The sequence below is a fragment of the Macaca fascicularis genome, chromosome 13 (assembly GCF_037993035.2).
Source record: "Macaca fascicularis isolate 582-1 chromosome 13, T2T-MFA8v1.1".
NCBI classification, from domain to species: domain Eukaryota; kingdom Metazoa; phylum Chordata; class Mammalia; order Primates; family Cercopithecidae; genus Macaca; species Macaca fascicularis.
In genome coordinates this window covers 103,192,789-103,336,967 of record NC_088387.1, presented here as the reverse complement: position 1 = coordinate 103,336,967, position 144,179 = coordinate 103,192,789, and the positions used below count along the sequence as shown (strand labels likewise).

The 144,179-nt window shown below is 38.3% G+C and overlaps 2 long non-coding RNA genes across 2 annotated transcripts; one reads left to right on the top strand and one right to left on the bottom strand.

Moving 5' to 3' along the window:
• Positions 1 to 30,077: 30,077 nt before the first annotated feature.
• On the top strand, positions 30,078 to 106,881 carry LOC135966874 (uncharacterized). The gene is made up of 2 exons (XR_010580560.2): positions 30,078 to 30,242; positions 106,435 to 106,881. It is a non-coding gene; the product is annotated as an uncharacterized lncRNA (long non-coding RNA).
• LOC135966873 (uncharacterized) lies at positions 84,240 to 141,254 on the bottom strand. Its single transcript, XR_010580559.2, has 4 exons — positions 141,153 to 141,254; positions 102,294 to 102,370; positions 90,264 to 90,363; positions 84,240 to 84,304 (listed from the first exon to the last, which is right to left on the bottom strand). It is a non-coding gene; the product is annotated as an uncharacterized lncRNA (long non-coding RNA).
• Positions 141,255 to 144,179: the final 2,925 nt, after the last annotated feature.

The following is a 144,179-nucleotide window of genomic DNA, read 5'->3' as shown; positions in this document are numbered from 1 at the left end:
AACAGCATTGGTCTCCTCGTGCATCTCCATCAGTGCTCTTGAGTGACCAGGTGTATTGTCAGTGAGCAGTGATATTTTGAAAGAATTTTTTTTTTCTGAGTAGTAATCTCAACCATGGGCTTAACATATTCAGCAAATCATGCTATAGACAGATGTGCTGTCATCCAGGCTTTGTTGTTCCATTTATAGAGCACAGGCAGAGTAGATTTAGCATAATTATTAAGGTCCCTAGAACTTTTGGGATGGTAAATGAACATTGGCTTCAATTTAAAGTCACCAGCTACATTAGCCCCTAACAAGAGAGTCAGCCTATTCTTTGAAGCTTCTAAACCAAGCATTGACTTCACCTCTCTAGCTGTGAAAATTCCAATATAAGGATGTTTCATCCACATTGAAAAATCTGTTATTTAGCCACCTTCATCAATAATCTTAGCTAGATTTTCTGGATAACTTGCTATGGCCTCTATATCAGCACCTGTTGCTTCACCTTGCACTTTATTTTCTGAGGATGGCTTCTTTCCTTAAACCTCATGAACCAATCTCTGCTGGCTTCCAAGTTTTATTCTGCAGCTCCTTCACCTCTCTCAGTCTTCATGGGATTGAAGAGAGTTAGGACCTTGCTCTGGATTAGGCTTTGGGCTTTTGTTTAAGAGAATGTTGTGGCTGGTTTGATCTTCTATCTAGACCACTTAAACATTTTTTTAACCATATTAGCAGTAAGGCTGTTTTGCTTTTGCTTTCTTATAGTCATTTCTTCACTGAAGTAGCACATTTAATTTCCTTCAGAAACATTTCCTTTGAATTTACAATTTGGCTGTTTGTCACAGGAGGTCTAACATTTGAGCTATTTTGGCTTTTGGTGTGCCTTCCTCACTAGGCTTATTTATTTATAGTTTTTTATTTAAAGTGAGAGATGTGCAACTCTTCCTTTCACTTGAACACTCAGAAGCCATTTTAAGGTCACTAAATTGTTTAATTTCAATATGTTTGTGTCTCATGAAATAGGAAGGCCCACAGAGAGGGAAGGAGATGGGGGAACAGACTGTTGATGGAGCACCCATAACACATACATTTATCATTCAGTTTGCAGACTTCTGTGAGCATAGATCATTTTTGCCCAAAACAATTACAACAGTAACATAGAACATCACTGATCACAGAGCACCATAACAGATATAATAATAATGAAAAGCTTGAAATATTATGAAAATTACCAAAATGTGGCACAGGACATGAAGTGAGGACATGCTGTTTGAAAAATGATGTAGACAGACCTGATTGAGGCGGGGTTGCCACAAGCCTTCAATTAGTAAAAATGTCATTTCTGTAACGTGTAACAAAGTGGAACACAATAAAAGTAGGTATTGAAAGGTTTAAGTGTAACTTTAAAAAATCCCAGAATCTATAACTTAAATACATCTAGAAAGGTTGTCAGTAATGACTCAATCATATGTACTTTATGAAGCCATACAAATGTATCACTAGTGATTCATATTTGCTCATTTTTACCCAGGTACTTTATATTTGTTTTCTATATGTTTCCATCTCTTCACTTATTTATTTGGCAATATCTCAATCAGAATTTAGGTACTAGACAACACTCTAGTTTAAGAACAAGGAGACTCATTGGTGAATATTACCCAGCTTAGAAGAATCCTTTGAATGTTTGAAGAAACAAACTCTGACTTAAGCAGACCCAGGGCAATTCAGAGACTTTTATTATCAGGAAAACACTGAAGTGAGAAATTGCTACTACTGCTGCCAGCTCCAGAAGTGGCAAACTGGGTGACCTAAATTATATTAATTCTTAGGAAGGCAGCTACTCATCACTAGGACATCTGCTGATGCTGCTGCAGACAATTGTCACCACCACCGTTACCATCACCACCACAATAATCACCATCATAATCATCACCATCTTCATCATCATCCTTGCAGTTTGAATGCTTAGAAGTCTGTAGATTTCACATGAGTAAATCTAAATGATCAAAGCTAAATGACATCTGAAAGCTTACCTGCCAAGGAATTTGGGAGTGTCATTTTAGGTTTCAACCTCTCCAGTAACAGGCCAAGTAGAAGGAAGTTAGCTATTGGTGTCGATTCCAATTCATCATCTTCCATGGTTTATAACACAAAGGATGTTGTAGCAATTGGAGATGTCAATAAATGAAAAAACAAAGCAATTATCCCAAGTATACCTCCAAAACAAATGAAGTATATTCATTTTCCATGTTTCCACATATTTTTAATAATGTTTTCTTTTAAAATATTTGACATTTTTAAGTAAAAATATTTCCCATAGTAAAAAGTCATAAAATATAGCAATATATTATCTAAAGGTGATAGTCCACTAAATTCACATATCCCTAATAATCGCAGATAAATTTTGGTGTTTTTTCAGATATTTCCAATGCAGACTATGGAGAGAGAGAGACAGAGACAAGAAAGAGAAAGAGGTGAGTCGTGAGTGCAGTTGTAAAATATACATGCTTTTGCAAAGCAGAAATGAAATCATGCAGGACAGGCGTTGTGGCTCACGCCTGTAATCCCAGCACTTTGGGAGGCCAAAGCAGGTGGATCATCTGAGGTCAGGAGTTTGAGACCACCCTGGCCAACATGATGAAATCCCGTCTCTACTAAAAATACAAAAATTAGCTGGGCGTGGTGGTGGGAACCTGTAATCTCAGCTACTAGGGAGGAGGAGGCAGGGAAATCACTTGAACCCGGGAGGTGGAGGTGGCAGTGAGCTGAGATCGTGCCATGGCACTCTAACCTGGGTGACAAGAGTGAAACTCCATCTCAAGAAAAATAAAAAAGAGAAATAAAATTATACAAAATGGATTATTATGAACCTTTTATTTCTAAATTAACAAAATATTTTGGGCATTTTTTTATGTGAGTATATGCATAAAATCTACCTTATTTTCCTCATTTTTAATGGGACATAATAATCTATTGCATGATTGTATTATAAAAGATTTATTTGTTATTATTAGACTATTTGAGTATTCCTTATGTTTTATTAGTATGAAAATATAAATAATTTACAATGAACATCATGTTTCATAGAATAAAAAATCATGGATATTTGTTTGATTTATATCTCTAATTTCTACTCAAAAATTAATTTTTATTATGTTCCTACCAGTAGTAAATAGCAAGGTATTTTCCTGATATCCTTATCAACATCAAATTTTGGCAAAATTGATTATCTTTGTCAGTCTCTATGTCAAACATGCTATTATTTCATTGTTACTTTAATTTATATGTATTTTATTAGTAAGGAGGTTGACGTTTTTCTATGTATCTATTGGTTGTTTGTATTTCTTACACAGTGCTTTCCTGTTTATATTCTTTGCCCATATTTTTCCTGGGTCAATTATTTGCCATTTGATTTTTAAGAGTTGTTTATATTTTATATTTATCAGCTCAATGTTTGATCATCTATGATGCACGTATGTTTTTTTCTGTTTGCCATTTGTCTTTTCACTTCATTATGTTTCTAATGATTTAAATTATCAATTTAATCAATTTTGCATTTTATGTCATTCTTAGAGTCATCTTCACCACTCTGAGCTTTTATCCATATATATTTTATTTTCATTTTCTTTGATCAATTTGAGTTTATTGTGATGTGATGAATGAAGTGGGGTTTTACTTTATTTTTTTCCCTAATTAGCTGCTAGTTTTCTGAATATCATTTCTACTCTTTATCCTCCCCCAATAATTTGTCGTGCCATCTTTATCATTTATAAAATGCTTTCTGGATTCTTGAGTCTAATTTGGACTTTCTTATGTTACATTGTTTTGATTACCTTAATGTGTAGACATTAAGGCACAGTCTCATTCCTTTATTAGTCAACTTTATCTATTGCAAATTGAAGTGTGATCTACCCCTACATTTTTTTTCTTTCTTTAATTCAATATCTCCTAAAATATTCTATTCTAGATTGAGATTTAAAGTAAGATTATGTAGATTTATCTCCTTAAGGCTAGTTTGAACTTCAACATTCCAGTTTAGGTTTTTTTTTTTTTTTCCTGTCAATGCTTAGTGTCATTTCTCTTAAGGATGTGAAATTTCTTGCTCTCATATATATGTGTATACACACACACACACACACACACATATGTGTGTATATATATTTTTGTTTGTTTGTTTGTTTGTTTGAGACGGTGTCTGGCTCTATTGCCCAGGCTGGAGTGCAATGGAGCGATCTCGACTCACTGCAACCTCGGCCTCTCGGGTTCAAGCAATTCTCCTGCCTCAGCCTCCTGAGTAGCTGGGATTAACACCCAGCTAATTTTTGTATTTTTAGTAGAGACATGGTTTCACTGTGTTGGTCAGACTGGTCTCAAACTCCTGACCTCGTGATCTGCCCACCTGGGCCTCCAAAGTGCTGGGATTACAGGCATGAGCCCCCGTGCCTGGCCAGCATATATCTTTTCATAATCCCTATCATCTTCCCTAGTACCTTCCTCCATTATAGAAATAAATGCAGAGATACAGTGTGGGGTGAAGAAAGAAATAGACCATGTTTGCTTTTCGGTTCTTAATTTTCTTGCATTTATATAAACATGGCAAGAGAAAAAATAACTAATAAGGATTTTTCTCTGTATCAAGAACATAATTTTTTAATGTTTTAACTTTTTAAAATTTTCTTTTTCATTTATTTTTCTTTTAAAAAATTTTTATTTTATTTTATTTTATTTTAAGTTCCAGGGTACATATGCAGGACGTGCAGTTTTGTTACATAGGTAAATGTGTACCATGGTGTTTGCTGAATCTATCAAGCCATCGCCTAGGTATTAAGCCCCACATGCATTAGCTATTTATCCTGCTTCTCCCCCTTCCCCGACCCCATGACAGGACCCAGTGTGTGCTGTTCCCTTCCCTGTGCCCATGTGTTCTCACTAAAAACATAAAATTTTAAAAGAATCTTTTTTCATTTAGAAGATGAAAATTCTATAGTTTCTTAATAATAAAAAATATTTGTTAACTTCTAAAACTAATTAAAATTGCTTATAATTTGACTCTGTATTATATACTATTTAAAAACATAGCACCTTATTTCCCAGCTGAGATTATCTCTAGAAATACAAATATCTTATTGCCTGTCTTTTGAAAACGGAATAATACAGTAATGTTTACAAATAATAAGCTTTTTAGAGAGTGCAATAAAAGAGTTCCACCCTGGCTAAGAAGAAGTTACTGACTGCTGACTGTGAGCAAATTTTGTTTTAGGGATGTCACTATTATTAAAGAATTAGGTTAACAAGTTCCCAGAGACTTAAACAGTTTGGGTTTAGCTAACTCCAGAGAACTGGGGATTTAGGAGATATTCTAAGATTTAACGAGTACTACCACTGCCCTGACCTTTAAAATTGATGTACAGCAGAAGCCATGTAAGAAGTCTACTGGATTCATTTACTAGATAAAAAATAATTTGTCTTATCCTTCCTGTGCAACTGAACACTTTTCTTATCCAACTAGCCTTGAAATTTTTATCCCAGTTTTCTGCTTCTATTGTATTGAATTTGTACTCCAACAGGCACAGATAAGGAATAACAAAAGGAAAGAGTTTGTTCATATCATAGATGACCACAAAGACAGAAGTTCTTTCTCTTTATGATACATTAGGGTTTAGAAAATATGCCTCTCACATATCCTTCTTTTAAAAATGCCTGATCGATGATTACAATTTAATAATTCAAGATTGGAGTTAACATAGTATTAATGTAATGATGTCCAGTGCTAGAAGCAGAAGGCATAGCGTATAGGCCAAATAATAATTGTAAATTTGGTAACAATACATAGAGCAAATACCAGAATTTGCTTTTGAGAGAATACATGTCCATACAAACACACACACACACACAGACACACACACACACACACACACACACAGGTATTTACCAACAATAACTTGGGTTCCTAGATTAAAAACAATATTAACAAAAATTCAGGACATATTCAACTAAAATTTTTTAGAATTAATGATAGCTTACAGTTACTAGAATAATACAAAAAATCAAAACCAATAGTTTTCTCATGTAAATGCATAAATCAGTTTGAAGACATTTGGAAAATAGTCTATTTTTACTAACAATAAAAACGCCTACAAAATATTCAGCCTGCCAAAAATATGCAAAGAATACAATAAAACTTTAATAACAATTTTAAAATAATTAAAAAAAAAAAACACCTTCTGCCCCTGGATGAAAACACTGAGTGTTATAGATACCCATTCTTCTTAATTTTTATTCACCACGAAAAATAAACAGGACAACTAGTTGGGGAAAATACATAGTTAAACTTCTAACTCATTTCATATGTCACTATTAATTTTAAATTAATATAAAATTAAATACAAAAAAAGAAACCTGTGAATAAACTATAAAAAAAAATAAGTAACTAGGTACCCAATTTTGAAGTATGGAAGGCTTTTTACACACACACAGGCACACACACAAAGAAAATGACAACCAATTAAATAACAGCAAAATAAATAAATTATAATAAAATTGATGTATCTTATCACACAAAAAAAATTCCATCAACATATATTGCATACAAAAACTCCAAGGCAAAAACTTGGGAAAATATTTTTGTCAAAGATTAACCTTAACACATTAATATTCTAAGTATCTTTAGAATTAAATTTTTAAAGTTTCTTTTATTAAATGGGCAAAACAATGAAACAGAAAATGAAGAACAATTTTTAAAACACTCAAAATACATATGGAAACAAATTTAATTCCACAAACGTTCTTAAAAAATTAGAGATAACCATTCTTTGCCTGTCATATTAGCAGAGATTGACACCATCTGTTGAGGTGGATGTGTAGGCAAATGCAGACTCCTGTAGGCCACCTAAGGAAATTTAAAATACCTTAATTGTGTGACAAATTGGCATTGTTCATATAAGGTCTTAAACCTGTTTAGATTCTCTGCCCTGCTTATTTCACTGGGGAGAAAAATGGTTAGCACTCTGGACTCTGACAAATACGTAGAAGTATTTCTTACGTACCCGTTTGGTCACTATGTGAAAATCCAGCAAAAATCCAAATGCTCAAGAAGAGAACAATAGATAAATAAATTATGTACTATTCAGAAAATGTGTATCAGCTGGATTTAAGAATCGTGTTTTCAAAAATGTTAAAGATGTGACTAAGGAAAAAGACAGCGGTAAAAGAGTTATGAACCATGTCAATACTGCACTCTATGATGAGGGACGTCTGCATTAAACCAAAACAACATATAGGTTAAAAAAAAAGGGGGGGGCACTTTTATTACTGGGTGGTGAGATTACTAGGGATTTTTATTTTCCATACTATTTCTGTGTTCTCAAGTTTTTGCCTAGAGCACTTTTTTAAAAGACTTGAAAGCAGCAACACTCAAAAATGTAACAGTTATCTCTATATTTTAGAATTAGGTTAGATTTTTGTATCTCTACATGGGGAAATAATAGGGTCCCTATGTATGAGAATGCATCTCATGAATATTTTTAAATAATATCTAACAACTTAGAGGTTCACATTTTGCTGTAAGAGTAAAACAAATCTCAAATATTAGGCAATTGCATGAGGATACTTTATTCCTCATAATTTTCCCTTTTTTCCAACTGTTTCAGATCTCTCAGTGTCATGTCATGTTACAGTGGAGCAGAGCCAGGGTGCGGGGAATCCAATCTGTGGAATGGAACAATCTGGATTCAGACCTTGTTTTGTCAGTTACCATTTAATTTCCCACAGGACCATTACTTATCCACATCAAGCTTTTGTTTTCTCATAAGTGAAGTTGGGATAATACTTACTACATTGAATTATTTTAAGAATAAAATGAGATACATGTAAAAAACATATTGTAACTGCTCGATAAATATTAATATTAGCCATTGATAGGTTTGACTCTGCATCCCCTCTGAAATCTCATGTAGAATTGTAATGCCCAATATTGGAGGTAGGGCCTGGTGGGAGGTGATTGGATTTTCGGAGCAGATTTCCCACTGGGCGCTGTTCTCGTAATAGTGAGTGAATTCTCCTGAGATCTGGTTGTTTGAAAGTGTGTAGCACCTCCCGCCACCTTCCTCCCACTCCAGCCATGTAAGATGAGCCTGCTTTCCCTTCATTTTCTGCCACATTTGTAAATTTCCTGAGACCTCCTCAGAATCCAAGCAGATGTCAGCATCGTGCTTCCCATAGAGCCTGCAGGACTGTGAGACCATCAAATCTTTTTTATAAATTACCCAGTCTCAGATATGTCTTTATAACAGTGCAAGAACGGACCAATACAGCCATTATTTTCACTTTTAAGGGTACTATTAAACCCGAGCCTCTCAAAATTGTAGTATTCTGCTTCAGTTACAATTACTATATAGAAAAACATCTGTGCGTGAAGGCTTCAGCCGCACCCCATGAGTCTCCCCAAGCTTTGTAGTTTATGGTGCCATCTCAATGAGAAACTTACTTTTTCCCCTGGAGAATGTCTGAAGTGAGCCTAGCCTGAGCTGGTGGGAGTGAGGGATGGAAAATACTACCCTGGTAGACCATACGTTGGAACCTGAGGAACTTTGTATTGCAGAGAGGGCACTGTTAAGTTGAGTCATGACTCAAGGGAAGAAAATAATCACAGTGAGCAATATTGTGCAAAGATCAAGTGCTTTCTAACAGTGAGCCTCCATTACCTAAAGGTTTCATGGTATCATTTAAGTGTCGGTGTTCAGATGAGAAAGCTAAGAACGAAAAGCAGTAGCCAACAAATATTTCTTCCCTCCAATGAGGCATTGTGCTTGGGGAAACTGAAAAGAGAAGGGAAGAGGGAATCTTAGAGAAAGAGTAGGCGCTGTCTTTCTTTAAGATGGAGTGTAACTGGAAACAGCCTCCAGCCAAGGTCAGGGTCAAGAGTAATAGAATCCTGGCAAGATGTGCTAGTTTATCTTCCCCCATGAACACTTGCCAAACAATATACACAGTGTCGCGCAGCACCGGAGAGTGTCTGATGCATCTCCAGAGTATTTATGAGGACTTCTGTTTTGAAGATAGTTTCTTAGGTAACAGAGTGAAAACATGTATGGATGAGCTCTCATTTATCAGTGCCTTGGCTTCCTGTGAAAGTTAAACAGCAAGAATCTTGATATTTCGTCCTGAGTAAAGCAAGTTCTTCAAAGGGATGTATGGGGTGGGGGCTCTTTGAAGATGGTGTATGTCCAGCAGACTTTGCAAAAGGCCCAGCATCTGTGTAAGTTACGCAGAGGTCCCGGCCCAGTGCATCTTGTCCCAGCTCTCATAGAAAACAGCCAGCAGCTGCAGGCTTGAGTGAAGCTGTTTGTGGTGGGGCCTTGAGCCCCCTGGCTGGGGAGTGTGCACTGTTTTGCTTTACTTATTGCAAGCACCTTTGGATGTCCCTGAGTTTTTCAAGCTTCATTCAGCTGCTCTGGTGGCCAGAAGCTGTGCAGTTAGATGAGAAATTATCTGCTTTTTAAAACAATCCTTTTAGTTCTGCAACATGAGCTGGCCCCTTGTTTCCACAGAACACTTTTCGTCAGCAGGGAAAAACAAGGAAATTCCCTAGGAATGAAGGAGAAAGTTGAAAGGCGGCAACCCCAAACACCAGAGTCCCCAAGACACTAAGCCAGGATGTGCCAAGGAAAGTGCTTTTGGGGAGGATTAAAACAATTATTTAATAAGATACAATAAAACACTTTCCTTTTCACTAAGATGCCAATAAAAATCCTTCAGTTTAGTATTTTAATTATAAAATGATACATCTTTAATTGATAACTTGTAACTACAGGAGAGTAGAATGATCCCACTATAGAAAGATATAAAAATCTGATCTATTTCCAAAATGTAGAGATAATAGTTATGTTTTGAAGTGTTACTTTTCAAGATTTAAATATATATATATATATGTTGTAGGCAATAAAATTGAGAACACATAAATACAGTCATGCATCCCTTAATGACGAGGATGTGTTCTGAGGAATGCATTATTAAGTGGTTTCGTCATTCTGTGAATATTATAGAATGTACTGGTACAAACCTAGATGGTATAGCCTACTACACACCTACCTATTTAGTATAGCCTATTGTTCGTAGGCTATAACCCTGGGCAGCATGTTTCTGTATTGAATACCATAGGCCATTCTAACACAATGATAAGTATTTGTGTGCCTAAACATAGAAAAGGTGCAATAAAACTAGAGTATTGCAATCTTATGGAATCGGGGCCATATATGTGGCCTGTTGTTGACCAAAATGTCATCATCCGGTTCATGATTATAACCTAAAAAATAAAAATCACTAATAATCCCACTACCTAGCAATAAAAGTTGCTATTGTGCTCCTATATGGTTTCCATTTAATGCAGACATCCCCATTAGAGAGTGCTTTAATAAAATGGTACATAATTCTTTTGTCACTACCCTTTTCCTTAATTACATACTCAAAATTTTTGAAACCATTGTTTTTAAGTCTAGTGGCATATATTGCATTTTATGAATATTACATAATACGGTGGGTTCCCATAAGACAAGTAAATAAATAGCTTTGGGGCTCTTGATTTAGTCATAGTGTTAATTTCCAGAGATTAAGTGGCCATTCTGAAAACATAGATACTAAGTCTTAGTAAAATTAAAATACTTTCTTCTAGATAGGAGACCCAAAGGTCAAGGGAGCTGATCATCTACTCCCCTTCACCTAGCAATCCCCCTGCCAGTAGGCCAGGTTGTACTTAGATACTAGTGGCTTGGTAAATGGTTCCCAGGATAAACACAGTACACAAAACTCATAAAGGGCCAGTCTTGTAGATCAAATCAACAGGCCAAGTAAACTCACCTTGGAGTGGAAAGAGAGAAGAGATTGCAGATGGGGTTGAGGTTACCAGTCACAGGTTTCAGCTGCTTGATCCTGTCATCAGGCTTTGGACTTGGTGCTTTTACCTGCTCCGGCTTTCTGAATCAGGCTCACAAGGGACATGCTCACGGAGAAAGTGCACATTTGGAAGCCATTTGCTTTTACAAAATGTTTACTATTCCAGCCCCTGACAGTTATTGTTACTGGAGTCATTACTGATGGAGTTCAGAAAGAGAAGGGTTGCCTTTGGTTTCCCAGAGCCCGCATTTGGAAATGTATGTGCATGAGGGGGCAGAGATAGAAAACAAATGCGAATCCACCACTAGCATTGTTACACCTTTTCTGAAATATTGGATTTCTCATCACATTCCGGAATTTGAGAGTTTTAAAAAGGCAAAGCCATAGGCAGTATTCTCTTTCCCAATAAAGATAACGATTCATTTTTAAAAAAATGTTGTGGGTAATTCTCCAACCGTGATACAGTTGCCAGAAATAATCTCAAGTTGATTATTGCTTTGCAGATTATTCCTGATGTGTGTATCTTGAAGAATCATCTGGTGGGAGGATAGGTGTGAGTAATAAGAACTAAATTTGTCTTCAGGGAGTTCCAAGTTCAATAAATCACCTCATCATGTCATATCCATGGATAAGAGCCTTTGCTTTTGCAAAATCAGGACAATCAGTACCCACTTGCCTAAACCTCTCTTTTTGTTCATTTTTTAAAAGTATTTATTCCAGAACAAAAAGAGTAGAAAAGGTTAATTGGTTCACATTTTATATTTGCCCATGGTTCATTCTGAGTTAATTTTTATATAAAAATTATGTTAAGGTATATCGTTTGGATATGTATGTTAATTGTTCCAACACTGTTGAAAAGACTAGTCTTTCTTTGTTAAATTGTTTCTTAAAACTTGGTCAATAATTGATTGACCATATTAGAGCAGGTCTATTTCTGGAGGCTCTATTCTGTTTCATTTATTTCTTTGTCTGTATTTTCACTAGGTTAGATATTGTAGCATTAGAGTAAATCTTGTAATTGGGTAGAATGACTACCCCAATTTTATTTTTCTTTTCCAAAATTGTTTTGGCTATTCTAATCCTTGTGCCTTTCCACATAAAGTTTAAAATCAGCTTGTCTATATCTACAAAATGTCTTTCTGGCACTATGCTTGAAATAGTTTTAAAACAATTGACAAGTTTAAGAGGAACTGACATCTTCACTATACTGGATCTTTCAATACATGAACATATATGTCTTCTAATTATTTGGGTCTTCTTTAATTTTTTCATCAGTATTTTGCATTTCTCAGCATGTAGATTTTATACATATTTTGTGAGATTTATAGCTAAGTTTTTGGGGGGAGCTATTGCACATAGCATTGTATTTTTAATGTTGAATTCCAATTATCATTAATGCTAGTAGAAATATGATTGATGTTTATGGATTTCCCTTGTACTTTATGATCCTGTTTTACCACTATATTCATTCAAGGAACTAGATTTTTTTGGTAGATTTTTAAATATTTTTTATATAGATAATCATGCCTTCTGCAAATAGAGATAGTTTTATTTATTTATTTTCAATATGTAGGGCTTTTTTGTTTTAATTCTGGCTTTGTTACATGGCTAAGACTTCCATTCCTATTTTAAATAATAGCGGTGGGAATATGCATCCTTGTCTTGCTTCCAGTTTTAGTGAGGAAAGCTTTCAGTGCTTCATTTTGTGTGAGCTTTGTTGCTAGCACACTTTTCACTATTAGAAGCAAGAGTTTATGTAAGATTTTTAAGTAATAACCGGGATTCATATTTCTTCCACAAGTTGTCCTTGAATGGTTTGTTGACTGAAACAATGAGAAATGGCAGTTATCCAATCATTATACCAGAAATAGCAGCCAAGCTCAAACATGTGCCAGCAAAAACAATGATGCCACCACTGCTACCTGGCCTACAACAATTGTACACCATGGATTTCAAGATGCGTTCAGATTCTAGAAATGTTAAGAGGTGAAAATATGCATCTTGCAGCTGATAACATGTAGTATGTTTCTTATAATAAGCTTTTAAAAATTAACCCCATTTCAAAAATCAGATGGTTGTAGATGTGTGGTGCTATTTCTGAGACCTCTGTTCTGTTCCATTGGTCTATACATCTGTTTTGGTGCCAGTACCATGCTGTTTTGGTATATTGCAGCCTTGTAGTATAGTTTGAAGTCAGGTAGCATGATGCCTCCAGATTTGTTCTTTTTGCTTAAGATTGTCTTGGCTATGTGGGCTCTTTTTTGGTTCCATATGAAATTTAGTGTAGTTTTTTCTAATTCTGTGAAGAAAGTCAATGGTAGCTTGATGGAAATGGCATGAAATTTATAAATTACTTTGGGCAGCATGGCCATTTTCATGATATTGATTCTTTCTATCCATGAGCATGGAATGTTTTCCCATTTGTTTGTGTCCTCTCTTATCTCCTTGAGCAATGGTTTGTGGTTCTCCTTGAAGAGGTCCTTCACATCTCTTCTAAGTTGTATTCCTAGGTATTATATTCTCTTTGTAATAATTGTGTATGATAATTTGCTCATGATTTGGCTCTCTGTTTGTCTATTATTGGTGTATAGGAATGCTTGTGATTTTTGCACATTGATTTTGTATCCTGAGACTTTGCTGAAGTTGCTTATCAGCTTAAGGAGTTCTGGGGCTGAGACAATGGGGTTTTCTAAATATACAATCATATCATCTGCAGAGATAATTTGACTTACTCTCTTCCTATTTGAATAACCCTTATTTCTTTCCCTTGCCTGATTGCCCTGGCCAGAACTTCCAATACCATGTTGAATAGGAACGGTGAGAGAGGTCATCCTTGTCTTGTGCCAGTTTTCAAAGGCAATGCTTCCAGCTTTTGCCCATTCAGTATTATATTGGCTGAGGATTTGTCGTAAATAGCTCTTATTATTTTGAGTTATGTTCCATCAACCTGACAAAAAAAAAAGCAATGTTAAAAGGTTTCCTTATTGAATAAATGCTGTTGGGAAAACTGGCTAGCCATACGGAGAAAACTGAAACTGGACCCTTTCCTTACACCATATACAAAAATTAACTCAAGATGGATTAAAGTTGTGAATGTTAAGACCTAAGACCATAAAAACCCTAGAAGAAAACCTAGGCAGTACCATTCAGGACATAGGCATGGGCAAAGACTTAAAACACCAAAAGCAATTGCAATAAAAGCCAAAAATTGACAAATGGGATCTAATTTGACTAAAGAGCTTCAGCAGAACAAAAGAAGCTACCATCAGAGTGAACAGGCAACCTACAGAATGTGAGAAAAGTTTTGCCGTGTATCCTGACAAAGGGCTAATATCCAGAATCAATAAAGAACTTGAACAAATTTACAAGACAAAAACAAACAACTCCATCAAAAAGTGGACAAAGGATATGAACAGACTCTTCTTAAAAGAAGACATTTATGCAGCCAACAAACATGAAAAAAAAGCTCTTCATCACTGGTCATTAGAGAAATGCAAATCAAACCACAATGAGATACCATCTCACACCAGTTAGAATGGCAATCATTAAAAAGTCAGGAAACAACAGATGCTGGAGAGGATGTGGAGAAATAGGAACGCTTTTACACAGTCGGTGGGAGTGTAAATTAGTTCAACCATTGTAGAAGACAATGTGGTGATTCCTGAAGGTTCTAGAACTGGAAATACCATTTGACCCAGCCATCCCATTACCGGGTATATAACCAAAGGATGATAAATCATTCTAGTATAAAGACATATGCACACATATGTTTATTGCAGCACTATTCACAATAGCAAAGACTTGGAACCAACCCAAATATCCATCAGTGATAGACTGGATTAAGAAAATGTGGCCCATATACACCATGGAATACTATGCAGCCATAAAAAAGGATGAGTTCATGTCCTTTGCAAGGACATGGATGAAGCTGGAAACCATCATTCTCAGCAAACTAACACAGAAACAGAAAACCAAATACCACATGTTCGCACTCATAAGTGGGAATTGAATAATGAGAACACATGGACACAGGGAGGGGAATATCACACACTAGGGCCTGTCATGGGGTGGAGTGCCAGGGGAGGGATAGCTTTAGGAGAAATGTAGATGACGGGTTGATGGGTGCAGCAAACCACCATGGCACATGTATACCTATGTAACAAACCTGCATGTTCTGCACATGCATCCCAGAACTGGAAGTATAATTAAAACAAAAAAGAAAAAAAAAAAAAAAACTCCATTTCATGAGCAATATCTCAGGTCATAAAAAGATCTTTTATAGGTTTTTTTAAAGTAGTGAATAATATTACATTGTAGCGTTCTGTCATAATGTATTTAATCAGTATTTTCCATAGAAATTTTATTTTGTTTTCAGATTTTTCTATTTTATATGATCCTCTAATAAGCATGTTTAGCATTAAAGTGTGTACTTACAACTATATGACTATGAGAACCAACTAGGAATAGATTTAGTCCAAAGGCAGTTTTTCTAATTTTTAGGAAAATTTTCCTTCCAAGGGTTTAATTTTATGCCAGGAGAAAGTTAAATGACCCCTGAGAAAATGAGTAAGGGTGGAAAACATATCATCTTGTATTCGAAGGAGAACTTCAGTTACCATATCATGAGATATTAAAAAAAAAACTTTAAATGATTAGATTTTTTCTTGTCTATTTGCGCAAGGGTAGAGTATATGTAGATTATTCTTTATTTTACCATAAATTTGATAATAGGATTTTTAAATATCAATTTTATAAAAATCTTCTTGTTAATATATTTCCACTGAGGGCTATTGCTACACATTGTAAGCTAAAATGGAATGCTTACTGGATGAAACATAATGATTTTTTTTATCTGAGACAGAGGAAAGTAATTTAATAGGGAAAAAAGACTGTTGAGTTGTAAAAAAATTGTAAGTTTTTTTCACTTTTACTCAAATTTGTAAGCCAGTGTAGTCCATGAACTTAATTCCTTCATTATACGGGTAACTATGGGAAAGTTTAACATGTCTTGGATAAGAATCTCAGTTGTAGTTGGAATTAAAACAAATCGGTGTTGCAATACAATTTGCTCTGATGTTTAGCTTAGTTTAGAAACAGAAAATGTTAACACAGTAATTTCAAACTGTTGATATTGGTTTGTGTGTTGGGGGCCAGCACTGAAATTGATATAAACAAAAAGTACTTACATTGGATTTTTAATTCATTCTGTCTTGTGGTTCAAGCTGCTGGCTGGTTAAATGAGGAAGTAAGAGGGTAGAGATTAGGAGTAAGTGACAGCCACACTTATGCATTTCATAGTAAGTGTAATTTTGAAATTACCTAAAAATTAAATAAAGAAATTACATATTTTTAGAAAGAAAAATATACACAATGCAATGTTATATTGTAGAGAAAGCCTTAGACTGATTTAGGATTTCTCCCACTTATCAGCTGTGTGACTTAGCACGTTTTCATCTATGAAGCAGGAATCTTTGAGTAACAAAGCTGTAAAATTCAATAGATGATTGATGGGGAGGTTTCTATTTTGAATTCTTTTGTTACATTCTGCATAATTGAGATATTATTAAAGAAGGGCAAATACGATTATCTCTGCCTCTTTGATATGATCTTGAGGAAATAATTTAACCTTTATAAGCCTTGTTATTTTATCTAAAATATTAATACTTCATAAAGGCATTTTAAGAGTCAGATAAAATAATTCTGTGAAGTGTCAAAGGTTCAGCATAAGAAAACAAGATTAGAACACATTCAGGTGAATTTTCATAAGCAGCATCCCTCATTTGGTCAGTGTAGGGTAATGATTTGCAAATATTGGCCAGACCCCTCTCCAGAGCAATGCTGGAAGGCATTATTTTAGCTCAAGACTTTGCAAAGACCATCAAAGGATGATTTGAAGTGATCTAGAACCCTGTTGTGGCATATGATTCTAGACGCAACTCTGTATGGTAAAATGTATGCATGTACCACCCTTAGTGACATTCAGCTATCTCTAGGTCATGGAGGTATTAACAACAAAAACCTCCTACCAGGCAGAGAAAAAGTTTGAAGAGAAAAGGTTAGGTTGTAGTTATGTCCTCATTCTCGTGCAGGTCTTCATTTTCTATCAATGAGTACTTCTTGAATACCTAGGAATATTCATAATTTCTCATGTAAGTCACTTAATTGTCATGACTATTTTTATCTTTCTGGATTATTTTATTTGAACTGATTGGTTGCCAAGTTGTCCATAATTTTGTTTGTAATTTTCCTTCATCAATTGTTTAAAATATAACTTCATCACCTATACTGCCATGCAACACATAAGGACATGTTGGTCAATGACAAACTGCATAGACAATGTCAATATCTTATTCCATAAGATAATGGAGCTGAAAATTTCCTATCACCTAATGACATCATAGCTGCCATACATCATAGCATAATGAATTACTCATGTGTTTGTGGTGATGCTGGTGCAGACAGATCTCCTGCACTACCAATTATATAAAAATATAGCATATACAATTATATACAGTAGATAATACTTGATGATAGTGGTGATAAATGCCTATGTTACCTGCTTATGTATTTACTACACTACGTTTTTCATCATTATTTCAGAGTGTACTCCTACTTGCAACAGCAACAAAAAGTTAACTGTAAAAAAGCTGCAGGCAGGTCCTTCAGGAAGGATTCTAGAAAAAGGCATTGTTGTCACAAGAGATGCTAGCACCATGCATATCATTGCCTCTGAAGACCTTCCAGTGGAATCAGATGTGGAGGTGGAGACAATGATATTAATGATCCTGAACCTAGGTAGGCCTAAGCTCCTGTGTGTGTGTCTTAGTTTTTAACAAATAAGCTTAAAAAATAGAAAAAAATTACACATAGAAAAAAGCTTAAAAATAAGGACTTAAGTAAGAAAATATTTTTGTACAATTATACAATGTATTTGTGTTTTAAGCTAAGTATGATTACAAAAGAGTCAAAAAGTTAAAAAATTAAGAGGTATATGAAGTTAAAAAGTTACAACAAACTAATGTTATTACTGAAGAATTTTTTTCATAAATTTAGTGTTGCCTAAGTGTACAGTGTTAATAAAGTCTACAGTAGTGTACATTAGTGTCCTGTGTATTCACATTCACTCACCACCCACTCACTGACTTACTCAGAGCAACTTCCAATTCTGTAAGCTTCATTCATAGTAAGTGCTCTATGCAAGCATACAGTTTTTTATCTTTTATACTGTATTTTTACTGTACCTTTTCTATATTTAGATATGTTTAGATACACAAATGCTTACCATTGTGTTATAATTGCCTACAGTATTCAGCACAGTAACCTGCTGTCCAGGTTTGCAGCCTAGAAGCAATGAGCTTTTCCATATAGCCTAGGCATGTAGTGGGCTATGCCATCTAAATTTGTGTAAGTACACTCTGTAATGCTTGCATAAGAATGAAATTGCCTAACAATGCATTTCTCACAGTGTATCTCCATTGTTAAGCAAGGCATGGCTGTATTCCTAAAACTTTCTCTGTTCCATTTCTGGTACAATACCTCCATAGAATCTAAAAATGAAAGTGATGCAATGCCCTTTATTTGTGCCACAGTGTTGCAAGAGTGTCTAAATGGGCTACATGGCTTAGGAGATAGGAATTTTCTTGGCCTTCATGCATTTTGGTTAGAAGAAAACAAGAGGTGTCAGAGCCCCGAGCACCCTCTCAACACAAAAGCTCCCTACTCTAGGCTTACATATGGATTCACTGAATCAAACACTCCTTCAATTATGTCTTCTTGCTGCCTTATTTGACCTTTTCATCTTCACACATAGATGACTTTCAAAGCACTTGTAAATAAAAAATTGGTAGGCAAGTATGAACTGGATTGTTATTGTAGTATTAAAATGAGATCCTGTCTCTGTTTCATCCAAGATTTTCAGACAAAAGATCTTAAGAACAACATTCTAGAGAAAGTTGTGAAGCAACCCCAAAGAGACCATGTGTGAGCTACAGGAAAGAGTGTTCACCGGGGATTGTCTTCAGTCCTGCCCAAGAGGCCACCTGGAGGGAAAGGAGGCGCTGAGGACAGAGCTTCTTGCAGTTGCCCTCAGGCTGAAATGTGAGGTTTTAGGGACCAGCTGGAAGATAACTGCAAGGAGAGATCATTAGTGATGGGAGAAGACCTTTCAAAGATCCCACAGAAGCATCCAGAAGAGAAAGAACCCAGAGAGTATTGACAGCAAATCCAAGAATACCAGTTGAATAAGGCCTTTCCTGCCATTTACCTCACATCTCTTTGCTCTCTCCATTCCTGGGGGAAGAAATCGGCAGCCTTGGCTCTCAGCTGGAGGAAGAAGGGTACAAACAGAAAGCAGGAAACTGGAGAAGACACCCACCGCAGTTCCCTTTCCCACTACAAGGCTTTGCCTGCAAAAGGCCCAAACTGGGAAAGGATAACTATAACTTTAAGTGAAATTTGGAGTTTTGACTACTACAAATGACTTAACATTTTCCTTACCGAAACAATACTGTTTTGTGGCTAGCAGCGAATTAAGGAATTTTCATTAATGGCAAGTGCATAAGGAAAGTCATGGACTGTGCCACATTTCATGAAAGAACAGGGAAGAATGAGTCCTGGGGAGCAGGTGTGTCTGGGGTGTGGTGGGTGGACTCAGGCCCCCTGGTTTAGAGCATTGTATAAGCACCAAGGGTTGTGAATAATGAGCGGAGCAAAGACATGGACTCAAATGCTGTCTGTCTTCTCTCTCCAATGGCACAGAACTCTTACTGCCCTGAGCACAGTGATTAACAGCAAACCAAATAGATGTCATCTGTGATGACATCTGCTGATGGTCCTTCAAGCAAATGAATGAAAGGTAAGAAAGCTATCTTGCTCAACTTCAGGAATGCCTCCTTTACACAGCGGCTCTCATTTGGTATTTTAAAGATTGTCGGCCCCAGAGAAATAATTCAAACACTGTCCGTTGGCCTTAGAGAAATAATTCCTTTTGAAAAGATTTCACAAATACCAAGGGCAAGACCTCATTTAGATGGAGTAAAAGCTTCCCAAACCCTAAGGGAACATTCCTCCCAGGGCTGTGATTTCTGCTGAAGAAAGGGAGGTGTCTGAGATAAGCAGCGCAGACTGTGCTGGAAGAAACAAACATGTTTGTTGTTCCCCTGGCGCATATATTTCCTAATATAGTCCTGGGCCTTGAGAACTCTGGCTGCCCCTGCGGCTACAGAGAAGCCCAGAGCTATGTCCTGAGGAACCCTGGGGCCTGTGGCCACTGAGAATCCCTGAGCTGCCAGGAAGACCTCCTGAGAACAAAAGCGATGATCCAGAATGGCCAGGGCAGGGGCAGTGCATCGCAGATTCTACGTGGGTGAGGACCACCGTGGCTCTCAGCACGGCTGAGGTTGAATTGATAAGATGACCATCTTGCTTTCTACCCCTTTCCTTGGGCCTTTAAAGAGGAAAAGCTTACTGCATTGAAATGCATTCCTTAACAACTGTTCTGCACTTTTATCAACTTTTGGCAGTGGGATGTGTTCAACACTCATGGAGCACCTGGGCACGAGATACAGCCAGAGAGGAAAAGGAGTGGGCATTGTCGGTAGATAATTTTAATACAACATTTTTAAAGATAATGCTTTTTGTTCTTGCCTTGTACCAGCAATTCTAGGCTACAATGATGACAGCATACTCCTTCCTGAAGCAAAACTCTCTGGGTCTAAATTCTAAATGATTGCTGTGGTTACTGTCGGATTTTAATTACATATACATATATAATTATATGTAAATTACATATACATATATAACTATACATTAATTAATACTATGTTTATAATTATCTATAATTTATATTTATTAAATATGCAACATGTTACATAATGTTTAACACATATTAGTCACATATGGTATACATAATATATAGTAAAAGTTTTTAATTTTAAAAATATTTAAATATAAAACACTTAAAATAATTATTTAATATTTGTTTACTTAAAATATTTAAAGCTATTTAAAAATAAATATATGACACATATAGTTATAAAGTTCATTTATATATAAAAACTTAAAAAGTGCATATTTATATTAATTATCCTTGAATAAACATTCCATTCTATGTACCTTAATTCAGAGAATACTCAGTTATAAGTTGGTGTTGATACACATACATTCAGCTACATGTGTTTGTTTTGAAAATCTATGAATTGAGACTCAGAATTGTTGGAATTCATTTTAGGTATAATTTGTGTCCATCTCCTGTAGTATTAGCCATTGTTGCATTTACATAGCAGATTTGAAATAAATAATGATAACCCATGATTTTTCTTACTTTTTTTTTGCTTCTTATTAATTACCTTTTTTTATTACACTTTAAGCTCTGGGATACCTGTGCAGAACATGCAGGTTTCTTACATAGGTATACACGTGTCATGGTGGTTTGCTGCACCCATCAACCTGTCATCTACATTAGGTATTTCTCGTAATGCTATCCCTCCCCTAGCCCCTTATCCCCTGACAGGCCCCAGTGTGTGATGTTCCCCTCACTGTGTCCATGTGTTCTCGTTACTCAACTCCCACTTATGAGTGAGAATATAAAGTGTTTGGTTTTCGGTCCCTGTGTTAGTTTGCTGAGAATGATGGTTTCCAGCTTCATCCATGTCCTTGCAAAGGACATGAACTCATTTTTTATGGCTGCATAGTATTCCATGGTGTATATGGGCCACATTTTCTTAATCCAGTCTATCATTGATGGACATTTGGGTTGGTTCCAAGTCTTTGCTATTGTGAATAGTACCACAATGAACATACGTGTGCATGTGTCTTTATAGTAAAATGATTCATAATCCTCTGGATATATACCCGGTAATGGGATGGCTGGGTCAAATGGTATTTCTAGTTCTAGATCCTTCAGGAATCACCACACTGTCTTCCGCAGTGGTTGAACTAATTTACACTCCCACCAACTGTGTAAAAGCGTTCCTATTTTTCCACATCCTCTCCAGCATCTGTTCTTTCCTGACTTTTTAATGATTGCCATTCTAACTGGCATGAGATGGTATCTCACTATGGTTTTGATTTGCATTTCTCTAATGACCAGTGATGATGAGCTTCTTTTCATATGTTTGTTGGCTGCATGAATGTCTTCTTCTAAAAAGTGTCTTTTCATATCCTTTGTCCACTTTTTGATGAGGTTGTTTTTTCTTCTAAATTTCTTTAAGTTCCTTGTAGATTCTGGATATTAGCCCTTTGTCAGATGGATAGATGGCAAAAATGTACTCACATTCTATAGGTTGCCTGTTCATTCTCACGATATTTTTTTTTCTTTAGTTTAATTAGCTCCCATTTGTCAATTTTAGCTTTTGCTGGAATTGCTTTTGGTGTTTTAGTCATGTATTCTTTGCCCATGCCTGTGTCCTGAACTGTATTGCCTAGGTTTTCTTCTAGGAAATTCAGGAGCTGTTTTTTTTAAAAGATTAACGAAATACATAGACTGCTAGCCAGACCGATAAAGAAGAAAAGAGAGAAGAATCAAAGAGACACAATAAAAAATGATAAAGGGGATATTACCACTGATCCCACAGAAATACAAACTACCATCAGAGAATGCTATAAACACCTCTACACAAATAAACCAGAAAATCTAGAAGAAATAGATAAATTCCTGGACACATACACCCTCTCAAATCTAAACCAGGAAGAACTCAAATCCCTGAATAGACCAATAACAAATTCTGAAATTGAGGCAGTAATTAGTAGCCTACCAACCAAAAAAAGTCCAGGACCAGACGGATTCACAGCTGAATTCTTCCAGAGGTACAAAGAGGAGCTGGTACCATTCCTTCTGAAACTATTCCAAACAAGAGAAAAAGATGGCCTCCTCCCTAACTCATTTTATGAGGCCAGCATATCCTGATACCAAAACCTGGCAGAGACCCAATAAAAAAAGAAAATTTCAGGCCAATATCCCTCATGAACATCAATGTGAAAATCCTTAGTAAAATACTGGCAAACTGAATCCAGCAGCACATAAAAAGCTTATCCACCGTGATCAAGTCAGCTTCATCCCTGGGATGCAAGGCTGGTTGAACATATGCAAATCAATAAACGTAATCCATGACATAAACAGAACCAATGACAAAAACCAAGTGATTATCTCAACAGATGCAGAAAAGGCCTTCGATAAAATTCAACACCCCTTCATGCTAAAAACTCTCAATAAACTAGGCACTGATGAAATATATCTTAAAATAATAAGAACTATCTATGACAAACCCACAGCCAATATCATACTGAATGGGCAGAAGCATTCCCTTTGAAAACCAGCACAAGACAAGGATGCCCTCTCTCACCACTCCTATTCAACATAGTATTGGAAGTTCTGGCCAGGGCAATCAGGCAAGAGAAAGAAATAAAGAGAATTCAAATGGGAAGAGAGGAAGTCAAATTGTCTCTGTTTGCAAATGACATGATTGTATGTTTAGGAAACCCCATTGTCTCAGCCCAAAATCTCCTTAAGCTGATAAGCAACTTCAGCAACGTCTCAGGATACAAAATCAATGTTCTTACATTTTTTTAACTTTTATTTTAAATTAAGTCAGTACACATGCAAATTTTTAATCTGGGTATATTACATGATGCTAAGGTTGCATTAATAATGATCTCATTACCCAGGTACTGAGCAGAGTAACCAATAGATAGTTTTTCAACCCTTTTTCCCCTTCTTTCCTTCCCCCTCCAGTAGTCCCCAGTTTCTACTGTTGCCATCTTTATGTTCATGAGTACCCTATGTTTAACACTCATTTATAAGTGAAAACATGGCTTTTGGTTTTCTCTTCCTGCATTAATTTACTTAAGATAATGACCTCCAGCTGCATCCACATTGCTGCAAGAGACACGATTTCATTCTTTTTATGACTTTATAGTATTCCATGTTATATAGGTACCACATTTTCTTTATCCAGTACAGGGCACCTAGGTTAATTCCATATCTTTGCTATTGCAAATAATGCTGTGATGAATTTTTGAGTGCATGTGTCTTTTTGGTAGAATGGTATGTTTTCTTTTGAATATATACCCAGTAATGGGATGGCTGGGTTGAAGGGTGGTTCTGTTTTAAGTTCTTTGAGAAAGTTCCAAACTACTTTCCACACTGGCTAAATTAATTTACAATCCCACCAACAGTCCATTTTTTTTTCCCACAGCTTTGCCAGCATCTGTTGTTTTTTGACATTTTAGTACTAGTCAGTCCTACTGGTGTGAGATGATATCTCATTGTGGTTTTGATTCCCATTTCTCTGATGATTAGTGATGTGAAACATCATTTTTTCAAACGTTTGTTTGCCAGATGTGTGTCTTCTTTTGAGGACTGTCTGTTCATGTCCTTTGCCCATTTTTTAATGAGGTTGTTTTGTGCTTGTTGAGTTTATAAATTCCTTATTAGATTCTGGGTATTAGACCTTTGTAGGACTAAGGTCTAGTTTGTGAATATTTTATCCCATTTTGTATGCTGTCTGTTTACCTTGTTAATAGTTTATTTTGCTGTGCAGAAGCTTAGTTTAATTAGGTCACACTTGTCAATTTTTGTTTCTGTTGCAATTGCTTTTGAGGACTTAGTCATAAATTATTTCCCAAGGTTGATATGTCCAGAATTGTATTTGCTACATTTTTTCTAGGATTCTTGTAGTTTGAGGTCTTACATTTAAATCTTTAATCCATCTTGAGCTAATTTTTGTATATGGTAAAAGGTAGGAGTCCAGTTTCATTATTCTGCATATGGCTAGCCAGTTATCCTAGCACCATTTATTGAATAGGGAGTCTTTTCCGCGTTGCTAATTAGTGTCATCTTTGTCAAAGATCAGATAACTGTACGTGTGCTGCTTTGTTTCTGGGTTCTCTATTCTGTTCCATCGGTCTATGTGTCTGTTTTTATACCAGTACCATGCTGTTTTGGTTACTGTAGATATGTAGGATAGTTGGAAGTAGGGTAATGTGATAACCCCAGTTTTCTTTTTTGTTTACTTAGGGTTACTTTGATTATTTGGACTCTTTTTTCAATACCATATGAATTTTAGGACAGTTTTTTTCTAGTTCTGTGAAAAATGACATTGGTAGTTTGATAGGAACAGCATTTTTATCTGCAGATTGCTTTGGGCAGTCTGGCCGTTTTAACAATATTGATTCTTCCAATGCATGAGCATAGAATGTTTTGCCATTTATTTGTGTAATCTGTGATTTCTTTGAGCAGTGTTCTGTAGTTACCCTTGTAGAGATCTTTCACCTCCTTCATTAGCTGTATTCCTAAGTTTTTTGTGTGTGTGACTATTGTAAACAGGATCACGTTCTTGATTTGGCTCTCAGCTTGAATATTATTGGTGTATAGAAATGCTACTGACTTTTGTACATGGATTTTATATCCTGAAACTTAATTAAGTCATTTATCAGTTCCAGAGCCTTTTGGCAGATTCTTTAGTGTTTTCTAGGTACAGAATCATATTATCCACAAAGACTGACAGTTTTATTTCTTTTCCTATTTGGATGCTTTTTATTTCTTTCTCTTGCCTGATCACTCTGGCTAGCAGTCCCTGTACTATGTTGAATAGAAGTGGTGAGAGTGTTATCTTGTTCAGTTTTCAAGGAGAATGCTTCCACTTTTTCCATTCAGTATAATATTGGCTATGGGTTTATAATAGATGGCTTTTATTATTTTGAGGTCCCTTTGACACCTAGTTTCTTGAGAGTTATTATCATGAAGGAATTTTGGATTTTACTGAAGCTTTTTATATGTCTATTGGGATAATCACATGATTTTTGCTTTTAATTCTATTTATGTGAAAATCATGACTTTTAAAGGCAAAGAGACAAAATCTGAGTCATTCCTGTGACTGCTTGGAGTGTTTATTTATTCATTTATTTATTTGTAAAATTTAAGTCAATGGTCAGAATAGAAACTGTGAAGTGAGACATGATATTTCTGTTTGATAAGTACACATTAGTTCACCTACAAATATATAAATATTTTACTGAATTTAAATCGTATCTTCATAAGCTGTGAAGATACTTTATTCTTTAACATTGTTCATTGTTGTAAAACAAAAGAATATGTACATAAAATCAAACGTTAATGACATGACTTAATTGTACCTTTTAAGATATTTTGTTTTTCTTAAAATTCGGTTATTGGTTATTAGATAATTATTTACACAACATTTTTATATCAGGCTGCAACCAAAGAACCAAAGTTCAAACTCTTAGGTACATATAATAACTGTTAAATAAATAGTTATGCAGAATTGGGTTTTTTGAACTTTAATATTAATTTATATTTTTAATAATATGATTAAAGATATGAATGAAATAAATTAGTCAGTGTCTGCTATTTTTGGCTCTTATTATCTTTTGCCTTATTTCCTGACCATAACTTAAAATAATTTTGTCATACAGAGGAAATGCATCTAAAAAATGATCTTCTCTGTGTCTCAAATGCATTAGCTATGCGACTGACCACAATATTATCAACAATGACCAATATTTACTAAGCAGATTCTGTTGGATCTAGGGTTTATTCTAAGGTTTCTGATACAACAGTAAACATAACAGACAAAATTCTTGTCTTTGTTGAGTTCACATCCAAGTGAATGGGGGAAAATAAATAATAAATACAATAACAAGATACATCACATAATATGTTAAGAAGTGATACATGCTCTAGAAAAAAAGTAAGGCCGGGAAAGAGGATCAGCATGTGTTTTGGTGGGGCTATGATTTCAAAAAGGGCCAAAGTAAATCTCAATGAAAAGCTGACATTTGGCCAAAGAATGAAGGAAGAGACAGAGCGAGACTCCACTGTCCTCCTCACAGATCTCATGGTCAGTGTCCCATATGTCATCTCATTTACCAATCTCATCCCGTTTGCTGTAGTTGGTGTCCATGGATAGGACTTAGTTGAATAGCGAAGTATAGCTATATACTGTACCAAAGCAACACAGTGCTGTGAAGAGCAGAAGGAAGACTAAGTTAAACCTGGCATCTAGACATAGGAGGAAGCTTTGTGAAGGCAACTGTGTTTTGGTCTTAAAACATATCTAGGATGTGTGTAAACAGAGGTTAGTCCTGTGTAGAAGCTATTTGTGCTAAAGTACAGAGGTGGGAACCTTGAATATTTAGGAAGTCAGAATAATGCTCTGTGGATCTTCAGCTGAGACAGAGACAGGAAAGCGATTAAGAAGATTTGGGAGAAATCAAGGACTCTTGCTAGGTTGTTGGCATTAGGTCTGAAAAAGATAGATTGAATCAGAAGAGTGGGGTGTTCATTGTATAGTTTATCACAAGTAGACATGTGTTTATTCACTGATGAAAGTCAAAGGGTGGCTGTGCTTGAAGTTGGCTGAAATACGCTAGATTTAAGGAGGCTGAGGATAAATGGGTTGGGGGCAGGGGTGGTCATCAATGTGGAGTTTAAGTTCAATGAAGAGGACACCAGAGGAAAGGCAGGAAGAGAAGATTGCAAATCTAGCACTGGTATAAGTGAGAAAAGTGGGAAAATATCCTAATCTGTTTACGAGGAGTGAAAGTGAGAAAGAGAGGTAATTATAGTTCAACTTTTAATTTGTGGTTCCTTATAGGGTAAGACTAGTGACCAACCTCCTTTCTTTAGTTTGGTAATTCCACTGTGTTGATTTGAATTGGGAGGGAGAAGAAGGGGAGGGGGAGGAATCAGGAAACATATATTCTTCACAATATCAGATTCAGTAAATGTAAAACTCAGAGGTGAGGTGATGCCTGTAGTTAAACACCAATTGACTGATAAGCTCAGAAATCCCCGAATATGTACATATCATCCGAAGCTCAGATGATGATATGCACATATCATCCGAAGCTCAGAGATCCCCGAATATGTACATATCATCCGAAGCCAAATGACAAAGGATGTGTTACATAAACCAAAAATAGACATTCTCCACAAATACGACCCTCTAGGGAAATCCCAGGGGGCCCTTGCACAGGGCAAGGTTTACATAAGAGGCTGTAGAGTCTCTGCCCTCTTTCTTCTGGAAAGATGTGTAAGGAAGGATTGTCTCTGAACACTTGAGTACATTCCCTTGGCAGTACACACTACATGCTCTCCCCAAACATGTTGTTCTTCTTCCAGGACAGTTTAAATATTGTAATTTTCTTATCCAGCTGAATGATATCATTTAGGAGGACAGAGTAGGGGCTCTTGAACTGAGAACAGATGTATTAGGAGCTGAATTCTAGGCCAGCCCTCTGCAAGTTGGTAGGGGAAGAAGCATCTTATTTGCAGAAAGACCATTTATTTAGAAGTCCACCATTTGGTGAAGCATTCAATACACTCAATGTATAGATGTTTTATTAATATTTCTGAGTTGTATCAAAATAGCTATTTCAAAGCAATTCATGACCAGTTTAGAGGAAAGGTGTCATGTTATGAGAAAAAAATAGAAGCACGTAACAATGACTTTGAAAACTGAACTGTCACTTGGCATGAGCAGAGGCCTCAGAACATGTGGTTAAAGGAGAATGCTCTTCAAAGTACCAGCTCTCCCCACCCCAACACACACACACACACACACAGACACAAACACACACACTCATCTCTTTTCTCTTCTTCCTTTATTAAGGCATGTCATTTAAGTGTCCTTCACAGAAGCAGAAATGGCTTTTGGTAGGGTGTCTCAAAACCTTTTCAACATCTCTTCTCTTTGATGTTGGGATTAGCACCTCAAATATTAGATGTGTAACATTTTCATTAAGACCAGATTCAGAATTCAGAAGAAACAATAGCAAGTTCTCTAGGGAACTCCTAAAGATCCATTTTTGGAAGAGAATGTCTGTGTTTATACTTCCAGTTTATAAAACATTTACCAATCACTTGGCCTCAGAACATGTTTACAGAGGGAAAATGCACCCACAAAACAAACAAACTGCTTCTTTCACAGTGTGGACCAATAGTCCTTGGCTCTTCCCTTTTGAGCATTATTTTTTCCTGTCTGATAGAGGGATTCACTCTCCCAGTCACGTGATTTCTGCACAGCATCCATTCTTATAGCCACAATTAGGTTCTGATTCCCTCCTGTCTTATGTACTGACAACTGGTTAAATAGAAAGAAAGCTTCTTACTGATGAGTGCCTCTCACTAACTAGCAAACCTTGGATGTTTCACCCTGAGGTGGCATCCTGGGCAGTGTGGACAGTTCCCTGAGGCTGTTCTGCAGAAGAACATGGAAGCCCTATTATCATGGTTCCAGTTCTCGGCCTGGTCCTCTGTTCGGATTAGCAGATAATTGAATTAGTAGTGCTCACTTTGATGCAGTCCCTCAAAAGGAGCATGGAATCCAATTTACCAGTAATTTCAACAATAACCTTAAGTCCTACTCTGTGGGTCCTAGCAAACAGATTATTGGGGGATGCATTAAGCTGGTCTCATCCAACAGTTAGTTTGTTTATAAAAACAAAGATATAGAAGAAGTTAACCTGTTTCTTTTCTGTGAGCAGAAAGTAAAGTCAAATCAAGATGAAAACTTGTGAGAAAGAGCTCAGGAATTAGTGACAATGAAGTTATGTAGTAAGAGAGTAAGGCCGAAAGAGAGAGTTGTGAGGACTAACTACAGAGGAATCAGAGTTGTGCACAGGAGAAAGTGAGGATGCCCATAACCTGGGTAGTTCTCAGGTCTTTCATGTCAGACTCAGCAGCTCTAACCTTTTCATTAACCAGAGTTAGAATTTTGAGCTTTAAGCATGCAGCAATCAGCAACTCCCCCAAATAAATTGCAAGGAGTCATGCTTTATGCAAACCTGTTACCTTCATGAGTCATTAGGAAAATATCTTGTGTCAACCTTGCTGGCTGTGTAGCTTCATATGAACTCACAAATCTGTACTATTTGAGACCAAATCTCTTCTGCAGTCATTGCTGCTGGGGCATGTTGTTAAAGTTTCAGAAACAACTGTTTAAAGCCATTCAAATTCAAGCACAGGGACTCATGTATAGTTGGGATTCAGTATATGTTTATTAATAAATTCATCAATTAAAATAATCAATTTCTTGGTGCTGGAAGAGGAGCTGTGTGTAAGTGGTGTGAAGTAGTTACCAATGTCTTTATATTTTCTACAAATATATCTTCTGAGTGTTGGTTTGGTATGCTACGCTCAGGTATCTATGAATTTGTTATTTATTATCAACTTGGATTTGTTTTACAGAAGTCCTGCTGAACTTACAAGTTACATACAGGAAGAAATTTGGGAAGACTGTTTCTTTCCATTTCCAAAGATGAATGTTATTGTCCTCATTAAGATAGAAACACTTTTTGGATCCTAGTCTTCTCCAGAACCTTTCTCCCATTGGAACACAAGCCTTTTGAAGGTAAAAGTCATGTTTGTCTGTTCCATTACTACCCTTATACTTATACCAGAGCTTTACACCTAATTGGTGCTTAATAATTTTTAGCATTTAACAGCATTTAATATATAAATATTTAATACTATTTGTTGAATGAATAAAGGAATAAATGAACTTCCACCCTTGTGAAACACAGCTCAATTGGATCTTGAAATTGCTTTCCTACATACTAAGAAATTATCATTCTAACTCCTGTGTTCATCATTTTCTTGCTATATTTTTATTACATCTCTATATATTATTTAAATTCTATATATTTTTACTGCATCTCTATATGTTCTTTATTTAGTTCAATGGCTTTTAATTTCACAGAAATGTAGCATGCCATGCCATAAGAAAAATTTAGTGACTTATTTAGCTGCTGCTTAATATCTTAATATTATATTACTAAGGTGATTCCCTATTGTTAATTGCTATACTTCATCTGTTTAGATTGTTGTGTGAAAGTCCTTTGCTGAGGCCTTGTACATTTTTCTGTTGATGAGTACCTAGGCTTTAACCGTTAAAAATAGGGCTGTTGTGAACATTCACGCACACATTCCCTCTCGTGTATGTGCAACTGTTGTTGGGTACATATCTAAGAGTATATTTGTTGTGCTATAAGATATATAAATGTTGAAATTTGAAAGGTCGTGTAAAGCTGTTTTCCAAAGTGGTTGCACCAATTTTACAATCCCATCAGCAAAGTTTAAAATCTTCCTCCAATTTATCCTTTCAAACACTTGGTAATATCAGACTTTTAAAACATGTGCCAATTGCAAAATGTATCTGTTTGTTAAATAATACCTCAGTGTGGTCTTGATTAGTATTCCCCTAATCACTAATGACATTGATCAGCTCTTTATATGTTTATTACTCAGGAGATTGATTTCAGTGTTAATGCTTCCTTTCTGGATTCCCACGACTTGCAAGGTTTTGGTTGCTTTTGGTCATTCTTTCTCCCAAATCGTCCTAGCCCAGTTGATGATTGTTTGCCTGAGACAGGGAACAGACTTGTTTCAGTTTCTTTCTCATGTGGACAGTCCTTTCAAGTTCTGATTTCTAGTCTCAGCCCCGTGACTTCTAGCTTGAGTATCTGTGACAAATGGACAAGGATTTGGTGTCTTAGGTTTCTTATGTGTAAAATGGGGGTGATAATAAAACCATCAAGGTATATGATGGTCATATACTGATATCAAATGACATTTCTATCAACACTTGGTCTGTTTTGTACTTTGCTTCTAGCTCAATGCCAAGCTCTTAGATTTGACTTCTTCCATCCCTGCTTCTAGAATGGCCTATATCGAGTTTCTACTGGCCTGTTCCTCCCTATGTTTGCAACTGTTGGAAAATAATTAAGATACTATAATGATGATAATACCTAACAGTTTGACAATTAATATATGCCAAAGATGGTACTAAGCGTTTTGTAGATGTTACTTAATTTAATGCTTATAACCACTATATAAAGTAAATACAATTAGTATTCTTATTTTTGTGTTTTCCCTAGAACAGTGGACAGCAAACTTCATATATAAAAGACCAAATAGAAAATATTTTGGGCTTTGAAAGTCCTTAGTCTCTGCCATTATTCAAACCTGCTATTGTAGTATGAAAGCAGACATTGACAGTATAAAAATGAATATTCCAATAAAATTATTTACAAAAAGAGATGGTGGCAGACAGACTTGGCCTATGACCTATAACTTGCCTGCCCTAGAATGTTGCCTTCTATGCAGGAGTGAGAGCTACATCTCAAAATTGTCACCATGCCTGTAGGCTTACCTAAGGAATGGCATGATTTTTTAGAACCTGCAGCAAATGTTCTTTAACTTCATCAGATATGTATTGAGTATTCAGGGTGTGCTAAGCACTACACCAGGTGCTAAGGATACAGAAATGAATGAAGGCACAGTCTCTGCCCTCTAGGCTCAAAGAATCATGGTAGGAAAGTCAGATAGACAAACTGGAATTCATAAGTGCTATAATATAAACACACAGTCAGTGCCACAAGAAAACAGAAAGGTGGCTCCATGAGTTCACAGGTATCACAGGGCACCTACTGTGTTCCAGTCACTGAGATGGACCCTGAGGAAACAGAATACATGAAGCAGACACAACCCTTACCCTCACTTAACTGGGAGTTTAGTGGGAAAACTCTGTTTAAACAAATAATTTAGCAAATATTTTCAAGTGTGCAAAATGCTGAGAAGAAGTAGTAAATACTATGAGAGCATATTGAACATGTGGAATCTGGGAATAGGGAATTTGTCTGGTATGACCGGATTATGAGGTGGTGGAACATGAACTAAAAGGTGAATTAGGGCCAGACCAGAGGGTTTTGAACACCAGGTTAAAGAACTTGGGCTTTATTCTGGAGGCACCTGGTAGGCATCAAAGATTATTGAACAGGTGAATGACAAGACTAGTCCTTTTGAAAGAAAACTCTGGCAACCATATGTAGAGTAATTTGAAAGTAGAGAGAAATGAAATCAACAGACTCAGTCTCACCATGGCCTTAATGGAAAAACCATTTAATGAATGCATGAAGATAGCAGAAGAGAAGATGCTGACAGTTGTTTGGCTGTTGAATAATTCCAAAAAGAGAAGTGGGTGCTCCCTATAAAGGCTTTAGTAAACATTTTAATGAGTAGCATATTAATTGTCTGTATTATTTTTGGTATGGTAGTGGATCATTACTTATCTATAAATAATATTATTTGCCAAAATACACTGAGCTAAACCTTTAGTCTTTTAAATATTTCAACATAATACTTGCCGAGTATCGGCCTGTTAATTTTCTTCAAATCTACTTTCTGCAAGTACTGTTCAAGACCAAAATGATCGTAAGTCAGTGCAATTACAGACTACAAGGTAGTGACATCCAAATTGTATGAGGTTTGCCCTATGACATGACTATTTGTTATTCTGGGTCAAATACTTTGTAAAAAGGATACCAATAGTGTGTTTTCCTGCTCTTTCGGACTTAATAATGGAAAAGATTTCTAACGGTGCTTGTCTAATTCAGTGACTTCGCCATTGATATGATCACTAAAACTCAACCCTTAGAGTAACATTTGATTATTTTCTACATTTATTAATAGTTACCAAGTGTAGTTGATGGCCCATGTAAAATGTTTCTCCCCTTAATCTTTTCTGTTCCACTGTTACTTCCACTATCTCAAAGGATTCATAAATTTTGTTTCGGGAGCATGTCAGAAAAAAGAGATAGTGAGAGATAATAAGAGTCTTGACAAGGACAGTGGCTTCTGGATAAAAGGCCTTGGCCCAAGCAACGCCAAGGCTGTCATCTGCCTGCTGACACCAAAGTTTCACTGTAAATATATAGCAAAGCAGGAATCCTCTTTGGAAGCCAAAATATCTCACAGGCAGCAAAACAGTTGGAAAAGCTGTGAATAATAGAAGGTCTTACAGGACTGAATCCAGGAAAGAAGACTGAAATGCTTGTAGGTGAGGAAAGGGTTACAGGCCCCCCACGGCTCTGTTCAGCCACACATACAGGAACAGGGTATACACAAAAACACCATCCTAACTGACAGACAGCTGATCATTTCTGCAGCAGACATTGGCCTTAATATCTGCATCCTAATTTATTTGACATCTGCAGAACATCCAAAGACAATATTCAAGTATGGGATGGGCAATCCGGCTGCTTTCTGAGTTCATCAAATATCTCACACTCCTTTTTCAAATGTTTTCAGTTTTGCAAAACTCAGAATGCATTTTGCCAAACATGTTCTCTGTTAATGTTTATTTAGAAGGGAATTTAATCCGTATGCTGCTGGTACATTTACACTTAACTCATCGAAATGTTTTACTAGAGTCATTTGATGTCCAAGAAACCTTTTGAGTCTTTTTTATAAGCCTCTTCAAGCCCATTTTGCTTTGAAACAGGAAGTCGCCTGTTGCTAACCATAAACGAATGCACTCCCCAGAGGATTTGGTTTCATTTAAGACGCTGAGAGACCACAAGGTCTCAGCCTACCCTGAACTCTACAGAAAAGATTCTTTCCTGAACCTATCGAGAATGAGCCATGCACAGATGAGGTACTGTTATTATTTTCCAAAACAAAATCCTTTACGAAGAGGCATCTTTCATACAACTCCTGGGAAAGACGGTTACCAACTCAGAGCGCTAAATCACTGGCTTTGCGAGCTGCACCTGGTCAATGTCACTGTCTCCTGTGAATCCACTTACCATTCAGAGCTCGTTTGCCAGTATTAATAGAACAAATAAAATGGAATGGGAGATAAAGATACTGGCGTAGTGATTTCTTACTTCAGGAAAACCTTCCTGAGTTACAGACCAATACAATGTTCCCAACCACAAGCCAGGGAGCCAAAGCTGATATAAACACAGCATCCAAGCCACAGAACATGACTTGTTTAAGGCTTAATTCTGTGAAGTAAGGCAGGAAACAAGATTTATCCTTCTGGGAAACTTTTGGCATTTGCCTCGGGCTGGGCCTGATTACTCTCTGCCGTCCTCACCATCCATTACAGCTATCTGAAGGACATCAATTTTTTGCCCAAACTAAGGCAAGAGAGAAATGTCTCCATCTGAGTCCTGTAGAAATCCTTCTGTTTGACGTGGCATTAAACAACCAAGAGCGAACTGCCCTGTTGTGTGTTGCTGTGAGGATCATCGTTGCTATCTTAGGCCTTTTGGCTGTGAAGGGGAGTGAAATTAGTTGGGCGAAAGCCATTTTACAAACATAGTAAAAATAAATTACTACACTTAATAATTGAATCTTAAACTTGTCATTATGGCAAACTCTAAATTATTCCAAGAGCCTTTACTGAGACTTGGCAAAAATATTGGGTGCTGGAGGTCAGTTTTCATGTATGAAATCCAACTTAGGTTATAACTGCACAGGCTACAGAGTAAACGTTCAAAGGATGAATGGGCCATTGAGAAGTAAATCAGACTCCCTGAGACTCTTAAATGAGAGCTGGAAGATTTCAAGCCATCAGTGTGGTGGGCTACCAATAGAATTGAGTTGTTAATAGAAGATAATTTGGGGCTGTTTAATATCAAGTTTTTTTCTTTGTCGTGTATGTGTAAGAGTTTGTTTTTCAACGTGTCTTGTGTCTTTATGTCATGTTATTTTAGTTGTTTTAACTGCATGCTCATTGGGCAGTGAAAGCTGTGTGAGTTGGTCCTTGGCCCACACTGTAATTCCTGGGCACAAGGCTGGAGTGTTTACACTGGAGGCGGATGTTCAGACTCTGACCCAACTGGGAGACATTTCAGTTAACATTTGGCTTAACTTACTTGTCCTAAATACTACATTATTAATGGGATATTAATATTAGATCATTTCATTGGTTCCTTTCTTTTCTCTCTAAGATCATATTTAAAGGCCACTGTCCTTAGAATAAGGTTTAAACCTCTCTTTAATGTCACTGCCTCAGAATTTGGCATACATAAAACTTCTCAGGACACTCAAGCAAAAGAATTAAACAACTCAAGCAAAAAAATAAGAAATAAAAGACTAACAAATATATATCTTTTCAGTGAGGTTGGAAACACGAATTAATTCATTCTTCAAATTGCTTATGTAAAAACTTTTATACCCAAATTCTAGTGTCACTGCTAATAGTTCATTAGGCCCTGGGAAGTGACCTGATTGCATATAACCCTAATATAGTGGCTAGAAGTAAATATTTTACCATTTTTTTCCATTTTGGTCTTATGAATTGTTTTTCAAAACAGGTCTACACAGTCTCAATTGCCTTATTAATTTATGTAAGATCATTTGTGGCTCAAAGCTACATGTACACATATTTATTGATTCAATGCCAGTCTACTCTTGACAGAATAAGTCATGGAAACATCATGCCTAATGGTAGAAATGGTCTCAACTGGGAAACTATTTTATGAATTTACCAAGATCATCACAACACACATAACCATGATATCTAAATGCAACAGCTTCAGAAAGCACGTGACTGTCTTACATCATGGCATAGATGGTATATATTTTACTACGTGGGTATGAATAATTAGAAAATGACCCACTTCATTTTAGTGCCATTTTGTTCCCAGAGAAATCATCGTTTGCTTTGGGTGCTACTAGCAATTCAAGCTTGTGTCATTTTGTCCCCATATCTTCTGCTCCTATTGTGTCTTCAGTTTTTGTTAATGGTATCAATGCTGCCATTAACTTTGATGTCTCCCAATTTGAAGGTCAATAAAAGAAATGGTTCCTGTTGCACAGAACATTGAATCCAAAGACACTTTCTAAGTGGCCCCATTCAATATTTCATTTTTCTTAGTGGCTAGAATTTCTATTTTATCTCTCACTAGCATTATTAGGTAAGCAATTTTTGTATGGGTACATTAATATATATTATGATTTTTCTGTGCATTTAGAGATATATGTGCATAGAATGCCATACTTAAGCAACTGTTTTTATGAGTGCACTCAAAACAGCAAGCCAAAATTATCAACAACAAAAATAATAATAATAATGAAGTACTATTTAGGGCTGTTTTCTTATATGTAATTCTAATCAGTCCTCATAAAAAATCTATGATTATTATCTGCTTTTCTTTCCCCCCTCCTCCTTTTATTTATTTATTTTGTGTGTGTGTGTCTTTTCATTCTTATTATTCTACAGCTTTGCCAAATAATATGTAGAGGTTCAGTTAAGATTAGCTGGCAAAGAGTGAAGTTAGGCTTTGATGCCAATTAGATCTGACTCAGAGACAAGTTCTTTTCACCAAAGCCACACCTTCTTTGAGGTTGAGGAAGGAGGTGGCATCTTAACTCTACTATTTTTATGTTTTTGTCACCATTGTAGAGGGCCATCCTGGAGGAATTAGCCCCTTTGTATGCATACACACATGTTGATCTTGTTTATGAATAACTATGGGAGAAACAAAGCCAATGATTATTCCTATGGTGGAAATACAGATCCTGCAAACATGCTTCATAATACCATCCAATTATGGCAGCTTCTAGGGTGAGAGGAGCAAAGCATCTGGGACACAGTCTAAGGAGGCACTCACTCTTAGGGTCCCACAAGTGCAGGGTCCACAGCTGAGAGTGAGTGCCACCTTAAATTTTATACCCTAAGCACCTCACTTGCCTCATCCCTAGTCCTGGGTCTGCATTCACAATTACCGTATGCTCTAGTTCCATTGAAATTAACACTAACAACTTGGAGATTTATTAAACATTGAACATTTATAAACCATGTGCCCTCTCTTGTAGGAAAAGTAAAAATAGTTCCAATCACATTGCATAGGACTGTACTGGAGAAAAATGTCAGCCAACTGGACAAAACAAGGCCTGCACTTAGGAAACAGTCAAATCAGATATGTCGTCAACTCTATAAGCTAGCATGACCGCATGAGATCACAGAATGAGGGAGTCAGTATGGGGGATATGGAGGACTTTCTTGAAGAGGTCCTGAAGGAAAAACCATTGTGCTGCAAATCGGGGTGAGGCAGGGCCCTGCTGGGGAGACTATGGATCTCCAAGCAGAGGCTGATTGATGTTGGCTGTAGGAAGCCATTTATGTTTTTGAACAGGGGAACAATGTGCAGAAAGCTCTGAGATGGATTACGCATCATTTTGCTGGAGTGGGTCAGAGTGATGGATGGATGGTGGGTCCATCCAAAATAAGAACATTGTTTTAGAGTGGGTGCCTATTAGTTTAAAATTCATTTTAAAGTGATTACTGCTACAAAGTGCTTTTGAACTGTTACAGGGAAATTGAAGTTGGAAGAAAGGAAACAGTGGAGGTTGAAATATCCAAATCAGGCATCTTATTTATACCATTTTGTCATATTCCCATTTCTCTCGGAGTTGGCTGTACAATGCACTTAGCAGTTGTTGTTGGCTCTGAACTCTATTGTCTGAACCACATGGCTGGCAACTCTGTCATAGGCTGCCTTGTTCACTGAGCAGTTTGTGTGGGTGACTCTGGTCTCCCAGACTAGCTCACAACCCTGTAAAAGCTCATTCTGGATGGTCTGTCTGTAAACTCTGGCAGCAACTGGGTACACAGAAGGCAATTAATACAGGTTTCACAGCTGTCTGCTTTAGAGGAACAATGTGGAGAGAAATTGAACTTGATTACCAAATGTGGAAAGGTCTGCATTTGTTGTACTTTGCAGCATTTGGACTGACCTGAATGAAATTTCCAATGGCTAATTTCATTTCTAAGCCATACATGAGCCAGAAAACTCCACCTGCAGGGGAATGGTTTTTCATTGCCTTTCTTTTGAAAAGGGTCAGCACCCCATTTCCTGTCAACGCGAGTTGCAGTAATAAGCAGGGATTGGCTACTTCTGTGACAGTGGTGGTTGCTTAGGAAGAAGCCCCAGGACTCAGGCTTCTGTAAAAGGTTTTGGCTTAAGGTCAAACCAGAATGAACAATGCAAGATCCACATACCTCTCGATATATGGATATCTGAGCTGGGGACACCAAGGCCCAAGACAGTTCACCAAAAAGGTAGAATTATGTAATCCTGTCCCTCAACAGGGCTTCTTTCCAGTTCAAGGTATCCTGGGACTAAACAGTACACATAGCAACAAAACAAACTTAACGTGGACACTCTTTGCATTGTTAAATAAAATACGCTCCCCGTAGTGTGTGCAAATCAACAAAAGTATAATGGAGTGATGTGTCATTTATTTACCATCACTAAGTAGTGGACTATTTATTACAGATCAATATTACAGGTAACTAAAACCTGTGAATTTAAGTGCCCAAAATTCCAAAAATGTTAACCACATATGATGAAAATCATTGTAATCATTCCCTAGTGTCTTAAACATAGTCCTCAAAATATAGTTTGGCCTTCAATATGTTTAGAGGAGAAAAAATGGAAAAAGGAATGGCCAGGCACATGGCCAGATCTAATGTTTTAATGCTGAGAACTAACTAGGAGAAACAAACTTCTTCTAGTCTGATTCCATTTCTTATTTTCTATTTCAAGAGGAAGGTATCCTTCTGTTTTTATATTTATTTTTATATTTATTCTTTATTTCCCTCTGCTCTTAGCTCCTCAGTTATTCTTTCTCATTGGTGGTTTTCCTTTTACATTAGATGATTCTTGGCTGTCACTTCCTTCTTCCCCCTTCTCATAGCTGAGATTCCCTGCTTGTCTGATTATGTATACTGTTTCTGTATTGTGCAACTCGTTCTGATATTTTGCAAAAGAGGCAGAGCATTGCATTCTAAAGAGAGGGCAAATCAGTAGGGCCACCAGTATAAAGCTCCTGCTTGTAATAAATCTCTTGAATAATATCTCATGGAATGTGTTCCTCTGGTCTCTGAGCTGGCACCAGAATGCTCATATCCATGAGCCCAATTTCTCTGCTTAGACACTCCTTCCTTGCAACCTTCCTCCTCTCTGATTCCTCATGGTGACTCAGAGTTCCTGATTTCAAAATATCAGAGGAGAGTTCTGCAGTTCTGATCAGCAGGCGAAACAATTGATCTTTTCCTTTATATGCTTCACTTACTGCCCATTATGAAGAGACAGAAATGGGAATGGGTATACAGGAAACTTACCCTTGACATATAAAAGTATACCCTGAGATGATTTCCAAAAAGTGAGGACTCTTATTAAATAGACTAATTTTTTTTTCCTTTTAGAGTTAAGCTGCATCCAGTTCTTGTAGGTATGTATACATTGGCCTTCTCTGACTCCCTGATACAGGTTTTAATTCTGGACGACTTCTCAAAACCTCTTTCCACTGGTATCCTCATGTGTCTGAGTGATTAGGAACATTGGCTCTAGAGGCAGATCATTTTGGACTTAAATCTCAGGTCTTCCTTTAACTCATTATATAGCCTTGTGGAGGTCACTAACCATTCTTTGCTTCAGTCCTCTCATCTGTTAATTGGAAAAGAAAATATGTCAGTGACTACCACACAGGGTTTTTGTGAAGATGAAGTACGAAAATGCATGCAAACCACTTAAAACTGATTAGAGTATGACAATTGCCATGGAAATGTAGATGCCATTTTTATTTTTTATGTAAGACAAAGAAGGAGGTTAAAAATCATATATTGTCATCTAAATAAAATGCCAAATGGTTTTAAATACAATAAAACTTTTATTTTTATTGAGAAAATCTAAAATTAAAAATATACATAAAACATGATAAGTAATACTTTACTAACCTGACAACCTTCACTATGCCTAGTTGTGAAAATCTAAATGATATCCATGATATTTAGAAACAAAACACACATACATGCTCTGCCCTTTAGTACTCAATGGTTACAGAACTTGTGGCTATTACTATAAGATATTGAACGCAAGTAGGAATACAGTTTCCATAAGAAATAACAACTAGAAAACTCAAGAAAATTAACTGTAACCACTTAACATTAGTAAGAATTCAGTAGAGTGTGCGGATACTAAAAGTAATCAACAAGAAAATATAATGAGAAAAAATTAAAAGTCATCCAAAAACAGTAAAAGCATTGCAAAATCCAAAATATTAAGGAAAAAATTACATCTAGAAACATAAAGGCAATTTTAATAAGTCTTTAAATGAATCTTGCAAAGATTTTGAGGCAGCTTGGTAACTTTTAGAGGCAACATATCTCAGTGGTGAGAGAGCCCCAGATTTCTGAAGACAGATGGACTGAGGTCAAAACTCAGTTCCAACTAACCACTGAGTGATTGTAGCAAATTACATAACATATTATGCCACTTGGATGCTCTGCAAAAAAATGGTGATAATAATAGCACGTGCTTCATAAGGCTGTCATACGATTTAAGCTAATGAGTTACATCAGTCAACTCAGTGCCTGGCAGAAAGCAGACACTCAAAGAGATGTAGCTACAAGTTGTTTGTTTGTTTGTTTGTTTTCTTGTTTTTTTCGTTATGATTGCCATTGATGTTGTTGCACCAGTTATTCCAGACTTCATGTGTAGGTCCTAAACTGTCCTATGCAAAACTCCTACAAGACTTTTCAAGATATAGTACTGAAAATTTTACTAAATATTTCATGAGATGTTCACTGAAATCTCAAAATTACTGACTACATCGTAGTTAGTTGAAAATCAAATAAAAATTTAAATAAAAATAAATTAAATATGTCTCTGTACAGAGATTTATAATTGTATATTTACAAAACAGAATTTAAAAATAGATGTGAAGCTAGGAAAAATATTTGCAGCCCAATATGATAGATAAAAAATTAAGTTTCTTCATGACGGTCTCAAATATTGATCAATTTGTGCTATATCTGAATGTAAAAAAATAATTTACACAAGTAACTGGAAAGTACATTCAGTTGTATCAGTTTTACTAACAAGCAAAGAAATGAAAATCAGTAAGCAATGCTGTTTCCTTCCTTACAAATTTATTGATGATGATGATGACGATGATAAGAAGGTGAAGAAGAATCAATGCAGAAGATGGTGTGATAGCACAGAGCCATTCATCTCCTACTTCTATGAATGAATAGTAAAGCAATATTAAATTTCACAATATATGGCAGGTAGTTTTAAATGTTCATTCTGTTAATTTCACTTCTGAGACTCAATCAGAAACATAGACAACAAATGTACAAAAATAGGAAATAAAACATTACTTACAAAAGTACAATAATTTAGTCCAAGCATGGTGGCTCACACCTGTAATCCCTGCACTTTGGGAGACTGGGGTGAGCAGATCACCTAAGGTCAGGAGTTTGAGGCCAGCCTGGCCAACATGATGAAACCCCATCTCTACTAAAAATACGAAAATTAGATGGGCATGGTGGCATACACCTGTAGTCTCAGCTACTCAGGAGGCTGAGGCGGGAGAATCACTTGAACTCGGGAGATGGAGGTTGCAGTTAGCCAAGATTGCACCATTGCACTCCAACCTGGGCGACAAAGTGAGACTCCATCTCAAAAATAAATAAATAAATAAATAAATAAAATTTTTTTTTAAAGTACAATAATTTAAATATTGGGATGTGGTTAAGCAAATTATGGTTTATTCATATTATGAGCTCTCATTGAACTTTTAAGTTGGTATTTCTATAGTTAAAAATGCTTTGGTCCTATTTTTGTTATAAAAATAAGGTATATTATTACATAATACGATCTCAAATATATAAATATTGCATAAAACAACTAAATATATTAATTAGACCTTTTCTGATGTTATTTTATATATTTTTAAATTTTTTTCCTTTATGTGTATTTTCATACATTTTTAAGTGTAGAAAAAAATAAAATACTATCTTAACCATTTTTAAGTGTATATTCAGTAGTGTTGAGTATATTCACATTATGATGCAACATACTTCCAGAAATTTTTATTTTGCAAAACTGAGACTCTACATGCATTGAACAACTCCCCAGTACTGCCTCCCTGTAGCCCCTGAAAAATCACATTTTATTTTCGGTCTGTATGAATTTGACTAATTTGGAGAGCTCATATTAGTGAAATAATACAGTATTTGATTTTTTGTGACTGGAATGTTTTACTAAAAATAATGTCCTCAAGGTTCATCCATGTTGTAGAATGTGACAGATTACCTTCCTGTTTTAAGATTGGGTAAGATTCCATTTCTTATTTTGTTTTTCCATTAATACCCTGATGGACATTTGGGTTTTGCCTCTATAAACAAGGGCATGCAGATATCTCTTCAAGACCCTGCTTTCAATTCTCTTGGATATATACCCAGAAGTAAAATGACTAGATCATGCTGTGATTCTATTTTTAATTTTTGGAAGAACTGTCATACTATTCCATAGCAGTTGCACCATTTTACAAGCCAACTAACAGCACACAAGGGTTCCAGTTTCTCCACATACTCACCAATATTTGGTAGTTTCTGGTTTCTGCTTTGCTTTCCTCATAAGTTTGAGGTAATACCTCATTGTGGTTTTGATTTACATTTAATGATTTTTCAAGTTATCTTTTCATGTGGTTGCTGGCTCCTTTATGTATGTTTGAACTTGTCAAAATGTTTGGAATTAACATGGACTACTTTTATATCATATAAACATAATTGGTATCAGTTTTATGATATAGCAAGAGTAAAGAAGCTTCCTTCTTCTGGTCCCTCAAATCCCCATCTGTGAAATGAGGAGGACAGACTAGCTAATAATCCCATCTGTGAGTTTTTAATAAAGGAAATAGTTCCTGATTCCTATCAGTGTTGTAAAGATAGTACGTACAATTTCTTAAATTTTGGAGTTATTCTGAAAGGAACGGTGGGTGGGTAAATTAACAATTTGGTGGTGAATTTTCAGCATATACTCTTTTATTTAATATTTCTAGAGCTCCAACTTTGTGGTAGACATTGAACCAGGGGCTCAGAATACAAACATAATGCAGTCTGGATTTTGCCTTAAGTTGCAAGTCTATTTGGGGAGGCAGACTTGTACGTAAATAATTACAATAAGACTTGAAGTTGATATAGTACATGTATAAATAAGGTTTATTGGTGCTGAAAAGGAGAGGACATCTGCTTCTAAGTTGCTAAAAATATGAAGATTCATCTAATAGTCAGAAAAGGGTCATAATGGTTTTCCCCCAGACCTTGTTGTTTACAAAATCTGTGACATTTAAACTTAGTGAGAAGAAATTTAATATTCACTAGCAAAGGCAAAGCAGAATGTCCATGAGCATTTACCCATTATGTTTTCTTTTAAACTAAGAAATGGCTAACCTGTTTTCTATTCAATCAAATGGTATTTTAGAAATTGTGGTCTACACAAAGGATGTCTCTTGCTGGGCAGGGTAATATAATACATTCTGTGTGGAGTAGGAAGCTTTAATGATATATGCAGTTTTGTTATTAAAACTGAGTTATATATTTTGCTCTGCTCTGGAAAATTGTGACCTAGTATAACATATCTTCACATTGTTTATAACTTGAGGAAAATCAACATTTTGGGTTCCCAGTTCACACAGTAGGAATTACATTTGTTTTGGCCAAATATAATTTATATAACTGCAAGGAACAATAAAACATGAACTCTACAGTGTTTTCTTACCTAAAAATAATATAGACCTTGTAAAATGGAAAAGATTATTATTATAAAGAAGACAGTAACTTAAAAGGCTGAAGCTCATTTTACAATACTTTTTAATGCTTGTGCAAATAGGCAGACACCTGTGTCCCCATTTTTCTTGACCCCAGCCCCAGGAGTGAGATTCCACACAGTAATAAATAACCTTGCAAGTAAAACTTTGAAATAGAATTTGCTTGATCAAGCCGAGTCCTTCCATGTTCAAAAGTCATTTTCTATGTGACTTCTTAAAATGATTCAGTACTCTTTATTGCTCCGCCTACAAAGATTTTTTTTGTAGGTGATAAAAGTATCTGGTCCATCTTATTAATATAAGAACCCCATAGTGAAGGGGCCATTATGGATTTAATTTAAAAGTTGAAAATGAAATGAATGAATGAATGAATAAATGGGTATTTCTCATTAAAGTCAACTAGCCTATTCAGGAATTGACTGTATTACTTCATTATCAAAATAAAACTATGATGCCATTCTCAAAGATATGTGAATGACAAAATGAGAAAAATATTCAAATTTGTTTTTATGAAATATATGCGAGTCACATTGAATGCATATTATAAATGTATTGAATGCATAATATTAAATTGCTGATTGCAAAATCAATCACACAACTAGAAAAAATAGTAACATTTTGGGGACAAGTACTTTGTTCAAGGAACTAGTCCGTTGTATCCTATGTAATACTCTAAAGTCTAAACAATTCTATGAAGTTGGCAAAATCATCACAATTTTACATGTGAAGAAGCAAAGGCTCATAAATCTTTTGTGATGTGTTCCAAACCACATGGCCAAGTGACTAGTAGAGTTGACCCCAAACTATGAGTCTTATGATTCTACATACCATGCTCTTTCTACTGTACCACTTGATAATTTACTGGGTGAAAACTACAGGCTAGTATCAGTCACAGCATAATCAGATGGCTGATGGGTCTATGATTCCTACTAGACAACCCCTATCTACTCTTGCTAGTCTTAATTTTCCTCAGTTCAAAACCTTTTCACACACAAATCAGGATTCTTCTTCCTAAGATTTTAAATTTTGCTAATTCCAGTACAATTTTCGACATGTTATTTTAAACCCTATTATCTATTTTAAAATGGAATTTAAATTGCACTCAATATTATTAGTGTTTGTACCTGTATTAATTTTTCTACAGCAATCCATTTTTAATCCTTATTTAGAGAGACATTCCTAAGGCATCCTAAATGATGCCGACTTGCTTCTCAAGAGCAGACGTGAGTCTATTTTACTTTGAAAAAGTCTGTAGCTTCTCCAGGCGTTGAATCATCTGGCTTGGGGCCAGACACTAGAGGGTGCTTTAGAAATATTATTTGATGATGAACTCGGATGTTAGCCACTTGCTTTTCAGAATTCATTCCTGTAAATCATGGCTTTGAAAACTTGTCAGTATTTTGCTTTTTCTTTTGTGGATTTCTTCAAAGGGAGAAGGAATGTCTGAAAAGTAAATATTCAACAGTCATAACTACATCCCAAGGAGGGTAGAATAAAAAATATTATAGAAATGTATAGATATATAAATATTTCTGTGAGATAAAAAGAGAACCCTGTGGATAACTCACAAAGAGCCTACTGGAACTTTATCAGTCGGCAGGGCTTTGTCAGAAGAAAGTGGGTTTGTGAAGGGACAGGAGAACACGTGTTTCTCCCCATTCCAAACCCTCCTTTCCTGGAAGCTTGCTGTAAACGCTCACATTTGTATGAGACTTTTTTTTTTTTAAGAGGTGCTTTTACATATATTACCTTAAGGGATATTTACAACAACCTATGTGGTGAGCATTACTATTTTTATTCTACAGATAAAATAAAACAAAAACAAATGACAGGTTTAGTGACAATAATTAACTCACGTAGATCCAGAAAGCAAATTAACAGAAAAAGAATTTAATTATAGGACTTTATTCTACAATGTGCAGCAACCCCATCCTTCCCTCATATATGGTTGATATAACTCTATTAATTCATTTTCACTTTCAGATTTTGTCACCAATTGTGTCCTTCCCTTTTTATTCTTTTATTTTATCTTTAATGTCCCTAAAACTTAAAAAAATAAATAAGTAAAATAAAACACACAAAGAAGAAAAACCAGAGGTCATGAAATATGAAAATTTCATGCTTCCCCTGACCTCAAAAAACTAAGTTAAAATCTTCCATTTTAACTTAGCATAACCAACTACTGGAGCAAAAAAAAAAAAAAAAAAATCCTCTGAAGACTTAAATTTTGAACTCAGCAGTTCACAATTTTTTAAGGCTTATCTGCTCACATATGCTGTGTTTGAATAACTGAACATTCATTGCATCCAACTCTTGTCGCTGAAACAGAACTCTAAGTGAAGCACAGCTGAGGCACAAAGTGTGCTCTCAGATTCCAGAGGAGTCAAAGCTCTCACTGAGAAGATTAGAAAAGGCTTAATGGGTGCAGCACACCAACATGGCACATGTATACTTATGTAACAAACCTGCATGTTGTGCACATGTACCCTAGAACTTAAAGTATAATAATAAAAAAAAAAGTGAGGGATAAATAAAGGCTGTGTGACAAACAGAAAAAAGGAAAGAAAGAAAAGAAAAGGCTTCGTAAAAGAAGGGGAAACAATTCTTTATTCTAGGCCTTAAATGACAATAGGATTTCAAAAGAACACTTGAAGCTTTGGAAATAGGAAAGCCCCCAAGTCAGTGAAGCTCAGAATATATGCAGAAAACAATGAATATTTAACTTATTGGAGACTCGCTTGCCTGAGGAAACTATGGGGAGAACAGCCTGGCAAGCGAGCTTTGAACTGTGCATTAGAGCAGATCTGTCTCAGAGCTTTCTGAGCCAGTGGAAATACCAGCGTCCTTCACCAATAGTAGCAATGGGCCATATGTGGCTGTAGGGCACTTGAAAGGTGATTGGTTTGAATAAAAAACTGAAAGTTTAATTTTAATATTAATGTAAAAGCCAGATGTGGCTAGGGGCTACCATTTTGGACAGTGCCAATCAAGAGAGATTTGAATTACAGAGTGACAGGTTAGTACAGGATTGTAGATCTACCCACAGGAAGCAGACACTGACTGACTGAAGAAGAGAGATGAACTGAGATAATTTGGAGAGGCCAAGGTAAGAAAAGTATAAGATAGATGAATTGGAAGTTGGTATCAAAGAAGATATTAAGGTTGTAACTGATAAATTTGTGAACTGCTGAGTTTAAAATGCAACTTAAGCTCATTTAGCTTGTATGACAAATGTTTGTTCTCCATCAAATTTATGAATTTTTCCAATGTCAAAATGATGTCCATTCTTTCATCTCTCAGTCAACATCCAGAACCCAGCATCATGCCTTACACAAATATATGTTGTGCATGTGATATTGTCTTACAAACTCAACCATAGCTCTGTGTTAATGTTATTAGATATTGTGTTAATGTTAAATATTGATGTTAAATGTTAATATTAGATATTTAATGTTAAATATCTAAGATGGATGAAAGTGACAAGAGTTGGATGTAGTGAATATTCATTTAAACACAACATATGTCAGCAGGTAAGGCTTAAAAAAGTATTTTTTTTCTGTATGTGTGTAAATGTGTGTGTGAGTGTGTGTGTGAGTGTGCAGGTGTGTACTGGTTTATTCTCCCTCAAATTTTTATCTCCAAAGCACTTGTAATGAAAATACATCATCTATATTATTTTAAACCCATAAGAAACAATGTTCTTTTTTCAGCTTCATTAGATTCTTAATTATGGATAAAATATTCTGTAAAGTTAGCCAGTGTCCACTCCTTCATTCTATAAGCTAAAACGATTGTTAAAACAAAAACAGAAAATTTGACTTCTCCAACTGTAAGGCTTGGGATCAAAATATCAAAATCACAAGTAAAATCTCACATTAAACTTGGTAAAACAAAATTATTTTCCTACAGTATTTTGCATAAGAGCAAAGAAAAAGAATAAAACAACAGCAGCAACAGCAACGCAACTTCTCATCTCCAACACAACCATTCTAATCACTAATATCTTTGTATCCACAAATGGACTCATCACTTGGGTGACTTCTCAAATAAATCTTAAATTGTTTTTGGCTCAGTAAATCCTCATATGAAGACGTTCTGGGGATGACTAGGCACCAAATAGCCTTCCATAAAATGTGTTATGGGCCAATATTCACTCTGACCTGGCTTCTCTTCTATATGCTCATATGACATGAGCAAATGCACAGGCAGAGTATCAGGAAAAAACATCAAGAAGTTAGTTTTTCCTTCACATTCATTCAAATGATGCCTGGGCTAACCATGTTTGATGAAGACAGAGTGAATTTATCCAGTTCTCCAGGCAAGGGCTATGTGTATTCTCTCTCTCTAAACGTCTCATTTTGGAGAATCCTCAATTCATCAGTAACTCCTGCAGCTATTGCTGAAACCTTCCCCCTCCTTTATTTAAACCTGAAAAGAAAGTAAAGCCCAGCTGGTGAGGGTTATTGGGTTATCTGGAAGACAAGACTATGGAGATTTGTATTCTTATGCATTCTTTGTCTCACAACAATGGAAATCCTTGAACTTCCAGAGATACTATGTTCTAGCATCTTAATCCTCTTAAAAACTCATTTGCGTTATCTAACACTTACTTGAAATGTTGGGAGCAGAACTTTGGAAAGGGTTTTAGGTCTGGATCTTCCATTTTAACTTTATTGTGTTTTTAAGACTCATTTTTGAGTTTTCTTACACACACATACTGATCCCACATTTTTCTACATATATATTTAAATATGGGCAAATAGCTGTATAAACTCAGGAAAATAAAGCAGTTATTGATATTAGTATATTAATTAATGAATTATCCCTTCATTCACAGAATCCTAAAATCTTAAAATTAAAATTGACCTTAAAGGAAGCTACCTTAAACCATTCTTACAAACTACTGTACTACTACAAGTATTGAATGCCTGGGATCAGAAATGGGAAGAATGCTTCCTTTTTCATGTTTTGTTCCTTCTATTTTGTTTCCAAATGTCCAAGTAGCCAAGTCTCTGGTATGTATCAGAGGAACAGTCAATTTTCAGAGTGAAGTCAAGTGAAAAGTATGCAGATGGCAGTGTAAATGTTAGGAAAGTTTGGGGAAAAATATGCCAACTATGTGCTGTTTTGTTACAGTAACTATAGAACCGTCTCTCCAATGCCACGGACAAGACCCTTGCCAAATGGAATACCCTATTTATAACCCTATTGGGAAGAGGAAATGGTGCCAGGAACAAGATAAAACTATTATCTGTATTAAGAAAAATACTTAAAAGCATGTTTGTATTTGAAAATAAATGTTAGTGGTTAAGAAAAATAATAATGGTAGTTGTAGATCTGGGTGTTGAAACCTGTTGCAAGGCTATTAATTAGTCATCATCTTATCTTCACTGCCATGTCTCTGCCAACTTACCTGTTTGAAGTCATAAATGGAGCTCATAAATGGGCTGTTTGGGAGATATGTGGAAAATAAACAATTTCCCCCACTGGGTAAATAGTTAAGAAATCTCCCTGGGCTCATATGTTTTCCTCCTGTTGGCACTGTTGACTCAGTGCCCATGTGGGATGTACTCCCAAACTGTGCTGCTGCTGGCAATGTTTCCAGTGCCAAGTATTTAGCCTGCAGTCCCAGAGGCAATGAAAAAATAGCTAAGTCCAAGGGAGTGCCATGAGCATATGGACCCTGGTCACAAAAGTGTCACACTGGGAGGGGCTTGGACGTATGCCACAGGCTGCATCAGGACTTATGCCATGGGCTGCCACCCCAAATAATTCCCTCTTCCCCAGGACCCAGAGGAACAGCTTGTTGAATAAACAAGAGACTGAGAGAGTGGTTGAACTGGCACCAGGCCAGCGTCCCTTGCCTTCCCCACTGAATCAATGAAAACTTGGCATATACTACATTTTCAAGGAGCAGGGAAGCATGAAGGCATAATCTCTTTGTCCCTCCTGTGCTTTGTCACTTCATCTTTTCTCCACCTACTTATCTGACTTGGTAGAATACAAACACTTGATATCATTTGGAATAAGACGAAATAAGGGTTGATTCCTGGCTCTTTTGCTAGCTCTGTGCCCCTAAAAGAAAAACAAAAAAGAATATTTAACTAATAAAAGCTTCAATTTCTTTTCAGTGAATGGTACCTACCTTGCTGGTTTGTGGAAAGGTTTAAAAAGGTGATATATAAAGTGCTTTGCACTGTTTCTAGCACATGATAGACAATAAATGTGAACTTGCATATGACCAGATGCACACATTAAACTCTGGACAGTCCAGTTAATTACTCCATAATATTATTATTTAATGATCAAATTTATTTATTGAGTTATATTGTAATATAGACTATTGTCCTATAAGTATATATTTATTAAAATAATCTAATTTTTAACCCTGTATCAAAATTTCTGATAATTCTGTTATGCACAATTATTAAAGACATAATTTCCATGTATTATATATCATGTGTTGTATATTGTATACAAACACATTTTATATATCACAATATTATGTATTACATGTTTTATATATCATATTATGGCTTGTATTACATATTATGGATTTGTAGGTCTCATGTATATGTTACATACATATCACATTTAATATACTATATATTTATTTGTATTATCAATTTATGTTTATATCAATTACAAATTGTGATATATTAGCTTATTTCATGTAAATAACAAACTATAATCATATGATTAATATACTATTAGGGGCTTATTAGATTGTCATACAGATAATTAGATATAATTATTTAAAATAACATGATTTTTTACTATTGTATATGCTATTTATATAAATGTAGGTGTAAACATGCACACACAAGTTTAGTTATTTAATGATCTTTGGTGTGCTTAAGCCACAATTCTCCTGGTTTAGAATTATCACAAGGGAAGAAAATGAAATGTCATGGGACAACCATGTGTCTGAATGAGAAAAGTTTCAGTCGAGGTCCTGACAGGTGTGTGACCCTGGGCATGCCGTTCACCCTCTCTGAATCCTTATTTTCTTACTCTAGTAAAAAGGGAAGGGAACATTTACAGATTTAAATTGGAATAACATATGAAAAGTCTGCAACACACTTCTTAGCTCATAATTAATCAATAAGTGGTAGATGTCTTTATTATCAAAAACTAATTATCATTGTCTATCATTGTAATTATCATGAAGTCTCAGAAATAACATCTGAAAAGCAGCCGTTCACTTATTGAGGATTTCTACATGCAGAGCCGGCTACTGCGATTTCTGTTTTGCTTGGGCCTCATTTGGAGAACAGGGCCAGTTGTTCTCACTTTCTAGTGGTTGGAGAATATTCAAACTGATATCCCTTGTGGAGTAAGATCTTGGGGACAAATATTTCTTCTATTTCAAGGTTTCTTAAATTTCACATGTGATTTTAAAAAGCAAATAAGCCCCTTAATTGCTTCGTTAAGCTAGTCAACACTAATTAAGAAAAGTCAAGTGGAAAAATATTAGAAACTGCTGTGCTTGACTTGAAGCCTCCTCTCTTTCTCCCAGAATATGTTTTGCTTTGCTAAGGAAAGGGAGTTTGTGATTTTCTGTGATAGAATCCACTCTGACCTCCTGGGTTCTGAGCTTGAAATTGAGCTTCAGTCTTTGGGGGTTGATCCTGTTTATTACTGATGAAACATGATTTCTCAACCCCATGAAAAAATGCCTAAGTGCCTTGTAAAGTAGCACAGGGGGTAAACCAAACTATTTTGATGAGTTAGAGTTCAACAAGCTTGAAACATCAGTTTCTTCTCCTTTGATACAGCATAGGAGCTTAAGAACAGTGGGCAAGGGAGGTAGCTCAGTCTTGGAGTGGGAGCTCCGTATGTGAATATGTGCACGTATGCATGTATGTCTGCACCTTTGTGTTTGTGCACTTCTGTGCACACATGCAGTGTTGAGTATGCCGTAGGGAGCTTCTACTTGTCTGCAAGACAAATAGGTCCTGAATTCAGCCTTTTGCTCTTCTCCAAACTTTAGGGCAGTTATTTCTCTTAGTTCTGCTGAAGCTTATAAGAAAAGTGAGTTTTGTTATAGATTTTCCTAGAACTAACTAGGCCATATGTCTGGTTATATCAGCTCCTTTGGAATCTCTCAGATCTAGAGAAAATGATGAAGTAATTCCAGTAACCTGCCTTAACTCTCCTTTATTGTAGTAAACAGCTTCTATATATTGAGCCCTTACTGTGTACCAAATGTTGTTTAGATATTTTATAACCATGGCCACATGTAATTCTCAGGGTACCTCCTCAAGATGCATATTATTATCTCTATTTAATTGATAAAGATATCAAGGCTAAGAGAAATAAATGGCTCATAGCCCCTGAGTTGGTAAGTTGTTGAGCAGGGATTAAAACCCCAAGATGCCTCCTGCAAACTCAGTCTGATTTCCTCTTTACCCCATTATTGAAAAGGCTCTCTTACTGTAATCCTCTGAGTCATACCAGTAATCTTTCCTGGTCCTAGATGAGAAAAACTCAAATTCCTCTTCACTCTAAAAACACTCCTTGGCACAGTGTCTCTGCTAAGCCTGCTCAGCATGCAAACATCCCCTGAAGCTCCACGGTTGGCTTTACCCACAGCCTTCAGGAGCTCAGCACATGTCAAGCCCTTCAGAGGATTTTGGGCTGCTTAAGGGAATCTACTGGAAAAGCAAGAAATATGGAGGACTTTGGGATTGGAATCAGAAGTAATTTTACCTATATTGGCACTTGTGCTGGGGAGACCAGACCTGAGTTATCGAGGGTAATAGGTGATCTCCCCTTGGGGCGTCAGCTCCCGCGGATGGCCTTTCTCCTTGACTATGGATAAGTGAAAAGGATAAGAACCTTGCCTTCATCAGAATAAACTCAACAGAGCCAAAACCATAAGACTCAGTCTATTTTGCAGGCATTGAAGCATGCTGTGACACTAGCATGCCAGACCCCTATTAACTTCAGTAGGGATGGCACTGGGTTCAAGAGGCTAGAGAAGAGACCTAGAGCCAGCAAAAGAGGCCTATGGTTTTATTTGCGGGAACTTACATACAGGGACGGTCCAGTGGTGGCAGGCTGGACAGGAAAACCAGAACTGCTGGAAAAAAAAACATGCAGTTTACATAACATCCTCACCGAGCACCCTCTCCTCAGCAACCTCCACATGAGCACCCTCATTTCTTAAATTATTGCTGTCAGGTCCATCTGCTGTACAGGGTCATTCTCAGGGTAGGCTTCAGTTAAGCTATTGCTGTCAGGTGTGTCTACCATACAGGCACCAATTGCATTGGCCCATTTGAGGGAAAAAAGCTCAGTATGTCTTGAGTGAGGAAAAAGTGTAGAAGCCCTTGTTGGATGTACTGAGGAATCCAGTTCGTAGGCTCCAAAGGGGTTCTGTTAACTCAGCACTGAGCAGTCCCATGAGATTGTGAGTGTTCAATCAGCTTGGGGAGGGATGGCAGTGGGCATCTTCTGCCTGTGGTGGGCATGCTTGTGGGGGTTGAGAGACCTGCCATCCATTAGACTCTTGTGTACTGAAGAGCTTCCTAAGTTTCCTTTCGGCCCAGGACTAGTAGATAAGACAATTCTAGACTTCTCTCATAATGGGTCTGAGCCAGTGGATAGTTCCCTTGCCTTGGACTGAGCAGGATGAAGTCTGCAGGGACGGGGTGGGAGCAGCGCCTGTAGCTCTGATGCTTCAGACACATGTACATTCTTATGAAAACAAATGATCTCTGGCCAGGAACTGAACACAGATAAACTAAGGCACAAAGTGTGCACAATTAAAAAGACCACAACTTTTGTGAAAATGCTGACTTTAAGTAAAATAAGCAAATAAAGGAACAAACAACCCTTACATATTTCCTTCAATTTCTCAGTGTTCTGGAGATTCAGAGCAAGTGATTATGAGACTAAAAAGTTTTATCAGGTAGTTATCAAATTATTCCCACCAAAAATATGAGATAGAATCATGACATTCTTTCCCAACATCTTTAATGAGAGTAGAATGAGGTCTTTGTAATAACAAACAGCTTTTGATATTTCTGTGGGGGGCTATTGCTCTAACTGCTCACAAATCAAGGACAAGAAATAAAATTTATGTAAGAAGAATGTGTGATGAATGTTTTGGGAATTGAAGCATGCAACATAAATGAGCGTAAGGATACAGGTGTGAGAGGCTGTTGCAACCTAGGTCACAGTTCAGAAGGTGGTCTACCCCAGAGCACCTGCCAGTCAGATAAAGAATCCAGGCAAACACAAGGCAGGATATTAATACTCATAGATAAATGAGCTGAGAACTGTGGTCCTGGGGGGGCCTGAAACACTTAACAAAGTAGGGGCTCATGACTAAGAAAAATACAAGGCCAGATCCCAGTTCTAGTGACAAGGTCAGAGGAAATAGAGATGTCAGCAGGGTGACCCAGAGAGTACTAAGTCTCAGACCTCACTGTGGCAAAAAGTGATTAGAATCTAACGAGAGTGCCTGGGTGTCAAACCCAGTCAATGGATACTAGCAAGGGTTCATGATAGTCTGAGCTCCACTGAACTTCACTGTCCCAAAGATTGAAGTGGTGGAAGGCTCCTGATAACTTTGCCAAGAGCAGAAGTGGTGTGAGTACTGGGTACCCTTAGGCCTCCTGGAAGCCCAGAAGATTGAGCCTTAAGAATATGAAGAGGGGACCAGGCATGGTGGCTCACCCTGTAATCCCAGCACTTTGGGAGGCCAAGGCGGGTGGATAATGAGATCAGGAGTTCAAGACCAGCCTGACCAACATGGTGAAACCCCATCTCTACTAAAAATACAAAAATTAGCCGGGAGTGGTGGCATGCACCTATCGTCCCAGCTACTCAGGAGGCTGAGGCAACAGAATCGCTTGAACATGGGAGGCAGAGGTTGCAGTGAGCTGAGATGGCACCACTGTACTCCAGCCTGGGCGACAGAGCAAGACTCCATCTCAAAAAAAAAAAAAAAAGAAAAAGAAAAACTATATATATATATATATATATATTTATATGAAGAGGGTGGAAGATTTCGTATGTTAACACCCTGGAAAGTCATCACTCCCAGATTCTTTCCATGGAGGCTCTCTCGAAAGCAGAATGACTCCCATTCTAGAAGCAGAAGGTGAGTATGGCAAAGGCCTGTGGAGGAGCTAGTGTGAAAGGAACTGACGTGAGGACAGCTACCAACTGGAGTGAGAAAGTCAGGTCTCAGCTACAAGAGCACTAACTCGGCAGGCGAGACCAGTAGGGCCCTCATCAGAAACAGTCCAGATCAGCCACCTTTTTTGACATTTTGAGTCCAAAAATATTCCTATATACTACACTGAAGTGTGTCCCTGAAGGTGGCCCCAGAAATGGTCCAGATGAAGTCCTGGGAAGGCTGTGGAGGTTCTCCTCTTTTGTTTCCTTCTTCAACTTGCTCCAATTACCTTGCTCTCCCATTGAATTTCAAATCACGCCTTGTATCTTCACACTTCAGGTCTTTACCCTAAGCCTTCTCTTTGCTTGGAATGACCTCTTTCCTCTCTCATCATTCAATCTCCATCTCGCCTTTGAAATAAAGCCTACCTTTCTTGCTATTGTGATTACTTTAGCTTGCATGGACTTTTCCTGGCTCTAATATCTGAATCTTGTATTCAATAATCATTCTTTGGTAAATTTTCCTAAGAAAGCCCACTGGACAAAAGTCAGATTCACATTAAACTACAAACTAAAGAGCAGGAAGAGCCCCTAGAGATCCCCTAGCCCTACTATTTCTGTTTAGGTGAGGAGGCAAAAGTGTAGAAGGAAGGCATGATTTCCTTAAAGTCACAAGAGAGTCAAAAGCAGAGAATGCATAAATCCATGTCTGCTGACTCTCAATCTGGAATGTCTTCATACATTTTTTTAAATTTTTTTATGCCTAAGTAGTTTAACTTGAGAAGAAAATGCAATAAGAATCACATTTCCACAGAAGTGATAAGAAATTGGTCAGGGCTCCTTTCTGATGTTTCAGCAGCTATGAGTCTCACTGAAGGTCCCTGTTTTTGCACCTCAGGGTGAATCATGGGTTTCTGAATGGGCAGGAGGAAACTAAGACTAAGTGAGGCTACCCCTGGATGCACTGGAAGCCCTCCCAGGAGGGAAGAGAAAGAGACCTATAACATCAACCTTGAGCTTTCCTTCTTTGTTCCTTTTATGGCCTTCCTCACTTTACGTGAGTTCTGGGATATGAACGTGCTCAGGGGTAGAGAAAGCTGTAATCCCCAGGGCCCTGCACTATAAACTTCATTTCCTCCCTTTATTGCAGTTAACTGCCCATGAACTCTATTAATATTTTGCAAATTGAGATCCCTAAAACACATGTTACTGTTAATTTTAACCTCATGCTAACTAGGATGTGGTCAAATTTTCACAACAAATTCCAAGGATATTTTGATATGCCTTGGAAAAATGCATTTAAAGGTGGCTCTGGGGTATTATTTCTTCTAAGTCTACACATTTTCTTTCAATTCTTGCTGCTTAGGAGCAAGCAGAAGTAAACTGTCTTAGGTGAGGAGGAGCCATAATACAAAGTGATGCAGTTACGATACGGGAGTGACAGAAAGAAGCCTCTACCAGACCAAGAGGGATAGTCAAGGAACATCAACTTTCTGAACATAAACCTTCTGAACTTACCATAGTAAAAATCTGATGTCAACAAAATTGTTATACACTTTTGCATGCAGAATCAATTTACTTCGAAACACTTCACCATTCTGTAAACACAGTTCTTCCCTTAGGCAAAAGCCATGGGTTTTATAAATTTAATGAGGCAAAAATGAATTTTTCCCACCTCCAGGATACCAAATACATTATCACAGAATAGTATCACAAGTGTGACCTCTAAGTCTGATGAGCCACAAATAAGAAACTCCCTTCCTTCCTTCCTTCCTTCCTTCCTTCCTCCCTCCCTCCCTCCCTCCCTCCCTCCCTCCCTTCCCTTCCTCCTTCATTCCTTCCTCTCTCCTTGTCTCCCTCCCTCCCTCCTTTCCTTCTTTGTTTCCTTCCTTCCTTCCCTCCCTCCCTCCTTCCTTTCCTTCCTTCTTTCCTTCCCTCCCTCCTTCCTTTCCTTCCTTCTTTCCTTCCCTCCCTCCCTCCCTTCTTCCCTTCCTTCCCTCCCCCCTTCCTTCCTTCCCTCCATCCCTCCCTTTTCTCTCTCTCTCCCTACCACTCTGCTGCCTCCTTGCTTCCCTCTCTTTCCCTCCTCTCACCTCTCCTTCCCTACCTTTACTTCCCTACCTTTTCTTCTTTTCTGCCTTTCTTTCTCCCTTCCTTCCTTCTATTTACTCATCAAATATTTTCTGAGTACCCATGTTGCCGGGAATTGCTCTAGCCATTGCAGATTCAGTGATAAACATATCCCTGGAAAACATTAATCAGTGATTCCACCTTTGAGATAGGTATTCTTCCCCAAGAACATCAATCTATTCAAGGCACTCACCTTAAAGAGAGGAGAAAATGTCCAGCTACAGAAAATAAAGCAGTGACCATTTTATGAATCATTGAGTCAACAAGCCTGCTTTTTTAGTTTGTTTCCCCAAATGATTCTCCACTTTCTCTCAATCATAATGGTAAGTTCAAGTTCACCTAAATCCTTGTTGCCTCAAATAAGGAGATGGTGTGGTATAGTGACATCATTTTTGTCCTCACAACCAATTATTCTGAGAAAGGTGAGTGAGTGCAGAGCCATTGGAGAGAAGGACATCCACCTTCCTCTGCTTCCTGCCCTTATACAATGCCAAGGTCACACCTGGACCTAAAGGAGAGACATTCCTCTTCCATATATGTTCAATTGATCTTATTCTTCAACTTCCATTGCTCTCCACTTTTTTCTTACCCTTGATTCTAATATAGGTGGCAGCATTCACAATACCTAAGTACCAACTTCTCTGAATACATTCAATAGGAATTCAGTTATTTAGGGAGTAGGGCATCTCCTGAGGAAAAAGTAAATATTCTTCCTACCCTTCCCTACCCTCTTTGTGAAATAACCATGCTTTCTCCTTATGATCAGGGTGTATTACAACTGCCAGTGCATGAACTCTTTTCTTTGCCGGCTGTTCTATGGGTACAGTGGGCCCAAATTGATGAGCAGTGGTCACATTTTTAAGTTAATGAGTCCTATATCTCATGGTAGAAACAGCCCTCAGAATCTAAGGTTTCAGGAACAAGAAACAGAAATCTCCCAAGTAGGTCACTGGGAGTAATGGTGAGTCCAGCCCCAAGAGTTCCCCCTGAGGAATCAATGATAATAATTCATTCTTCTTTTGAGAAAGCCAAGATCCCATCTTGTACCCTCAGCCCAGTGATTTCCTGGGCATACAGATAACCCAGTCCCAGAGAAGGGCTGCTAAGGGCTGCTGCAGGGCTGGCTCAGATGCACATGAAGCTCTGCCCGAGAAACAGAAAGAGAGAGAGAGATCCTTGAGAGTCCACAGCTGTGTGGGGATCTGGGCTTTGAGCCCCCTCAGCTGAAGTCAGCAGCCCCCGGAGTGTCTCAAACCTGCCGCTGGCCTCAAAGCTCAACTTGCTTGGCCAAGGCCCCATATCACTGTAGGACATCCAGGGCTTCAAAGGAGGGCCCCTCAGAGCAGCCTCCTCCTCCCGAACACTTCTCGCCAAAGCACAGCTGAAGCAGGCTTGAAGCTAAATATTTGGATTGAAAGGGAGGGAGGATGCAGCCCCTCTGAGGGGTATTTTACCCAAGCCATTGGGAGAGAACCGGCTCCCAGCGCAGGCATGCTGAGCCCCACAACATTGAAAAGCACTGTAATCACTGTGCAATCAGCTGTACCATGTGCCTGCAAACCTCACAGAAACACAGGCCCTGCAATGTGCATAGTGATTCCCAGCCTGCCTCCCTCATCTCATTTCACCCTCTTCACGACCTTGAGAAGCTGCAGGATGCAATGGCTCTCTTCTTTGTATATGCAGAAATTGAGCATCTCCACAATGGGGAAATGACCTTCTCAATGTTGAACACGAAACAAGGGCCTAAGACTGGACTCTAAGTCGGGCCTTCTGAAGGCAGGATTGACCTCTTCCTTATCAATCCAGGGTTGCTGTTGAATAATAACAATGCCCAACATAAGTACACAATGCTGTAGGGAGGTGAACAGAGCATGGTTTTGGAGAGAAAAGAACCGAGCTGAAGGTTCCATTCCAGTGTCTGTCAGTTCTGTGACCCCAGGACTGTCATGGTTGACTTTATTGAGAAGCAATGTCATCTGGAAAGTGGACACAATGCTGAGATTTGTCCCTACCCCCATTACTCATCTGCACTGGGGGTCACCTGAGCCAGTGTGCATTTAAAAAGTCCTTTCCACCTGCCTGTGCCCTGAACCTGGGAATGATGGTGATGGTGATCATGCCAAAGAAATGAACATCACAGCCTGAAAGAAAATGGGGGCAGAAGAGAGCTTCGACATATTGCCTAGCCCCTTCATTTTATAAACGTAAAAACTAGTTTGTCTAAATCAATCTAGGAAAATGGTAGCAAAGCCAAGCTTAGATCTCCCAGACCTGTCTTGTATCATTATCCTTCTTTTTTTCTTCATGTTCCCAAACACTTAACAAGCACATTTATTCTCTAGGGGAGTAGATAGGACAGATGATATATCCCAAGTTTATGGGTGAGGAAATTATGACACGAGGGTTACAAGAATTACGTCAAATGGCATGATGAGTAAGGAGTGGGCTGGGTTTCACTCTTTATTTGGCCAAAGTAATTTTATTTTAAAATGAAAAACAAAAACAAAACCACTACACTCACACCAAACATTTGCCATCCAAACTGCTCAAAGGGCTTTCTTTATACAGATCTCCAACCATTGCAGGGATCCCTTTTACAGGATCCCTATCACTTGAGCAGCTCACCTTTGCTTAATGAACTCCTGTGTGGTCCTCATCAGACAAATAATTCCATCATTAAATAACCCTTATTTCAAGCAAATATTTACCAATTGCCTGCTGTATGCAGGGGACTAGATGTATCGATTGCGAGAAAGCTCTCCCATGTATTGGAGCAAAATCTGCCTCTCCCTGGCAAGTAGTCATTTTGCCCTCCAGCTTTACTACAATGGCTCCATGTGACTTTGCTATAGAATTTGATGATGCTAACCATTCCCTTCTTCCTAATGCTCTCTCCTTCCTTGTGTCCTGGTAATCAGGCCCCATGTTCTCCTATACCTCTGACTTACTCTTTTCAGTCTCTTTCACTGGCTACTCTTCTTCTCTCTTGGTTCTTAAATATCAGCATTCTCGACAGGACTGATTCACAGCCTCAGAGACATGACTCCCAAATATAAATCAGCCCAGACCTCTATACTGAGCTGCAGACCTGTACGTCAAACAGCTGTAAGACATCTCCATTTTGATGTCCCACAGGCATTTCAATTTTGGCACGTCTAAAATTGAACTTCCACCCTCTAATCCCCAGGAAACCTCCTCTATCCTGTATGCTCTTTCTCTCTATCCCGTATGCTCTATTGTTCCCCATTTAAGCCAAAAACCTGGACATTGTCTTTATTCCCCCCTTGCCTTTGCACACATCCTAACGCCTTAGTTCTACACCACACCACCTCTTGAACCTGCCCTTTCTTCCATTCCCACTCCTATTGATTTAGGTTGGACCTAAATCATTTTAGTTCCCCTATAGTATACAATAGACTTCCAGTTTCCACTGTGGATTCCTTGTAATTAACTCAACACAATAGCACTAAAGTGTTCTCTCTAAAATGTGATACATTTGGTCACGCTTTCCCTGCTAAAAAACCGGCCAATGGTGCTCCTCCATCAAAGGATAATGTCCTGATTTTATATGATGGGCTAAGGAGTCTTTAATTATCCAGCCCCTGCCTACTTTCCAGGCTCATTTCCATTTGCTTCCTGCAAAGTTCTCTGAGGTCCTCTCACTCTAAAGTCTAGGCATTTCCTTAAACATGCTGTGCTCTCTCTGACCTCTGGTCCTCATCAAAGTCTTTTTAACTCCAAGATGTTCTTTCCTTCAAAGGATACATTTGATTATTCCCTGCTATCTTTGTGATGCCTTCCCAAACCCCAGCTAGGTAGAGCTGGTCTCTTCCCCTGACATACCTTGGCCATAGAATAATCTTATATAACATAGCTGGTTGCTGTGTGTCCCTTTACCTCACAGTGAGCATCTAGATAGTGCATACTACTTTTTATTGGTTTCTGTATTCTACTGCTTAGCATAGGCCTGGAATACAGTACGTGCAGTACAGTTGTTGGCTCAATGAATTAGTTAAATAAATGAATGTATGGATATGTGTATTTCATACCTTTACTATTTCACCTTTTCAAGCTTGCCCTAAAATGGTTGGCTATGACATTTTTTATAGTCATACAGCCCACTGAACCAGATTTTTATCATTTAAGTCTAACTAGAAAAATCTTTCTATTTACAGCAAGCAGTTCAGTGCAACCATGAGTGACCCAAAGAAACTGGAAGCAACTAAATTTTTAAATAGAGTGTTATCTCCTCTTCACTAATTCCGACTCCCCAGCATGTCATGTCTGAAAGGGGATTGTTGCCCTGCCTTTGTATCCCTACTGCAACCCTAGAAAAATGATGGCTGCGAAGGGACATTCACTTGCCATGGCCTCCCTTCTTCTTCCTGACAATTCCTTTCCTCTATTTCACCAAAGTCATCATTAGTGAATACTGCCTGTTTGCTTGAGCTGTTTTTGTTTTTGTTGCCATTTAGGATCTCAGATTTATTTCCAACTAAACGATGATCAGCTTAAGACTGGAAGAAAAATATGTTTTTCTACATTATTCTGTTCTCTGGTCTACAGCAACATTCAGAAGGTGTACCAAGAAAAAGAAAGTTTGCATTGGATTTGGTTTAGTTTTGGTCAAGTTCTAGCTAGATTCTTGTTATGATGTTCCTGTTATACCTGCTGACCTACTGTGTGGTTAAATGTCATAATGCAAGACATTAAGCAACATTTTTTTTTCTCCTTCTGGTTCCCCCTCATCAACTTGTATAGTTAAGACCATTCATCACAGGGATTATTTCTCATGGTGGGATCAGAGAGCAGAAGAGAAAATTCTTGTCTATTAAATATTAAAACATTGATGTTAAAAGACATAGATGTACAAAGCAAATGTGTTTGTAAGAATTCAGATCTCCTATCCTCTCCACTTAACCCCAGACAATCTGGACACCCACAAACTGGGGAGGAAAAGAAGGATTAGAGAAAGTCACTGGATTAGATATTGGCCTATGACCTGCCTTCCACCCTGAGTAAGCTCCTGAGAAAAGAGAGACACAGAAACTCCCCACATCAGTCTGAGCATTTCATGGCCATCTTTACCTTCCTCCCAGACAAAAATGGTGCATCGGTGAAAAGAAAGTAAGCATTGGAGAGAAGCTTTTGATAGCACATGATGCCTGAGCAGGCACAGTGACTCTGTGAGGCACACAAGTCAGCAAGCGGCCTCCCCAGGCCCTGCGGGTCCCAGGTGGCATGGAGAGAAGAGCTAGGAGCTAACTTTTCTGTGTTCCTAGAGGGAGTGGGAGTCAAGGGTCATGTGCTCCAGTGACCTAGATTAGACGCTGATCACATAGCAAAACATGTGGGCTGACCTTGCTGCCACTGATAGGAGCTCAAGCCCCCTCTCTGTGGGCCAATATTAGGAAGGTGCATGCATCTAACAATAATAAGGCAACAATATTCCAATATGGTACCAAAGGGCCTAGACCAAGATGGAGATGACTCTATCTCTGCCACCACCAAAACAAGGTTGTAGTTGCATAAGTCTCTGACTTTCCCACTTATTCCCACCCTCCCCTGTGCACTGCTCTGCATCTCACACCAGAGCTACCATTTCGTCTCAACGCTAGGGAGAATGATAATAAAGGAAGAATAGTCTTGCTGAGGAATAAATTTCCAACCTGAAGTGCTCCCCCTAACCAAAACAACAACAATAACAAAACTGAATTTGATCGAGTTTCTTCTATAATGGAGAGATTTATGTTTTACTGAAGAAGTCAAATTGTGGACAAAAATTTCAAAATTATATTGACAACTTGTAGAATATAACAATGGCAATAGTTTGCACACCTAAACTTGTAATTATGAAGTTCATGTATTTTACATACAAATGGAAGTTTAGGTGGGACAACCAGTATGGGTCTGAAATTCTTACAGTGAATTTCCTTTCTCTGCAGCAAAACTTTCCAATCATTCAAACTTAAGTCTGGATTCATTTTTGACCCCATTCCTCCATGACCTATATTTAGTTAACCACCAAACCCTGGTAATTACACCCACACAGTATATTTCTATACTTCCTTTCTACTTCATCCCTACTGTCACTCAATTGGGTCAAGCCTTTGTCATTTCTTAATATTAAAATATTTTAAGTTGTTCTCTTTGCTTCTAGTTTTCCCCTGACCCTGTACTTATTTCCGGAATAACTTAAGAAAGGAATGATATGGTTCCAGAACTCTGCATAACACTCTCCAGCATCCACGGATTTGATTTCTATGTCCTTCATCTGACACTGAAGTCCACCCAAAGTGAGGTGCTCTACGAATGGGGAAGACACATTGCCTGACACAAAGCACAGGTGTTAAGAGCTCAGCTTTGGCGTCAGACATCTCTGGCTGTGTGAATTTAACACTATTAAACCTCATTAAGTCTCAATATTCATATAGCAAGTGGGAAAAACAGTTCATGTGATCACAGAGATGATGGTGATCTCATGTCTAGCATAGGGTCCAACACCTTAGTAAGTGTTCCACAATTTTCCTATTGATCAAAAGTATGTATTTAGGGCCACTATGGCAATTACCTTCATTGCTGCTATTATTACTCCATGCCTGGCCAATACAAAGCAGCTTTCATTATGGCTCCATGGCATGACCTAAGCCCCAAGCCCCTCTCACACCCACCTCTCCCTCGATATCCCTCCCTAGGCAGCAGAATGAGATTCCATGTGCTTCTTTGTTTATGCTGACAACTTTGCCAAGATTGTCCATCAACACAGAACACTTTGAGCATAACATTTTTTACCTCTTGACTTTGACCCTGAGGACTTCGAATAAAATTATTTCCTTCAGAGTTTTGTCAGCACTGTTGAATTTCCAGTGAAGAAACATTTTCTTGAGTGAACTCCAAGCTAATTAAATTCTTAATCTGCACATTCCATTTTTATCTGCATTTTAAATTATTTTCAACTGATCAGTTAATTATCTCTAAATAATATAATTAGGGTGTATCTATTTTTTGTCAATAACAAACATCATGTATCATTTCTAAAATCATGGAGTTTTTGTGGTTACTATTTACATTATGGTCAATTTTCCTGGGTTGTATTTCATAGCCTACTTGATTATTCGCTTATCAACAGATTTTATCAACTCTATATTTGTATCCTTTGTCAGTTTTGTGTTTTGATTATTATTTGTACTGGTAATGTGTTTACACATTGGAGAAAATCCTGAGGATGTTTACTTTTTAGATAATCCATAGAAAAGTAAATGAGGGCAATTTTTGAGAAATGCTTAGAGGGAGAAATGCCAGAGAGATAACTAAGAAAGAGAGAGAGCTGAATAGATAGAGAAAGAGATATGGGGGCAGGAAAGGGGAAGAAGATTCTCCTGAGTTTAAGTTCCACAGAAACATCAAAAGCAAGACTCCTGGGTGAGTGATTTAATAAAGAAAGGTTCCCAGGGTGGACCAAGGAAGGAGAGGAGGGAAATTTTTATATTTACAAAAATGTTGAAAAGGCATCTGAAGGGATTTAGAGGTAGGATTGCTAGATATAGCAGCTAAAATAGAGGACTCCCAGCTATGTCTGATTCTTAGATAAATAACCAGTAATTTTAAAATATAAGTATGTCTTATGCAAGATTTGTTGTTTATCTAAGCTTTAAATTTAACTGACATTGTCCACTACAACAGCACAAGAGATGGAGTGTGGAGGAGGGAAGAGGCCCCAGTCACTCTTATATCCTGGTTGCTGAGTTCTTAAATGCACAGGGGCATTCAAAGTAATTTGGGGGCTAAACATTGGGATCATAATGGATGGTAGAAGCACCCTATTCCAATGTCATATGCCCCTCTCCCCAATCTTTAAGTCCAACTTCAGCTGAGGGTAATTCTTAGACATACTGTGATCTTTAAACACACACACACACACACACACACACACACACACACACACACACACACATTACTGCCACCAATACCAACAACAACAACAATGTATTCCTTGACTTCAAAAGTAATGAATGCCATTTTAGAAAATTTAGAAAATATACAGAGTATTTATTAAAATAGATAAAAGATAATTCATTATCACTACAATGGTGCATTTTTTCATTCTTTTTTCTAGGCATTCTATGTATTTTTGCATGTATTCACTAGTATTTTTTTCTTTTTCATGGTTTTTTCAAAACTAGGACAACACTCCAAATATTGTTTTAAATCCTACTTTTCAAAATTAACATTATTCTGAGAATTTCTCATCCTTAAGTGTAATTTGAAAGCATAAATTTTAATGAATGTGTATTTTATCACATGGATAAATTATAATCTATTTATAAATTCCATTATTTTGGACACAGGTTATTTATAATTTGTGGTTAATATAAACAACACTGTGGATAACTATGTAAATTTTTATCAGCATAGCTTATCGCCTTGAGATTACTCCTCAAGCACTTTACACTCCATTGTGGACCTATTTTGCCAACCACTAGCTGGAAAGGTAGAGAGCTGTTTCATTACTCGATGCAACAGTTTATATCAGGATAAGATTATTTTCACTAACCACAAAAATAATATTCAGGTATGAATTGGAGGGTCAATTTATATCTTCAAATCTCTAAAGGTTGTTAAAAGAAAATAAGAAACAACAAGAACAAAATATTCTGGATGGATCTGAAAGTAGAAAAAGACCCAACTGAAGAATTATGGGCAGGCAGATTTTAGTTCAACATGAGGAAAGGCATCCTGAAATTTCTGTGAAGCGACAGAAATGGCTCCCTTGAGTGACAGTGAGCTCTGTCTCATGTATGGGGAACGGAATGGAGACCTATCCTTGGAGAAGTGGCAGAGCACTATGGCTGAGGGCAGGGACTCTAGAGCCAGAGGGTTGGGTTTTAACCCAAGTAATACAGCTTGAATGTTATGTTGCCTCCAAATCTCATACTGAAATGTGATCCCCAGTGTTGGAGGTGGGGCCTAGTAGGAGATGTCTGGGTCATGGGTGTGGACCCCTTATAAATGACTTCGTGCCATCCTCATAGTAATCAGTTCACAGGTAAGCTGCTTCTTTAAAGGACTCTGGCACCTCCTCCTCTTCCTCTCTTGCTCCCTCTCACCACGTGGCACTCTAGCTTCCTCTTTGCCTTCTACCATGATTGTAAGCTCTCTGAGGCCCTCACTAGAAGCAGATGCTGGCACAATGCTTCCTGTACAGCCTGCAGAACCATGAGCCAAAATAAACTTCTTTTCTTTATACATTACTCAGTCTTAGGTATTAATTTATAGCAACTCAAAACAGACTAACACACCTAGCTCTGCCATTTTCTGACTGTGTGATCTGGGGCAAGTGGTATAACTGCTTTGGGCTTTAGTGTCCTTATCTGTAGAATGGAAATTATTCCTAATGGTAGTTGTGAGGATTAGATGAAAAATGTCTGTGTAGTGCCAGAACTGTCCTAAACATTCAATAAATGTTAGCACTTGTTTTAAGTGTTGTTACTGTAGACAAGTTTGATTAGGCAATATAATTGGCTAACAGCTCACAGAATTTGGGAATCTATACTGATTCTCCCACTGTGACTGTACCGCTATAGTGATGTCACTCCAATAGACCATCCTGGCATTCTGCAGGGTACACTCTGGTTCTGTTTGTTTCCAGGTCTGTGCCTCATTATTTACCTTTTTATGAGTAAAAATAACTTCAGTGCCCTTCATTTTGCAAGTCACGATGGAGGCCAACTCTAGCTTTGTAGCTTATCCACACTGGAATCAAATAGCTGCCTTGTAAAAGGAGTGTTGCAATCTTTAAATGCCCATAAATAAGGATTTGAACATTTATCTCATATCATGTGATTTGGTAAAAGTAAACAGAAAGTCTTTTAGTGGAAGAGTAGAAGTGATGACTGAGTGCAATGATATAAAACAGGAGGGTTAGGTTGGGAAAGTGTGTGAACCGTAAATAGATGAAGGAGAAAAGTGTGGTTGGTACAAGAAAAGTCAGCTTTCTGTATGGCAGGCAAAGCCAGTTCACAGATGATGCCAGCTAAAAGAGAATGACCTGCAGAAACTCAGTAAATAGAGAAGGCTCAATAGTCTCCTCTGTTTATGTTACCCCTAAAAACTTCCCATGTCTGCTCTGCAACCTCCCTCCCATAAGTAGCCAGGAGGATATATTAAAATAAGGAGTTATCTTCCTATTTGGAAAACCAAATCTTAACTGGAACCAGGACTGAAGTCCGTGAGACATGGCAGGTCTCAGAAAATATAATCAACTGCTAACTCACTGAAGTTAGATTAAGGAAGGTAGAACACTAGAGCCAGACATGCCCCCAAACTGCCGAAGATTACAGGCAAATAGAGGACCCACGTTACAGAGTAGAAAGTGAACATTAGAAAATTGTGTAAAAGACAGCTAATTGTTGGAAATACAAGTAAAATTGTTGAAAATAAAAACTCAGAGAATTCATTAGTAGCAGACTACACCATGGGGAGTAGACAATAAGAACTGGAGAGGCTAAGGAGGACAGCAGTAAAGATAGGATAGAAGACACCTTGGTATGATCACGTTCCTCTGAAAAGTCTCCTGTGGCATCTCTTTGTACCATGTATCCCAATACTGCTTAGAATCAAGAAGAGAGGGTCAAATTCACTTTCAAAGATCTATAAACTTACCAGGGCCTCTGAAACTGACATCTCTTGTCCAAAATTCTAGAAACCCTTAGCCCTAAAATATGGATTGTTCACAAGGAATCTTTACAGTCTCTAATTTTGTTAGTGCTTAGAATGCTGAAATGCCTAAGAGATTGCAGCTGGGATTTTTTTCCAACTACACCCTCCATGGATAGGTTTGGCATGATGGCTGCTGAAAAGAGACCACCTGCTGGCCACTTAAGCTATCAGCTCCCATGACTAGCACCAACTCATGATAAGAATTCTACACTTTATTTTATCCTGTAATTTGGTCATAAATATGTATTAGAAAAGGCTTAGAATTTTTTTTAAGTAAGCTCTAGATCAACATGTGTATTGTAAGCTTAAAATCCACCTTGCTCTTAGAGACTTTCTTCTAGAAAATACCTAAGAGTTAGATCATGGAATTGGATATACCTTCAATTAAGGACGGTTCTACAATCTAGGAGAGGGGCTAAAGTCAAGTGACCCCAACAGCCCATGAAAAGATGGGGAGGTGAACAAGAGAAGACCATGGCAAAAGTAGTCATGATAGAGTGGACCAAATCAATGAAATGGTTGAAGAGCTCTTTGCTGAGATTGGTAGAAGCATAGGGAAGATGCTTGTGGGTGATTCAGGAGTGACCCCAGAGAAAGGGAGGACAAAATGGCAGTACTGGGCATGTGTTTGTTGTTGTTGTTTTTCTTAGCCTCAGATTCCCAGTTTGCTGAGCCAGACTTATCTAAACCACATTAATAACTACAATCATTCTTTCCTCTTCCTGTTGAGGTTAACCATTGATAGGTTCTAGTTAGCCTCCCTTCAACCCTCCAAAAACCAGTGGCACATTTAATGGTTACTTTCCTTCTCGAGAGGTAACTCTGGGAACTTCTCCCACCAAGTGAAGAATGCTGGAAATACATTTTAAATGAGGCAGAGAAGACTCCTAAACACATTGTGGGTGAAGATAGTGGGATTAGACTGTGGCATTACTATCAGTTCCTTTCAATTTAATTCGACCACTTATTTTAGACCTACTGGTATCGCAAGACTGTGCCAGCCTTAATGATTCTGACATGAATAACAACAGCAACAGTTTCACTCAGCACCTTTAATACTCTAAAATTTCTTGGGACATATGTCCTTTCAAGTATTCTCACTTTTAAGAGAAATTGTAATGTGGCAGGAAGACCATGGGCTTAATAGCGAATCCAAATTCTGCTACTACTTAACAATATGAATCTAAGCAAGTTACCTCCTCATTTTGAGACAGTGTCTTTATTTGCAAAATATGGATTATATATATTTTAAAGTATAGATATGAAGGTTAACTATAATGTCTATTAGGCATCTGGCAACTTTTCATGCTCACAGTAGGTGTTCAGTCAATGGTGGTATCACCATTGCTGCTAGTTTCCCTGTGGGCCCCTAAGCCAATCTGCTGCTGCTCTTGCCACCTCTGAAACTGCTCTTGCTGTTGGAACTGCCATTACTCTTGTTTTTGCCATCACTCAAAGGTGTCCCAAATCTTGGAATAGTTATCCTAGGAATTATAGTCGCTGATGAGACTTTGTAAAAGGCTTTCTGAACTTTCAGGTATTGTCATCCTACAACACAAAAACTTGAAATGAGTTACCAGGAATCTGCTTCAAGGATAACGAAGTGAAATTACTGTATTTCATCTCAAGCATATTTTTTCTCTGAAATTCCAGTGTTTCAGAATAGGGCCTCTGAACCTTACTTAATTATATTCCAGTTCAAAATGAGTTTACTAATTTCTAGGACTTCCTCAGACACTAAAGCAGATTTTTACCTTCTTTTGTTTCAAGATTGTAACCCCAGTGACATAGGGTCCCAGTCCTCAAGCCCCAGACCTCCTTTAAACCATTTCTTCCAGATACCTAAATCTTAATAAAAATTCTAGTAGTATGCAGTATGTTCCAGAATTTCTCTGGTTTAAACAGAGAATATTTCCTATTCCTTTCCACTGTGCCCCTCCATACCTGTGTGAGGTTCTACAGATAGAAACATGAACCATACTCAAGCCTCCTTCCTATGCTCATTCTTCAGTGGATGCATCAAATACTCACCGGCTACATTACAATTGATTTACTACACGTGTCAAAGCACAGTTGATTATAGGTTCCCAACAGGGATCAAGAAGGGAAAGGTAAATCAGGAAAGGCCTCATTAAGTAGGAGCCATTTGAGTAGTCTTGGGGTAAGATTTGATTGGCCAAAAAAGTATGACGGTACTTTCAGCCTTAGGGATCAAAATGCACAAAGCCATAATTCAAAATTGCATGGCACATTATAGGAAATGGCAAGTGCTTTTGTAATGAAGGAGCATAGGATGTTTGCAGAAAGGTTATTGAGATGAGCCTACAAAGAATAGTTGAATACAGATTGAAGAGGGCCTTGAGTGCCATAATAATGAGGTAGAGTCTTTTCAGCAGTGATGACTTAATAGGTTTTGAGCAAGACAGTGATGTGAGGAATGTAGGAATCAGAAGGGAACTTTATAAAATAGTGATTGTCCAAGATGAAATGAGAGACTAAATTGGGTGGGATAAATAAAGACTCTTAGATAATGCAGTTTTGAGCTTACTCTTGAAGAAAGATATAACTGAATTTAAGAGACAGTGGTGACTCAGGGAGAGAAGTTTTCTATGGCAGGCATAGTGACTGTAGTTGTTATTTTGCAGTGTCTTCTCTGTTCCAATGCTCCTCACTCTTGCTATGGTCAATGTCTACTCTTAGGGCATGGAGTGGACACTCTGAGTGGAGTTTGCAGTTTTCACACATGACTCTTGGAAAGAGGTGGGAAATAAGATTGGCTGGAACTGGAATATGTTAATTCTTTATGAGAAATAAAATGAACTCTGAAGCTCCAAGAAGGTGGATGGGAATAGAAAGGCTGCTGGAGAAGGAATGAGCCCAGAGGATTCAATGGGACCAAGACTCTGGGGAGGCTGGAGCAAGGGAGCAAGTGAGAGCCAAAATGAGCAAAATTTGATACCTTCATGGGAGTAAAAATAAAAATAAAGTGGGTTCTATGATAATGATTCTTCCTACTATGAGCCCTTCAGAGCAGAAACTCTGTCTCCACTATCACAGCCCTTGGCACCCAAGCACAAGGGCCAATAATTATTAGTCCAGAAATGAAATTAAACCAGGAGAAATAACAAAATATTAGCTTTATCTTAAACATACAGACACCAAAATCATGGCAGAAGTTCAGTCTAAGTTGCTATGGAGGCTATATAATTATCACAAAAAAAGTGCCACAGCAAAAACTCTTCCAGGATTCCAGTAGAAATCACCTCTGGAGCCATCTTACAAACCACTCAAGATAGCCCGTTACCATTCTTTATAGTCATCTCCGGCTTTTGAGCCCAACGTGGTGCCTGGTCTATGTCTTGACTGTGGTAACAGATACACAAATCTAAACAAGTGATAAAATTGCAAATAACTAAACACACACACACACATGCACATAAGTACAACTAAAACCAGGGGAGTTTGAATTAGACAAGTAGATCGTACCAATGTCAGTATCCTGGTTGTGATAGTGTATTATGTTATGGTTTTGTAAGACATTGTCATTGGGGGAAACAGAGTATAAAGTGCCTAGAATTTCTGTATTCTTTCTTTCTTTTCTTTTCTTTCTTTTTTTTTTTTTTCCTGAGACAGAGTTTCACTCTTGTCGCCCAGGCTGGAGTGCAATGGCATAATCTCAGCTCACCGCCTCCCGGGTTCAAGCAATTCTCCTGCCTCCAGAGTAGCTAGGATTACAGGCATGCGCCACCACGCCTGGCTAATTTTGTATTTTTAGTAGAGATGGGGTTTCTCCATGTCAGTCAGGCTAGTCTTGAACTCTCGACTTCAGGTGATCAGCCCGCCTTGGCCTCCCAAAGTGTTAGGATTACAGTCGTGAGCCACCACACACAGCTTGTATTATTTCTTTATTTTATTTTATTTATTGTACTTTAAGTTCTGGGGTGTATGTGCAGAATGTGCAGTTTTGTTACATAGGTATACATGTGCCATGGTGGTTTGCTGCACCCATCAACCCATCACCTACATTAGGTTTTTCCTAATGCCATCCCTCCCCTAGCTCCCCACACCCTGAAAGGCCCCGGTGTGTGATGTTCCCCTCCCTGTGTCCATGTGTTCTTATTGTTCAACTCCCGCTTATTAGTGAGAACATGCCGTCCTTGGTTTTCTGTCCTTGCATTAGTTTGCTGAGAATGATGCTCTTCAGCTTCATCCATGTCCCTGAAAAGGACAAGAACTCATCCTTTTTATGGCTGCATAGTATTCCATGGTGTATATGTGCCACATTTTCTTTATCCAGTCTATCATTGATGGATATTTGGGTTGGTTCCAAGTCTTTGCTATTGTGAATAGTGCCACAATAAACATATGTTTGTATGTGCCTTTATAGAAGCATGATTTATAATCCTTTGGGTATATACCCAGTAATGGGATTGCTGGATCAAACGGTATTTCTAGTTCTAGATCCTTAAGGAATCGCCACACTGTCTTCCACAATGGTTGAACTACTTTACACTCCCATCAGCAGTGTAAAAGCATCCCTATTTCTCCACATTCTCTCCAGCATCTGTTATTTCCTGAATTTTTGATGATCATCATTCTAACTGGTGTGAGATGATACCTCATTACAGTTTTGATTTGCATTTCTCCAATGACCAGTGATGAAGAGTTTCTTTTCATGTATTTGTTGGCTGCATAAATGTCTTCTTTTGAGAAATGTCTATTCATATCCTTTGCCCACTTTTGATGGGTTTTTTTGTTTTTGTTTTTGTAAATTTGTTTAAGTTCTTTGTAGATTCTGGATATTAGCCCTTTGCCAGGTGGATAGATTGCAAAAATTTTCTCCCATTGTGTAGGTTGTCTGTTCACTCTGATGATAGTTTCTTTTGCTGTGCAGAAGCTCTTCAGTTTAATTAGATCTCATTTGTCAATTTTGGCTTTTGTTGTCATTGCTTTTGGTGTTTTAGACATGAAGTCTTTGTCCATGCATATGTCCTCAATGGCATTGCCTAGGTTTTCCTCTAGGATTTTTATGCTTTTAGGTCTTATGTTTAAGTCTTTAATCCATCTTGAGTTAATTTTTGTATAAGGTGTAAGGAAGGGGTCCAGTTTCAGTTTTCTGCATATGGATAGCCAGTTTTCCCAACATCATTTATTGAATAGGGAATCCTTTCCCCAATGCTTGCTTTTGTCAGCTTTGTCAAAGATCAAATGGTTATAGATGTGTGGTATTATTTCTGAGGCCTCTGTTCTGTTCCATTGGTCTACATCTCTGTTTTGGTACCAGTAACATGCTGTTTTGGTTACTGTAGCCTTGTAGTATAGTTTGAAGTCAGGTAGCATGATGCCTCCAGCTTTGTTCTTTTTGCTTAGGATTGTCTTGGCTATGCAGGCTCTTTTTTGGTTCCATGTGAAGTTTAAAATAGTTTTTTCCAATTCTGTGAAGGAAGTCATTGGTAGCTTGATGGGGATGGCATTGAATCTATAAATTACCTTGGGCAGTATGGCCATTTTCACGATATTGATTCTGCCTATCCATGAGCATGAAATGTTCTTCCATTTGTTTGTGTCCTCTTTTATTTTGATGAGCAGTTGTGTGTAGTTCTCTTTGAAGAATTCCTTCACATCCCTTGTAAGTTGGATTCCTAGGTATTTTATTCTCTTTATAGCAATTGTGAATGGGAGTTCACTCATGATTTGGCTCTCTGTTTGTCTGTTATTTGTGTATAGGAATGCTTGTGATTTTTGTACGTCGATTTTGTATCCTGAGACTTTGCTGAAGTTGCTTATCAGCTTAAGGAGATTTTGGGCTGAGACAGTGGGGTTTTCTAAATATACAACCATGTATCTGCAAGCAGAGACAATTTGACTTCCCTTTTCCTATTTGAATACTCTTTATTTCTTTCTCTTGCCTAATTGGTCTGGCCAGAACTCCCAATAATATGCTGAATAGGAGTGGTGAGAGAGGGCATCCTTGTCTTGTGCTGGTTTTCAAAGGGAATGCCTACAGCTTTTGCCCATTCAGTATGATATTGGCTGTGGGTTTGTCATAAATAGCTCTTATTATTTTGAGATGTGTTCCATCAATACCTAGTCTATTGAGAGTTTTTAGTACGAAGGGCTGTTGAATTTTGTTGAAGGCCTTTTCTGCATCTATTGAGATAATCATGTGGTTTTTGTCATTGGTTCTGTTTATGTGATGGATTACATTTATTGATTTGTGTATGCTGAACCAGCCTTGCATCCCAGGGATGAAGCCGACTTGATCCTGGTGGATAAGCTTTTTGATATGCTGCTGGATTCTGTTTGCCAGTATTTTATTAAGGATTTTCGCATTGATGTTCATGAGGGATATTGGCCTGAAATTTTCTTTTTTTGTTTTGCCTCTGACAGGTTTTGCTATCAGGATGATGCTGGCCTCATAAAATGAGTTAGGGAGGAGTCCCTCTTTTGCTGTTGTTTGGAATAGTTTCAGAAGTAATGGTACCAGTTCCTCTTTGTATCTCTGATAGAATTCAGCTGTGAATCCATCTAGTCCTGGACTTTTTTTTTTGGTTTGTAGGCTACTAATTACTGCCTCAATTTAAGAACCTTTTATTGGTCTATTCAGGGATTAGACTTCTCCTCATTTAGACTTGGGAGGGTGTATGTGTCCAGGAATTTATCCATTTCTTCTAGATTTTCAAGATTTCTAGTTGATTTGTGTAGAGGTGTTTATAGTATTCTCTGTTTGTAGTTTGTATTCCTGTGGGATCAGTGGTGATATCCCCTTTATCATTTTTTATTGTGTCTATTTGATTCTTCACTCTTTTCTTCTTTATTAGTCTGGCTAGTGGTCTATATTTTCTTGATCTTTTCAAAAAACCAGCTCTGGGATTCATTGATTTTTTTTTTTTTTTGAAGGGTTTTTTGTGTCTCTATCTCCTTCAATTCTGCTCTGATCTTAGTTATTTCTTGTCTTCTGCTAGCTTGTGAATTTGTTTGCTCTTGCTTCTCTAGTTATTTTAATTGTGATATTAGATCTTTCCTACTTTCTCTTGTAGGCATTTAATGCTATAAATTTCCCTCTACACACTAGTTCAAATGTGTCCCAGACATTCTGTTGCATTGTGTCTTTGTTCTCATTAGTTTCAAAGAGCATCTTTATTCCTGCCTTCATTTCATTATTTACCCAGTATTCATTCAGGAGCTCCTTATTCAGTTTCCATGTAGTTGTGCAGTTTTGAGTGAGTTTCTTAATTCTGAGTTCTAATTTGATTACACTGTGGTCTGAGAGACTGTTTATTACGGTTTCCATTCTTTTGCATTTGCTGAGGAGTGTTTTACTTCCAATTACGTGGTCAATTTTAGAGTAAGTGCGATGAGGTGCTGAGAAAAATGTATATTCTGTTGAGTTGGGGTGGAGAGTTCTGTAGATGTCTATTAGGTCCATTTGATTCAGAGCTGAGTTCAAGTCCTGAATATCCTTGTTAATTTCCTGTCTCATTGATCTGTCTAATATTGACAGTAAGTGTTAAAGTCTCCCATTGTTATTGTGTGGGAGTCTAAGTCTCTTTGTAGGTCTCTAATCACTTGCTTTATGAATCTGGGTGCTCCTGTATTGGGTGCATATATATTTAGGATAATTAGCTCTTCTTACTGCATTGATCCCTTTACCATTACGTAATGCCCTTCTTTGTCTCTTTTGATCTTTGTTAGTTTAAAGTCTGCTTTATCAGAGACCAGGATTGCAACTCCTGTTTTTGTTTTTTGTTTGTTCATTTGTTTGTTTTATTTGTTTGTTTTGTTTTGCTTTTTGCTTTCCACTTCCTCCATCCCCTTATTTTGAGCCTATGGGTATCTTTGCATATGAGTTGGGCCTCCTGAATACAGCACGCTGATGGGTCTTGACTCTTTATCCAATTTGCCAGTCTGTGTCTTTTAAATTGTGGCATTTAGCCCATTTAAATTTAATGTTAATATTGTTATGTCTGAATTTGATCCTATCATTATTATGCTAACTGGTTATTTTGTCTGTTAGTTATGCAGTTTCTTCATAGTGTTGATGGTCTTTACAGTTTGGTATGTTTTTGCAGTGGCTGGTGCTGGTTGTTCCTTTCTATGTTTAATGCTTCCTTCAGGAGTTCTTGTAAGGCAGGCCTGGTGGTGACAAAAATCTCTCAGCATTTGCTTGTCTGTAAAGGATTTTATTTCTCCTTCACTTATGAAGCTTAGTTTGGCTGGATACGAAATTCTGGGTTGAAAATTATTTTCTTTAAGAATGCTGAATATTGGCTCCCACTCTCTTCTGGCTTGTAGGGTTTCTGCTGAGAGATGCACTGTTAGTCTAATAGGCCTCCCTTTGTGGGTAATCCAATGTTTCTCTCTGGCTGCCCTTAACATTTTTTCCTTCATTTCAACCTTGGTGAATCTGACAATTATGTGTCTTGGGGTTGCTTTTATCGAGGGAGTATCTTTGTGGTGTTCTCTGTATTTCCTGAATTTGAATGTTGGCCTATCCTGCTAGGTTGGGGAAGTTTTCCTGGATAATATCCTGAAGAGTGTTTTCCAACCTGGTTCCATTCTCCCCGTTACTTTCAGGTACACCAATCAAACAGAGATTTGGTCTTTTCACATAGCCCCATATTTCTTGGAGTCTTTGTTCATTCCTTTTCATTCTTTTTTCTCTAATTTTGTCTTCTTGCTTTATTTCATTAAGTTTGTCTTCAATCTCTGATATCTTTCTTCTGCCTGATCGATTTAGCTATCGATACTTATGAACGAAGTTCCTGTGCTGTGTTTTTCAGCTCCATCAGGTCATTTATGTTCTTCTCTAAACTGGTTATTCTAGTTAGCAATTTGTCTGACCTTTTTTCAGGGTTCTTAGCTTCCTTGCATTGGGTTAGAACATGCTGCTTTAACTCGGAGGAGTTTGTTACCCACCTTCTGAAGCCTACTTCTGTCAATTCATTAAACTCATTCTCTGTCCAGTTTTGTTCCCTTGCTGGTGAGGAGTTGTGATCCTTTGGAGGAGAAGCTGGTTTTTGGAATTTTTGTTTCTCCCCATCTTCATGGATTTATCTACCTTTGGTCTTTGATGTCGGTAACCTTCATATGGGGTCTCTAACAGTCAGACCCCTCTGCTGCAAGTCTGCTGGAGTTTTCTGGAGGTCCACCTCAGACCCTGTTTGCCTGGGTGTCACAAGCAGAGGCTGCAGAACAGCAAAGATTGCTGCCTATTCTTTTCTCTGAAAGCTTTGCCCCAGAGGGGCACCTGCCAGATGTCAGTCAGAGTTCTCCTGTATGAGGTGTCTGTCAGCCCCTACTGGGAGTTGTCTCCCAGTTAGGATACATAGGGGTCAGGGACCCACTTGAGGAGACAGTCTGACCCTTAGCAGAGCTCAAACGCTGTGCTGGGAGATCTGCTGCTCTCTTCAGAGCCGGCAGGCAGAAACATTTAAGTTGTTGAAACTGCACCCACAGCCACCTTTTCCCCCAGGAGTTCTGTCCCAGGGAGATGAGGGTTTTATCTATAAGTCCCTGTCTGGGGATGCTGCCTTTTTTTCAGAGATGCCCTGCCCAGAGAGGCAGTCTGGCCACAGTGGCCTTGCTGAGCTGCAGTGGGCTCCGCCCAGTTCAAACTTCTGGGTGTCTTTGTTTACACTCTGAAGGTAAAACCACCTATTCAAGCCTCAGCAATGGCAGACACCTCTCCCCACACTGAGCTGGAGTGTCCCAGGTTGAGCTCAGACTGTTGTGCTGGCTATGAAAATTTCAAGTCAATGGATCTTAGTTTTCTGGGCTCTGTGGGGGTGGGACCTGCCAAACCAAACCGCTTGGCTCCCTGGCTTCAGCCCCCTTTCCAGGGGAGTGAACTGTTCTGTCTCTCTGGCGTTCCAGGCACCACTGGGGTATGAGGAAAAAAAAAATCTCCTGCAGCTAGTTTGGTGTCTGCCCGAACATCTGCCCAGTTTTGTGCTTGAAACCCAGGGGTGTAGACACCAGAGGGAATCTCCTAGTCTGCAGGTTGCGAAGACAGTAGGAAAAGTGCAGTATCTGGACCGGAGTGCTCCATTCCTCAGGCACAGTCCCTCATGGCTTCCCTTGGGTAGGGGAGAGAACTCCCAACCCCTTGTGCTTCCAAGGTGAGACGATGCCCCAGGCTGCTTCAGCTCACCCTCCATGGGCTACACCCACTGTCCAACCAGTCCCAATGAAATGAACTGGTTACCTCAGTTGGAAATGCAGAAATCATCCACCTTCTGTGTCAGTCTCGCTGGGAGCTGCCGAGTGGAGGTGTTCCTATTCGGCCATCTTGCCAGCAATCTGTATTGTTTCTTAAATACTTACTTGCATGCAAATCTCAAATTATCTCAAAATAACTTTAGTTTTTAAAAATGAGTCATTGAAAAATTTTTGAAAATCACCTTTCAAAAATTGGTTGAGATGAAGTAGCTACTTTGACAGACAAGTTCGGTGGTGCTGTCCTGAGAGTCTTTCATGGAAGTCTGCCTAAAGCCTTTCAAAAGTTTTCTAAGCACGCAGTTCCCTGCATCACATTCCTTTTGCTTGAGACAGCTAGAGTGGGTGTTTGTTTGTTTTGTTATCTGCAACTGAACCCTCATGCTGATGCCCTGTGACTTCATAGTTCCATCATGGCTTTCTATCCAAGTGGAATGTCCTCAGTTTAAAAGTCTAAAACTGTCCAGAGATAGTTAGCTAAAGCACAGAATGGTCAGTGGGTCTCTCTCAGCTAGGACCCTCACAGGTATTATCTGAAAGTGAAAGAAAAAGCAGGAAGAAACAATGGGGTCTTGGTTATGGGACATTTTAAATTATTTTGCTGGTGCAGAGATTGGGGTATTGATGACAGTATAGATTAAAAGTCCCAAGGAAACTTTAGGAAAACCTGAGTAGTGTTTCAAATTTCTAAAACATTTAAACTCTTCGGAGTTTTAATGGAGACTTGCTCTTAGGGAAAAACTTGGTGAGATTGCGTTGTGTTTCCCATAGGAAATTAAAAGCAGCTGAGAGATTTTTTTAAGCTCCTATCTATCCTCCTTCTTTCCATTTCTCAAAGGCTTAAGAAGTTTCCCTCACAGTAAATAGAGCAACACAGAAGTGTCCCGGACCCAAGGTGAATGAATTAGCTAGGCCATGGTCAGGTGCCATTGCAGCAACTGGAGTTGGGCAACCGGGGGCTCATGTTTAGAGAGGGTGAAGCCACAGCCACAGAGCTCTAGGGTAGAGCCATCTTCTCAGTGGCCCTAGCCATCCTGTGCTTTGCCTCCTTATCCCTTTCTCCCCACCCACCTTTCATCATCCTCAGAAGCCCATGTGTGTGAAAGGCAGCAGAGGAATGTGGGTGGGTTGACTTGTATAATTAAATCCATGTTGCATCATGTTCTTTAGAATTAATAAGGAATTCTTCCCATTGAAACTCACCATGACATCTTCCCTCTCACTCAGATTTCTTTTTTGCTTTTCTCTTCTTTCCTTGGCTAAAAGCATTAGACATGGGGCTGTGGTTTAAATTAGCATCCTACATGTCTCTTCTCTCTGTCTTTGCTTAATTAAGCTTTTCTGTTCAGGGAAAAGTGTAGTTTGTTTATATTTCATTTTTCTTCAATTCCACTTATCTTTGTCCCTTTTCTTTCTTCTTTAAGAAAACTTAGGAAAAGAGAAAACAAGAGAGCTTTTCACCTTGCATGTGACTGTAAGGTTGGAGAAAGTGCACTGCCGGCCAAACCTTGACAATCCAGGTGTTCTTTGAGGTTCTTTGTTCCCTGGATCTTCATATTCTGACACCAGGAAAACTGTGCTCTCATATACTTATCCGCTGAGGCCACGAGAGCTGTGAGACAGGGAGAAATAGTGAACAAATGGTCCTTCTAAATTCCTGGGTCATGTTGCGAAACACCTTTTTATTGGGGGTAATAATTTGACTTCATTTCCTTATAAAAGTGGATTTATGTGATGGATATGTGATATATATTTTTTTGCCACCGTTTTTGCAGGATAGTGGTTGTATCAGTTAGGATTAGATTCAACTGTGAATAACATAAACCCAAAATAACAGTGACTTAAACCCGATAAAAGTTTTTCTTTCTGCTCATGTAGAAGAACAGCTGTAGCTGTCTTGGGCTAGTGTGGTGGCTCCACTCCATGAAGGCTTTCTCGGAGACCCAAAAGAAAGCAGCTCAGGGTGTCACCCTCAGCTTCATGGTCCATGTCGGCAGTTATTATGTCATCTTCAGAAGAGTCTTACAAACCTTCTGGAAGAGTCCATCTCCCTCCTTTACAGGCTTCTGACTTTTGACCACGAGGAGGGTCTCAGTTTGGTTTCATTCATGAGATTCAGGGTCATGGCACATATTTGAGTCTGACCTGTGCTGCCAATCAGATATGCAAATCTGGGCAAATCACTAAACTTCTATGCGTCTGTATTTTCATCATATGGAAAATTGAAATTATAACGTATAACTCTTAGAGCAGTATAGTATAAGGATAAAAGACAATATGTAAAGAAAAATTGGTCTGCTGATTAGCATGAAAATGAATATCATTTTACAGTTTTTAAGTTCTGTATTGAGCATTTTTTTTTTATTTTTAAAGAAAACCAATCCCACATTTAGAGACTGGAAATTTTATTTTCCTGGTGAGAACATCCTCAAAAAAACGGGCTGTATGTTCCCTACAAGCCCTTCTCCCAAGTGAAAAGAAACATGATGTGCAGCGGGACAGCTTCATTGTTTCACTATAGGTTTCATCTATGGGCGATATGGTGGATTTATGGTTAATATGCACTACCCTCTCCCTCCAGTGGAGTGTTTTTTAAACTGCAGATCAAGAGATCTATCAGATGATAATGAAGTCATTTTAGTGTATCATGGCCAGTATGTTTGAATGAAAAAATAGAATGAAATAGAATACAATAGTATAGGTTAGAAAAAAATTAGGCCATATCACAAATAATCAATGTAAGTTTTTCATGAAACATGTTTCATGTATATGTGCATACACATGTATGTGTATTTTGGGTTATGAAGTAAAATGTGTTTCTTCAAATGGATCATGAGTTTTGAGACAGAATAATAAATTGGGAGGAATTACTCTACCTGACATAAAAGCTGACTATATAATCACAGTGTTTAACACAACGCATTCTTGGCAGAGAGAGAGATAGGCACATTGATCAATAGAACAGAATAGAGAACCCAAAAATAGACCCACACATGTAAGCCCAACTGACTTTTAACAAAAGTGGGAAAGCAATTCAAATGAAGAAGAAATCAACTGGCCTTTTCAATTCAACTTGGCCTTGACAAAAAGTGGCCCAAATGGGTAGACCTCTTATTTGCATTCTAAGTAGCAGCAAGAAGACAAGAGATGCCTCCAGGCGTGTCAGAGGTCTTTTAAGCAAAACCTCCAGGAGCAGCCACAGTCTTCAAGCTCATTGACTGGAACTTAGTTTCGTGGCCATACCAACTGTAAGAAAACCTGAGAAATTCATCCTGCTTCTGAATAGTCACATGCCTGGCTTGAATGTCTGTTATTATATATCAGCAGAATAAGATAGATATTGGGGCATAGTTAACTATCTGTCAGTGCTACACTGTTGTTTAGATTTATCCAGAGATGTCGTGCAAGTGCAGCATTCCATCTCTCCAGAACACCCAAATAATCCTTCCACAGCACATATTTTATCTCCTGGTTAAAAACCTCAGATGCCTCCAATGTACATAGGGTAAAGACCAAACTCCTTTGTACGATACTTAGATTTTTGAACATTTAGCTCAAGCCATATTTCTAGCCGTCACCTGCCCACTGCATTCTCCCAAATACTAAGACTCTCTGCTACCTAAACGTTCCTGCTCAAGTTCTCCCCTCCCCTGGAATGCATTCCAATTTCTGCCCCCCTCCATATATCTGACCGATGACATCTCATCCATGCAGACCTGTATCAATCATCATCCTCTCTCTCTCTCTTTCTCTCTCTCTTGCCTGCCCTTCCTGACTCCTCAAGCCAGCAGAAGTACCTGTTTCCTTCTCTAGGCCTCATTAATTCAGACGTACACTGATGATGGCACCATCCCGTGTCTTTGTTATTGTGATTTTTTTTGTTTTGCTGCAGACTAGAGGCTCTTCCAACACAAGACCTATCATCCCGAATTCTGTTGCCACAGATCTTGGAGTCCCTCCACACCCTTACAATTAATTGTTGAATTATTGAGAGGTTTCTCAGCATCAAAAAATTGACGGAAAGAAAACAGTATCTATCTATGACAGGTGTGCTCTGAATGGGCAAAGCTGTTATTTCACGGGTTCGGTTGTGAAGAAATGATCTGTGATGAGAAGTGTTTGAAAAAGCTAAGCTGAAAGAATGATTTTTGACATCTGGAGATCCCTATTTCGTTGTCATGAGTGAGTCACACTCACAGTTGACTACAGCAAAGTCAATCTCCTTAGACCCCGTGGCCACTTATTAGGAATATCTGCCTGCTTGAAGGAGGGAGATGTCTTTCGATTTCAGCATGCAAAGACACAGTACCAAGGACAACTTTAACAATATCATTTCTCTATTTATGTATTTGGAAAATAAATCTTCTCTCTAAGGAAAAATATACATTCTGTTATTGGAAACTCTACCTTCTTTTTTTGAATGAAATGGCAAGTGACATTCTTCAAGTATGGTCCCACCCTACCCCCCCTTTTTTTTTAGACAAGTCTCACTCTGCCACCCAGGCTGGAGTGCAATGGTGCAATCTCGGCTCACTGCAAGCTCCGCCTCTCCCAGGTTCATGCCACTCTTCTGCCTCAGCCTCCTGAGTAGCTGGGACTATAGGCACCCGCCACCATGCCCGGCTAATTTTTTGTGTTTTTAGTAGAGATGGTGTTTCACCGTGTTAGTCAGGATGGTCTCGATCTCCTGACCTTGTGATCTGCCTGCCTTGGCCTCCCAAAGTGCTGGAATTACAGGTGTGAGCCACCACGCCCGGCCAGTCCCACCCTACTCTTAATGGGCCTTCCTGAGCTGCAGTTTCTTAAACTGTGAAATCTAGCTTCTCTACTGTGAATGATTTTGCTCACCAGATGTGTATATCTTCCTGTATATTTCCCTGCCTTTCAATTAGATCAGGTTATATGATATTTTAACCAATGAACTGTGAACAGAAGTGTCGAGATAGGTATCATTCAGAGTGTCCCTGTCTTTCTATAAAGAACATGTGTTTCAGACGGCATAGTTACAAGGTGAAGGAGGATTTTATATATGCAGGAAATACATCTTTACTTTGTTAAGCACCTGAGATTGGGGAGTTTGTCTGTTGCAGCGTCTAGGATTAATAACCATACTAACATACTGACAGTGTGAAGTTCTTAGTAGGATTAAACAGGTCATTTACATACAAGCATGAGCACAGTGCCTGAGAAAAACAGGCATCAGTCACTGTGAAGTAAGATTTTTTCATTAAGATGGATAAATAATTTTACAAAATCCAATAGTTACATTGAAAGAAAAAATGTCTGGAAAACAGAAAATCTTGGTTCTAGAGTTGTACAATTTTAGACTTGGACTTAGAAGCTATTTAATCTAGTGTTTTCCAAACGGGTCTGATTATAAACATCAGGTTCTTAAGCAGAAAATACAGATTTCTGGGCCCATCTCCACTTATAATGAATCAGAATCTCTAGGTAAGAAGTGTCAATTTGAATTGTTTTGTTGGTTTTCATATGGAAGGAAAGTGAGGCCCAGGAAGTTGATGACTTTTCTAGGGCCACAGAACTGATTATTGACAGGTTGGAACTAGAACCCAGCTTCCACAGAGCTGCGTGCTTTCCTTCTGGGATCACATAATAATGTCCTAGTAGAGTGAGACCAGGACTGACCCTTTGTCCCTCTATCTCTGATAAATCATGTCAAGACCTGCAAATGATTTTACCCCTTAACAATGAAAAGAAGATGTAATTTTAAAATTACCTTGGATGTACAGTAAAAGCAGCATTCCCATAATCAATCATCCAAAATCACGGGGTTATTTGGAGCTATTTGAAGGAAAGTAAATTGAAAACATGTTGTTAAACAATGCACCAAAGAGTTATCAAATCATAAACATCTAGATTACTTTAACATGTTGATTATTCCACATTTAGGGTCTCCTTACAAAGCAACTCTGGCCATGAAGAGACCTGGAAAATTCAATGAATCCCTTTCTAAGTTGTTAACTGTACTGAGTTGAATCATTTGGCTATGTGGGAACATATGTTAAAGTAAAAAAAAAACTATATATTATAAATATATTCTTTTTGGAGCTATTATTCACACTTTTCACTAAGCAGAAGACACAGAGGCCTGCTATTCGGACATGTCTCTGAGGATACAGAAATAGTTTGGGGAGTACAGTGGTATAATATTGAACACATTAAAATCTATCTGGAGCTTTGGAAATCAAATATACAGACATTCCATAATGACTCTTGGGTTTTAGCATAATTCCTGAACCTGAAAATTCATAACTAAATAATGGCAGGACATTTATGACATAAATGCCTTAAACCATTTGTTTATTATTATATGTGGATTTTGAGTTATGTTTAAGAAAATTGAAAGCCTACCCTTCCTTTTTTTTTTCCATTTTGGGAGAGTGATATACCAATTACCTTTGAGAGACTTTGTTTTTCTCCCTGGAAGAGAGCTAAACCAGGACTGAAGTATACGTCAAGGCATCCATTTGGTTATCAAATCTGTGATCATGCGCTCTTGTTAAACTAAACCAAATTAAATTAATATTTGTTGAAAAATAAATGATGTAATTCGTGAAGAACTCTGTTTTACTCCCAGGATGGTGGCCTGTTTCTTCAAAGTAGCCTGTGAGAAAACAAAGTCTGAAATAGTTCTTTAAACTGAAAAGAGGAAATTGTTTTGAGTGTGGCAGGTGTCTAGAAGGATCACTACCCTTGAGTGATCTTTGATCTCGGGGTCATCGTTATAAGACTAAATTATATATGCAATTTTCCTGAGACCAAATTCAATGACTGAACTCTAAAATTAATCTGGATATTATTTCTTCTTGGAGTTCTAAAACAAGGCCAGGGAAGATTAGAAGCCACTCCTCTGACTGAGATGCATCCTCTGACTTTTCTTGGAATGGATTCCTTATGTGGACACAATGTGATTTGAATTGCATCTGGTTACTGTTTTTAGAAAATTTTGTTGAAATTCAAATGGAGCCTGTGTACTGTGAGCTGATTTATCAGTGCCTGCCCATGTGAGAACCAGAAAGGAACTAGGAGGTGTAACTGTGGGGAGGCCGCTCTGGGGGTCTTTCATCCAGGTTACCTATTAAAGAGGCAGGTCCCCAGGCCGGAAGGAGCAAATGCAGTACACTCCCAGAGGGAAAAGCCTTCTCTTGAGGCTCTGAGAACTGCTAGAGAAGAAACAGCAGCAGCACAGTGGAACAAAGACAGAATTTGAAATCAAACACAGCTAAATCTTAAGCCTAACTCCACCATGTATGAGATATATGACTTTTTATTAAGTTTTGTAACCTCTCTGAGCCTCAGTTTTCCTACTGGAAAAATAGGAGTAATATTGCCTGCTTTGTTGCAATATAAGAATTAACAGGGGACTTTATGTATCTGACATCTTGTAGGTCCTCAAAAATTGAAAAAAAAAAAGCACATCTGCAATCACCTTATCAGCAATGAACATATATTGAATATTTATTATGGGTCAAGCACTATACTCCTTTACCTCCTGTTGATATCTACTTGGACACCTAGCATTAGTGGATACTCAAAAATAGGTCATAAACTGACAAAACGATGGATGAGTCTCCTTTTCCTATTGACTTTCTTTGGCCATGAAAGGACAAACAGGCAAGACCAGAGGAGAAACGTCCACGTGTTCTGCTGCGGATCCCTCAGTGCACGCAAAGATGTGTGTTTCCGGAGGAACGATCCCCTCATCACTTCAGTTGCCTGCTCTTGGGTGGATTGCAATGCCCTGCTACTGGGGTAGTAGCCTTCATTTCGTGTACTGTGATCTTGCTTCTTCTGAATTCAGAGGGTAAAAACTGAAACACCATCTAAAAATGTCAGGTTCTATTTTGCTTCAAGAGCTCCTGAGGGCTGGGCAGAGGTTTTGCAGTTTCACCACAGGCATTTACAAGGGCCGCACACTTTGGCAGAACTAAGTCTCCAGATAGCCTAACCTCTCCAGACCTAGAATGCAGCTGAATCTTAGGGGTCGTGAAAGGGGGAGTTTCTGGGGGGTCCTGAAAAAGACTAAGTCAACCTTGGTTCATCATCATACTATGCTCAAATCACCATCCCCCACCCCCGCCCCCGGCCCCATAGTCAGGGCTTGCTTGGTTTCTGGTTTCAAAATGAAATTTTCACACGGCCCAAATCTCAACCCACCCTAATTTAAAGAAACAGGCACTTGGCATGTGATACAGATAGATCAGCAGTTGCTCATATACAGCTGTGCACATCTGGCACACAGGTATGTGATTTTGCATGAAGATAAATTGTGTGGGGACCAAATGCACAGTTGTTAAACTAAAAATGAATCGCTTCTTGGAAGCAATCTTCCTGCACAGCAGGGACTCTGTGTGAGCTTGATCCTTTTCATTAGGCCTTTCTCAGAAAGCACAGCCTTCTCCAGAAGGCCTAGGATGGAGGAGGGGGCATGCCTACACCTGCAGTTGGCTCTTTGTTGCTCCCCTCAAACAACACTTGGACATAACCTCTGACTGCCATGATTGGACAGCCTTCCCAAGGGAGTTACTCAGAGCCCAGGAGAAAGGAAGAGGCCAGGTCCTTCATTGTACTGCTTCACTTTCCATAAATAATGTTGCATTCAGGAGCCTATTCTTCAGGGAGAGTTCTTTTGTACACCATTGCTGAAGGATCCAGGTGTATTACCAAACTTGATGGACCAAGAAGTCTTCCTCCCTTGGGGGCCTCTTGGAGTCAGTGGTGTCTATCCCTGTGTGCACATCTTGCCTGTAACTCACATACTGGTAACTCATGGGAGCACCGCATGCTCAAATGCTGTTCAGATCAGCTGGCTCCACTTGAAGGTGCTTTGCTGGCACTTTAGGGGAAACAGAAAGAATGAATCCTGCTCTAGGCAATCTCCTGGATTCCATGAAGCACCATGCTGAATCAATGGGATCAATGACTAAGGCTGATATTGAGTGTTCCATTCCAGGCTTAGTTTCACAATTTCAATAATAGGAAGTTGCTAGGTGTTACTAGGGGTTTGCACAAATGAATCAGTGACTTTGAAGGAGATTTTTCTTATCTTTCTTTTAGTGTGGTAATAATGTAAGCAAGGCTCTAGCAAATTTACTTTTATTCTTATTTATCTCCCTATCCCACTCTGCCCTTAATTCTTTCCTCCTTATCTATTTATTTCTCAAAACAAACAACAAATCCAATAGGTGAAGGGAAAATTGCAATGGCTTCAGAGGGAAATATAAACTACACCTTATCCCACTTGAGTTAGAGTAATAGATTAACTATAATATGTATTCTGCAGTATTGCATATGCTGTGTCTTTTGTCTGTTTATTTTTTTACCCTTTCCTAGATTGGTAAACCCTAGATTATTCCTTATAGCTCAACTCAGTTCTCACCTCTTTTATGACTCCTTCTCACATGGGAGATGATTTTATTCTCTATGCTACTATTATACTGCATGCATACCTGTCTGCTAGCAGCACACCACTTTGTCATTGCCTGTTTCCATGTCTGCTTTCCCACCACAGTGTGGGCCTCTCCACAGCAGGGATTATCTATTTCTTTCTATTTCCAACACTGAGCCCTATTTTAATAAATATATACCTGGCAAATGAATACCAATGCTATTCTTTCTTTTCCTGAATAACTTTGTTAGAACACGAGGTATTCCTCCTTTGTGAACTCCATGATAACCCAGGATGAGAATATAAAGGGTCCTCCATAAAGCTGCTCTGGACCTGACCCAGACAGCAAACAAAAAACAGCCGTATTCCGAGGTAGCCTGCAACTGCCAGAATTACCTGGGATCTGCCTCAGGGGGTCCTGGCAAGGGATAAAATAAGAGGAAACATGTGAATAAAAACAGGACTGATTATCTTTGTTCTTAAGGAAAAGAAAATGCAAGTATTTTCAGGCCTCAATGCTAAGACCAGGGTGAGAGTACAGAGGTGCATGTCATTGTGGGAGCTACCAGAGGTGTTTGAAACCAGCCACTGCAAGAGCTCCCTGGTGGGACTCTCAGTCAAGGAATTATCAATAGCAAAGTCTCCCAAAGGTCTGTCTCTATCAGCGCTCTTCATTTGCCCATTTGTCCAACCTTGCCTTGCATTGGTAGTTTGTAATACTCTTGAATCCCAGAATGAGCTAAAGCTTTGAGTGGGGAGGTTTGTCTTTTGCAGAACCCAATATAAATTCTATACTCACGTGGCAACAGAAAGCTGAGCAGAATCAAGAAGTATATATACATATAATATATATCACACATATATCATACATGTGATATATATGATAAATAATACACACACATACACACACAGACACACACACAGTTTGCCAGTTGTTTTTCCATCTAGTCTAGTTTTTATTATATGAATAAGACTCAAAAATACTTACCAAAATTAATGACTGATAAAATAGTCAATCTCCCTCTTCCTGGTAGAAGAATGTTATCTTAGGGCCCAACAGTATAATAAAATCGCATTATTGGGATAGCTCAGAGAAGAAGGTTTCTAAGATGGGCTTCTCACAGTTTCTTGCCTTGACTCCGAAAACGCTGGTGCTGCTCTACCTTGCTCTCTTGTCCCTGTTCTTCACATCGAGCTCCTGTTCTCTCCCACCCAGCCTCTGTGGCAGGATTCCCTGAAGCAGCCTGCCTCTCTCCCCACATGATCTGCGTGGTGGCCAGGACCAACACATCGGAGGGACTGTCCTGTTCCTTACAATGTGTGGGAAAGACGCAGACAACTGGAGGGAAGGGAAGAAAGAATCACACCACAGCTCTACGATGGCTTCTGTGGAAAAGTACATGTGGGAAATATAACCCTCTGTAGAGGTGACCAGAATGTTTAGTCATATAGAATTTTTTAATTGCTATGTCACCCAACTAAAAAACAGCCTGCATTTTCAACTGAGGGAATAAAAAGCCTGGTTGCTTATGTGCAGGCAAATGATGACTTCCTGTACACTTTCTCCTGGCCTCATCAGTGCCTCAGTACAAAAAAACTCAAAACTGTTACCAGTAGCAGGAAGGCAATAGGAAAACAATGAAGATTAGGAGAGAAAGGAGCAACATACTAGACTTGGAGTTAAAAAGTTGGAATTTTATGAAATTTTTTACTCTGTTACTTCAAAAAAGTCCCTTCCCTACCTGAGCCTAAGTTTCTTTAAATATAAAATGAGAAAAATTAGCCATACAATTCCAATACGCCAGTATGTTTCCTTTTTAATTTTTTCATCTTCTATGATCTTTAAAAAACTATTTTTGTAGAAACTGAAATTTGTGTTTCCATTGCTATAATTCTGGGTTTATATTTTTTCTTATGTACAGAAATTTTGTTCAGAAAGATATTTTTGTGTTGGATTAACTTTCAAACCAACAACCAAGTGTGCTCCCTAGAAGCCATTTGAATCTGGGTGTGCCTCATACCCAAAACTAAGCCTGTTTTCATGTTTGTGTTACTGATCCATCTAGTGTAGGTGTTTGTTAAGTTCTTGCTAACTAAAATAATCAATCATCTTATAAAAACAACATTGACAAATGTTATTTCTAAAAGTTCAGGCTATAGTGAAAAATCCTCAACATCCTGTGGTTGAAAGCACTTGGTCCACTGTTAACTATTTTTATGAATTAGTTTCAGGAGGCCTCCTCTGTTGACAAAAGATACTCATTATCAACTGGGTTTGCTGGGCTGGGACTATTTCAGGCATCTGCAAAAGTACCATCTTCCAGATTTACATGGCACTTTTGTGACACTTACCAATCATATCTTTTGGTCCAAACCACATCATTCTAAACCTCCAAAACTCGTCTGTTTCTTAGTAAATTGGGTGGACATTGTAAGCTTCTTTCTTCTATTTCTGGGAATGCAAAAATTCCAAGAGTATGTCAAGTACAGGGCATATTTGTAATCAGGTATTATGAAATCCTGCTTTGGATAGGGGTGGAGTCAGTAGTTATCTATCCCTACTGGCTTTCATTAGTAGTTGATAAAAGCAAGATAAATTATCAGAAAAGCCCATGATGTGAAGTGCTATATGAAGAACTTATTTCCAATTCTAATCATATATGGCCCTGGTAACTTCTTACACCTGGAACTCAACTCCCAAAACACATAAAGGTATTTGGTCCATTGAAGTAGACTGATATAGAGTTCCCTTTTTCATCTCCCATCATCTTCACTCACCTTGATGACATAATATTCTTTGCCTTCTCATTAGCAATCAAACTATTCATGATTATGTCCCACAGATCACTGTCAAAACTACTTTCTGGAGAAAAATGTCTGAAAATCCATTATGATGAGGAATGGATGACTGAAGGAATGTTAACATGAGACACAGGAGTAGTGGCATCATAGTAGAGAAAAAAGTGTTAAGTGGAAGGAACGGTGACATTACAAGATGGTGGCTATTGGCTGGAAAAAAGGACATAGAGCCCCAAAGCCTATGCTAACTCTGGAGGACGTAAAACACTAGAGAGTCATGTCTGCCAATGTTGGGCGAGGAGTAGGTCTGGTGCATGTGAGCCACTCGGTTCTATAAATAAACTTAGCAAGACCTGCATGTGTTTTCCTAGTGAGCCTGCTTCCTTATAACAGAATTTCTGCTGCCCCTGCAGTCCCTGCTGGTGTTAACTTCCTTTTGGCAAGCAACTCCACGGTCTTCTTGGGGAGATGTCCTGTGTGCCTCCTATAGCAGGACCAGGGCCATTTGTCTGTTCACTTCCAAAAACTCAGGCAGAAGGAGGTCCTCTGTGCTCTAGTTGCAGAATGGGGTGCCTGTCTCTAGATGTCTAAACAAACAACTCTGAGTTGAAATGTCTTTAAGAAGCTGCTACTGTGAGGGCATTATCCATCATCTCCTAAAACACAGTTTAAAGTACTATGTGTGGTCTTATTCCCTTGGGTTTATTTGGCCTAGAATGTAATTAAGGACTTTCGGGAGAAAATGATGTGAGACAACTGGAGGGTCCCAACAAGTATGTTTTACATATGCATAACTGTATAATCCACAAATTTGTTTTTATTTATGAAAAATCTCAGTGAGAATAAACAAAGCAGAGAGCATAATAAATGGTGTCTTTATTATAAGAAAACCAGGAAGATTGCACTGGCCATTTGTTTCCTTCTGGGACCTAGAATGAGACAGTCTGCCCATCATGCAGTTGGCAGAATGGGATCCAGTCAACCCCAGAGGCACCTTCCCATTACAATCCATAGCTGTACCAGTTGTCCTCAGTTTTGAAAAAGCTATTATAACCTCAACCCATCTACACACAGATAAGGCCAATATCCCTAGAAATGATACCTAGGGGTACCTACATCCTATTCCTACAAATCGGAAACCTGTGTGCTTCTTCTAAGTGGCAGCAGCCTCCATGAAATGGAGAATGCCTGGCAGCATTAGGGACCCTGGTCATGGGATAGGGCACCGTCACTTGAGATATGTCAACAGCTTTTTTTAATTTAATGAATAGAAAAAACATTTGAAACACTAGTTATAAAGAAATAAACTTGAACTTACTTTATTTATTCATTGCCAAGTCAGGAAAATATAGTAGACGTACTTTAATGGTTCATACTCTTGTGAGTGTGAGGATTCCTTTATGGTATCAAAATACTTCAAAGCTTGTAGCCCCAATTGTGGTTGTTTAACTTTTAGTGCTTTGTTTGAAATAAATTAACTTTAGATAAATTAGCATTTTATTTTATCTCAATAGCATCTGCATTCATTTTAAGGCACTCATTTGTATGTGGAAAATGTAATTTATTCAGACTACAGATAATATTTGGTTGCTTTGAGAATGAACAGATTATTTGTGTTAATTCTGCAGTTTCCAGAGACCACTGGGAATCATGAAGACCTGACTTTCACTCTGGATTTCACCCAAGCACAACTAAGTTTCTCACGATATATTATGAAGACTGGAGAAATAAAGGCTGACGTTGACATGATGGGTGCATATTAGGTAGACCAACTACTTTCAAAAGTGCTGATGATTGCTGGGGAAGAGAGGATGGGTCTCTGATGAGGAGTTATGAGCTCTACCCTTTGGTCTCTCCTCTTCCATTCTTGTTCTGCCACTGACTCAGTGCATGGCCTGGGAAATGTCATTTTTGCTCTCTTAGCCTTTGGTTCTTCATATGAGACAGGGCAGGTAGAATGTAAAATAGAACAGCAGTTCTAAATCTTTTGATTTATAAATCTTGAACTTTTTACAAATGCTTTGATTCATTTTTCTAGAAAATACTTATACACACAAAATTGACCTACCATTCCAGGGACTCATGGATCTTCTGAAGCCATGATCAGAAACTCTCAAGGTGATGAACATTTAAATACTCCCTAGCAAGGACGGGGCAGTGTTAGGGAGTCAAAGACATGACTATGGAGCTGTGGTGATTTCACTTTTATTTCAAGCACCTCTTTTGCAGAAAGTAATGGGAGCCAGTCCCTGGGAGACATCTGGAAAGCATGTCGCCTGACCTCCAGCTGGGTTTGGTTTCAGTCTGTTCCAACTGGTGACCCTGCAGTGCTCTTTCTCTTTCCCAACCCAGACATTCTCTGTCTCCCTGTCTGAGCTGGGCCCTTCCTGGCCTTTCAGGAATGGTGTGCCAAAGACAAGGCTACTCCACCCTGAGAAGGGTCTTACAGCACTGCCTTGTATTACAAGGGCTCCTTCAGTGGACTCTAAGAAATTCATTCCCTCCCTTGCCACTGAATTTGATTCCCTTTCCAAAGCCCTCTTCATACTTTATGGAAAGGATTCTTTTTACAGCCACCAACCAACCAGAGTATGTTGACCATTCAGGAGTGGAGTCAAGTCAGAGAGAGAAAGCACAGCTATGCATACTGGCATCTTCTGGCTTCCAAGCCAGCTGCAGAACTACATGATCAACATCGCGTGAGGGAGAAATGGGGTTGAGTAGAATGCCCTTTCTCATCTCTGGTCTCACTCGTTTGGGTTTATACCAGTCCTCTTGTCATAGATCGTGAGCAGCATTTCTTAGAATCTCTTTTGGCCATTCTTTTATCATTACCTATAGCTGTGTTGTCCAGTGCAGCAGTCACTAGTCACATGTGACTATTTAAATTTATTAAAATTAAAACTTTAGCTCCTCAGTTGCACTAGCCACACTTCAAGTGCTCAATAGTCACATATGGCTAGTGGCTGTTGGACCAGACAGCACACATCTAGAACATTCACATCTTCACAGAAAGTTGTATCAGACACCAATTACATATATGCCTTCAGTAAGTAAACACTCCCCGCCAGCACCTGACTGAGATTCGAAAGTGTAAAAATGATTGAGATGAGATTCTGCCCTCAAGAGGCTCATGGGTTGTGGAGGAGGCAGACATGAAATTGTATCGTCATAAAACTCTGAGCTTCCGAGGGAGACAGGAAGTAGGTATTCCAGGCAGAGATAACAGTAGGTACAAAGGCACAGAAGAGTAAAAATATGACGTGTTCAGAGAAGGGGACATTGCTGCCTTCATGTTCATGCTGCTACATGTTCACATGTAGATTATATGTGTCTCATGAGTAAACAGGTGGTGAGAGTGATGACTAACCAAGGTGGGAAAGTAGACTAAGATCAGGTTTGATGAAATCTTGTCTGCCATGTCCATTTGGTAGTTGTTTTGTAAAGGATAATTTATCAGAACTTCACCTGTAACTAGTTTTGATTTCCTAGAATTTGGTTCCTTAAAATTAAATACCCTTTGCCCCATCTCGTCAGGATCTTATGACAGAATCTTTTAAATAATTTTGAATCCTGAGCTCCTGTCCTCTCTGTGGCACATCTTCTTCTTCCAGGCACTGCCCTCAAGTTCACATCTCTCATTGCCACATCCTATGGTCACTGGAAGATGTAATAATGTACAGATATTTGTGTTTAGCTAAGCAAAGATGTCCCTTAAATTGACAATAAGGTTGATGACCACAAGCAAAATGAAACAGGGCAATGCCTCCAAAGAATCAGTTAGCTAACTGTGACAACAGGATCAAGGAAAACTGTGGAAGGACAGGTGGAAAAGACACTTGCAGAATGCTCTTCAGGAGGCATTCCTGCAGCTCACTGTGGCACACACATGCACTTTTCTTTCAAACTACATAAATCCTCACAACTGAGGTTGAGGTTCATTTCTGCTTGTCCTAAATGTATCTCGATAACCAGTAAAGATGCATACCATAAAACCGTTCAAGAAACACTAATGGAGCATCTACTAAGTGTCAGACTCTTGCTGCCTTCAATGAAGACCAACTTCATGGGTCTGTGATGACCATGGGTCATGATCCTGACCTCTGGGATATTCATGATAGATTTCAAAACCCTTCCAGTGCTATCTTCTGCAGTCTCAACATATCCCTGCTAGGTAGATAAGACCAAATTTTTATCCCTGTTTTTACAGATTGCAAAATTAAAGTCCAGGGACACAAAGTCATATCCCAGTATTGCATTGAACAAGGGAGCTAGAGTCAGCTCCAGTATTTCCAATATAGGCTCTTAGAGGTTTCCTCAGAAGGCAAGTTAAATAATTACAGAAAACTCCCCTAAAATTACTTTTTCCTAATATGTTGGGAAAAAACATCAAATATGAGGCAAAAAATACTAGGAGATCCTTGATGATTGCATTTGCTTAAAAACAGATACAATACTCTCAGCAGTTCAAAGCTCCAAACACTTGTAATGATCAACAAAAGCTGAAAGCTGATTTCTTTTGAAAATCATCAAGATTAAAGTGGTCAGGTGGCCACAACCATTCAGAGCCTTCCTGTTACACCAAAGAAAAGAAAGAACTTGATGAGTTTACATGCTTTTTTGAAAGCATTCATTTTATTTTAATGAAAAGAAATACACATCTCTCTTTTCTCATTTCAGTGGATCAGAAGAGTTTGTGGCAAAAATCATACTGGCCAACACTGAGCCAATGCTGCAAGAGCAGACGCTAAATAAAGAAATCTGTTTTGAGCCTTTATTGAATTGTAACTGCACACTTGCAAATAAATCCCAGTGCATGTTGTTTTAATTAATGTAAATAATAAGATAACAGTTGGTTATGGTGGCCTAACCAACCATACAGTTAAGCATTCATTTGTTTTCAATTATAGTTAAAATATATTCAACTGAATACAGCTTAAGTGGTAATTACATTCTTTACAAGTTCCTAATAATCCCTGGAATGGCCACTCTAATAAAAATTTGCTTCTAATGGGTACATGTTCTGCTTGCTCACATGTCAAGGCCAGTGGAGTCATTAGGAACAACAGCCGTCCAAGTGTCTGTCTGGAGATTTAGACTTCTGTCCAAGGCCCACACATGAACCACTCACTGTGTACTTAATATGGGAAGCAGCATGGTCATTTGATTGTGGTTTTATGCTCTTTCCCAGGAATGCTTCTCAGGGGGGCAATTCTGCTATTGGAGAGTGGCTATTTGTCATTTCCTATCAGATGAAGCCTTGGACAGACCCTACAGTAGGATGCAAGGGGCTTCACTCAGCCATCCTGGCTACAGGAATTTTACTTCATTTTAAGATAGTCACTGACCTCCACCCAAATTTCCAGGATATCAATCTGTGTTTAATGGGCAGCTGGTTGTACGACTGAAGTAGCCACAGCATTCCAATCAAGGGAAATATGTCTGGGTGCACACACAGATTGATAAATTGCTTTTAATGTTTTGAGTCAGGAAAAAAAATATCTAACGTTATATGTTCCCTTTCTTTTCTCTTCTTTCAATACTCTACTGTGTCTCTCTTCCTCAATTTTCCTTCCTCCCATGCTCCTTTTTCCTTTTTTCTCTTTCTTGTCCCTTCCTCTTTATCTTCCCTATGGGAGAATTTCAGAGGAAAGAAGAGACAGAAGTTGCTTTGCAGATAAGAGTGCCCATGTTGGGTGATTCTGAGCTGTATCATTTCCTCAACTGTCATTCCAACATTCATGTGTCATTCTAGTGGTGCAATTCTGCTGCTCTGGTTCTGGAGAGCAACTATAATTGAAATGCTTGGCAGATTTTTATTTTCAGCGTCTACTTGAAATTGAGAGGAAGCCGAAGAGAACTGTGCCCAGAGAGAGAAAAGCATATCTCATAGATAAGAAGGGATGTCACCCCCTAATATTAAGAGGACAACCCTAGAAGTAAACATGAACCTACTGCTAGCCCTGCTTTTCTAAAGGAAAAGATTCACATTTATGCAGTAAATATATACTAAACAAATAAAGGGAAGTAGAAATAGTCAAGAAGAACAGATGACAGAATGGTATATGTACTCGTAACAAACTTGACAGTGCTCTCTCTAGTAAGCCATGGCAATGCTTGGGTAATTGTTGGGTTTGGATATAAATTTCAAAAGGCAAAGTCGGCCATATTTTGTACCTAATAGCATGTTTAAATAAATCCTTCCTCCTTGATTTGTCAGATCCATACTTGAGAGGCTGCTGGTAGAAGGGGTGCTGGTTCTATTTGGCCCTGTTATTGAGTGACTATGGGAGCGTGTATAATTACCTTCTCCTATATGGGTCTTGTTTTCTCCTCTTTTAAACTGATCATCTTAAAGGCACCTCTCACCTCTGACAATTGCCATTTCATTAAATTACAGTTCAGATTAATAAAGCTTCTCATGACTGACGTGCTTTAACAATCCAGTCTTTCCACAGCAGTGAGCCATTGGTTAGTAATTTGGGTGGATGTACATGTATCAGAAACTTTACAGAGAAGGGCCATGCATCATAGAGAGAAATAGGAGATATACCTTTAAGGCTTCTACCCACCTCAAACTTCCAGAATTCTGTGGTACTTCTGTCTAACCATAGTTCATTCCTGCCTTGTGCTTCTCCACTACCTTGTGCTATGAGACTTTAACAACTTCAAAAAGAGTGGAGGAGCCCCATAGAAAATCCTGGCAATGGCTGCAAACTTGCAGAAGCCAGGCAAGTGCCAGAAAGACAGTATGGGGATAACTCCTACCAGTTTGTGAATATTCAGTCTCCCTCTTAGTGCCCAAACTATGCCACAACCATTACCACAGAACATGGTAGTTCACGTGGTGTTTTCCAACACTGTCCCAACCACTGGAATTTCATTTAGTTCTAATTTGAATAAGACTACATTCAGTGCATAGATTCTAATTTGGACTAGACTAAATTGTCTCTTCCCAATCTTTTCAGCCTTCCATCCCACCAACCCCCAACATATACTCAGAGCTCAAACTTAACCTGATAGCTTATAGTATCCTATTTCTATTGCTGTGTAACAAATTACCACAAATTTGGTGGCTTGAGAAACATCCCTTTACTATCTTACTGTCTATTGGTCTAGAGTCCAGGTATGTGTTAGCTGGATCCTCTGCTCAGGGTCTTGCAAGACTACACTCTAGGTATGCCCTGAGCTACTTTCCTTTCTGGAGTTCAGGGGTGTTTTCCAAGCTTATCTGCTTGTTGGTATTAGGTCGGTGCAAAAGTAATTATGGTTTTTGCCATACTTTTCATGACAGAAACCACAATTACTCTTGCACCAATCTAATGGCATGTAGTTCCTTGGAGATGTAAGATTGAGGTTGTTATTTTTTGTCGTCTTCAGCTGGGGAATGCTCTCGATTCCTAGAGGGTCCCATACTTCCTTGCCAAGTGGAATTCTCACAAATGGCAACTCATTTCTTCAAAGGTGGCAGGAAATCTCTCTCCACTGTGCTGAGATGGAGTCTTATATAAAGAAACACAAACATAGGAGTGAATATTTCTATGCCTTTGCCATACAACATAACATAATTATGGGAATGACATCCACCACCTCTGACAAAGCAAGCCTAGAGTTCCATCTGCAGTCAAGAGGAGGGGCTTATACAAGGATGGGATTCACTGGAGATCAAATTGGAATTCTGCTTACCATAATTATTATACCCAGAACATTTTTCTTACCCCTTTAGATACGAGTTTCCTCTGTCTAGAAGGGAACTACAAGACATAGGGCTTGCCTGTGTCTAAAACCATCAACTTTACAGATGACTTGAAGTCTACCCATCCTCCTGTTGAGGTTTCCATTATATGTATAATCCTCTTAGGGCACTTGCTCACTCTGGAATGTGATACAGTTTGCAGGGTCTTTTCCCCCAATATACAGAAATCTTCTTCCAAGCAGGGAACTAGATTATATTCAACTTCACATTTCCTCTCACTCCTCACTCTCTACTATGCAGCATAGTGCTTTCTACATAGGCAGTAGCTGGCAAACACTAGTGAAATTCAATAAATCAAAGCATAGAAATTACAGAATATGCAAGCTGAAACAGAGCTTCAGGGTCACCTACACTGAACTCCTTCCCTTATTTCTCTTGGCTGGAGGCTATTGGCATCTTTTTGTGTTTGTATGTTCCATCTGCTATCAAACATTTTTATGACATTTATTTCCTCATTATAGTCCTTATTGTCCTTTATTTATATATCTGTGAGGCACAGGAGAATTTCCAATTCTCCTTTCCCCTGCAATATTTTCTTCCCAAAGCCCCAGTTCGCTCAGACTCCCAATGCCCATGACAGGCCCCCAGGGCTCCCGTGACAACACTACTCCCCACTTCCCTACATGTCTCTCTGTCTCCTCTGTCCCTCCATCATCAATTTCAAACTTCCTGCCCTGACATTCAAGGCCTCCTTACACTTTGAGTCTGTCTGTATCACCTCCCTTATTTTCTCTGGGTCTCATTCCCTAGCTCCCACTCCCAAGTCTGGGCATTTCTCCAAGTTCCTCCATATTCCTGGAACCATCACCCCACTCGCTCCCTCCCCCACCTCTCCTATCATCTGTCAAGCCTTCCCCCATTTCTTTTATCTTCCCTAACCCTACAAATATTTGAAAGAACTCTCTTTTGACACACTAAGTACATGTAGATTTGATATTCTATGAGCAAATATTGGCTCATGACTGTTCGAGCATTGAAACATATACATAGGACAGATGTGAGAATACCTTGGTCTTTGCCACAGTGAAAATCATAAGCAGCTTTTAATGTCAGACATGGTAAAGTAGGAAGGAAGCCTACCATCAAACAGGATTAAGCTGTCTTGATTTGCCCCCATGGCCAACTTAACTCAAAAAGGATACAAGTTATTTGGGGCTTGATCTAACACCCTAATAGGTCTTTCATTATTTCAGGTAAAGGGAAAGCTAGGCATTGGACAGATTTTTAAGGTGAGCTCTCATAGTTACTAACTGTTGTGATTTTCAATAAATTATATAAACTCTCTAACATTGCTTCCTTACTTCCAAATAGAAATTATCTTAATAATAACACCTGATAATGAAACAAATTAACATGTACAAAAACTTCCATAACAAATTGTAAAATGCATGTAACTGATACTCGTAACCTTTCATAGCAGCATTTTTGAATCTGCAGAATCTGCAGCTTGTGTCAGATTCTCAGTGATCGACTGTGAGAAAGCCTCCAGGTTCCCTCAGGACCTCAATTTCCTCATCTTTAATATTGGGGTAATAAACTCCTGCCTTGCTTATCTCAACAAGCTGTTTTGAAGATACCCTAAGAGAAGAGAAATGGACATTTTAACTCAGAAAGGTGTGAGTTTGAATCAAATTTTCAGAATTTATCCATCAACCCAGCAACCTACTGTGTCACTGGTGAGTTTAGGGCATAATTTTCTGATTTAGGGAGTTCAGGTACTGGTAACTGGTTATGGAAAACTCTATGACAGATTCTTCTCCATTCTCTTCAATTAAAGCAATACTGCAATTCTAAATTAGAATACTTTAATAGATTAATTGGGAGTTTTGGCTGCCCTCAGTGCTTGGAAGATGTGGTTTGAAAGACCTTTAACTCAATGAACCCCAAATCCCACTTTGCTGAATGCAGAGGCAGGAGGGCAGAGGAACCAAAGAAGCACAACAGTAGGGAATATTAGTTTTGTGTAACAAATTACCATAAACTTACAAGCTTAAATAACAAATTTGTTATCTCAGTTTCTGTAGGTCAATGTCCTAGTACGTTGTAACTGGGTGCTCTGCTTAGGATCTCATGGGAGAAAGTGGGTCTTGCTGACCAGGCAGGGATCTCATCCCCCTGGATGAGGAAGGAATCCCCCCTGGGGCTCTGAGGAAGGAATTGCCCACAAACTCACCCAGGTTGTTGCCAAATTTAGTTCCTTTAGATTGCTGGTTGTTGGAATAAGGTCCCCATTTCCCTGCTGGCTGCAGTCAGGGGTTCTTTCTGCTCCCATAGGCTGCGCATATTCCTCTTCATGCTTTCTATAGGGCCCTCTGTCTTTGTAGCAGCCAAGGTTTATTCAGGACTCACACTTCAAATCCCTCCGACTTCTCGTTCGGCCTCCAGCTGGAAAAAGCTCTCTGCTGTTAAGGACTTACATAATTATAACAGGCCCGCTTGGATAACACATTATTTATGAAAGCAAATGTATTGTGATGGTTTCCACTATGTTTCCACTGAACTGGGAAACAGGTTTCCCAGATTAAACATTATTTCTGTGTGTGTCTTTGAGAGCATTTCCAGATGATATCAACATTTAAATTGGTGGACTAGGTAAAGTGACCCTGCCCAATGTGTGTAAGCTTCATCCAATCCACTGAGGGCCTGAATAGAACAAAAAGGTGGAGGAAGGGAGAATTTATTCTCTCTCTGCCTGACAGCTTGTGCTGAGACATCGCTCTTCTGCCCTCGACTAGAAATTCTGTCATTGACCCTCCAGTTCTCAGAACAACAGCACCAATTCCCAGTGTTTCCAGCTTGCAGGCAGCAGATCATGGGACTTCTCAGGCTCTGCAATTACTTGAGCAGCAAATTCTTTATAATAAACAGATATCAACTTCTTTTGAAAAGTCAAAAGATCTGGCAACACGGTGCCCATTTCTCCTCATGGCAATAACAGGCTGGTGCCTCCTTGAAGCAGTTTGTGCATTCTCCAATTGTTGTAGTTCAATTACTCACTTTTGTGTTGCACCTGGTCTATTCACTCTCTCATGTCACTTGCCTGCTCCATGAAGGCTTTTGGGCTGGCACCCCTTGCTCTTGTTTAACCAACTCATTTTACCGATAAGAAAGCTGAGTAACAGAGAGCTTAAATAGTATGTTCAGACAGCAAGGACAAGTCTCCTAACCCATGCCATGTCACCAAATTGCATAAATTTTGCTGTAAGCAATATCTCTTTTTTAAAAAAATAATTTCAACTTGTATTACAGATTAAAGGGTTCATGTGCAGGCTTTTTGTAACCTTTTCCTATTTTTAAAAGTTTGTATAAGCCAAACAGTATTTAGTCTGTGAGTGGTCAGTTTGAAATCCTTAAATAAGCATGTCTTTAAGCCATCTCCAACTGAAAAAAGAAAAAGGTTTCTGTTTTTCATTTAGAGATATAAACCTAGCTATGAATACTGTAATATGGAACGTATTTATTGCATACATTGGGAAAACATCTCTTTTAAGGTGTGGTTGTCCTAGGTACACATAATATTTTTTGTCTTTCCTTAGGTGGTTTGTTTATCCAACACTCCATCTAATCTCCTTTTTTGCTTCAAGGAACTCAATAAAGACTCTCTCTGTCTCTCTCTTTCTCTCTTCCTATCTGTGTAAGAATATGTGTGTGTATATATACATATATATCTACCATAGGTTCCTTTTGCTGGAACCCCCTGACTAATACATGTACCATATAGCATAACACAAAATAACAAGAGTTGATATTTCATCATATTTACAAATTTAGGGGATTATGTCAGGATATCTCAGGGAGGAAGAGGTCATTTTAGAAAATCTGCTTACCACACTGAAGCATACATTCTTCCAGTTCATGGAGAAGTTTCAGTATCCAAGTGATATTACATAGAAGGTGACACCTCCTGAAAATAAGAAGACTTGGAGTGAGAAGGAAGATTCCAGCAAACAAATGGGAAAATCTTCAACTGCACTAACAAATTCTCTGCAGTTGCTCATAGAATAAAACTACAGGAAAGGCACAGATAATCTAGCAAGGAGAAAAAGAAAGGAAAACATAAACAAAGTTTTGTTAGAAAAGATCCAAAAAAGCCAACCCAGAGCTTAAATATACTGACACAAACAACATGAAACAAATGAAAAAAAAAATGGAGCCATAAAGGGAGAGAAAACATTCAAGAGAATAATCAGCGAGGAGGCCAAGAGCACAGAGACCAGAGAGAGGATGAATACAGAACAGAGAGTCCTGAATAAGAACTCCCAGATGATAGAAAACACCCAGTAAACAAATACCCAGCTCAGAGTTAAGAAGATGCTTCAAGGCTAAGAAATTCCAAAATTTATAAAGTGGGGGTAGTAGTGATAGGGTGGAACCAGGACATTGCACTGTAGATCAAGCTAGCTGATTGTAAAAAGGGAGTCATATATTAGCTATGAATAGTAGAGCAAAATGATCCCATTGAAAGGAAATACAGGTGGCCGAGCGCAGTGGCTCAGGCCTGTAATCCCAGCAATTTGGGAGGCCGAGGCGGGAGGATCACGAGGTCAGGAGATCGAGACCATCCTGGCTAACACGGTGAAACCCCATCTCTACTAAAAATACAAAAAATTAGCCGGGCATGGTGGCGGGTGCCTGTAGCCCCAGCTGCTCGGGAGGCTAAGGCAGGAGAATGGCATGAACCTGGGAGGCGGAGCTTGCAGTGAGCGAGATCGCGCCAGCCTGGGCAAGAGAGCCAGACTTCATTTCAAAAAAAAAAAAAGGAAATATAGATACAGGCAGCAAGGCTGAAAATTAGATGCCCTACAGTAGGTATTATTTGATCTTCAGAGAATCCTATGCTATTACAACTATTTGTCTTTACCTTCTACCTAATTCAAGAAAAATAAATTATAAGATATTAAAGATGAAAAGAACCCTTAGGGATCATCTAGTCTAGCCTGTTTTTACAAATTGGTAAACTATGGGCCAGAGAAGGAAATAAAATGGACTGGGTCAAACAGTGAAACTCAAGCAGTCAAGTGTTGGGAAACCTGCCTTTTAATTCCCAGCCCATGCTCTTTCTAGCACAGGGGGCAATGGACCTCCCTTTTGATGGATAAGCTAAGCATCAAAGATAAAGCTTATGCTGTTTAGTAGACAGGGACTAAAAAGTAGGTTTTGCCCAAGATTGGATCCTCTGTTTAAAAAAAAAAAAATCGTGGGTGTTCTTTCAGGAAATTTTTTAAAGTCTATACTTGCATATTTCAGGCTACCCCAAACTCTGTTTTAGGAAGAGTATTTATGTTTTCATGCAAAAATTTTTGGAATAAAATTTTGATATTATTTCAATTACTAAGGGCTTTTAAATTATGAAAACTTCTGTGTTGGTGGGACTGGAAGTGGAGGTTGTTTGTTTTTTTTGTTTTTTTGTTTTTTGTTTTTTTGAGATAGAGTCTTGCTCTGTCACCAGGCTGGAGTGCAGTGGCATGATCAAGGCTCACTGCAACCTCTGCCTATCAGGTTCAAGCGGTTCTCCTGCCTCAGCCCCCCTCATAGTTGAGACTACGGCATGCACCACCACGCCCAGCTAATTTTTGTATCTTTAGTAGAGATGGGGTTTCACCATCTTGGCCAGGATGGTCTCAGTCTCTTGACCTCGTGATCCGCCCACCTTGGCCTCCCAAAGTGCTGGGATTACAGGAGTGAGCCACCGCGCCCTGCCAAAGTGGGGATCTTATAAGTTTATGAAAGTGAAAATATTTTTAAATAACTTTATACGGTAAATAAAAGTTTAGCCCGCATCAAATGCTATTATGTATGAAAAGTGAATAATTTTAAGGCAATATGTGGTCTACACATGAACTCATACAGCCACTGGATGAATAACTGCATGAAAATATGTAAGAATCTCCATTGCTGGACCTCAGTTTCTATCTGTGAAAGGTAGAATTTGAAGTAGATTATTTATACTTCCCATTTTACTGCTAATGTACTATGACTTTAGGAATATGTGCCACACATACGGCTTTTTGGGTATGCCCTGAAAGCTTCCAGGGAGCACCGTTCTCACTGCGGTCTGCTTGAATGGGCCCCATGAAGTTATGGAGTATGAAAGCTGAGATGTGATACTTGGTGTTATACAGAAAAAAAATACATCTCAAAACGTAACAGTATAATATATGGAAGATAGTATTAGACCATCAGCCTAATAAAGCATCATCTCACATTTAGCTACAATCCTCCAGAACTTCCCTCATGTCGGCTGAAAATAGAAGATATTATTTTGTTCTGGCTGAGAAGAGCCCTTTTGCTATTTAGATACCATCTTAATTTAGTGAGAATCCTGCTCTATAACTGTCCAGCTTGCAGTCAGGAGCATGGGAATGCACCCAACAACAGTTGGAGAAAGGAGAGTACAGTGATGAACTCAGGCGTCTAAACATAGATAGAAGACAAGCCAAAGATTGAGGAGGAGGTTGCACAAGGAACAGTCCAGTGAAAAGGCAACACATCCTGTGGGCATGCACAGAGGCATGAAAAACTGAGAATTAAAAATACACAACATTAACCCAGCTAATTAATTAATTAATAGCTTGAATTTAAGGCATATCCTTACATGGGCATGTTCTTTGGTTTTGATTCTTATAATAACAAATACTGTTTTGAGTCATAACATTAAAGACTCTTTTCAGATTCTGAGCTTGCCCAGGGCGAAGTATTATGGCAGGTATTTGAGCTCTCCATTCTAAGACAGAGAGACATTAGTAGATAGAGTTATAGATTAAAAGAGAAAAAGAGAAAGAGGGAGAAAGGGGAAGACAGACCCAAAGCAAACATTTGAAGGATCTCTTACAGATTTAACTGTTTTTTTTTCAGTTTCATAAATGTCAGATCTCTCTCTAGATGAGGTCTAACATGGGCTACTGGAAGAGCACATGCCATTTCCTATGCTGAAGCTAATGACCACAGCAACACCATTTTGCTCTCAACAACACTTGCACTCTGGCACCTGAACATAAAGGAGCAACAAAGTAAAACAGCCACTTAAAAGAAGGAAGGTCAGTCAGGCATGGTGGCTCACACCTGTAATCCTAGTACTTTGGGAGGCCGAGGTGGGCAGATTACCTGAAGTCAGGAGTTCAGTCTGGCTGAGACAATGAAACCCCATCTCTACTAAAAATATAAAAATTAGCCAGTTGTGGTGGCAGGTGCCTGGAATCCCGGCTACTCAGGAGGCTGATGAAGGAGAATCACTTGAGCCTGGGAGGCAGAGGTTGCAGTGAGCTGAGATAGCACCTTTGCACTCCAGCCTGGGTGACAGAGTGAGACTCTTGTCTTAAAAAAAAAAAGAGAGAGAGAGAAAGGTCTTGCTTTTGCTCTGGTTTGGGGTAAACATCCTTCTACAGCTCTTTGAGAACAAAAATTAAGTAGTACAAATTGAACTGAATTCATACATTCTTCTTTTATATTTCTCAGAATCAAGCACAGAGAAAATAAATCCTTCATTCATTATCACCTATTTTTTTTCATTCAAAAATGCATGTAATAAAAATACATGTATTATGATCTAGGTGCTGGGAATGAACACAACCTCAGAAAATAGAACCACTCTGCTCATTGAAGTATTGAAACATTGCATAAAATTTAATAATTTTTTCAGGAACCTTAACAAGTAATGACACAAGATCTTTGAAGCCATGGATTCCTGCCTTCTGCAGTGGGAGTGATATCTTTAAATGTTCTTCCCATTGCTGACTTGCAGCCACATGAGGATTAAATGAAATGAGATAACAGCTACAAGACACATTGCCAGGGCAGCTTCCTTTATCAGTATGGATGTGCCTTGGCACACCAGAAGTGCTCAATAATGTTGATCTGTTAATTCATGGACTCACGTATTTTCCATTGCTCAATTCCTTTAATTTACATTACATCTCCTTTCTTACGTGAATCTCTTTGCTCATGAAGATGCTAAACTGTGTGTTTCAGGTACACACATGAAACATCCTGAAACCTGATCCCATTTCAATGAGGCCACACTTTCCCTGCTCCAGTCACCAAGAACTAAGTCCAGAAGATGCTGCTTGAAGTTCAGGTATGGGAACCAGACAAATAGCTTTAGACTACAAGCAAAAAATCAGTCATTAAGTGCTAGTTGCTGTTTTCCCACCTATTTCCCTTGTCTGAGCCTTGCCATCCAGATCCTCCACCTCTACACCTACCTGGTTAAAAATGTCAGCATTAGGGGGCATATTTACTTAGCCATCTACTTCCTGGCTCTTGGATTCTGTTTGCTAGGTCCTGTCGTCATCCTCAGGCTGGAAGCCAATGTTTGCACTGGGTGGGAGTAAAGGGAGGCATAAACAGAATCAACCCTCTTGTGCTTTAAAAAATCAGGCTAGAATTATATACATATTTCATGTCAGAAAAATAAAATGTGTCTTGGCGGTAGATGGGAAGTTGGAGCACTTGGATGGGGAGTGGAGAGTTGGCAGATGTGTTCCCCTTTTCCTTGGCCCCCAGCCTGACAATCATTCAACCTTTTACTCTTAAAGTCAGCTCCTTCCCCCTCCTCTGAGGCCTTCCAAGTGCTACAACATCCTTGCCGTCATCCTTAGCGTGACTTGAAAAGGGAGACAGCACTTTTAGAAAATGGTGTACATTCTCTAAATTATATAAGTCTTGTGTTCATGTCACTGGAGTGAACCCCAATTTTGCTTTAATCTGAAAGCCAGGTTCAGAAAACAAGACCAATTCACACAAGAATAAGGTGATCCAAATGAGAACATGTTTAGAAATCAACCACTTAACCAGAAATGGAGTTCCCATTTCCCAGGTTCATCAAGCACTAAGAAAACTTTTTAATTATTTATTAATTATTTATTTATTATTTTTTTGAGACAGGGTCTGGCTCTGTCCCTCAAGCCTGGAGTGCAGCGGTACAATCATGGCTTACTGCAGCCTCGAATTTCTGGGCTTAAGTGATCCTTCCACTTCAGCCTCCCGAGTTGCTAGGATTATAGGCATGAACCACCATGCCGAGCTGAAAAGTATAATTTGCAAAAAAATTAACTACATTTCTCTTATCTCCTTTGTTCCCTTCCAACTCAAGTGGATCTGTTTCTTAATTCCTGGTCTTTCCTGAGACCACCCAGGATTGCATTGTCTCCTGAGTTTTTATCAGCACATTCTGTGGCCTTTCCTGCCACCTCTCCTTTCACGAGCCGGTTCCCAATGCTTCCCATGCGATTCCTAGGAAAGACAACTCCACTGTCCTTCTCCTATATCTTCCAATTCCAGAAAGTGTTCTTTCTTCTACACTATAGTGTCTGGAACCCCATAGACTTGTGGTGATGGTGTTGCTTGTGTTGATGTGACCTCCAAGGTCCCATGGTGGTTTGTAGGAGGTACTGAAAAACATTTTATGCACCTACATGACAGCTTCTGGACCCTTGCTTTCCTACCCTCCTGAAGATAATTGTCCTTCATTGAGGCTCATGACACCAGCCCACTCTCCTCAACCATATGTCGATTGTCTGCCAGACCCTATGGAGTCCATTTTCTCATGCTTAGCACCCCTTTGTAGCCTGGCAGGAAGTCTGGCTCCCCACCTTCAGTCTTGAAACTGCTTTGGGAAATTTCACCATCCACAATCCTAAAACCTTGCTAATTCAAATGGCTTTAGACTTTCCTCTAACCTAAACAATCCACGCCAAAAAACATAAGCCAGATCACAGAACTCTTCAACTCTTAGAAAGCCCCTGACTTCCACCAAAACACTATATTTAGAAACCTGACCCTACTAGCTGTGTTTAAACAGTGCAACAATCTAGTTTACTATGGAAGGAGATTTTTCCAATTAAGGTTGTGTGCTCAGAGTTCCCTTCTTCTGATATTAAAATAAAAACAAGCACTATAGTAAACCCCAAACAAAATGTTGTGTCTGGAGAGAAGGAAAGCAATGGCACCACAGAAGACATCATGAGTGTAGGGGGCCTTTCATCCTATATGAATCACTCAACCCTCTGTAATTATAAGAACAAATTCAATACTAAACAGCAAATAATCTGGATGCATCTCATTTCTTCTTCAGGAAAAAGATAGCATTTCTGCTGAGCCTCCATGAAGTGGGAGGGAAGGATAAAATGAGAATCTCTACATGCTATGATTTCCTGGGTTGTCTGTTGTGAAGAACACAGTATATTCCAGGTCCTAGTCCTCTCTGTGGTCAGCCACCAGACGCAAGCGGAAGGTGACATGTTCTGTCACACTAAAAATGTACATGCACTATTCCCATTTGCTGTACTTTCTTTTGACATGACTGAAGTAGGAGGCTGGGAAACTTGCCTTATCTAGAATTGAGTCCCAGATCTTGGCATTGTCTAAAGCAATCCAGGAATTCAAGTTACACTAATGTAATTTTACCTCTTGTGCCAAAAACAACTTTTGATTGGGTCTTCTACACTTACTTTGTAGGTCATACATTCTCCCCCAAATGTGACCACTGATGAACTAGCTTCAACTAATTTCTGAGAATTTTCAGGCCAAGGGAATAGGCCCAAACACTCTGAGTTTTACTGACTTTACTTTTTGAAGGGCTATGCCTCCCTTGGCTCTGTGTGTCAGCAGAATTAACCAATCTATATCATTTTTTATACATTGTGAAGAAGGACCTCAAGTCTGACCCCTGTCGGCCTCAGTAAATCTCACAGCACCAAGTTAAAGACACTCTGCTGGGCTTTGTTTTTCCACCAGTCTATCATCATCTCCCATGCACTCAGGATTTTAGCAAAACTTTTCATCTGAGATTCACAGTAGGATTTTTTTAACATCTGCTGATGATCCAAATAGGTTGTTGCATAGGATCCAATTTGTCACGTGACCTCCAGGATCATCCCACTGTTCTGCATTAAAACAGAATTCTGTCCTCTCATAAGAGTCTATATTTCCTTCTTGTATGTGTCTACTAGCATTTTCCTTTTCAAATACCAATCTCATGGGATTGTTTCTTCTAGACTCCTCCTTTCTAGGAGTCTTGCTCTTTATTTCAGTCTGAAAGAAAGTCATTTGAAGCCAGAAAGTAAGCAATTACCAGTTCTGTCTTCATTTACTTGAAGCTACTTTGTTTTCATTTGGTTTAGGGACTCGGGATATTAATTTGAAGATCTCTTCAGAATTTGTTTTGTAAAATGGTATACTCCCATATACTTTCACACAACTGTATCATTCTTATATTAAAACCAATACATATGCTATTAAATAGAATGAGAAATAAACTTATATGCATTTTGCAAAGAAATCAAGACTTCCAAGGTATTCAATATGTAGCTGTCAACTTCAGCCTTTCACCTCAGAAACTCAACTCGAGTTGTATGTTTTGTCTTCTCTTCAGGAAAAGGTAGGAGAAGCAAATTTCTTTTCTTTTCTTTTCTTTTTTTTTTTTTTGAGATGGAGTTTTGCTCTGTCCCCCAGGCTGGAGTGCAGTGGCACAATCTCGGCTCAGTGCAACCTCCACTCCTGGGTTCACGCCATTCTCCTGCCTCAGTCTCGAGTAGTTGGGACTACAGGCACCCACCACCACGCCCGGTTATTTATTTATTTATTTATTTATTTATTTATTTATTTATTTTGTATTTTTAGTAGAGACGGGTTTCACCGTGTTAGCCAGGATGGTCTCGGTCTCCTGATCTCGTGAGCCACCCGCCTCAGCCTCCCATAGTGCTGGGATTACAGGTGTGAGCCACTGCTCCCGGCCCGAGAAGCACATCTTTAAAAGTTGATCACAGAAGAAATGAGGACGATGATGAAACAGAGGATCCTGATGATTATCATAAACTAGCTGGGGATCCCTTGGACTTGAACTCAGAGCTCCACCCTCTTATTCTACAGAACAAAGCAAAACGAAACCAAATTGACAAATATAAAGAAAACTATAACTCATAATTCACAACCGTGGGTAACTATTATTCATATTTTGGTGGATATCAGTTTCTATTATGAAAAATTGATTTTATATCATTGAGGTCATAATTATATATAATTTGATATTGACTTTTTACACAGAATAATATAACACAAGTATTTTTAGTGTGCATAAAACTCTTAATCTCCTATTGCCTTATTAACAAATATACCATAATTTAATGAATTACTTTTATTTTCCAGATTTTTAATATATTAAATGATGTAAAATGAATACCTCTGTTTATACTTCCCCCCATGCCCCATATTTTGTAACTGACTCTTAGGATAAACTCCCAATGATCTGGATTAAGAGTATGAATATTGTAAGGTCCTTGAATATTTATTGACAATTGTTTTACAGATAGTTTGTTAATTTACATTTACTCTGGGAACAGAGTAAAGCAAATAACTCATTAGACTATCATAAGCATTAGGTTCTCTAATTTTTTAAAAAAATTTATTCTGAAAAAAGTTCAAAACTACAGAAGCAATCACAAGAATAGTGCAATAAACACTTCTTGGATCTTCATCTGTCTTCACCAATGATTAGCATTTTTTCATATTTGCTTTTAATGCATATTCTCTCTGACTATATATTACAATATCATTGTTTGCTGAACCATTTGAGAGTAAGTTGCAGATACCATAATTCTCTACCCCTAAAGATTTCCATTTTTACCTTCTGAGAAAAATGCTCTTATATTTTTACATTTTAAAATTAACTACATTTAACATCAATATAACATTATTATCTAATATGCAGTCCCATATGTATAGTGTCCTAATGCTGTCCTTTACAGTATTTTGTTTTCTGATCTAGAATCCAATCCAGGATTTAGTTGTTTGGTCTTTTTTTTTTTTCAATTTTTTATTTTTATATTTCAATATGTTCTTGGAGAAACAGGTGGTGTTCGGTTACATGAATAAGATTTTTAGTGGTGAATTCTGAGATTTTCATGCACCCGTCACCCAAGCAGTATACACTGTACCCAATGTGTAATCCTTTATCCCTCGCCACCACTCACCCTTCCCCCCAAGTCCCGAAAGTCTAATGAATCATTCTTATGCTTTTGTGTCCTCATAGCTTAGCTCCCATATATGAATGAGAACATACAATGTTTGGTTTTCCATTCCTGAGTTACTTCACTTAGAATAATAGTCTTGAATTCCATCCAGGTTGCTGCAAGTGCCATATATATATATATATATATATATATATATATATATATATATATGCATGTGTGTATATATATCTCTCATATATATCTCTCTCTCACATTTTATTTATCCACTCATTGATTGATGGGCATTTGAGCTGGTTCCATATTTTTGCAATTGTAAATTGTGGTGCTATAAACATATGTGTGCAAGTCTCTTTTTCATATAATGACTGTCATATAATGATTTTTTTCCTCTGGGTAGATACCTAGTAGTGGGATTGCTGGATCAAATGGTAGATCTACTTTTAGTTCTTTCAGGAATCTCCACACTGTTTTCCATAGTGGTTGTACTAGTTTACATTCCCACCAATAGTGTAAAAGTGTTCTCTTTTCATCATATACATACCAACATCTTTTTTATTATTATTATAGCCATTATTGCAGGAATGAGATGGTATTTCATTGTAGGTTTTGATTTGTATTTCCCTGATAATTAGTGATGTTGAGCATTTTTCCATATGCTTGTTGGTCACTTGTGTATCTTCTTTTGAGAATTGTCTATTCATATCCTTAGCCCACTTTTTGATGGGATTTTTTTTTTCTTGCTGATTTGTTAGAGTTATTTGTAGATTTTGGATATTAGTCCCTTCTTAGATGTATAGGTTGTGAAGATTTTCTCCCACTCCGTGTGTTGTCTTTTAACTCTGCTGATTATCTCTTTTTCTATGCAGAAGCTTTTTAGTTAAGTCTCATCTATTTGTCTTTGTTTTTGTTGCATTTGCTTCTGGGTTCTTGGTCCTGAAGTCTTTGCGTAAGCCAATGCCTAGAAGGGATTTTCCAGTGTTATCTTCTAGAATCTTTATGTCTTCAGGTCATAGATTTAAGTCTTTGATCCATCTTGAGTTTATTTTTGTAGAAAGTGAGAGATGAGGATCCAGTTCCATTCTTCTACATGTGGCTTGCTGATTATCCCAGCATTATTTTTTGAATAGGGTATCCTTTCCCCACTTTATATTTGTGTTTGCTTTGTGGAAGATCAGTTGGCTGTATTTGGCTTTATTTCTGGGGTCTTTATTCCATTCCTTTGGTCTATATGCCTATTTTTAGACCAATACCATGCTGTTTTGGTGACTATGGCCTTATAATATAGTTTGAAGTTGGGTAATATTGATACCTCCAGATTTGTTCTTTTTGCTTAGTCTTGCTTTGGCTATGTGGGCCATTTTTTGGTTCCATATGAATTTTAGGATTTTTTTTTAGTTCTGTGAAGAATGATGGTGGTATTTTGATGGGAGTTGCATTGAATTTGTAGATTGCTTTTGGCAATATAGTCATTTTCACAGTATTGATTCTACCCATCCATGAGCATGGGATGTGTTTTTATTTGTTTGCATCATCTATGATTCCTTTCAGCAATATTTTGTAGTTTTCTTTGTAGAGCTCTTTTACCTCCTTGGTTAGGTATATTACTAAGTATTTTATTTTTTTTGCAGCTATTGTAAAAGTGGTTGAGTTCTTGATTTGATTCTCAGCTTGGTCATTGTTGGTGCATAGCAGAGCTATTGATTTGTGTACATTGATTTTGGATCCTGAAACTTTGGCTGAATTCATTTACCAGTTCTAGGAGCTTTTTGGATAAGTCTTTAAGGTTTTCTAGGTAAACAATTATATCATCAGCAAACAGTGACAGTTTGACTTCCTCTTTATTGATTTAGATGCCGTTTATTTCTTTCTCTTGTCTGATTGCTCTGGCTAGGACTTTCAGTACTATGTTGAATAGAAATGGTGAAAGTGGGTATCCTTGTCTTGTTCCAGCTCTCGGAGAGAATGCTTTCAACTTTTGCCTGTTCAGTACAATATTTACTGTGGGTTTGTGGTAGATGGCTTTTATTTCCTTAAGGCATGTCCCCTCTATGCGAATTTTGCTGAGGGTTTTAGTCATAAAGGAATGCTAGATTTGTCAAATGCTTTTTCTGTGTCTATAGAGATGATCATGTGATTTTTGTTTTTAATTCTGTCTATGTGCTGTATCACATTTATTGACTTACACATGTTAAACCATCCCTGCAGCCATGGTATGAAACACATTTGATCATGGTGGATTAACTTTTTGATATGCTGTTGGATTTGGTTAGCTAATATTTTGTTGAGGATTTTTGCATCAATTTTAATCAGGGATACTGGTCTATAGTTTTCTTTTTTTGTTATGTCCTTCCCTGGTTTTGGTATTAGGGTGATACTGGCTTCACAGAATGATTTAGGGAGGATTCCCTCTTTCTCTATCTTTTGGAATAGCTCAATAGGATTGGTACCAATTCTTCTTTGAATGTCTGATAGAATTCAGCTGTGAATCCATCTAGTGCTGAACTTTCCTTTTGGTAATTTTTTAATTATCATTTTAATCTCACTGCTTGTTATTGGCATGTTCAGAGATTTTATATCTTTCTGGTTTAATCTAGGAGGGGTGTATATTTCCAGGAACTTATCCATCTTCTCTAAGTTTCCTAGTTTATGCACATAATGGTGTTCATAATAGCCTTGAATAATTTTTTCTATTTCTGTGTTACCAGTAGCAATATCTCCCATTTTGTTTCTAATTGAGCTTATTTGAATCTTCTCTCTTCTTTTATTGGTTAATCTCACTAATGGTCTATCAATTTAATTTGTCTTTTCAAAGAACCAGCATTTCATTTCATTTATCTTTTATATTTTTTGATTGATTGTTTTATTCAATTTCATTTAGTCCTGCTCTGATCTTCCTTCCTTCTTTTCTTCTTCTGGGTTTGGGTTTGGATTGTTCTTCTTCTCCAGTTCTATGAGGTGTGACCTTAGATTGTTTATTTGTGCTCTTTCAGACTTTTTGATGTAGGCATTTAATGCTATGAACTTTTCTCTTAGCACCAATTTTGCTATATTCCAGAGGTTTTGACAGGTTATATCACTATTATAGTTAAGTTCAAAGAATTTTTAAATTTCCATCTTGATTTCATTGTTTACCCAGTGATCATTCAATAGGAGGTTAATTTCCATGTATGTACATAGTTTTGAGGGTTACTTTTGGAGTTGATTTCCAATTTTATTCCACCATAGTCTGAGAGAGTACTTGATATGACTTATATTTTCTTAAATTTATTGAGACTTGTTTTGTGGCCTATCATATAATCTATCTTAGAGTTGAAACCATTTCCTTGTCTGCATTATAGTGGCCAGACTAAGATTTCCTAGATAGCAGGGGACATAAAATCTTTATTAGTGGCAACAGCAGTGGAGTATGGAGAGAAGAAGAACATGTTTGAAGACAAAGGAATCTGTTACAATGGAAAAACTATCGATAAAAGAGATAGGGAAGAACTATCCCAGAAACAGTGGTATGAAGAAAGAAAATTGTTCTTTCTCCAGCAGTGCCAGTTGAAAGCGAAATCATAAATTAGCATGGCAGTTTGTAAATGACTTTACTTTTATGAAAAACTACTATGAGTTTGAAGCATTCTATAGGCATGTATGGATGGGAGAGATTATCCCTCTGATTATTATTTAGAAAAAGCATACACTCCTAGAAATATCTAAATTACAAGGTGATCACTCTTAAAATGAAAGTATAGTGAGATGATTAAATAGCAGATACTACTTGGGACCATGTATATTAATCATAAACTCACATATTGGGCCGGGTGCTGTGGCTCACACTGGTAATCCCAACACTTTGAGAGGCCAAGGCAGGAGGATCACTTGAGCCCAGGAGCTCTAGACCAGCCTGGGCAATATGGTGAAACCCTGTCTCTACAAAAAATTAAAAATTTAGCTGAGTGTGGTGGCATGTAGCTCACCTTGTGAGGCTGAGGTGGGAGGATTGCTTGAACCCAGGAGGTTGAGGCTGCAGTGAGCCATGATTGTGCCACTGCACTCCAGTCTGGACAACAGATAATCTGGATATCACTGTGAAAGTGTGTATTGACACCTTTGAAGAACATTTTGGTTGTGTGTACCATATCTTTGTCCCAGCAAGCCTACTTCAAGAAACTTTGTGCACTCATAGCCATAATGGCACTACCATTGAAGATGCATACCTTTACCAATGGTATTGGCAAGACAGCATATCTCATGGTTTCATTTGATTTTTATCTTGTTATTAATACAGTTTTTTATTTACACTTGAGTGTGTTTTGTATGTGTGTTTTCCATTTTCTTTTTATGCCATTTGAGCATATTTTATATTCAGGTAACAGATACGAGAACTTAACAGTAAAAAATATCTTCATTTTCAGAGCACCATAAATAAAAGTTTTACATATGTGACAAACTGGACAGGACTTACTATAAACATGGCAGTCAGGGAAATCTTACAAATAATTTGCCTTTATGTTAGGAAGACTATAGCACTCTGAGATCCCATAAATACTCTCTTACATTTTCTTTCACTTCCTTAAGCTATTTATTTATTTATTTTGGGTCTTGTTTATCCAATTGTTTTTATCCAAACAAAACATGTACATGAGTTTAAAAAGTCAATATCACCACAGCAGATCTGTGCCCTGCGTTTCCCAACTCATAGTTGTGCTGCTCAATTAACTGTTTTGCTAGATAATGTAATTAGGTTCTATTTCTTTTATTTTTGTATTGTTCACTTTTAGGTGTTACCTATTGTCTTTCTGTTCTGAGGGATGAAGAGTAACTTCTTGCTCCAAAATCTTCCCTCCTTAACAACCTCACATATATACTCTATCGCCTCGCTCATCTTTTGGAAACTGTTAAAAGATAATTTTTTGTTAAAACAATATTTATTGTATATATCACTAGGATCATATTGATAGGATTTGCAGCTGATTCTCATATTCTCTAAGAGTCCTCCCACTCAGTGCCACTTTTGATGTTCTCACCACATTTTTTTGTTATTATTCTTATTTGCTTAAGTTTATATGGACTTCTCTACAAAAAGAAACATGTTCTGAAGATACTGTGGTCAACAGGGAACACATGAGCCTTCAATGCTACTACTCTTAAGATTGATTTGGAGATGTTTTGTGTGCTTCAAAGGTTGACAATTTACCCAAATGATCTTTGTTCTACGTTTTCTCCCAATTAACCCTAGTTTGATTTCTAGGCCCGTGGGATAAGCCAAAGGATTATTCTAGAACCCAAAAGAATGATAAATGAAAATTCTTTACCTCTGTTATTTTTGACAGAATTTCTCCAGAAACACCAAGAGTCAAAAATTATAATATGAACTTCATCCAGTTGTAATTTAAATTTTCCTTGGTTAGTGGAATTTCAGCTGATCCAACATATTTATTTTTATTTTCTAATGTTTAACATGATGATCATTTGCCACCTTGTAATAAAAATCAAGGCATGAAAAATAAAATAAAAATACTGTAATTTCTTTATTTTTTCTCATCCAAAACTAAGTTCCTAAAGTGGAACAGTTGCATTAAAAATGTACCAAACCATTTATGGAGAGAAACAAAAAGGCAAACTAGCAGAAACTGCTGGCACCCTCCCTCAAAACTCAATTCTGGAAATAAGACCAGAAGGATAGGGTTACTGGTTGTCACAGACCCAGTCTCAAAAAACAAACTGAAAACCTGTGACAAAATCTTTGCAGAGGCAGAGATGATTGGGAGAGACCTTGGGTTGTGTTGTTTCTCCCTCTCTCACATTGCCCTGGGGGGAGCAAATTCTGCCTCACTGTTGTAATGGCATAGGAACGCACTTAGCTAGGAAAAGCATGAGAGCTGAAGCTGCCAGTTGGCTGGGGTAGGGATATAACAGCAATGCTAAAGGTGGGCAGCTAGCCCCAACTCATTACACGCTCCTACCTCTTCTCACCCACCTTAACTGCCTTCATAGGAGAGAAGAGATTAGGGCAGAGGTACTGATAGATTCCCTGGGGAAAAGGGCAGATAACCATTGAGTCCTGATAGCAACACCAGAGGGTCTCCACCCTGAAGCATGCTCCTCACCCTTTGAATCTCAAGCTTGCTTTGAACACAAGCAAGGGTCTATTGTCTTAATTCTTCCTCCAGTTAGATATTAGTAGACATGATATCTGATAGCAGCAAGGAAATGAAAAATGGAACATTTAAGATATATGAGAATGCCAAACAGAATAAAAGAAATGATGGCACAATTTCTACCAGAGGAAAGCAGTACTAATGAAATAAAGAGATAAGAATTGAAAGTAAACACAATAAAATACTTGTGGCATAATAAAAAAGGACACAGAAAACATGAAAAAGAACTAATTTATTTTGTAGAAGAACCACTTGGAAATTTTGGGTATGAAAATATAATTGCTGAAATTAAAACATCAGTGGGTAAAAGAAATAACAAAACAGAAATTGCTGATCAAAATAGTTTCCCAGAAGACATAAAGAAGGGATAAAAAAGGTAAAGAAGAAAACATAAGAGAAGTTAAGTGACATAGATGATCTAAGTAGTTGATATTTATAATAAATGCACCAGAAAATAAACTGAAAAGATTAAAGAAGCTTGTTGAGTTTTAAAGATGTTAAGTAACAGTAAAAAAATTAGGTATTTATTCTAAAATTTCAGATAATCAAAAGGAGAGGCTTTCCAAAAGAAAAATGTGAATCTTCTCCAAAAGAACTAAGAATCTCAGATTTCTCAATAGTCAAGCAGAAAGAAAAAGTCAATAAAGCAATATTTTCAAAAAGTTGATCCTGAAATTGTAAATCCAAGTTAGTTAATATTTAAATCTAGGACTAAATAATAATTTTAGTCATCTAAGGTTTTTAGAAAGTTTACCACACATAAAATCTCTTTGAAGAAACTCTAGGAGAAAATTATTTCAACAAGAATAGGAATTAGTCCAGAAAAAAAGAAGAAGATAAGAAAAGGAGAGCAACTTTTATGAAGATTACTATTAATATTGTCTAAACCAGGAGGGTCGACAAATTTTTTCTATAAAGGGCCAAATAAGAAATAATCTATAACTTATGGTTTGTATGGTCAATCTAAACTATGCAAATCCACCATGGTAGCGTGAAAGCAGTCTTAGACTAAAGTAAATGAATGAGAATGAGCATGCTGTCCATCAATAAACTTGATTTACAAAAACAGGTGATGAAATAGAAATCTCAGTATGCTATTTTATGAATATCAGACAACTAAATCTAAAGTAAACAATTGCCTAATCCAAAATCATGAAGATTGACTCCTATGTTTTTCCCATGTAAAAATATAAAAACCATTTTTACAGTTTTAGCTCTTGTATTTACGGCTAAGTCTATTTTGAATTAATTTTTGTATTTATGGCTAAGGTCTATTTTGAATTAATATTTGTACATGGTGTGGGATACTAGCCCAACTTCATTATTTTACAGATAAATATCCAGCTGTTTTAGCACCGTTTGCTGAAAAGACTATTCCTTCCTCATTGAGTTGTCTTGGCACATCAACAAAAGAAAATTAAAGGCATAAAATTCTTACATGGTTTTAAAACGAATGAAAGCATCTCATTCTGATAAAAAGGAAAAGAGATCATGAAGCTATGGTAATCAGAACTATACATAAACCTAATATACTAGCCTCAAAATACAGAACAAGATCATTTATAAAAATATGGAGAGATAATAAAAATTTTTAGTTGGATATTTTAATGCAACCCTATCAAGAGCTAATATATCAACAAGACTTTAAAAAAGAAAAAAAAGGGATTTTTACAGTGCAATACAATTTATCTAATAGTTAACTTTAGAAATGCTGCAGTCAACACAATCAGAATCTACATCATTTTGGAGAATATCTTGAATATTTCAAAATGAATCACCTATTGGCCCACAAAAAAAGGCCTACAATAAAATTATAATCAATAATAAATAATATAGAATAATAACATTAGGAATCAATAATAAAACAGTTGGCTTTCAGTAGTCATAAAGTGATGACTTTCAAATCCCTTGCTTCTATAAGCCACTAACTACAAAACTCCTAGATTAAAGCAGAAACTATAAAGAGAATTATTAAGTGCTAAAAGGTAAATCACAGTGACAAAATCGTATGCAAAAATTTCTGGGATGTAGCTAAACCAGACTGTAGAGGAAAATTTAAAACTTTAAACACATTTGTCAGAAAGAAGGAGATAAATGGAAACAAATGTGTTAAGGACCTAAATTCAAAATCTAGACAAAGAACAACAGAGTGAATCCAAATAAACAAATTAGTAAGATAGCAAAGAAAAGGAGAAAAAAAAATCGACAAACCACAATATATAGCAATGGGCATGATTAATCAAACCTAAAGCTACACCTTTGAAAATAATAATTGGACAAGCCTCAGCCAAAAGAGAACTAAGAAAATTAAGTAAAAGCTCTAAATTAAAAGAAGGAGATTACAGACGAGTCTTTTATAAATTATGAATGAAGAGTATGGTGAGCTGTTCTGGAGCTTCTTGGGTTCATAATCTGGTTATACTATTTACAGTTTCCTCATCTGTAAAATAGAAATGACAGTCTCTATTTCTAACACTAGTTTCTTTACAGAGTTGTCATAAGTATTAAATAAATGTATCCTTTCGAAGAGCTTAGAACAGTGTAAGGCACATAATAAGTGCTTTATGTAAGTGCTAGATATTACAGCAAAAGAATCTTCAGCAGTGAAAGAAAAATAAAATGAGATTTAGAGCCAAATACTATTTCATAATTGATTGTATTCCCCACACCTTCAGAAAAATACGTGTACCCTGTAACCACCATCAAAGCAAAAACATAATCTATTTTTCTGGTTGTACCCATATTGTGAAAATTATAGAGATCATGTTTTGAAAGAATCCTAAGCTGAGACTGATTTCTTTTTCATCAAACCCATTTCCCAGACTGCTCACAGTTAACTGTGGACATGGACCAGAGTTTTGACTGGTGATACAGGAAGGAATGATGTAACCTGTTCTAAGACTGGCTCCTAAAAATCTATACAAGTCCCTACTTTCTTTGTTCTGTCTGGGTAACCTTGGAAAGCATGCATTGGTGCAGATCTCCCTTGGTCTAAGTTCCTGGATGACTGTGTGAAACAGCCCCTCCCTGGTGCTTCAAAATGCATATGTTTGTATTTGCATATGCATGTATGCACACACACACGTGCACGCATACACACACTGAACCTTAAATGAACAAAAAATAAATTTCTGCTTTCTTAGCCACCAAGGTTTCAGGTTTATTTGAAACAATAGATAGCAATTCCCTAACTGGTACAGTTATTCTAGATAAGAAAGTTGACAGAGAGGTTAATGCAGGTGGAAACTTGGAAATGAAAGGGTGGTGTGTGAAGGAGAAAACAGAAGATAACCATGGATGGACTTATAATAAGTGGGCAACCTATTTTTATGCACTTGAGATCCAAATATAGTTTAAATAGTTAACCAAGGATTGAGAAATCACAGTCTGTTAGTCAGTCATTTCATCTGTATGTTATTTCAAAAAGTATTTGCTAAGTGCCTACAAGTTTTTAGAGCATGGGATAGGTACCAGGGATATATCAAGAATCAGGAGGTGGTTTCTTACCTCAGGGTGTTTATGGATTGTTGGGAGAAAGGTGGGTTTCTTTATCATTCTGTCATCAAAGATAGCTGCTTTCTACCTAGACTTTCTGGGAAGAAGGAAGGATTAAATGAGGAATTTAATAATTTCACATTTTATTAAGCCTATGTTGTTTTTGTTTGTTTTGTTTTGTCTTTCCCTGTAAACTACTAAGATTTAAACTGAATAGGCCTACATTTTTGCCAAATTTTTACCTCTGACTTCCAAAAAATTTCTAAGATCAGTAAAATTGATTACAATTATTAAACAATTAGGGAGGAAAAGACACATTTAAGAGCCCGGATGAAACAGTGATGGGAAAAACCACACACTTGATTGACTTACTTAACTGTATTTAATTAGGAAAAAAACTCTAGAATTTGGAGGAAACTGGAATTTTCATCTGAGAAGCTTTAGAACTGTTCACAGTTCAACTTGCCTCAGTTTGCCTCACTGAGCCACTGAGTCACGCTGGTATAAAAGGAGCGAAGGCAAAGCAAAAACAAGGACCTCACCTAAGGGAGAAATGGACAGAAGCCATGTGCTCTGTGTGCTCTGTCACAGGGGGATCCAGATCCAGCCGCTGGCCGGAGCAAGAGGAGTTGTTTGCTGTGGGACTCTGAGCAAAGAGCAGTGACTTACCAATGACCCTTCCTCTCCATGCTTCCTGTGGGCTGTCTCCCCCATAAATCTAAACATGGATCCCCGTTTTTGCCCCTCCAAAATGGGCTGGAAGACACATCCCTGACCACATCATAACCCAGAAAGCCAGATGCTGATGACACACTTTGCAGCTGGGATCTCTTTGCCTTGGTATCTGGGACCACAACTGAGTACTTTCCAACCGTACTGTTACCTCATTATTATTCAAATGTAATCTGTATTGGCATGTTAATGAAGTAAAGATTTGGAAAAGAATTGTGTATATTCTTCAAATCTAGAAAAAGTTTTGATGGTTGTATTCGCAATGGAAAAGCGATGTTTTAGAAAGAGGGATGACATTTTATAACATTAGATGGCATTCTCCTGGGGACAGGGGACCAGGAACATTTGAATCCTGCCTTAATCTCACAGCTTTTTCCTGTAATGTCTCCATAAAAACAAGGGACCACAGCAAATGAGAAATTAAAGTCCACTTTATTATTAGCCTGGCCAACGCCAAATAAACAAATGCAGAACTTTCTGGTAATTTGCTTAGGACACATGGCATACTCTCAGATCACAGTCCAGACCACCAAACTCTAAATTAAATATCTTATCTTAGAATCTTAGCATCCTTGGGCTGCTCACATGGAACAGGAGACAGAAGTAATAAATAAGGAACGTACTGCATGGAAAAAGAAATAAAATTAACCTGGGGAAATTTCAGAGACAGGGTCTTTTATTAAAACAAGACAACAAACAAATGAAAAGTACTCCACCATAAAAAACAGCTTTTCTATAAAAAGTTATCTATCATCAGGCAGACAGATCTTCTGAACCTAATGCCTAAGTGATAGATAGAGAGGGCGTGTGTGTTCCAGCATAAAACCCTGGGTACAAGAAGAAAAGAAGAGATGGCTAAACTAAGGGCCTGTTACCAATGTAGCCATAAGATTAAAGGAGAAAGTAAAGTTTAGCCTATGACGAACTTCCCACTAGTGAATATGGACCACCCCAGCAGCAGAGAATCCAACATAGTTTAGTACCTCAGTTTCTTAGGAAAAAGTAAAGAAGAGGGCAAGAGGATGAAGAAACTGTTTCCCCAACCCTGTACAAGTCAACGATTGGTTAAAAGAGAAAGAAAGGCTTGTATTTATTTTGAGGTGGTTGTTTTATTGTCGTCGTTAATATTACAGTTGTGAGTCCCTTGCACCTTGGAGGGGAATTTATACAGGAACTCCTGCAACCATCACAATTACATCTTTTTTTAGAATTAGGTATTGTAAGAAGTCCACAGGTCTCAGCCCATACATTGAATGGTTCAAGTTAAAAAAATAATAATAACAACTTAACTCTTGTTAACCTTTGCCAAGCAATCCTGACCCTCCCAGGGTGTGAGAATCCAAGCAAGAATCACAGCAACAGCTATGCGGGTGTCAAAAAGGAGCCTCAGAAAGATTAATTTGACCAAGATCTCTGTATTAGCCCATTCTCACGCTGCTATGAAGAAATACCTGAGACTGGGTAATGGATAAAGGAAAGAGGTTTAGTTGACTCACAGTTCTGCAGGGGTGAGGAGGCCCCAGAAAACTTACAATCATGGCAGAAGGTACCCTTTCACAGGGAAGCAGGAGAGAGAATGGTGCCCAGCAAAGGGGGAAGCCTCTTATAAAACCATCAGATCTCATGAGACCCACTCACTATCATGAGAACAGCATGATGAAAACTGCCCCCATGATTCAATTATCTCCATCTGGTCCTGCCCTTAACTTACACACAGGGATTATTACATTTCAAGGTGAGATTTGGGTGGGGACACAGAGCCAAATCATATCTATCTCATAGCTAATAAATGTGATCTTGGCTGTAAGTCCAGATTCTATGCTACAGTCATTTAAAAACAAAAAAATTGAGGTTCTTATACCAGAATTGCACAATTAATTACAACAGGTTTTGGAAATCACTTGATTTTTTTGTCTCATTAGCCATTGCAATTTGGCCTGCATAAAAGTATTCAAAGTAGATACTGAATTACTCTATTTTTTCTGTATACAAATAGAGCCAAGCAGGCATTGCTCACCATGTTCTTTGTAGCATTCTCTAAATAATTTTTATTTTGATATTATTTTTGATTGACAAACCATGATTGTATACATTTGTGAGGTACAACATGATGTTTTGATTTATGTATACAATATAGAATGATTAAATCAAGCTATTTAATATATCTATCACTTCACCTACCTGTCATGTTTTATTAAGACATCTAAAATTTACTCTCTGGCCAGGTGCTGTGACTCACTCTTATAATCCCAGCACCTTGGGAGACAGTACCAGAAGGACTGTTTGAGTCACTGGAGTTTGAGACCAGCCTGGGCAACATAGTGAGACCCCATGTCTACAAAGAAAAGTAAAAACAATTAGTGGAGTGTGGTGGTGTGCACCTGAAGTCCCAGCTACTAGAGAGACTGAGGCAGGAGGATTGCTTGAGGATGGTAGGTGAAGACTGCAGTGAGCCATGATTGTGCCCCTGCACTCCAACCTGGGCAACAGAGCAAAATGCTGTCTCAAAAAAAAAAAAAAACTACTCTCATATTTATTTTGAAATATGGGAGGCCACAGTCTAAAAGTTTTCTTGTAATTGTCAAGATCAGGAGCTTCTTCACAGTAAGACATTCTTCTCCCTTCCAAAGAAAACATTCTTTCTTGTAAAAATTTATAATCACCTCAATCATATGCTTGATCACCCCAAGTAGCTAGATACCTGAGTTAAAACAACTATTGAGTTGAAACAATTGTAGGGATATGTACATATATTTTATATTAAATATATTATGTATTTATTATAGCTGATCTCATTAACAGGTTCCAGAGAAATGAGGGTTTCCTTAGTTATGCATAAATGTATATAAACGTGCTTTCTAGCTTTTATGTTATTTTACCCTCTAAATATATGTGTGTGCTTGTGTGTATTTGTAAGTGCATACATCTACATTCACATTTATGGAAGCACATACTATATGCACCGCTGGGCACTGGCAAAAATGATTGGTCAACATCTTAAGAAAGTGTCCCTTGTGGTTTAGGACTGAACTCTCCTCTATTTCCTCTCCACAAAGGAAAATGATCCTTAATCTATAGGGAAGGGAGGGAGGGCAGAAGCACAGTAAGCACAGTTATCCTTGAACCACAATATTTTATGTTAAATGAGCACAAAATCTCACAAGACACTGAGAAAGGCCAGTGGGAACAGGCCTGGTAGAATCACAGCTTCACAGTAAAACAGCGGAGAGAACTCTCCTTCTTTCCATCCCCATCAGTACCTTTCTTGTGATACTTGTGCTACCATGTAATGTCGTCATTTTGTTAATCGAGAAAATGTTATTGATTTTCCCCCTTTCTGTTCCATCCTAGGCTACTGTGCCTGTACGTATCCACCTTTCCATTTCCTTTGCAGCACTAACCACATTCCCTAATGTTTTCCCTTTGTTTCCTTGTGCTTTTTCTTCTCCCACTAGAATGTAAGTCCCACAGGAACAGAAGTTTGTCTATCTTGTTCCTCGTTGTCAGCATCTAATAAATATTTGCTGAATGACAGAATAAATGTTAAATATGTGGTTGATTTTGTGTATTGCCATGTCTGTTCCACAGAGATCTAAGGGATACTAACTTGTGAACAGCGAGGGAGATTTCTCCTGGGGGAAACAACCTCAGGGCCACCTTAGAACTGAACCGAGGGAGGACATGTGCTTCCATACAGAACCAAAGAGGATTCTGGCTTTGACTCTGAGGTGTGCCATCAAGACAAGATTGGGGTTTGAATACCTGCGTTAATTTGTGAGTTGAACTACTCTTTCCCCGAGACCTTTGGCAAGTCTTGCTAAAATCTTAGTCTGCTGTCAGTGGAGCTGGCTCTTCTGAGTCTGGAGTGAAGAGGGAATTCCAGGTGGACATGCGTGGAGACGACAGTGCCAGCAGAATAAAGCTCTCAACAGCTGTTTTTACAGGAAGGACACTAAAAACATATCAGCACAGAGAAGGGTCAGAGCAGAGGCAAGTGGATTGTTGAAGAAAAGGTGAAAGTCTGAGAAATGCCTGCAGATATTTTGAGGCGAGAGAGAGCACTTCCGGCAGATGGCCAGACAGGGTTCATGCTTTAACATGGATATTGAAACATTGCCTTGTTTCTTAGCTATGTTTTATAAGGCTGATGCCCTGTGACTTATAAACACATCTGTCTAAAACCCTCTACAGAGTCTCTTCAATGTTAATATTGGTGCCTAAACTTTTAGAGAAAAAAGTGGATAATCATTCCTTCTCTTTTGAGGCACATACCTTAAAATTCTATGCCATGTATTTCCTTGGATAGCTATATTAAAATAAACATGTGTGTATTAAAAATTATATGTATCTTTTCAGTCAAAAAAGAACTTATTTTCATCCCTGATGAAACACTTATTTGAACTCTACAGTACTCATCCATCTAAAACCCTTTCAGGTTCATCGTCACAAAATCAATTTTCCTTTGAATAGTATCAAATAGTCATTTACTAGCCTAACATAAACAGCCATGGTCTGCACAGTCACCTTATGCTGCGCAGAACCATCCAGGGCCCTATGCTTCTTGGCTCCTGAATGCTTATTTCCCGTCTGTCATAAATTCTCTCCCCATCAGCAAGGCTGTTTCAAAGCTGAGTCCACAGTCTGGTGCTGTATTAGTTGTCTGGGTCTGAGTGCCACAAACTGAGAAGCTTAACAGAAATTCACTTTCTCATACTGCTGGAGGCTACAAATCTGAAATCAAGGTGTCGGCCGTGTTGGTTTCCTCTCAGGGCCGTGAGGAAGGGTCTGTTCTGCGCCTCTTTCCTGGCTTCTGGTGGTTGCTGGCAAACTTCGACATTCCTTAGTTTGTAGAAGTATCACCACAATTTCTGCCTTCATTTTCACATGGCATTCTCCCTGTGTGGGTGTGTCTCTGTGTCCAAATTTTTCCTTTCCTTAGGACACATTCGTACTGGATTAGGACTCACCCTAATGATCTCATCTTAACTTGATCTCTGCAAAGACCCTGTTTCCAATGAGGTCACATTTACAGATTCTGGCAGTTAGAACTATAGTCTTTTAAGGAGATTTGGTGCGACTCAAAACAGGTGGGATGAGGGAGGTGAGTACTAAAGATACATCTAACTCTTCTCACCCCCTTCATTATGATTTTCTACGTTAACTTTTCATGCTCCTGGTTATGTCTGAAACCTCCTGTTTTCTTGTCAAACCTCATCTCTCCTACTTCAAAACACAGAATTTTAACCCTGTTGATCAAACACCCTAGATTATCTTAGTTTGATTTCCTTCTGAAGAAAGAAATCAATCTTCTCTTTCCAAAGAATCTACGATTTGAAATTCTGGGTGATTTTGTCTTTTCCAAAATGTTTGAAAGAAAGGCAGTCTTCAGGTGCAGATAAAAGGAAGAGGTGTAAAGTTATTTTGTTTTCCATGCTACTGTTTTGTTGTTCCTTTTGCCCATTATTCCCATTCTTATAAAACCTACAACCAATTATCATATTCGCTTTCTACCACTGTCCATTGTAAATCACTCTCAAACCACATTAAGTTACTAAGCAATTCTCCAACCAAAGCATGTTTTTGGTTTTCTTTTCACATGCCATTTCCTCTGTCTGGAATAACCATACCTCCCTTGTTCATCTGGAAAACTCCTACCCAACCTCCAAAATCTCAGTTAAGTGCCATCTTTCCCAAATTCCTCAGAGATTTGAACTCTCCCCACCTTCACCTTTTTCAATAATTTATAAAAGTTTCTATCATCACAGCTTCACCATTTTTTTTTGCTGTGATTATTTTGACTCTTCTGGGCCCTGGCCAGCACTTAGTACATGTTTGAGAGACATTTACAGAAAAGGAGTCTGCAAGTTATGGAGGAGCCCTTTACAGCTCTTCATTGCCCTTGTGTGCAAAAGAAGTACTCGTTCTCTGCATTTGCCACTGATCATACAGTCTTTCTATGAGGGAGTTCAAAGAACAGAGAAAGACATTGCAGTTTCGTAAAAGAAACACTGAAGGCTCACAAGAGCCAAATCTTTGGAATGTGTATATGTTCAGAGAGGACACTAGCTAACCCCAAAAGAATCTGGCCCTTTGTTCACATGCACCAACCTTGAAGCTGCAATTCAAGAGTCAACACCCAAGCAAAACTGCCTTGGGTAAGAAATGCAGTTAGAGGCCAGGCACAGTAGCTCACATCTGTAATCCCAGCATTTTGAGAGGCCAAGGTGAATGGTTCACATGAGGTCAGGAGTTTGAGACCAGCTTGGCCAACATGGTGAAACCCCATCTCTACTAAAAATACAAAAATTAGCCGGATGTGGTGGCACATGCCTGTAGTCCCAGGTACTTGGGAGGCTGAGGCAGGGGAATAGCTTGAACCTGGGAGGCAGAGGTTGTATTGAGCCAAAATTGCACCACTGCACTATAGCCTGGGCAACAGAGCAAGACTCCATCTCAAAAAAAAAAAAAAAATGCAATTAGAAAAACAAAGAGCCAAGCTCTTTTATCCATCTGGCTTTGGCCCTTCAATATTTTTTCATAGTGAAAGCCCAAGCTGATCCATAGTTTGAGTTTTACTTATTTATTTTTGAGACGGAGTCTCACTCTGTTACCCAGGCTGGAGTGCAGTGGTACGATCTCGGCTCACTACAAGCTCTGCCTCCCTGGTTCACGCCATTCTCCTGCCTCAGTCTTCCGAGCAGCTGGGACTACAGGCGCCCGCCACCACGCCCGACTAATTTTTTGTATTTTTAGTAGAGATGGGGTTTCACCTTGTTAGCCAGGATGGTCTCGATCTCCTGACCTTGTGATCCGCCTGCCTCGACCTCCCAAAGTGCTGGGATTACAGGCGTGAGCCACCGCACCTGGCCCATAGTTTGAGTTCTAAAGGGAAATCTGAGTCAGTGTTACCCATTCACTAAGCAAAGGGTCACCTGGAATGGTTGGATAAAGGCTTTGTATGCTCATTGTTCCTAGTCTGGGTGGGTGCTGCCTCTTGTCTCAAACATTGACATCTAAACAATCAGCAACTTCTACCAATAAGACTTTAATAAACTCCTCAACATTCTAAATGTAGCATCTGAAACTCCATAAACAGGAGTGAACTAGTAGCAGTCTGAAGTTGTCATCATTGACAGCTTATGATTTATCTTAACTCTCCCTAGCCATTTGGCCATGACTTTAAGTAAACACTTTCCGTCTTCCTCATGTTCTCGTTACTGCCACCTCCCACTAATAAGAAAGACTGCCAAGAAAAGCATCCAGACAGTTCATTTACCTCCCAAACTTGCCTGAAAGTAGCCGCCCCAGTTTAGACAAGGGGCAAAGCAACTACTGCACATTTTCAACAGATGGAACAATGCTTCCCAAATTATTTACATTAACATTATTTGCTTTCAGGATGTGTGTGTAATTAATTGGTAGTTGAATAAAATATTATGGTGCAGGCTGAGGCACCAGCAGTTCAGGCAGGCCATTTATGGTGATAGATGGTAATAGGCGGTTTTGCTTTCTAAGAAGCTAGAGAGCTTTAGGCAATCTCTCTTTGCTAAGTTCTTGGCACCATTTTGTTATATCGGGTTCCCAGAAGCTTGGTCTAAATGTATAGGGAGGTTTCCTACTTTAACCATGGTGGCCAGAGTACACCAACCCTGTTCTCTACTCACCCATCAACAAATGGTCAAGAGAGTCGGGTTGCTCTGTTATGCAGATGGCCACCGAGTGATAGGTGTTTCCTGCATTTTCTGTGAGTGTCATGAAACCACGTCTAACAGAAGATGGGAGACTTTCCCTCATTAATCTGATGGAGCCCACATGTGATTCGACCTTCCTGAAATGTTAATGGTCTGTCTGCACCAAGCCCAAGGTACTGTTACACACCATGGAGTGTGGGTCATTGGGAGGACCATATGCTTAGTTGTATTACTTTCATATCTTTTAAGCTAAACCAAGAGTCAAATGCTCACTGAAGATGACTGAGCACAGTATGTGAAAAGGGTAAGGAGAGCCCTGCTATTTCTGCAGGTGCCCATGCACTAAATACACAGCCCGGGGGCTTACAGCAGTTGTATTAGAGTTGAAAATATGCCATGCTGAACACCCTCAATGCCAGAGTCAATCTTGTGGCAGTAGTTCCTGGGTTCTACTTGGGGCCTTACTTTTAATCTGTAAGAGTTGTCAGGCTAAAGTGACAGTTCTCTAGGTGGGATGCCTTAAGCAATCATGCATTTATTAAGTATTCATTGAGTACGTTTGGGATCCAAGGCTCTGTGTCTGGTTCCACAAGGGACACTTTGAGTGCCTCTCCAGAAACTCCCTGTGTAACAGAGGTAAAATTCCATTCAATATCTGAGAGGTAGACCTCAAGGGAATTCCTCAAGTTTTTTTGGAGTGGTGAATAGAATGAACATAGGCTCTTGCCTGTTCTTGGTGTTTATCAGAGAACAAGAGAGGGCGCACCAGGGGTGGGGCTGCTATTGCTCTGGTAATGAATTTATCACTATTGGACTGGGTACTAAGCAGACAGATGAGACACCACAGGCTGTGCAAGCCAAGTTGATTAGGGAGCTTACAGAGTAACTTGAGATACAGAAAGAGGTCCCAAGTCCTGTCTCCGGATGTGTCATCAGAGTACTATCTGGGGTTATTTGTTCTCTTTTTCTCTGTCTCTTTCTCTTTTCTCTCTCTTCCTCTCTAGTTTTCTCCTTCTTCCTTTCTTCAAGGAGTCTTCACAAATATCTCATTTTATTCTCTAAACTTCCTGTTAATCCTCAGTGACTGCCATTCTCTGAGTCCTGAATTCCTCATTTGCAGTTGAGGTGCTTTCTCTTAAGTCATATCCACCTTTTTCGGAGCAGGGGCCCGTGATGGCTTAGCCCAAGTGGGAGGCTGCCTGACCCCATCCCACACTGAATCTGAGCAGCGTTCTCAGACACCAGCAAGCATCACCATGTCGGAAAGAGGAGACCTACAAGGGAGCTGGAAGGTCCATATGCCAGGATTTCCCATCTTGGTGTTATTAGTCTATGTGACTTTGCCAGCGGTGGGGAACAACAGCAACAATAACAACAAAAACATTTCACCCTACTGCTTTGATGCATTTTTAAAATATCTTGGATTTTGATGTTATGAAAGGAAGAAAAAACATTTCTGTATTTATCAAAGGGAGTCAATACTTGGAGAAAAGAATAAATCCTTGCCATGCAACTCTCTTCTCCCCATCCTAATCTGCCCCAGGCTGATGTCTCAGGTAACCTCGATCACAGTGACCACCATTCCTTGACATCTTGTCCTAGGTCCTGCACAAACATTCCTGGGAGCAGGAGCTCAGTTTTCCTAGGAAAGTGTGTGACCCAGGTGACTATGCATTTCCTAAGTTTAAAGGCAGATTCTTTTCAGTTTCCTAAATCTCTCTCAGCCCTTGGCATGAGACTTTACAAAAAAGGGAGACTTTTTTCAACCTCTTTGCAGTTGCTGCTTTTTAAACAACCAAATTTTGTGACAAAGGCAACTATATTTTTATTTCCCAGGGAAAACGTGCCCAGCCACATAAGCCAACAACACCCCACAGGCATTCACACAAATATATGCATAGATGCCCAGAATGTCCCCATAGACAGTCACAGGGAGGCGCACACAAGGATGGTGGATTTATACATGGACACACGGACCCAGAAACAGATACCTCCCCGGGCTGTGCACACATCGTACCCCACCCTTGCTGACATCACTGCCTTTGCTCAAAGCTCCTGGCTCTGCAGTTTGGGCTCAGTTTCCTTTGGGCTAGAACCCAGCAGGGCCCAGCCTGGGCTGGCTGGGCTGAGCTGTGCTGGACAAGACGGGGCAGGGCAGGGCCAGCCAGGGCAAAGCCACAGATGAGCTCAGGTGTCAGACTCCGCCCGAGTGGGAGCTTCCCAAGTCCAGGATGACTCAGGCCCTGCCGTACTCGGGTTACTCCAGCTTAACCGCCCTGAAATGGCCTTGCAGCCCCGCTGACCACACCGGCCCTCCCCAGCTTTCCAGTGGCCAGATGTGTGGTATACATTTCACCCTAAGCCAAACATACGGGCTTGCCCAGCCAAAAGGAGCAAGAATCTGTGGGTCACTTCAAGACTCCAGAGAAGGGAGCCCTCAATGTTTCTGCCTTGGCCAAAAGCCCCTAGGAAGTTGTTTCAAGGTTCTTTCAGGACTGGTTCTAGAGCAGGGACCCAACTGCCCAACTAATTTTTTAATTTTTTGCAAGGACGAGGTTTCACTTTGTGCACTTGTGGGTGCACAAGGAACGATTATGCCTGGTAGTAACTCTAGGATCCTTTGACACCTGGGCAAACTGAATGGCTTCTATGTTTATAAGTCCCGGGAACCCTCAGGCATCCACATTTGGATCCAGACAAGTTATTCATCCATGATGTGAGTGATTTTCATCTTTTCCTATCACAAGCACTTAGAGGCCACTTGCCCTGTGGCTGGCTCAGCACTTGCTCAGAGCGGGCCTTCTTCCTGGAAAGTTAAGGTCTGCCTGGGGAGTTTGGAAATCAGAAGAGCAAGGCAGCAAAAACTACAAAGACCTGAACTTCAGACACAGAGGGAATCAACTCCTGTGTACACTTCCGACTAGACGTGTGACCAGAAAGTTACCCTAAGGCTCACTTAGCCCCAACTCTGTTCTCAGCGGTGAAGTGGGAAAATCTATTTAACATAGCTTCTCTGAGAACTGTATGAGTTCTGTATATGATAACGATAGGGATAATGACAGATAGAATGGTTATTTCTTATTGAATGTTAACAATACAAAGAAATTGGACCAAACTTGGCAACTTTTATGACTCTCCTCTGAGGTAACTTTTATTTTTATCCTGCTTAACTATAGCTACTTTGGAATGATTTGTCAATACAGTATGGGAAGATAAAGACAGAACTCCATGAGGCATTTAAATTTTACCAGAAGCTCTTAAACAGGAAAATGCTTATAGTTCTCAATGGATGAATCTCAAATGATGAAATTTGATACAACATGGCAGGCAGAAAAGAAGACAATTTTTTTTTTTTTTAATGAGACAGTCTGGCTCTGTCACCCAGGCTGGTATGCAATGACACAATCATTGCTCACTGAAACTTCAAATTCCTGGACTCAAGTGATCCTCCTTCTTCAGCCTCCCAAGTAGCTAGGACCACAGGTGCATGCTACCATGCCCAACTAATTTTTGAACTTTTTGCAGGGACAAGGTTTCACTATGTTACCCAGATATGTCATCAGAGTACTATCTGGTGTTATTTGCTCTCTCTTTCTCTGTCTCTTTCTCTTTTCTCTCTCTCTTCCTCCCTAGTTTTCTCCTTCTTCCTTTCTTCAAGGAGTCTTCACAAATAGCTCATTTTATTCTCTAAACTTCCCGTTAATCCTCAGTGACTGCCATTCTGAGTCCTGAATTCCTCATTTGCTGGTCTCAAACTCTTGGCCTCAAGCAATCCTCCTGCCTCTCCAGAGCAAGTGATTTGGGGGACTTGCCTCAGATACTCCAGGGGCAATCAGAAACTGGTTGAAACTGAACAGAGTAATCCGTCTCACTAATGCAGGTGATTGGTTCAGAAATGGATCCATCATCCTGCCTGGAAGTCAAATCCTGGGCTTTAGATTGTTGTGAAAACAAACTTATTCTTGTTCTGGACTTAAAGTGGGAGTATATATGTTCAGAAACTACTGATCTTGTAATCATTAAAAGAGAGTCTGACCAAGAAAGAAGCCAGCTTACAGGGTCTTATGTTAGATGGGGGCGAAAGAAACTGAGTCACAGAGACATCAGTTGAACCCATGGTCCAGCCTTGCCTAAAGCTAGACTTACAGTTGGATGTTTCAGTTACATTAAGCAAAAAAATTCCTTTGTAGATTTGGGCCAGGTTTTATAATTCTTGAAATTGAAAATTTCCAACTGATACAATTTTTGGAGCTTTGGCATGGTCTAAAACTGATCTTGAAGTTTCATATAGTATAGCTGAGCTGGATGGATTACAGGATAGATGGGGCCAGGGCAGGAGCAGTGGCTCATGCCTGTAATCCTAGCACATTGGGAGGATAGCTTTAGCCCAGGAGTTCAAAATTAGCCTGGGCAACAGAGTGAGACCCCACCTTGTTATATATATATATGGATAGATAGATGGATGGAAGAATAAATTAAAATGTGAATGAATGAATAATGGAAAGCAGGATTTTTGTTAAACACTTTCTATATTGTGTTTTGTTAAACAAAATAACAAGTATTGTGTGAGATTCTTTGTATGATATTGCCAATGATGTAGACCAAAAACATACCTTGTTTATTCCTCATAACATTTCTGCAAGACAATTATTGGCATCATTATCAAAGATGAAGAAATTGCAGTTTGAGGAGAGTGAGAGATAAACTCAAACAACTGATACATAGAAAACAAAGGATTAGTGCAATATCTGTCACATGCCAAAGCCTGTAAGCCTCCTACAGTGCCCCCTGCCTTCTCTGAGCCTCAGCTTTCTTATCCGTAAAATGGTATTAATACTTCTTTCCTAATGTTAATTGAACAAAAGAAGGTAAGTGAGTGTGTGTAGTTGTGTGCGTATATTTACGTGTGTGTGTGGTACATGTCACTCTAATTCTTTCCCTGTATTCCTACCACTATTAGGTGACATAAACTTAGCATTCAAGATGGATGGGTTTTTTCATCTTTGAAAATTTTTTCTTTCATTTTCCTAATATCATATGATTATGTGCACAGTGAAATCTCCTACATCCAAAACGGAATTCATTTTTCACTCTACATGCTAACTTTGCACTACTGTTCAAGGTTTACTTACTTAGAAAATTAAGGAAAATCTATTTTCCCATACCTCATACTAACTGAAGCCTCTTCTCAGAAATCTCCCTTAAAGTTTGAGTTTCCGCTATGTGTTACTTGGAGACCTCATAACCACTACTGCACTGCTGACACCTCTACCACTTTCACCACCACCAATAGCAACTCCTTGACCAACACCTTCCGCCTTCACTACCAACTCCACCAGAACCTCTTCCATCTCCAACACCTCCACCATCACCACCATGATAATCACTGTGATTGTGAATACAGCAGGACCTATAGTAAGCAAGATATTTGACACTTATAATTCCTACTCCACACTAGAATCCTATCAAGGAGACATTTTATTCTGGTTTGCCTATAGGGAAACAAAGTCTCAGAAAAGTTGAATAATCTCTCTAAAGTCTCACAACTTCTAAGTAGTAGAGCAAGGATTTGACACCAGGTCCATCAGGACCCAAATGCTGTTATGTTTTCACTTTAGTAATCTTTCCCTTTGCCCACATAATCATTTCTGTTCTGAAAGGCCAAGCATCATTTTCCTCTCTAGAATATAGGATAATTCCTCTTTCAGCCTTTGTTGACTGCAGATATTGTGAAGTAATCTCGTCTGGGAGTGACTATCTTAATTACTGAAATAACAGGAAGTTAATGCCACTACAGATACTGGGAAGGAAAAGGTTGTAGGGGAGTTGGCAAACGTGGAAGAGTCACATGTCAGATTAAAACAGGTCACAATGATGAGCTCTGACTGCTCTGAAAGGCAACAATGTCTGTCCAGGTAAGGTGGGGGAGAAATAGGGACCTGGCAACGCCACCATCCTTCTGTCAGGATAGGGGTGTAGAGTTGCTGTAACATCGGAAGTGAGGGCAGCCTGAAGGTTGGGGTTAGCATTTAACAAAAGGATTGAAAGGACACTTTAAAATCTAGATAGCATATCTAAAGGATGCCTGAGGAGAATTCCAGACTTTTATAGAGGGATAGGGAGATTTAATATGTTTTGCTTTTGAAAGCTTTATATTTGCAACTTTATAGCTCTTTCTGCCATAAATTTGAGGTAAAATGGGTATTAAATTGCAAAAGCAACACAGTCCATGCCTATTTTTTTACACACAAATACTCTTAGAGTAAACTTTGTCTCAGTTAGCACCTAGCACATAGAAGGGGATTTAGATAATGCCTTTTTCTAGTTTATCACTAAACTGGTAGTTCTGACAAAGTGGAATGTCTTTATCCAGTTGCACAGAACTAGTGTCTCCTTTATCCCATTAAAGAGAAAATTGATTTATTAACTGTTGATATTTACACTTGGGGAATTCATCAGGCTACTTGATCAGTAGAACCAGGAATCCTGCATAGATTTCTGTATAAGGAGAAGATACCAATAGGTAATAGGTGAGGTGTATAGAGTTGAGCAGTTTTTTGTGCATGAAATGTTAATGCTTGTTCATCATGAAGAATATCCTATTTCCTAAACCAAATATGACCACACTCTGTCACTCTAAAGCCTCTAAGGCATATGTTTCCACTTTTGTTGTCCCTATAAGAATGTTTTGCTAGGGCCCTGCAAACTTACTCCCAGTCAGAAGGCAGGCTGCAGGCCAGGCGTGGTGGCTTTCACCTGTAATCCCAGTACTTTGGGAGGCCAAGGCAGGCAGATCAGCTAAGGTCAGGTGTTCGAGACCAGCCTGGCCACATGGCGAAACCTCATCTCTACTAAAAATACGAAAATTAGCCAGGCGTGGTGGCAGGTGCCTGTAATCCCAGCTACTTGGGAGGCTGAGGCAGGAGAATGGCTTGAACCCGGGAGGTGGAGGTTGCACTGAGCAGAGGTCATGCTACTGCACTCCAGCTTGGGTAACAGAGTGAGACTCTGTCTCAAAAAAAGAAAAATAAAGGCAGTCTGCAAATGCAGATATTGCATATTGTTCTTATATGACTCTCCAGAGAAAGGCTATCAGAAACTCCATTACATAAGAGTAATTGGCTGAGAAATCCAGTTTAGCCACCTGATTTTATCTGCTGAGGTGCTAGAAATGATGGGATTTTCATATTTTTTAAAGTCTTTGAAGCATTTTGTGTTTCGTTTCATTTATTAAAGTAAGTAAATAGGCTCATCAGATACTTTATGTATCTCTTTGGATCTGTCATACAAATGTGTTCTACAAGAGCTTACATGTCAGTAAATTTAATGTGTAAAGTATAAATATATAGATAGGCCTCACTATTTTCATAAAATAGTCCTCAGGGCACTGATAGCTGCTAAGATTGCTGTTTTAGAAGCTTTGCTCTGTTTGTAAATGAGATAAATTGTCTTACGTGAATAGTGAGAATGATACAAAGTCCTGGTTGTGCAAGTGTCTCTATGAAGGGAGCAGCTGGTCCTTCCTACAGAAGTTCCTTCTGTAGCGTGAGTCACACAGTCAGCACTTGTGGCTCTATTGGCTGCCTTTATCTTCTGCATCATAAAGCTGAAGTTTGCATAGTATTAATGAGTAGTAACTCCAGTGGCCATGGCTGGCACCAAAAATAGCATGTTGATCATTACCTTTGGTCTTAAAGAATGAGTAGCACAGAATGCCTGTGTCCCACCCTATATGAGGCCTCTTCTCCCCTGCAGAGCAAATTGGCATTTTTCTTTGGCTTCTTTCAGAGAACGGGTTTCCAAGCCAGCCATGAGTAGCCTCTGGAGCTTTTTCTGAGCCAGCTCCTGGTGGGGCATTGGGCTCTGGTCTATTTTGAAGAGAGTAGTTGGCATACACAAAGAATGAGTTTATTTGTAAACCACAATCACATAAATGTGAAGGAAAACACAATGTCTGCCAGCAATGTCTTTGGCCTGTGTGTGGAATACACTAGCAAGTAGTGGAATAAACTAGAACCACTGGTGTCAGAGCTGGAAGGGCCTTCAGCATCATAAGGGCCAAGTCCACAATGATGACCAAGAATAAGCAACCTCCCCAAGGCCATTCCACCACTAAGTGAAAGATCTTGTCACTTCTAACTCCAGTCCAGTGGCTTTCTATTGAACCAAAGACCCTCAGTTCCCTGACTTATAAGAGAGGAACAATACCTGTCAGGCATGATGCCCATAATGACTAAGTGGATTAACATCTATGCAAGTACCTCACACAAAAGTAGGCACCAAGTAAATGTTTAATAATGTTTTTCTTACCAGATTAAAACCTTGGAGCTCACTTCACTCATCATTGTCCATTCTCGCCATGATCAGTGCTGATGCTACACTCTTTCCATCTGTGCAAAACCTGTTGTGATGCTAGATGCGTCACAGGTATGAGTTTCTGCCCCAGGGCTCATTGATGACACAAAAGTTGAATTAACCCATATAGAAAATGGTCTCTTTTAAAAAATATTTTTATATCAACTTTTCCACTTCTATAATATAAAGTACAATGGACCACACAGGCAGGACAAGCCCACAGCCTTTTGACTTAAGGTTTGTTTGACTTGTAGAGCCTTCTTCAAGTCAGACACTCAAGGAGTCTCACTCTTCTCGGGAGCATTTTTGAGTTCATTGCATTCCCAATTAAAAGAAAACAACTTCAGAACTCAGGAATTTCATTTCAATACCCAAAGAAAGAAATTATCGATTTCTTCTCCATTAGTGGAATCAATAACTAATAGGAAGATAACCAAAGGTTTATCATGTAGATTTAGTTTATAGGATAGCTCCTAAGGCTTGTCATTACAACTTTGAGAAAACAGTGTACGCTTATTCTGTGTGCTGTGTCCTCATAAGGGTATACAGGTAATTTGAATAATAGCATACCAAGGATGGTGCATAGAAAATGCAGGCAATTTTCTTGAGTCTAGTTTCCTTTGAATAGGTTTTAGGCTTGGATAGACTATTGCCTTTAAGTATTATTTTACTCCAAAAGAGAAAATCTCTGCTGATAACAGAGTATCCCTTGACATAAATCGGCCAAAAAACAATTATCACAGAATCGATGTCACATAGAAATTATACCTAAACTACCCTTTATGATAATTTATATCATGATAGTTTAAATTTCTTCTATCAGAAAGTCACAAAAACATTGAAAAAGTAAACTCCAAAACCAAATTTTCAGCTGCCTTTTCAAAGAGTTCTATACTCAACTCTCTCTGGTAAGTTGACTGTGCTATGGGAAGCAATCCTTAATACATGATATTAAAATAAAAGCTATTGATTAGAGAGGCCCAAGTGCAAAAGAGAGAGGTTATTAATTTGAAGATATAAAAGAACATTTCATACTGATAAGGAGCAATTTCATCCTTTAGAAACAAAATCCTTCAAAGAAGCATAATGTTCAGAAACTCTTTTTTTGTGTGCTTTGAAAGGTGCACAAGGACATTGCTTTTGAAGCCAAATGCGTGCCACTCTGACAGGAAGAGCATGCCATGATAGAAGGCAAAGAGAAGAGACTGCCCAAGGTTTTCTAATGTGATAACAAAACTAAAAACAAAAACAAGCAAACGACCCCCAACCCCTGCAGTGTGAGCAGAGATGAATTAATGATATAAAAGACAAAACTGAAAAGCAGCATCATATGGAGAGGAAGAAAAAGAAATGTAAATAGTAAGAATGATGACAGATACATAGAAAGAATACTAAAAAGACAATGTGTGAATTCCAGTTCATAAAAATAAGGACTAGGAGAACTACCATTTACTGAGTGTCAACAACGTGCCAGTTTCTCTGCTCAGTTTTTTAATGTTGTTTAAGAACTCAAAATGTGAGAAAGTTTAGAAGAAGAAAATATTTGAAATACAGACAGCAAGGACCCCTTTAAGAACGTGGTGCCATGCCTTTTGGTCATGTTATTAAGGAGGCATATGATTGTTAATGCCACCCAGGACTGGACTCCTTTGATACTTTATCATGAGTAATTTTCAGGACAATGCTGCGAGGTAGATAGCATTTTTCTCTATTTTATAGATGAAGAAACAGGCTTACAGAAATTAAGAAGAAGATATAGCGAAACAAAAATTAGATGTATAGCAAAAAGAAATTTTCCTTGTTTGAAAAGGATATTAAGACAAGACACATTGGGAGATATTAATAAGGAAAACTCATTAAATGAAATACTCACCTAGACATAATTTTTTAAGAATAAAATATTCTGTAAACATTGAAAAAAGGTAAATCAACAAAAAAAATGGCTTTTTTTTTTTTTTTTTTTTTTGCCTGGTAAAGAATTAAGATCATCCTTTTGTAAAACTTACAGGAAATAATGAGAAGGTCTCTGAAGAGGTGGAGGGGAAAGAGTGTAAGCCCCCAACATATACCTACTCAACTTTTCGTTTCTATGCAATGTAAAAAATATATAATTTATCCTACTTAAAGCATCTCAAAGACAGTTTACATATATTAACTTATTTGATCATGGCAACAACGCCTTAAGGAAGAAACTAGTATTATCTCCATTTTACAAATGAGAAAACTGAAAAAGAGATTAACCCAAGCTCACACAGTTAACAGCAATGCGCATTAAGTGGCATTGATTTCTAGACTTGAAAATTCTAGTGAGTCACTAAGATTTTTAAAAAGACTCAATTGACATGTTAGACTGTATACTACAAAAAAGAGAGGGATTGGCCGAGTGTGGTGGTTCACACCTATAATCCCAGCACTTCAGGAGGCCGAGGCGGGCGGATCACGAGGTCAGGAAATCGAGACCATCCTGGCCAACGTGGTGAAACTCATCTCTACTAAAACTACAAAAATTAGCCGGGTATTGTGGACACCTGTAGTCCCAGCTACTTGGGAGGCTGAGGCAGGAGAATTGCTTGAACCCAGGAGGCAAAGGTTGCAGGGAGCCGAGATCACGCCACTGCACTCCAGTCTGGCAACAGACCAAGACTTTGTTTTGAAGGAAAGAAAGAGAGAGAGAGAGAGAGAGAAAGAAAGAGAAAGGAAAGAAAAAAAGGGAGGGAGGGAGGAATTTGATACTGCATTTGAGTATGAAACTTGAATTTAAAAATGCAATCTAAACATGAGGAAATTTCTCAGAATGAGGCAGAGAGAGTTAAAAGGAAAAAATGTAAAGATATTGGATAATATAAAGGCAAATGCCAATATATATCTGACTATTCAAGAAACAGAGAATTAAAAAATGAGATAAAGCAAAAAATGTTGGATATAATTTTCATACCTATGTTTTCATTTAAATGATTTTCTTTATGATTTCTGCTTTAATCCAAGAGATTTTTTTCAATTAAATTCAGACACAGAAGTTTGGAAGTCATCTATTTATTATTTACTAGTTTTTTGTTGCTATTTTATCATGGTTTATTATTTGTTACTCATTATAAAATATTTTGTTATTATTATTTTGGTTTTTATTTTCCCCCAATTTAAAGAAAGAGAGGAGTCCTCAGAATAAAAATTATACTTACTCCCAACATGGTTACAAAATAAATCTAAATTACACAATGCAAAGGTTTTTCCTTTGTTTGTTTGTTTGTTGTTGTTGTTGTTTTAAAGCTTGAGAAAGGAGCTGGGCTTGTGGCACATACCTGTAGTCCCATCTACTTGGGAAGCTGAGGTGGGAAGATTAGTTGAGCGCAGGAATTTGAGGCTGCAGTGAGCTATGGCTACAGAGCCAGACCTTATCTCTGAAAAGAAAAAGAAATAAAGAAAACTGTTTAAAAGGGTAGTAAAAGAGACTGCTTACAAATGATAACAATCCAACCAACAGCAGACTAGCAGACTTCACATCAGCAACAAGGGATTTCAAAGGAGAATGAAAAAATTACCTCAAAGTGCTGAGGAAATATATCTTAACATGGAACTCTATACCAGTTAAACCATTATTCAAGAATGGAAGCAAAATAAAGACATTTTCAGGGTACTGCCCATAGACCATGACTGAAAGACACGCTTACTACAGTTTATATTTCATCAAGTAACAAATTGAGCCCCCAAGGAAGCACTGAGACACTAATCATAAAAGTGAGAAAAAAATAAGGAAAATGACTCTCCCAATCCTAAGTAGTCAAAATTATATCAATGGTCAATATGTAGCATTTAATGCATTCATGGTCAAAAATAAATAAATTGGAATATTTAAAAACAATGAAAGACTATCTACTAAGGATAGTAGGACAAAGAAAATAATTAAGTTAACCATAACAGTGTATAAATTAGAAATAAAGAGTAGAACTAATAATATAATAGATGACACTTTGTAAATAACCAACAAATTATATATAAACTTTTTGAAAACTAGGCAAATATGACAGAATTACAACTAAAAAGGGAAAATAAAACGCTATGTTACAAAGAATATTATTTTTTTCTAATAAATATGAAATACTGATGAAGTGAACTGAAAACTCTTTTTGTTAGCAAACAAACTCAACTTTGAATGTAAAGCCTAAATAAAAAACAATCAAGGAAAATGTGTTTACCCCAAAACAGAAAAACAAACAATAACAACAAACTCTAGGCTTGAATGATTTTATTGGAGAAGTATTTCACATGTTTAGAGAGAAAGATTATTTCTCATGCTACAGAAGCTCTTCCAACAACACATGCCAAGGCTTTGTTCCAAAATAATATTTTCTCTCCATCACACTTCATATACTGGGAAAAGGCCTTGAGGTCCTCTCAACTTGTGGGGAAATTTTTGTGTCTCTTACAGAGTGAGACAGAAGTCATGCCCAGGACCTGGGCTGGAAGACCCCTCTCCTTTTCGAAGTATGTTTGGGAAAACCACACAGGGTTTGTCTGCCTGAGCTTTCAATTTTGATTGTCCTTGAAAGGTCTTTGCCTGGTGCAGTCGCATTTCCCCAAACCTCTCTCAGTTACTGCCAGGCCAGCCCAGCTCTGAGAACACCCTTTCTTTCTCCACGTGGGGCTAATTTTATTCATAGAGCTCTGTCCTACCAAGTGGGAAATAATAGAAGTTTGACCAGAGTGATTATATAAAACAAAAGCTAGGCTTCTGGTTCAAATAAAAAAAAAGAATTTACATTTATCTCTGCTCCATTTTGAAAATACATCTAAATGCAGTAAGAAGTGCAAAACAAAAATGAGTACATAAATAATTGGGAAAAGACATCAGCCAACCAAAGATACTGTTCTTTTACATTCTCTGTTTATTTCTTTGTACGGCAAAATAACACAAGCCCATTACAGCTGGTAGAAGAAAGCAAGATATAGCAAAAAAGGAGATAACTTCCCTCTCTTCCCATTTCACTTTTCTTACAGATTTAAGGCAACGAATATCAATAGTCTGGTAGGGTCAATGCTCACCGTTCCCTATGGCTGAGAAAGAACACAGCTAGACCACACATTCACAGATAAAAGCATTTGGTGTAGTCATTACGCTGTGTTTCATTTTTAGAAAAATAATGAAAATACTAGATAACTTGCTTCTTTCATTAAGCATTACAGGCATCCGTTTAGGATGACAGGGTCCAACTCATTTTTTTTGGATAGCTGCATAATGTTCTATATGACGGATATTACATGATTCTTGAAAGCATAACTACTGATGAGTGTTCATATATCCAGTATGTTGCTATTAAAAATAATGCTTCCATTAACATCCTTAAATATGATGCTCCTATTTTCATAGAAGATAGTCTCAAAGTGGGATTGCTGAATCAAAAGCATGTGTTTTTTTTCTAACAATTGTTTACTCATCACTCTACAACATGTTATAGCAATTCACTTGCTGAGCAGGTGAAGTAGAAGTGCCATTTTCTTTTTAAACGTTGTAACCTAAAAGGTAGTGTTTGAAGGTATATTTGAAGGTGGTGAAGGAGTATGTCATACAATAGGGAACCTGAGATCTGCATAGATGCGCCATTTTCAAATATACAAAACAGGAAGGTGACCTGTTGATTGAGTAGAAGGCAATAAACCATGCATTCAATTAGAATGACATACATTTAATCACAATTGTCTAATGGTATTTGAGGTTTCTTATTTAATTAGTAATTAATTAGTAATTAAATAATTGCTACCCAGCAATTAATGTTCCTGGAATCATGGCTGCCCTTACCAGCATAGTGTTGATTTTAAACTAATCTTTCTATTTTACATACTTTTCCTATTTCTGGAGTTAATAAAGGTGCTCTAATGAGTTGTATTTTTTAAAAAGTTATAACCACTGGGTATGATCACTTTAATTTTTAGAGTCTAATGGTGAAAAATATTATATTGTTTCTGCTTTAATTTGCCTTTTCCTAAATACTAGTGAGGGTTGGCATCATTCAATATGTGGATAGCCTGCTTAGATTAATCTTCTTTGACTTTCCTATTCACATCTGTCCATTTTTCTTTTGAGCTGTGTTTTTCTCTGATGGGCTTGAATACACTCTTAAGATTTTAGCAATATTAACTCTTTTCCTGTCCGAGAAGTCAGAAAAACTTCTACTTATGTATTATCTATCTATTTTTTAAACATACATATCTGTAAATAATATTTAGTTTACATATATATTGATATATTTGTGTATATAGTTAATGCATATTGTTATATAGCATAGTTAGTACATATATCCATCATTATACATATTTAACTTACTATGATT